Source organism: Ranitomeya imitator, chromosome 1 (assembly GCF_032444005.1).
Source record: "Ranitomeya imitator isolate aRanImi1 chromosome 1, aRanImi1.pri, whole genome shotgun sequence".
Classification (NCBI taxonomy): Eukaryota; Metazoa; Chordata; class Amphibia; order Anura; family Dendrobatidae; genus Ranitomeya; species Ranitomeya imitator.
In genome coordinates, this window is record NC_091282.1 from 1,178,465,055 (window position 1) to 1,178,585,545 (window position 120,491).

General features: G+C 45.4%; 2 protein-coding genes across 2 annotated transcripts; one reads left to right on the forward strand and one right to left on the reverse strand.

Annotated features, from left to right (window-relative positions):
* Positions 1-30,032: 30,032 nt before the first annotated feature.
* On the reverse strand, positions 30,033-84,909 carry MFSD10 (major facilitator superfamily domain containing 10). Its single transcript, XM_069744740.1, has 13 exons — positions 84,847-84,909; positions 78,371-78,678; positions 77,705-77,801; positions 72,512-72,615; positions 66,816-66,974; positions 66,027-66,215; positions 63,038-63,146; positions 53,974-54,085; positions 50,080-50,188; positions 48,903-48,993; positions 44,940-44,987; positions 32,953-33,042; positions 30,033-31,333 (listed from the first exon to the last, which is right to left on the reverse strand). Exons 2-13 carry the CDS (start codon positions 78,527-78,529, stop codon positions 31,227-31,229), a joined length of 1,374 nt encoding a protein of 457 aa, XP_069600841.1. The 5' UTR covers positions 78,530-78,678; positions 84,847-84,909; the 3' UTR covers positions 30,033-31,226.
* Positions 84,910-91,056: 6,147 nt separating this feature from the next.
* LOC138658343 (vimentin-like) lies at positions 91,057-105,777 on the forward strand. Its single transcript, XM_069745800.1, has 3 exons — positions 91,057-91,511; positions 103,533-104,195; positions 105,576-105,777. The coding sequence occupies exons 1-3, from the start codon at positions 91,076-91,078 to the stop codon at positions 105,593-105,595; spliced, it is 1,119 nt and encodes a 372-aa protein (XP_069601901.1). The 5' UTR covers positions 91,057-91,075; the 3' UTR covers positions 105,596-105,777.
* The last annotated feature ends 14,714 nt before the right edge of the window (positions 105,778-120,491 follow it).

Here is a 120,491-nt window from a genome sequence, read left to right on the forward strand (position 1 = left end):
TTCTATTAGAGCATTAGTGCATGGTTTAAGCAATTATTCCCTGTACTAAAGAATTGGTATCCTTGCGAGGAGTGCACCAGTTCTTCAAGGTTCAACTCAGTGCTTACTTAGACATACTTGCAAACAGTTTCCCCTCCCCGTTTTTCTTTTCTATCATTTATTTTGCAAAGGCTGTTCATTGATATGGCAGCCCAGTACAAGAAGCAGAGCAAAGAAGCTCTGACCGACCTCTGTGAGCAGAGAGGAATAGACAGCCGACAGATCCAGGGACTGGCTGATATGTTCCTTGATTGAGCATAACATGGAGCAAAGTGCTGAAGCATCTGGCCAAGGAGAGAGTCTACCTCAGATAGACCCAGCAATGCCAGCTCTTGCACCGGAGATGCCTGATGGAAGTGTCAGCAATGGCAGTGCTGAGGAGCCTATGGACTGTACTTTGCAAATGGACTTACAATGGCTGGCAACAAATGATCCCAATCTGCGCATGCAGCTTATCCTACAGCACCGACAGGCTGAGAGAGAGGCTGCAGAACGCCGGGACCGACAGGCTGAGAGAGAGGCTGCAGAACGCCAGGCTGCTGCTGCAGAACGCCGAGACCGGGCTGATAGAGAGGCTGCAGAACGCCAGGAGGACAGACTGTTCCAGCTTCAGGTGGCTCAAATAGAGCGGGGTATCAGTCCTCAGATAACCCCCTCCCAGGACATAAATCTAAGGAGACCACGTCTAGAAAACTTCCCTGTGATGGAGAAGGATACGGATTTAGATACTTTCCTGCGGGGATTTGAAAAAACCTGCAGGCAATACCATCTACCCCGTGAGCAGTGGGCCCAGTATCTAACCCCAGGGTTGAGAGGCAAAGCCCTGGAAGTTTTTGCTGACCTCCCACCAGAGCTAGATGCGAACTATGAGGCCATAAAAGAGGCCCTGATCAGGAAATAAAACCTGACACCAGAAGTGTATCGTAGGAAGTTCCGGAACCTACAATGTGGATCAACCGACAGCTACAGTGGGGCAAAAAAGTATTTAGTCAGTCAGCAATAGTGCAAGTTCCACCACTTAAAAAGATGAGAGGCGTCTGTAATTTACATCATAGGTAGACCTCAACTATGGGAGACAAAATGAGAAAAAAAAATCCAGAAAATCACATTGTCTGTTTTTTTAACATTTTATTTGCATATTATGGTGGAAAATAAGTATTTGGTCAGAAACAAAATTTCATCTCAATACTTTGTAATATATCCTTTGTCGGCAATGACAGAGGTCAAACGTTTTCTGTAAGTCTTCACAAGGTTGCCACACACTGTTGTTGGTATGTTGGCCCATTCCTCCATGCAGATCTCCTCTAGAGCAGTGATGTTTTTGGCTTTTCGCTTGGCAACACGGACTTTCAACTCCCTCCAAAGGTTTTATATAGGGTTGAGATCTGGAGACTGGCTAGGCCACTCCAGGACCTTGAAATGCTTCTTACGAAGCCACTCCTTCGTTGCCCTGGCGGTGTGCTTTGGATCATTGTCATGTTGAAAGACCCAGCCACGTTTCATCTTCAATGCCATTGCTGATGGAAGGAGGTTTGCACTCAAAATCTCACGATACATGGCCCCATTCATTCTTTCATGTACCTGGATCAGTCGTCCTGGCCCCTTTGCAGAGAAACAGCCCCAAAGCATGATGTTTCCACCACCATGCTTTACAGTAGGTATGGTGTTTGATGGATGCAACTCAGTATTCTTTTTCCTCCAAACACAACAAGTTGTGTTTCTACCAAACAGTTCCAGTTTGGTTTCATCAGACCATAGGACATTCTCCCAAAACTCCTCTGGATCATCCAAATGCTCTCTAGCAAACTTCAGACGGGCCCGGACATGTACTGGCTTAAGCAGTGGGACACGTCTGGCACTGCAGGATCTGAGTCCATGGTGGCGTAGTGTGTTACTTATGGTAGGCCTTGTTACATTGGTCCCAGCTCTCTGCAGTTCATTCACTAGGTCCCCCCGCGTGGTTCTGGGATTTTTGCTCACCGTTCTTGTGATCATTCTGACCCCACGGGGTGGGATTTTGCGTGGCGCCCCAGATCGAGGGAGATTATCAGTGGTCTTGTACGTCTTCCATTTTCTAATTATTGCTCCCACTGTTGATTTCTTCACTCCAAGCTGGTTGGCTATTGCAGATTCAGTCTTCCCAGCCTGGTGCAGGGCTACAATTTTGTTTCTGGTGTCCTTTGACAGCTCTTTGGTCTTCACCATAGTGGAGTTTGGAGTCAGACTGTTTGAGGGTGTGCACAGGTGTCTTTTTATACTGATAACAAGTTTAAACAGGTGCCATTACTACAGGTAATGAGTGGAGGAAAGAGGAGACTCTTAAAGAAGAAGTTACAGGTCTGTGAGAGCCAGAAATCTTGATTGTTTGTTTCTGACCAAATACTTATTTTCCACCATAATATGCAAATAAAATGTTAAAAAAACAGACAATGTGATTTTCTGGATTTTTTTTTCTCAGTTTGTCTCCCATAGTTGAGGTCTACCTATGATGTAAATTACAGACGCCTCTCATCTTTTTAAGTGGTGGAACTTGCACTATTGCTGACTGACTAAATACTTTTTTGCCCCACTGTATGCGGATGTTGTGAGAACCACGTTCCACCAATGGATTAGGGGACTTTCTGTTAACAGTTTTGAGGACTTAACGGATCTTATGGTCAAGGATCAATTTCTTCACATGTGCCCCACAGATGTACGACAATTTGTGTGTGATCGGGAGCCACAAACTGCGGATCAGGCTGCAAGGATTGCAGACTGCTATGTGGCTAACAGGATGCCTGAGGTGCGGAAGCCATTAGGATTCAGCTGGAGGGGAGGTAAGCCAAACGGGGACCCTTCTCCCTTTGCCGGCCGATCACCAGTGCTGTCCAAGCCCACCTTCTATGGGGCCCCGGGGAATAGACATTCTCTAGGCGATGCACGCTGGTGCTTCTCCTGCAACAAAGTGGGACATATAAGTGCTGTCTGCCCTGATAGGGAGAAACGCCCAACTACCACCACACAGCTGTCTGGGCCCCCACCGTCTGTCCTCTTTGTAGCCGGCTCTGATGCGAGGGCTAATGAGAACTGTCAATCTGTCACTGTTGGCAATAAAGTCACCATTGGTCTCAGAGACACTGGGGCAGAGGTGACCCTGGTGCGTCCAGCCATGATAACCCCTGCCGATATCATACCAGGAAAAACTGTCTATAACCGGGATTGGAGGGGTCAGCCCTGCCATGCCCATGGCCCGTGTGTACCTGGACTGGGGAACAGGGAAAGGGCTGAGAGAAGTGGGAGTATCAGAGGCTATTCCCACCAATGTCTTGCTAGGCATGGACCTGGGGAGGATGGTGTCCCACTATGTTCCTCCCTTGCAAGTAAATTATGCAGAGAATCCCGTGCGAGGAGGGAAAATGTCCCAATGCACAGGACTGTAATTATGTGGTAGCTGTGACCCGGAGTCAAACTGCAGCTCATACTCAGGCCCAGAGATTAGAGGATGAGTCTCAGACAGCTGCCAGGACAGGAGGCCCATACTGTGGTCCCTGAGCCTCCATACATGGCAGACTCACCAAGGTCCCTGATAACTGACACTGAAAACTCCGCTTCAGACCAGGGCCTGGCAGTCACACTAGGCCAGGGCCTGCAGGCTGACCGTCAGAGCTTCCAGGAAGCCCTGCAGACAGATGTCAGTTTGGAGGAGCTCAGATGTCTTGCAGACCGACCCCCTGCTGCTTCTGACAAAGAGAGTATATTGGGACCAGGGCAGACTGTATACAGAGACTATCCCCTCGGATACTACATAATCTTGGGACTATGAAAGGTAAGCTGATTATCCATTTAGGGCACAATTATTGAGGATTGCCCATGAAATTCCTTTGGCCGGACACCTTGGAATACAAAACACTAAAGCTCGCCTGATGCATAACTTCTATTGGCCCAAGATGGGGACCGATATTGCCAATTACTGCCGATCATGTGTAGTTTGTCAGAGAGTTGGGAAGTCCGGAAATATACAGAAAGCTCCATTGATACCACTGCCTGTGATCGATGAACCTTTCCAGCGAGTGGCTGTGGATATTATAGGGCCACTTGCAATCCCTAGCAGCTCTGGCAAAAAGTACATCCTCACAGTGCTGGACTATGCTACACGATACCCGGAAGCTGTGGCACGGTCCTCCATCCGAGCAGACAAAGTGGCGGATGCTTTACTGACTATTCTCTCGTGTGGGTTTTCCCCAGGGAAATGTTGACCGATCAGGGAACCCAGTTCATGTCTGATCTGATGGAAAGCCTCTGTGAAAGAATACAAGTACAGCATTTTGTGGCCAGCGCCTATCATCCCCAAACCAATGGACTCTCCGAGCGTTTTAATGGAACATTAAAGCAAATGCTCAAAATGCTGGTGAAGACTGGGAGCCGTACCTCCCCCATTTGTTTGCCTACAGAGAGGTACCCCAGGCGTCTACTGGATTTTGGATTCCACTTGATTTGATTAAGGGCTGTTGGGAAGACGACCCCAGAACTACTGGAGTCTCAGTGGTCGAGTACTGCGGCTCAGAGAGAGAATGCAGAAACTGAGCAACCTGGCTCATGAGAACGTGACCCAGGCCCAAATCAACCAGAAGGTCTGGTACGACCTTAATACCAGACTGAGGGCCTATGAGGAAGGGCAGAAGGTTTGGGTGTTGGTCCCTATGTTACAGAATAAATTGCAGGCCGCATGGGAGGGACCATATACTGTTCATAAACGGCTGAATGATGTTAATTATGTGGTGACACTAGATGAGCATGCAAAGCGTCAGCAGGCACGTGAAGAATAAGTGACACCACGGAGAAGGGATCCGTGACAAACCTCATAAAGGGACAATGGTCAGAATTGTAAAAATTGGCCCAGTCATTAACGAGCAAACCACCCTTGGGGTAAAGGGGTTAAAGAGATTCTGTCAGCACAGAATGACTGTTGAAACCAAGTACAGGTGCTCAGTGCTTCATGGTGGGTCCAAACCTTTATATATACACCTTCCCACCTGCTTGTTTTCCAATAATTCAGTCCTTATATATTTATAGTTGTGCTCAAAAGTTTACATACTTGATCAGAATTGTTGCTTTCTTGGCCTTTTTTCAGAGAATATGAATGAGAACACGAAAACTTTTTCTCCACTCATGGTTAGTGTTTGGGTGAACCTATTTATTGTCAAACTACTGTGTTTTCTCTTTTTAAATCATAATTACAGCCCAAAACATCCAAATGACCCTGATCAAAAGTTCACATACCCTGGTGATTTTGGCCTTATAACATGCACAGAAGTTGTCACAAATGGGTTTGAATGGCTACTAAAGGCAACATCCTCACCTGTGGCCTGTTTGCTAATCAGTGTATGTGCAGAAAAGCTGAGTGAGATTCTGGGATCCAGACTCTTGCATCTTTCATCCAGCCACTGACGTTTCTGGATTGAGTCATGAGGAAAGCAAAAGAGTTGTCAACAGATCTACGGGAAAAGGTAGTTGAACTGTATTACACAGGAAAGGGATATGTAATGTATAAGAATTAGATCTGTCTCTTTAAGAAAGCGAGGGCGGGAGTTGAGAGGAGTTTCAGTTTCAGTTCTGGCCTGAGGAGGAAATCTTATGCTGCTGTATGTTGTGTGCTGGAGGAAGAAGAGGAGAATAAACTACAGTTAAAGCTTACTCTCTCTTAAATTCCTTACACCGTGTGGACATTACAACTGGCGACGAGGATGGGATTGAATCACCTGCTACTGTGAGTACTGACCCCTGCTTTACTGCTTCACACGCCAGCGCCACTGAGAGACTCCATCATGGCTGAATACTTGCACATGTTCCCACAGTTTGATATGACTGATGTCACTTATCTCTCTCATAACTGGAGAAAATGGTTAAATCGATTTGAGAATTTCCTGGAAGCAATAGATATAAAAGAGGAGAACAGAAAAAAAGCCGTGTTCCTGCATTGTGCGGGCACAGGAGTCTATGACATATACAGCACATTACCAGCAGCGGAGACAGACACGTACAGCAAATGCTCCAAAGCTCTCACTGACTACTTCAACCCTAAACAAAACATCAGATATGAAAGATACAAGTTCAGGATTGCTAAGCAGCTTCCAGAAGAATCCATAGACTCCTATGTCACCCGGCTAAAAGAACTAGCACATGGGTGTGCATTTACTGACGTAGATGATGAAATCCTAACTCAAGTAATTGTCACCTGCTCGTCTAATACCATAAGGCGTAAAGCTCTGCAGCAGGATCTCTCTCTGCATGATTTACTCAAGATGGCCCGTGCTATGGAGATAGCAGATCATCAGGCAACTGCAATGGAGTGGGGATAATTTACATGTGCATAATCTCAAACATAACAGTGCACAAGGCAAGCAGGCCCCGCAACAAAAGAAATGTTATAGATGTGGACAAGATTTCCCTCACCACATGAACAAATGTCCAGCTATAGGACAAACTTGCAGTAAATGTGGAAAAGGGAACCATTTTGCAGTTGTCTGCAAATCAGCGCCCAACAAGTCTCCTCTGCCAATTACAAAGCCTGCAAATATAAAAATGGTAAATCAGGATATAGGAGAAGTGTCTGTGGCTGAGAACTATGTGTTCACGACGTCTGCCACTGGCTCAGTGCAGTCTCCATGTATTACACTCACCATCTGCAACACGGATATCACCTTTACAATAGATACAGGAGTTTCGGTGGATATCATAGACAGCAATATTTATGAACAGTTGAAAACAAAGCCAGTCTTACAGCAAGTGCATACTAAAATCTTTCCATATGGATCTAAAACACCTCTAGTTACAATGGGACAATTTGATGCTGAACTTAGCTATAAAGAAAATAGGCAGAAAACCACTTTTCACACATTACAAGGATCCGGAGGCTGTCTTCTCAGCTATCACACTGCTTCGAAGCTAAGACTCAAACAGATTATTCATACCATAACCGACCCTGCAGACCTGGATGTACAAGCCATGGTGAATAGTAGGGTTGAGCGAAACGGATCGTTCATTTTCAAAAGTCGCCGACTTTTGGCAAAGTCGGGTTTCATGAAACCCGACCCGATCCCTGTGTGGGGTCGGCCATGCGGTATGCGACTTTCGCGCCAAAATCGCATTTCGTATGACGCACTTGGCGCCATTTTTTTCAGCCAATGAAGGGGCGTGGGCAGAGTGATGACATAGGTCTTAGGGGCGTGGACGCCTATCGCCATGTTGTCGCTTGTGCGCTGTAGCGATTTGCACTGTGTAACACCAGCTTTTCAGTTCAGGGACGGACGGAGGGGAGAGGGGGAGAGAGAGAGAGAGAGAGAGAGAGAGAGAGGGAAAAAAAGAAAAAAAAAATCCCATTGCCTTTGCATTGGGTTTCGTGTTTCGGTCGATCCTCGACTTTTCGCCATAATCGGCCGATTTCACTCGACTCGACTTTTGAGATAGTCGGGTTTCGCGAAACCCGGCTCGACCCTAAAAAAGTCAAGGTCGCTCAACCCTAGTGAATAGTTTTCCCTCCCTATTTAGTGGATTAGGAAAATGAAAGGACTCTCAAGTGCATCTTCATGTGGAAGACAGTGTTCGTCCAGTAGCCCAGGCTCACAGGCGTATTCCATTTCACCTGAGAAAGAAGGTAGAAAAGGAACTCCAATTACTCATGGATGATGATGTCATTGAAACTGTTTCTGGTCCCACTCCGTGGGTCTCTCCACTTGTGGTAGTTCCAAAACCAAAGACTCCAGAGCAGGTAAGACTGTGTGTTGACATGCACCTGCCCAACAATGCTATTCAAAGGGAAAGACACATCTCACCCACAATTGATGACATTATTCATTTATTAAATGGAGCAACTGTTTTTTCAAAGCTCGACCTCAATAACGGCTATCATCAATTAGAATTGGGTCCAGAATCCAGATACTTAACATTTTCCACCCATGTGGGTCTCAGAAGATGCAAAAGATTGACGTTTGGGGTCTGCTCAGCAGCAGAAATTTTTCAAGATACGATAAGGAGCGTCATTCAACATATTCCAAATGCCTCTAATTACAGTGATGACATACTGGTTTTTGGGAAAACTCAAGCTGAACATAATCGTGCTCTATATGCTATCTTTGAATGTCTGCTCTCTGCTGGACTCACTTTAAACAAAGAAAAATGTGAATTTGATAAAAATTCATTGGAGTTCTATGGTCACATTTTCTCGGCGGAAGGAGTACGACCTGATCCCAAGAAAGTGGAATCCATCAGAGCAGCTTCAATTCCACAGGATGCCAGTGAAGTGCGCTCTTTTCTTGGAATGGCAAGTTACTGTGCTAGATATATTCCAAATTTTTCGACAATCAGCACTCTTTTGAAACAATCAAAAACGAACTCTGCTCAACAACCACCATGGCCTATTTTGATCCAGCTCTTCGAACCGAACTGATTGTGGATGCTAGTCCCGTGGGACTGGGTGCAATTTTAGCACAATACAAGGATGACAATCAAAGTCCCCACATCATTTCTTATGCAAGTAAAAGCTTAACAAGCACTGAAAGTAAGTATTCACAACCTGAAAAAGAAAGCTTGGCAGTCGTCTGGGGATGTGAACACTTTCACTTATTTCTCTATGGCGCTCCCTTCACTATTGTCACAGATCATCAAGCTCTCCTTACAATTTTTGGAAATCCCCAAGCTAAAATGCCAGCACGGATTGAACGATGGGGTCTACATCTACAGGACTATAATTACAAAATTGTTCACAAACCTGGAAAATACAGCAATCCGGCTGATTATCTCTTAAGACATCCCACGAATGATGATTTACCTGTGCATTCCTCCATTGAAGAATACATCCACTTTGTTGCAGCTCACGCCGTGCCAAAAGCACTTTCTGTTGATCAGTTTGTGAATACGACAACAAGTGACAAGACACTCTGTACCTTTTAATACAAATTATCCAAAATAGAAGGTGGTATGAAATTCAAAAGAAAAAATTTCCTGAAGATGGGATTGATCTGAAAGAGTTAAAACTATTTTCAAATGTGCGTGAGGAATTATCAGTCACTGAAGATCAACTCATCCTTCGTGGTACCAAATTGGTTGTACCTAAGGCCTTGCGCAACCTAGTCATACAGATAGCACACGAAGGTCATCTAGGAATTGTTGGCACAAAAAAGTTACTCAAAGAAAAAGTGTGGTTCCCAAATATGGATAAATTGGTGGAAGAGAAGATTAGATATTGCTCCACTTGTCAATTAATTACTCCATCATCAACTCTAGAGCCATTACAAATGTCTCTGTTACCCACTGCTGTATGGGAGGAAGTGGCAGTCGACATATATGGACCATTACCAAATGGCCAATACATTCTAGTAACAATTGATGAATATTCTAGATACCCTGTCATTTCATTCATCTCTTCAACGTCTGCTAATAGTGTCATACCAGAACTGGACGACATATTCTCTGCATATGGCATTCCAAGAGTGGTCAAAACAGATAATGGACCTCCATTCAATGGACATGTGTTTGCACAGTTTTCTGAATACTTGGGGTTCGGCCACAGAAAAATCACACCTTGCTGGCCGCAAGCTAATGGAATCATAGAACTTTTCATGCGCACCATGGGGAAACGAATCAAGGCAGCTAGCCTGGAGCACACCCCACTGAAACAGTCACTATACAAATTCCTGCGCAATTACCGCAACACGCCACATTCCACCACTAATGCTGCGCCATCTCATCTAATGTTCAGCAGAACTCTTCGTACACGGATCCCTGATATGACCAGTCATCCCTTACCAAATGACTCTTCAGTGCGATCAACGGATTTCTTTAACAAGCAAGCCATGAAACATTATGCAGACAGAAGGCGACGGGCACAGCCATGTGCCATCAAAACAGGTGATATGGTTATTGTGCGTCAAAAATCAACCAACAAAACCTCACCTGTATATAGTCCTGCAAAATATAATGTTACTGAGAGGAAAGGCAGTATGGTCACGGCTGAGCGAGACGGACACTCCATCACTCGAAATTCCTCACATTTTAAAATCATACCGCAGAACAATGGTAATGAACTCCAACCAGTGGAAGATTTGATACCCGACGGTGGAGAGGACCAACAAGAGGTGACTGATCCGTCAGCACTGGACACCCCCAATGAACCCAGACATTACCCTACACGGGAAAGAAGGGCTCCATCGAGACTTATTGAAGAGATATAGTTTAAAAAAAAGGGGAATAAGAGGAATAAGACAATACAGACATATGGTTTTTCTTGGACATTTTCGTATTACATTGTCAATATTTGTTTTAGGTTGTTAATATATATATTAAAAAAAAGGGATGATGTAATGTATAACAATTAGATCTGTCTCTTTAAGAAAGCGAGGGCGGGAGTTGAGAGGAGTTTCAGTTCTGGCCTGAGGAGGAAATCTTATGCTGCTGTTATGCTGTGTGCTGGAGGAAAAGAGAAGAATAAAATACAGTTAAAGCTTACTCTCTCTTAAATTCCTTACACCGTGTGGACATTACACCTATCATTCATTCTGTGAACTGAAATACCCTGCATGTCTATTGCTCCAATCCCTGACAGCAAGCAGCCTGAATGGTATCTGAGTCACTCTATCTTCGGCATTGAATCCTGCAAACAGTTATATGAAAAAGTTTGGGCACCCCTATTAATCTTAAGCTTAATGTTTTATAAAAATTATTTTTTTTTTGCAACAGCTATTTCAGTTTCATATATCTAAACTGTTGGAAACAGTAATGTTTCTGCCTTGAAATGAGGTTTATTGTACTGAAAGAAAATGTGCAATCTGCATTCAAACAAAATTTGACAGGTGCATAAGTATGGGTACCTCACAAGAAAAGTGACATTAATATTTAGTAGATCCTCCTTTTGTAAAAATAACAGCCTCTAGTCGCTTCCTGTAGCTTTTAATGAGATCCTGGATGAAGGTATTTTTGACCATTCCTCTTTACAAAACAATTCCAGATCAGTTAAGTTTGATGGTCGCCGAGCATGGACAGCCCTCTTCAAATGATCCCACAGATGTTCAATGATATTGAGGTCTGGGGACTGGGATGGCCATTCCAGAATAGTGTAATTGTTCCTCTGCATGAATCTCTGAGTAGATTTGGAGCGGTGTTTTGGATCGTTGTCTTGCTGAAAGATCCATCCCCTGCGTAACTTCAACTTTGTCACTGATTCATGAACATTATTGTCAAGAATCTGCTGATACTGAGAGGAATCCATGCGTCCCTCAACTTTAACAAGATTCCCTGTGCCTGCATTGGCCACACAGCCCCAAAGCATGATGGAACCTCCACCAAATTTTACTGTGGGTAGCAAGTGTTTTTCTTGGAATGCTGTGTTTTTTGGCCGCCATGCATAACGCCTTTTTGTATGACCAAACAACTCAATCTTGGTTTCATCAGTCCACAGGACCTTCTTTCAAAAAGAAATTGGCTTCTCCAAATGTGCTTTTGCATACCTCAGCCGACTCTGTTTGTGGCATGCTTGCAGAAACGGATTCTTTTGCATCACTCTCCCATACAGCTTCTCCTTGTGCAAACTGCGTTGTATAGTTGACCGATGCACAGTGACACCATCTGCAGCAAGTTGATGCTGCAGCTCTCTGGAGGTGGTCTGAGGATTGTCCTTGACTGATCTCACCATTCTTCTTCACTGCCTTTCTGATGTTTTTCTTGGCCTGCCACTTCTGGCCTTAACAAGAACTGTACCTGTGTTCTTCCATTTCCTTACTATGTTCCTCACAGTGGAAATTGACAGGTTAAATCTCTGAGACAGCTTTTTGTATCCTTCCCCTGAACAACTATGTTGAATAATCTTTGTTTTCAGATCATTTGACAGTTGTTTTGAGGAGCCCATGATGCCACTCTTCAGAGGAGATTCAAACAGGAGAACAACTTGCAAGTGGCCACTTTAAGTAGCTTTTCTCATGATTGCATACACCTGGCTATGAAGTTCAAAGCTCAATGAGGTTAGAAAACCAAAAAAAGTGCTTTAGTAAGTCAGTAAAAAGTAGGTAGGAGTATTTAAAACAAGAAAATGATAAGGGTGCCCATACTTATGCACCTGTCAAATTTTGTTTGAATGCAGATTGCACATTTTCTGTTAGTACAATAAACCTCATTTCAAGGCAGAAACATTACTGTGTCCAACAGTTATTAGATATATGAAACTGAAATAGCTGTTGCAAAAAAAACAATTTTAATAAAACATTAAGGTTAAGATTAATAGGGGTGTATTTGTTAGGCATCTTAGTATGCAATTTGTTTTTGTTTATAGATACTTAACTCATTTCTGCTTGTCCTCATGCAGAGAGATCACATACATGTTTCAAAGCGGTTTATGATCCATGTAGACCTGGACATTTGTTTATCTGTTCACTACATATATTGTGTCCTGCTGTCTCAACTGAGTTAGAATGATTGCTAACGAGCTTTAAAAAAAAAAGTGAGATCTAAGAGCTAGCCTTCTATAAATATAGACATACTTTGGGAATGCATTCGTGCAGGGGTGCATTTGTGCACTATTATTTGTGTACATTTATTCAAAGTACTTTTTCTAAGTGCTGGCAGTTATAACAGGGCAGGAGACAGGTAAGACAATCTAAATCTATTCCATGTTCATTTGGAACAGAACAAATATTCACCATATGTATTTGTATATTCTATACCCTGGCTGCCGCATTCACTCACATTCACCGCCCTTGCATTAAGGCTACTTTCACACTAGCGTCATACCATGCACGTCACAATGCGACCTTGCGACGTACCGACGCATACTGTGCAAGCACCGCACAACGGTGGCAGTGGTGCAGTTTTTCAATGCATCCGCTGCCCCATTCTGAGCTGCGGGGAGCAGGGGGCAGAGTTCCGTCCGCGCATGCGCGGTCGGAAATGGTGGACACGACGCACCAAAAAACGTTACATGCAACGTTTTTTGGTTTTGACGGTCTGACGCAACACGACGCAATGCATTGCTAATGTTAGTCTATGGAGAAAAAAAACGCATCCTGTAAGCAATTTTGCAGGATGCGTTTTTTCTCCAAAACGAAACGACGCATTGCGACGTGCGTCGTACGACGCTAGTGTGAAAGTAGCCTAACTCTCTACACTCCATCCATATCGGCCCTTCCTTGCCTCTCCTATGTATAGCACTCATGCTCTGTTCACATTGCTCAACAGCACAGATCCATTCAGTCCCACCATCCAACACAAGAGACACAAATCACTTAACCATCTGCTCTCTTTCTATCCTCCTTCTCCTAGTCGCTGAAGACATCTCTCCCAACCCCGGCCCCCCATGTTATAGCCAGTCAAACCTCCCAACTGCTACACTCACAAACCCCTCTAACCTTATTAATATTCCATTCACGCCTTCTGTCTTTTTCAATTGTGCCCTTTGGAATTCTCGCTCTGTGTGTAATAAACTCTCCTTCATACATGACTTCTTCCTTTCTAATTCTCTTAATCTCCTGGCTCTTACTGAAACCTGGATCCAGCAGTCAGACGCCACCGCTGCTGCTGCTCTTTCATTTGGTGGACTACATTTCTCTCATACCCCAAGATCGGACAACAGAGCAGGTGGAGGCATTGGTCTGCTCCTTTCACCCAAGTACCCTCACTTGTCTTCCCTTCCTTTGGGGTCCATGCTGTCAGACTCTACATCCCCTTCTCCATGCGAGTGGTGGTGGTGTATCGTCCTCCCGGCCCCTCTCATCAGTTCCTGGATCACTTTGCCACCTGGCTTCCACACTTTCTCTCCTGTGACACCCCCACCATCATCATGGGTGATTTCAAAATCCCCATTGCTTCTCCCCTCTCGCCATCTGCTTCTCACCTTTGATCTCTATTCTCTTTCGGCCTCTCACAGCATACTAACTCTCCAACGCATGAAGACAGAAACTCCCTCGACTTGGTCTTCCCCTGGCTTTGCTCAGTGGATGATTTCACAAACTCCCCTCTCCCGCTCTCTGACCACAACCTACTTTCATTCTCTATCAAGAACTGCCATCCCGCTCAGGTCACCCCCACTTTCCACACTTATAGAAACATACAGGCCATTAACACCCAGAAACTTATGAAGAACTTGCAGTCCTCATTGGCCCCAATCTCCTCCATCATCCATCATGTCCTGATTCTGCTCTGAAGCACTACAATGAAACCCTGCAAAGTGCCCTGGATGAAGCTGTTCCTCCTATACATAAAACAACTCAGCACAGACGGCGACAACTGTGGCACACGCTGCAAACACGTTTCCTGCAGTGGAGCTCCAGGTGCGCCGAACGTCTGTGGAGAAAATCTAATCTACCCGAAGATTTAATTCATTATAAGTTCATGCTAAAAACATACAACTCTGCCCTTCACCTCTTCAAACAAAAACCTATTTCAACACCCTCATCACCTCGCTGTCCAATAACCCTAAACGTCTCTTTGACACGTTCCAGTCCCTACTCAACCCAAGAGTGCAGGCCCCAACCACAGATCTCCGCGCTGACGATCTGGCCAATTACTTCAAAGAAAAAAATTGACCACATTCGACAGGAAATCATTTCCCAATCTCTTCATACCATGCACTGTCCTCCCTCCCCCACTGCATCTAGTTCACTCTCTGACTTTGAACCAGTTACAGAAGAAGAAGTAATCAGGCTCCTTGCATCTTCTCGCCCAACCACTTGCACCAGTGACCCCATTCCGTCTCATCTCCTCCAGTCCCTTTTTCCCGGCTGTCACCCCTCACCTAACAAAAATATTCAACCTTTCTCTCACTTCCGGTATTTTTCCATCCTCATTTAAGCATGCCATCATACATCCATTACTTAAAAAACCATCCCTCGATCAAAACTGTGCTGCTAATTATAGACCTGTCTCTAATCTTCCCTTCATCTCTAAACTCCTCGAACGCCTGGTCTACTCCCGTCTTACCCGCTATCTCTCAGATAACTCTCTTCTAGACCGCTCTTTACACTCTACTGATACTGCCCTCACTAAAGTCTCTAATGACCTACTAACAGCTAAATCTAATGGTCACTACTCCATGCTAATTCTCTTGGATCTCTCCGCAGCATTCGACACTGTGGATCATCAGCTCCTCCTCACTATGCTCTGCTCCATCGACCTCAAGGACACCATTCTCTCCTGGTTCTCCTCCTATCTCTCTGACCGCTCCCTCACTGTGTCTTTTGCTTGTTCCTCCTCCTCTCACCTTCCCCTTACTGTTGGGGTTCCTCAAGGATCAGTCCTAGGCCCCCTCCTCTTCTTTTTGTATTCTGCCCCTATTGGACAAACAATCAGTAGATTTGGTTTCCAGTACCATCTCTATGCTGATGACACCCAATTATACACTTCTCCTGGTATCACGCCGACCTTTTTAGAAAGCACCAATGATTGTCTTACCACTGTCTCTAACATGTCCTCCCTCTATCTGAAACTGAACCTGTCAAAAACTGAACTCCTTGTGTTTTCTCCCTCTATTAACCTACCTTTGCCCGACATTGCCATCTCCGTGTGCGGTTCCACCATTACTCCAAAGCAACATGCCCGCTGCCTCGGGGTCCTACTTGATTCCGAGCTTTCATTCACCCCCCACATCCGATCACTGGCTCGCTCTTCTTATCTGCATCGCAAAAACATTTCTAGAATTCGACCTTTTCTTACTTTCGACTCTGCAAAATCTCTAATTGTCTCACTTATTCATTCTCGTCTGGACTATTGTAACTCTCTACTAATCGGCCTCCCTCTTGCCAAACTCTCCCAGCTCCAATCTGTCCTGAATGCTGCAGCCAGGATCATATTCCTCACCAACCGTTACACCGATGCCTCTACCTTGTGCCAGTCATTACACTGGCTACCCATCCACTCAAGAATCCAGTACAAAACTACTACCCTCATCCACAAAGCACTCCATGGCTCAGCACCACCCTATTTATCCTCTATGGTCTCATTCTACCACCCTACCTGTGCCCTCCGCTCTGCTATTGACCTCAAGTTAGCATCCTCAATAATCAGAACCTCCCACTCCCGTCTCCAAGACTTTACACGTGCTGCGCCGATTCTTTGGAATGCACTACCTAGGTTAATATGATTAATCCCCAATCCCCACAGTTTTAAGTGTGCCCTAAAAACTCATTTGTTCAGATTGGCCTACCGCCTCAACGCATTAACCTAACTATCCCTGTGTGGCCCATTCAAAAAAAACAAAAACATAATTGGGTTCCTCAAATCATGTTCTCATACACTTTATGCAGTTAAAAGCCCTCTGTGTCTATACTGCTACATACTTAGGCAGTTAACTGGTTCATGCAGCTTTACATGAACACCTGAGCATCACACTATGGCTGGTCCGAATAACTATAGCAATTGTTACCATCCACCTCTCGTGTCTCCCCTTTTCCTCATAGTTTGTAAGCTTGCGAGCAGGGCCCTCATTCCTCTTGGTATCTATTATGAACTGTGATTTCTGTTATGCTGTAATGTCTATTGTCTGTACAAGTCCCCTCTATCATTTGTAAAGCGCTGTGGAATATGTTGGCGCTATATAAATAAAATTATTATTAAACCATAAGTAAGGTAGAGAAACAGGCTGTAGACAAAGAGGAAAAGTAAAAATAACTAGTATAACAATAATACCAGGATAGAAGCTGTGCTGATATATAACTGAAGGTAGCAGCAACCTAGATACACACATAGATCACATCCAACATGTATTACTGAGAGAGACACTTGACTCGCCCACTAGGGCTGCAGGGTACTCAGCACCGGGTCCGGTCGCTGTTAAAGGGGATGTTGTTGCAGCAATGATGGTGACGCTTCCCACAGGTGAAGCGGGGTCCCCAGGGCTCCCAAGGTGTGTGGCAAAAATGGTGTATGCCGACGAATAAGTGGAGGACACAAGTTGTAAAGTCTTTACCTGGTTTAGTGTTGTTAGCAGGCCACAGTTCATGATACCAGGCACGGGTGGTGGTGTGTTCCGGCTGGCTTGGAGGCAAAGGTGATCCCTCTCCCAGGTGAGGACCGTAAGCCTTTCCTACTTGCGTTTAGACTGCGAGAACCCTGCTGCCTGCAGCTTGCTGGCAAGGAATCCTCTCTCTCCTGTCCTGGGACAGTTGCCTGCATGGTAGGCAATTTGAGCCATTTTATAGGGTCTTTACAATGACTTGGGCTCTTAGAGTACTGCTGTACCTCAGGCTTGGTGCAGGCAGTTAATGTGTAGTCTAGTGCCCTCCGGTTCTGCTTCGTGTCTTAGAGTCCCACAAAAGCCTCGGGCTCCTGGTACCTGGTTTCTGCGCTCTGGCTCTGAGGGTGCCAGGTCACAGTTTCCCTCTGAACCCTGTAAAACTCCTGCGCTCCTTTCCTCAATGCTCCACTACATGCAACAACCATTCAGGTTCTATCTCTTCCCTGGAGCCGCAGCAGAATCTTGGCTGCCAGCTCCAATGTCTGCTGTCTCAGACTTCCTTCTCCCTCTCGGTCTCTCTCAGACTGCCTCACTTGGTCTCCCTGGACCAACTAACTCCTCCTCCAGACCAGGACACTTAACCCCTTCCCGACCCATGACGCCACGTAGGCGTCATGAAAGTCGGTGCCAATCCGACCCATGACGCCTATGTGGCGTCATGGAAAGATCGCGTCCCTGCAGATCGGGTGAAAGGGTTAACTCCCATTTCACCCGATCTGCAGGGACAGGGGGAGTTGTAGTACAGCCCAGGGGGGTGGCTTCAGCCCCTCGTGGCTACGATCGCTCTGATTGGCTGTTGAAAGTGAAACTGCCAATCGGAGCGATTTGTAATATTTCACCTATTATAACAGGTGAAATATTACAATCCAGCCATGGCCGATGCTGAAATATCATCGGCCATGGCTGGAAATACTAATGTGGCCCCACCCCACCGATCGCCCCCCCAGCCCCCCGATCTGGCCGGTACACTGCTCCGGCTCCCCTCCATCCAGTGCTCCGCTCCCCCCCGTGCTCTTGTCCGCTCCCCCCGTGCTCCAATCACCCCCCCGTGCTCCAATCACCCCCCCTGCACTCCGATCCACCCCCCCCTGGTGCTCCGTTCCACCCCCCCGTGCTCCATTCCAGCCCCCCCGTGTTCCATTCCACGCCCCCCGTGCTCCGTTCCACCCCTCCCGCGCTCCGATTCCCCCCCCGTGCTCCGATCCCCCCACCCCCCCCCCCCGTGATCCCACCCCACCCAATCATACTTACCGATCCAGCCGGGGTCCCGTCCGTCTTCTCCCTGGGCGCCGCCATCTTCCAAAATGGCGGGCGCATGCGCAGTGTGCCCGCCGAATCTGCCGGCCGGCAGATTCGTTCCAAAGTGCATTTTGATCACTGAGATAGATTATATCTCAGTGATCAAAATAAAAAAAATAATAAATGACCCCCCCCCTTTGTCACCCCCATAGGTAGGGACAATAAAAAAATAAAGAAATTTTTTTTTTCCCACTAGGGTTAGGGGTAGAAGTAGGGTTAGGGGTAGGGGTAGGGTTAGGGCTAGGGTTAGGGTTTCGGTATGTGCACACGTATTCTGGTCCTCTGCAGATTTTTCCGCTGCGGATTTGATAAATGCGCAGTGCTAAACCGCTGCGGATTTATGGCGGATTTACCGCGTTTTTTTCTGCGCATTTCACTGCGGTTTTACAACTGCGATTTTCTATTGGAGCAGTTGTAAAACCGCTGCGGAATCCGCACAAAGAAGTGACATGCTGCGGAATGTAAACCGCTGCGTTTCCGTGCAGTTTTTCCGCAGCATGTGTACAGCGATTTTTGTTTCCCGTAGGTTTACATTGAACTGTAAACTCATGGGAAACTGCTGCGGATCCGCAGCGTTTTCCGCAGCGTGTGCACATACCTTTAGAATTAGGCTATGTGCACACGGTGCGGATTTGGCTGCGGATTGGCCGCTGCGGATTCGCAGCAGTGTTCCATCAGGTTTACAGTACCATGTAAACATATGAAAAACCAAATCCGCTGTGCCCATGGTGCGGAAAATACAGCGCGGAAACGCTGCGTTGTATTTTCCGCAGCATGTCAATTCTTTGTGCGGATTCCGCAGCGTTTTACACCTGTTCCTCAATAGGAATCCGCAGGTGAAATCCGCACAAAAAACACTGGAAATCCGCGGAAAATCCGCAGGTAAAACGCAGTGCCTTTTACCCGCGGATTTTTCAAAAATGGTGCGGAAATATCTCACACGAATCCGCAACGTGGGCACATAGCCTTAGGGTTAGGGTTGGAATTAGGGTTGTGGTTAGGGGTGTGTTGCGGTTAGGGTTGTGATTAGGGTTATGGCTACAGTTGGGATTAGGGTTAGGGGTGTGTTGGAGGTAGAATTGAGGGGTTACCACTGTTTAGGCACATCAGGGGTCTCCAAACGCAACATGGCGCCACCATTGATTCCAGCCAATCTCGTATTCAAAAAGTCAAATGGTGCTCCCTCACTTCCGAGCCCTGACGTGTGCCCAAACAGTGGTTTACCCCCACATATGGGGTATCAGTGTACTCAGGATAAACTGCGCAACAATTACTGGGGTCCAATTTCTCCTGTTACCCTTGTGAATCTAAAAAAATGCTTGCTAAAACATAATTTTTGAGGAAAGAAAAATTATTTTTTATTTTCACGGCTCTGCGTTGTAAACGTCTGTGAAGCACTTGGGGGTTCAAAGTGCTCACCACATATCTAGATAAGTTCCTTGGGGGGTCTAGTTTCTAAAATGGGGCCACTTGTGGGGGTTTCTACTGTTTAGGCACACCAGGGGCTCTGCAAACGCAACGTGACACCCGCAGACCATTCCATCAAAGTCTGCATTTCAAAACGTCACTACTTCAATTCCAAGCCCCGGCATGTGCCCAAACAGTAGTTTACCCCCACATATGGGGTATCACCGTACTCAGGAGAAACTGGACAACAAATATTGGGGTCAAATTTCTCCTGTTACCCTTGGGAAAATTAAAAAATTCTGGGCTAAATAATTATTTTTGAGGAAAGAAAACGTATTTATTATTTTCACGGCTCTGCATTATAAACTTCTATGAAGCGCTTGGGGGTTCAAAGTGCTCACCACACATCTAGATAAGTTCCTTTCGGGGTCTAGTTTCCAAAATGGGGTCACTTGTGGGGGGTTTCTACTGTTAAGCCACATCAGGGGCTCTGCAAACGCAACGTGACGCCCACAGAGCATTCCATCAAAGTCTGCATTTCAAAACGTCACTACTTCACTTCCGAGCCTCGGCATGTGCCCAAACAGTGGTTTACCCCCACATATGGGGTATCAGCGTACTCAGGAGAAACTGGACAACAACTTTTGGGGTCAAATTTCTTCTGTAACCATTGGGAAAATAAAAAATTCTGGGCTAAATAATTATTTTTGAGGAAAGAAAACGTATTTATTATTTTCACGGCTCTGCATTATAAACTTCTATGAAGCACTTGGGGGTTCAAAGTGCTCACCACACATCTAGATAAGTTCCTTTGGGGGTCTAGTTTCCAAAATGGGGTCACTTGTGGGGGGTTTCTACTGTTAAGCCACATCAGGGGCTCTGCAAACGCAACGTGACGCCCGTAGAGCATTCCATCAAAGTCTGCATTTCAAAACGTCACTACTTCACTTCCGAGCCTCGGCATGTGCCCAAACAGTGATTTACCCCCACATATGGGGTATCAGCGTACTCAGGAGAAACTGGACAACAAATTTTGGGGTCAAATTTCTCCTGTTACCCTTGGGAAAATAAAAAATTGCAGGCTAAAAGATCATTTTTGAGAAAATAATTTTTTTTTTATTTTCATGGCTCTGCGTTATAAACTTCTGTGAAGCACTTGGGGGTTCAAAGTCCTCACCACACATCTAGATTAGTTCCTTTGGGGGTCTAGTTTCCAAAATGGTGTCATTTCTGGGGGATCTCCAATGTTTAGGCACACAGGGGCTCTCCAAACGTGACATGGTGTCCGCTAATGATTGGAGCTAATTTTCCATTTAAAAAGCCAAATGGCGTGCCATCCCTTCCGAGCCCTGCCGTGCGCCCAAACAGTGGTTTACCCCCACATATGGGGTATCAGCGTACTCAGGACAAACTGGACAACAATATTTGGGGTCCAATTTCTCCTATTATCCTTGGCAAAATAGGAAATTCCAGGCTAAAAAATCATTTTTGAGGAAAGAAAAATTATTTTTTATTTTCATGGCTCTGCGTTATAAACTTCTGTGAAGCACCTGGGGGTTTAAAGTGCTCAATATGCATCTAGATAAGTTCCTTGGGGGGTCTAGTTTCCAAAATGGGGTCACTTGTGGGGGAGCTCCAGTGTTTAGGCACACAGGGGCTCTCCAAACGCGACATGGTGTCCGCTAACAATTGGAGCTAATTTTCCATTCAAAAAGTCAAATGGCGCGCCTTTCCTTCCGAGCCCTGCCGAGTGCCCAAACAGTGGTTTACCCCCACATATGAGGTATCGACGTACTCGGAAAAAATTGCCCAACAAATTTTATGATCCATTTTATCCTACTGCCCATGTGAAAATGAAAAAATTGAGGCGAAAAGAATTTTTTTGTGAAAAAGTACTTTTTCATTTTTACAGATCAATTTGTGAAGCACCTGAGGGTTTAAAGTGCTCACTAGGCATCTAAATAAGTTCCTTGGGGGGTCTAGTTTCCAAAATGGGGTCACTTGTGGGGGAGCGCCAATGTTTAGGCACACAGGAGCTATCCAAACGCGACATGGTGTCCGCTAACGATGGAAATAATTTTTCATTCAAAAAGTCAAATGGCGCTCCTTCCCTTCCGAGCCTTACCATGTGCCCAAACAGTGGTTTACCCCCACATGTGAGGTATTGGTGTACTCAGGAGAAATTGCCCAACACATTTTAGGATCCATTTTATCCTGTTGCCCATGTGAAAATGAAAAAATTGAGGCTAAAAGAATTTTTTTGTGAAAAAAAAGTACTTTTTCATTTTTACGGATCAATTTGTGAAGCACCTGGGGGTTCAAAGTGCTCACTATGCATCTAGATAAGTTCCTTGGGGCGTCTAGTTTCCAAAATGGGGTCACTTGTGGGGGAGCTCCAATTTTTAGGCACACGGGGGCTCTCCAAACGTGACATGGTGTCCGCTAAAGAGTGGAGCCAATTTTTGATTCAAAAAGTCAAATGGCGCTCCTTCCCTTCCAAGCCCTGCCGTGCGCCCAAACAGTGGTTTACCCCCACATATGAGGTATCAGCGTACTCAGGACAAATTGGACAACAACTTTCGTGGTTCAGTTTCTCCTTTTACCATTGGGAAAATAAAAAAATTGTTGCTAAAAAATAATTTTTGTGACTAAAAAGTTAAATGTTCATTTTTTCCTTCCATGTTGCTTCTGCTGCTGTGAAGCACCTGAAGGGTTAATAAACTTCTTGAATGTGGTTTTGAGTACCTTGAGGGGTGCAGTTTTTAGAATGGTGTCACTTTTGGGTATTTTCAGCCATATAGACCCCTCAAACTGACTTCAAATGTGAGGTGGTCAATAAAAAAAATGGTTTTGTAAATTTCGTTGTAAAAATGACAAATCGCTGGTCAAATTTTAACCCTTATAACTTCCTAACAAAAAAAAATTTTGTTTCCAAAATTGTGCTGATGTAAAGTAAACATGTGGGAAATGTTATTTATTAACTATTTTGTGTCACATATCTCTCTGGTTTAACAGAATAAAAATTCAAAATGTGAAAATTGCGAAATTTTCAAAATTTTCGCCAAATTTCCGTTTTTATCACAAATAAACGCAGAATTTATTGACCTAAATTTACCACTAGCATGAAGCCCAATATGTCACGAAAAAACAATCTCAGAACCGCTAGGATCCGTTGAAGCGTTCCTGAGTTATTACCTCATAAAGGGACACTGGTCAGAATTGCAAAAAACGGCAAGGTCTTTAAGGTCAAAATAGGCTGGGTCATGAAGGGGTTAAAGCTGAGGGAAGCTCCCCTGAATCCGGGTCCCGAGCTCCCCCTCCTGGCCTGGATTCAGAATGTGTTGAATGCATGTGTTTACCTGGTAAAGAGAATCCTCTTTGCCTCCACGCATGACATCGCCCTCCCCGAAAGGAAGGCAACATCACTGCAACAACCGGTTACCTGGGGTGTTGCACACCAAGAGAAAAGTCTGAAACTAAATATCCTCATACACGTGAACGAGCTATCAATCATTCCTCAGATGAACAATCGATCATTCGCAGATGGCCTCAAACATACAGTGGGTACGGAAAGTATTCAGACTCCTTTAAATTTTTCATTCTTTGTAGCCATTCAGTAAGTACAAAAAAGTTCATTTTTTCACATTAATGTACACTCTGCACTCTATCTTGACTGAAAAAAAACAGAAATGTAGAATTTTTTGCAAATTTAATAAAAAAGGAAAACTGAAATATCACTTGGTCATAAGTATTCAGACCCTTTGCTCAGACACTCATATTTAAGTCACGTGCTGTCCATTTCCTTGTTATCCTCCTTGAGATGGTTCTACTTCTACATTGGAGTCCAGCTGTGCTTAATTAAACTGATAGGACTTAATTTGGAATGGCGCAAACCTGTCTATATAAGACCTCACAGCTCACAGTGCATGTCAGACAATGATGAGGTCAAAGGAACTGGCCAAGGAGCTCAGAGACAATTGTGGCAAGGCACAGATCTGGCCAAGGTTACAACAGAATTCCTGCCGTACTCAATGTTCCTAAGAGCACAGTGGCCTCCATAATTCTTAATTCTTCCATAATTCTTAAATGGAAGAAGTTTGGGACCGCCAGAAGTCTTCCTAGACCTGGCCGTCCAGCCAAACTGAGCAATCGTGGGAGAAGAGCCTTAGTGAGAGCGGTAAGGAAGAACCTCAAGATCACTGTGGCTGAGCTAAAGCGATGCAGTAGAGAGATGGGAGAATGTTCCACAAAGTCAACTATCACTGCAGCCCTCCACCAGTCGGGCCTTTATGGCAGAGTGGCCTGACAGAAGCCTCTCCTCAGTGCAAGACATATGAAAGCCTGCATAGTTAGCTAAAAAACACATGAAGGACTCCCAGACTATGAGAAATAAGATTGTGTGGTCTGATGAGATGAAAAGACCTTTTTGGTGATAATTCTAAGCGGTATGTGTGGAGAAAACCAGGCACTGCTCATCACCTGCCCAATACAATCCCAACAGTGAAACATGATGGTGGCAGCATCATGCTATGGGAGTGTTTTTCAGCTGCAGGGACAGGACGATAGATTGTCATTGAAGGAAACATGAATGTGGCCAAGTACAGAGATATCCTGGATGAAAACCTCTTCCGGAGTGCTCTGGACCTCAGACTCGGCTGAAGGTTCACCTTCCAACAAGACAATGACCCTAAGCACACAGATAAAATAAGGAAGGAGTGGCTTCAGAACAACTCTGACCATTCTTGACTGGCCCAGCTAGAGCCCCAGCCTAAACCCAATTGAGCATCTCTTGAGAGACCTGAAAATGGCTGTCCACCAATGTTCACCATCCAACCTGACGGAACTGGAGGGGATCTGCAAGGAAGAATGGCAGAGGAACCCCAAATCCAGATGTGAGAAACTTGTTGCATCATTCCCAAGAAGACTCATGGCTGTACTAGCTCAAAAGGTGCTTCTACTCAATACTGAGCAAAGGGTCTGAATACTTATGACCATGTGATATTTCAGTTTTTCTTTTTTTTAATAAATTTGCAAAAATTACTACATTTGTTTTTTTTTTTCAGTCAAGATGGGGTGCAGAGTGTACATTAATGAGAAAAAAATGAACTTTTTTGAATTTACCAAATGGTTGCAATGAAACAGAGTGAAAAATGTAAAGGGGTCTGAATACCTTCCGTACCCACTGTATATCACACTATATTGACCAATATTTTTTATTTTTTTTCACAAAATAATCGGCACTGGAAAAAAATCTGATGCAGGCACAAAGACTGGTCTTTGAAAGATTATGAATGTTTATTGGTTGGTCGTCTATCTAAATGAGTGATCATTTGTTTCCTCAAACCAGCCCCTCCAACATCCTAACAAAATAAAATGACATTTGTAAAATGATGCAGATATAAATTAGACATATAGGAAATGCTATTTATTAACTAGTTTGTGTGATATAACTATCTAGTTCAAGGGCATGGAAATGATAAGTTTGAAAATTCTAACATTAAAAAAATGGAAAATGTTCAATATTTTCATAAATAAACTCAAATCATATAAACCTAAGTTTACCACTAACATGAAGTACATTGTGTCACTTGGAAACAATATCAGAATTAGAGAAGAGTGAACCCATGGATGTTCAGGTTCACCGGTTTCGTCAAACAAACAGTAAAAAGTTTTGTTTGGGTCCAAACTGGACCTCGAACTTGATCCCAAACCAATAGAATTCAATGGGGTACTGAACTTCAATGATTTAAAATAACTGTAAAATGGTCATAAAAGAAAAAAAATGACTGGCACTCACAAAACCGAAAAGTGGTGTGTACAGGTGCAAGCTTAATGTAGCTATCTCTATACGTAACAAAAAAATAGTTGTAGTGATAAAGCATGTAAATATGAAATATGAATGCATTATTGCTCTAGATAAGAATAAAAAAATGGGGATACTTAGCACATAATTTAGCCGATTCATGCAGGTTCAGCAACAGCCGGCTTGACCAAGCACTCCGCCCTCCAGGCTGTGGCGGTTTTAATTGCAGCAGGATCCTACCTACCCATAAATTCAGGTTTTAACCCAAGATGATTCACATTAGGCAGGTTCCCAGCAAACCGGAGGTCACCTTGTCAACTTTATTTCTTTGTAAATGGGGGGCCGCACAGCCCTCCATGTGCTCGCCAGAGGTAGCCTGACTGCCATTAGGTCCCGAGATTACATCCTCAGACCCCTTGTGAGACCATACACTGGTGAGGTTGGCCCTGGGTTCCTCCTAATGCAGGACAATGCCAGACCTAATGTGGCTGGAGTGTGTCAGCAGTTCCTGCATGATGAAGGCATTGAAGCTATGGACTGGCCCGCCCGTTCCCCAGACCTGAATCTGACAGAACACATCTGGGACATTATGTCTCGCACCATCCACCAACATCACGATGCACCACTAGGAGTTGGTGGATGCTTTAATCCCGGTCTTGGAGGAGATCCCTCAGGAGACCATCCGCCGCCTCATCAGGAGCATGCCAAGGAGTTGTAGAGAGCATGCAGGCACGTGGAGGCCACACACACTACTGAGCATCATTTACTTGTCTTGAGGCATTTCCATTGAAGTTGGATCAGCCTGTAACTTCATTTTCCACTTTGTTTTTGAGCCTCATTCCAACTCCAGACCTCCGTGGGATATTAGTTGTGATTTACGTTGATCGTTTTTAGGTTTAATTGTTCTCAATACATTCCACTATGTAATGAATAAAGATTTACAACTGGAATATTTCACATGAGACAGAGGAGAGGAAGGTGATCAGAAAATTTCTGCATATAAATCAATGGGCTGGTGTGCGTTGACTGGGATCAGAGCCGGACTGGCCATCGGGCAGTTCTGGCAAATGCCAGAAGGGCCGGTGGCGTTAGTGGGCCGCTCGAGTGTGCCGCTGTCGGCACACTCCCCCCGCTGTCGGCACACTCCCGGCCCCGCATTCAACTATACCGGCGTCATAGACGCCGGTACAGTTGAATGCAATGATTGAGGAGAGAGTGTCTGCTGTCGCTCCCTCTCCCATCATTCCCTGCTCTGCCTGCCGCTGACACTGCGGGTGCGCGATGACATCATATCATCGCGCACCTGCTGTGTGACCGGGCGGGCAGACTGCAGCTGCTGAGACCGGAGCCAGGAGCAGCTCGGGGCAAGAGGAAAGGTGAGTAGAGTGTTTGTTTTTTTATTATTATTATATATTAATGAGTGATAACTGGATTGTGGGGCTATTGGGGGGGGGACTGCATTACATTCTATGGGGCTGGGCTGCATTATATTGTATGGTGGCTGTGCTGCATTACATCCTATGGGAACTGGCTACATAACATTCTATGGGGGCTTACTGCATTACTGGCTGCATTACATTCTATGGGGGCTGTGCTGCATTACATTCTATGGGGGCTGTGCTGCATTACCTCCTATGGGAACTGGCTGCATTACATTCTATGGGGGCTGTATTGTATTACATTCTATGGGGGCGGGCTGCATTACATTCTATGGGGCTGTGCTGCATTACATTCTATGGGGCTGTGCTGCATTACATTCTATGGGGACTGGCTGCATTACATTCTATGGAGTCTGTGCTGCATTATATTCTATGGGGGCTGTGCTGTATTACATTCTATGGGGGCTGTGCTGCATTACATTCTATGGGGGCTGTGCTGCATTACATCCTATGGGAACTGGCTGCATTACATTCTATGGGGGCTGTACTGTATTACATTCTATGGGGGCGGGCTGCATTACATTCTATGGGGCTGTGCTGCATTACATTCTATGGGGACTGGCTGCATTACATTCTATGGAGTCTGTGCTGCATTACATCCTATGGGAACTGTGCTGTATTACATTCTATGGGGGCTGTGCTGCATTACATTCTATGGGGGCTGTGCTGCATTACATCCTATGGGAACTGGCTGCATTACATTCTATGGGGGCTGTACTGTATTACATTCTATGGGGGCGGGCTGCATTACATTCTATGGGGCTGTGCTGCATTACATTCTATGGGGCTGTGCTGCATTACATTCTATGGGGACTGGCTGCATTACATTCTATGGAGTCTGTGCTGCATTACATTCTATGGGGGCTGTGCTGTATTACATTCTATGGGGGCTGTGCTGCATTACATTCTATGGTGCTGTGCTGTATTACATTCTATGGGGGCTGTGCTGCATTACATTCTATGGTGCTGTGCTGCATTACATTCTATGGGGCTGTGCTGCATTACATTCTATTACATTCTATGGGGGCGGGCTGCATTACATTCTATGGGGCTGGGCTGCATTACATTCTATGAGGCTGTGCTGCATTACATTCTATGGGGGCTGTGCTGCATTACATTCTATGGTATTATATATCAATGAGTGATAACTGGATTGTGGGGCTATTGGGGGGGGACTGCATTACATTCTATGGGGCTGGGCTGCATTATATTGTATGGTGGCTGTGCTGCATTACATCCTATGGGAACTGGCTGCATTACATTCTATGGGGGCTGTGCTGCATTACATTCTATGGGGGCTGTGCTGCATTACATCCTATGGGAACTGGCTGCATTACATTCTATGGGGCCTGTGCTGTATTACGTTCTATGGGGGCGGGCTGCATTACATTCTATGGGGCTGTGCTGCATTACATTCTATGGGGCTGTGCTGCATTACATTATATGGGGACTGGCTACATTACATTCTATGGAGTCTGTGCTGCATTACATTCTATGGGGGCTGTGCTGTATTACATTCTATGGGGGCTGTGCTGCATTACATTCTATGGGGCTGTGCTGCATTACATTCTATGGGGCTGGGCTGCATTACATTCTATGGGGGCTGTGCTGTATTACATTCTATGGGGGCGGGCTGCATTACATTCTATGGGGCTGGGCTGCATTACATTCTATGGGGCTGGGCTGCATTACATTCTATGGGGCTGGGCTGCATTACATTCTATGGGGCTGGGCTGCATTACATTCTATGGGGGCTGTGCTGTATTACATTCTATTACATTCTATGGGGGCGGGCTGTATTACATTCTATGGGGCTGGGCTGCATTACATTCTATGGGGGCTGGGCTGCGTTACATTCTATGGGGACTGGCTGCATTACATTCTATGGGGACTGAGCTGTAATGCTGGATACAGCTGTGATTATCTGTTATATAGTCGTGTTACACTCCCCTCACTTCTTGTAACCTACAAGTGTACAAAGATATTATACAGTCACCATGTGACAAGTGGGCCTGTGTGACTTCAAATGCCAGGGCTGAATTGTAGTCCCAGTTCGGCCCTGACTGGGATGTTAAGAGTTAACTCCTCTCCTGGAATGTAACTACTGGGTACTCTTGGTCAGGGTCTGGGTAAAACCTATGGGTCAGGCTCTATGGAAATGAGATGTATAATGCTAGGGTCACATTGCGTTAGTGCAATCCGTTTAGCGCTAGCGGATTGCGCTAACGCAATGTTTTCTATGGGGCTGCGGTCGGGGTAACGTCCCCGCTCTCGCAGATCCCCGATCTGCGAGAGCGGGGAATGGACCGCGGGCGCGCCTCGGACGCTGCAAGCAGCGTCCGCGGCGCGCCAGGAATCACCGGCGCGTCGCTAGCGCGTGCCAAACATGGCACGCGCTAGTGAAGCGCGTTCCCATTGCCTTCAATGGGCGCGTTAACGGACGCGTTGCACAGCGTTAATTTCGCCGTGCAACGCTGTCCGTTAAACGCGGTCCCATAACGCAATGGGAACCCAGCCTTAAAGATTAAAGCTTTAATTGCAGGAAATTGACAGCAGATAGAAAAAGCAAGTCAATTGCAAACTTGCTTATTCCCATGCTGCCCAACTAATTAAAAATTAAAGCAATTTAAACTAAAGCGGTATTTGTAAGTTATTGATTTTATATTTTGATAGGTCAGACTTTTCTGTAGGCTGTGATTAAGAATACAGTTATTATCTTAACGTTTTAATCACTACCCTTTCCCCCCATTCAAAATTTATTTTTATAAGTGACTCGAACCTGTCTCCAATTGTTCATAGTGTAAATTGCAATACTACAGTACTGCAGTGTATAGTGAAAATCACGGTCTCCTTTGAAGCTCAGCATATAGCCAGGCTTCAGAGGCGGACCAAGATGACAGCGTCAGGGACCTTCAACAGGCCCCTTGTTGTCCTATTAAACCATCAGTGCCTAGCAATCACATTATGGAGCACTGATCGGAGTCGGCAAGCACCAGCGCACATTCCATTTAAACACCACTGTCAGACTGCCGCATTTAAAGTCCAACCTGCTAAATAATGGCCAACAATAGAGCAAATGTAAGATTTTTTTTTAATTTAAAATACAAAATATGAAGTTAAAAAGCGCTCATCCTATAAAAGTGATAAAATCTAATACAAGCAATGTACAAGCACCTCGTGGTACGCCTATCCATAAGCCCACCCTTTACCCTTTTTATTCATACAAACAAAGTGTAACGAGCCATATACTTCTCTGACCTATTTTTACATTTTTAGCCTAAAAAAAAATTAGCACAGGCAGTTTTTTTTCTTTTTTATGTCCTGATTTTTCTTCTGGGATTCTGAGGATTGATCCCATTTTTTAACAGATTCCTTTTTGGGTAATTATAAGGAACGTAGAGGTATCACAAATACTATGTGTTTGTTTGAAAGTTGCCCTTTAAATATAGAATTTAAACAGAATTTTCTAAAAAGAAATATGAATGATATAGGGCAGGGGTGTCAAACTGCATTCCTCGAGGGCTGCAAACAGGTCATGTTTTCAGGATTTCCTTGTACTGCACAGGTGATAATTTAATCACCTACACAAATAATGAGTTGGTGATTAAATTATCACCTGTGCAGTACAAGGAAATCCTGAAAACATGACCTGTTTGGAGCCCTCGAGGAATGCTGTTTGACACCCCTGATATAGGGGACTCAGCAAGCCTAATAACGAGAATCTGCCCAACTTCTCTGCATTCATGAGTGAGCGTGGTCTTGTAATATAGAAAGTGCCAACCCATCTATGTATTATCTGCAAAGACTAATCTAACCTACGTTCAATTGTCCGCTTCATATATAGGGAGCACCATGAGCCATGCTATTAATAAGGGTGTATTTGGAGGTTTTTTTGGAGGAGGGGGTGAACATGTTTGCACTGTATAATAAAACAGATATAGATAGAAGCGGGACAAGCAGACTTCATATCCATCGGAAGTAATGGCCACCAACACAGCCACCCCCCTCTTGTAACTAGGAACCAAAAGGTTTATGGTCGAGGTGCTCTTACAACTGTGTCATCATCCATCATCTTCATAGTTTAAAATAAGAAAAAATGTTCCAGAAATGAGAACTGTCTTCTCTCAGTATCAGGTAAAATAGACAGGGGGGGTCCCGAACAGATGACCCCATATTAGCGTTGCATACCCTATCAATAGGGCTTCAAGTGTTTGGTCATCCTCCATTGTGCAGCGATCCGCTGAGCCTTCTCCTTCACTGGATCCTCTTATTCCTTCTTTTCATTCTCCTTCACGCGTCTGAGGTAAACGAGTGGGATCAGGAAGGAGACGGCACAGACAGTGAAGCAGGCTTCAGCTCCAATCAGCCAGTAGACTGCCGGGGGAAAAAAAAATTACTATTAAAGTATCACAGCAAAATGCTCCCCGACAAACGTGTAAGGATCTACAAACTGCAACACCACCAGCCGGATAGTAATGGTGATCCCAGAGTTTCCTGGGTAGGGGGATGAGCTTTCTTTTGCCCCACAAATTTTAAAGGTTGTATGAATGTAGAAAAAAAGATGGGGGATGGGTTTCTCTAATGTAAAGATCAGCTTTCACAAATTTACCAAACATTACATAGTTGACCATACAATCCTATATTTCTCCAATATTGACCACTGCCAAGTAATGAATTTTTATTTCTATGTGAAAACAACTAGTTTTTCTTATGTTCATGGTTTTGATAATCTTAAAGGGATTTTCTGGCCTTAGGATACAAGTTTGCAGTCACTATGCACATAATGCGCACTGTGAGGACTCTCCAAGGCCAGCGCAAGGCGCAGGCGGATGTGTGACCACAATTATGTGATTTGCACACATTCGGTCATCTGCCAACTAGACGTGCAAGTGAGTAGAGCGAGGCCAGACACGTCTAGTCAGAATGTGGCTGGAAGTTTGCAAATCACATGCTTGCGGTCACATGACCACCCGCTACCGACACAGGAGAATTCTCAAAGCGCGTAGTGCTAGGTAAAAGTCCCCTGTCACTGTTTCCAAAGGACGTCAAGCAGTGAAAAGAAGTCAGCGTCTCATTCTTTAGGCATTTTCTGCTCTGAAGGAGATCAATACTTTAAAAGGACGCTTGGAGGAAGACGTCTGAGCTTAAATCTCAGCTTTTTTATTTATCAAAAAAAAAAAAACACGACTTCTTTATTGTTGGATTATAAAAAAATTAAATAAAAATCTGCAAAAAGCCAGAATAAAAGATGCCACGAAAACAATGCAAAAAATAAATAAATAAATGAGGAACTATCCAAAAATTGAAAAAAGCCCTAAAAAAAAACAAAAAAAACAACCAAAAGCCACGTTAGATTTGCAAAACACCAATGATGAGCGAATTACAATTGCCGAATTTGCAATATTTGCCAAACATAGCGGAACGCCATTGGAGTCAATGGGACTAGAGATGAGCGAATTTGTTTGGAAACGATCGCCAAACATCTCTCATCTCTAATTAGGAGCATTTCCGATGGGATCTTCCAGTGGGAGAAAAAAAACACGTGCGCACTTACCCATAGTATGTGCAATTCAAGAGGGTGTAATTGGGGGAACCCACTTTATTAACTTGGAATTCCAGGTTTTTTTAGAACGCAGACCTCCCTTTACTGTAATGCTCCAGATCATATGGCAGAGAAGTGAGTAGCCATGTTCTCTTCGGTGCCTGATTATCCATGATGGAAGGTGAACGTGGAGCACATTGGGTGGAGACATCCCGTGGGATTCGTGTGTTGTCAGAACGGCCATTAACTAGTAATGGATTATTTACTCTGGGGCTGATATCTGGATGGAACGATTCAGATTTGTGCTGACTGATAGTTTCCTGTTTTATGTTCTCCATAAACGCTCTGAAATCCTGGCGTCCCTCCAATGTGAGCACACCCAGCCCACCAGTGACACGGTACAGGGTCTAATCTAATCATCCTGAGCTAAGTATAGAGAGCGGACACTCACGGCTTGCTGATAAGATAGGCCCCACGGCTCGGGCGAGGGCCCCCAGGCTCCGGAGGATTCCCATCACTGTGCCCTTCTGACTGGCTGAACCTGGAGAAGGCAAGAGACACATGATATAACGGCGCACAAAATATTACCGGAATTCACTCGTCCCTTCCATAAAAAAATGGGCAGCTCCCTACTCCGCCATCAATTCTGGCCTTTTGCATTTCGCTCCGACCATTGGAGAGAGATTTTATGGCAGCATTATGTTGCCATACGTTTTACCGGAGCAGTGTATGGCTCATTATTTTGGCACGGTGGCATTATTCATTTACTGTATATTACGGCATTTTATGCTAATATTTGGTAATTACATGGAGATCTACAGTAGTTGACTGGCTCTTTGAAGTTACATGGCTGGGTGCCTCCTTCAGTCCGGCCTTGTGGGTTGTTAATGAAACTCGTCAATGGAGTGACATTTATATGGACTCAACGTAGCTGATTTCAGGCTGTACAATGGTTGTTATAAAGACTACAGAATTCATGTTCTGAGCAAACACCAAACAAGGGAGTCATTTACTGTAAGAGCCAAGCTCTGGCGGCAGCAGAATTATGAATGTGGCTCTATTATACTTTACCAGGAAAATTGCTGTAACTTCTAAAAGAGACGATCTATTGTACTGAAATATGGACTGTACATAACATGGTTCATGAAGAACTGATGCTGTAAAGCAAGTGCTGAAACTATGCACTGTTCACATCCAACCACGCCTGCACGCGCTGTTCCATATTGTTGAATGTATTACTCAGGAAGTCTGGGGTCATAGCCTGAATTTCTCTCGGAGGGCCTGTAATGTTCGTGGCTTCTTACTCCACAACACGACCTTTCAAATGGCCCCAAAGGAAAAAAATCCGGCAGTGTTAAATCAATCCACACTGACTCTGTAAGGGCAGACACGACCTTTGTTGGCCGCTCAAGGGCAGACACGACCTTTGTTGGCCGCTCAAGGGCAGACACGACCTTTGTTGGCCGCTCAAGGGCAGACACGACCTTTGTTGGCCGCTCAAGGGCAGACACGACCTTTGTTGGCCGCTCAAGGGCAGACACGACCTTTGTTGGCCGCTCAAGGGCAGACACGACCTTTGTTGGCCGCTCAAGGGCAGACATGACCTTTGTTGGCCGCTCGTTAACATGTGGAATACGACATGGCTGTCTCCTGGGAAAGCCTGTGCAGCAACTTATGTGGTGATGCCAGAAGTCGCAGTTTCACAACTTGAATTGTTTCCTCAGACATTGGACGTCCTCCATTATGCCTATCCAGTAATGGTCCTGTATGTTCCACCATATACAATAATGGTAGAATACACTGTTTGGACGGTTGATGTCGACCTCCAGACGTCTTTAGGAACTCACTCTCGCCGCTCTAAGGAACTTTACAATAAGTTTTCACAATATAAACAGCTGTACCTGTACACTGCACTACACGCCGGCTGAATTCCTCCTTCATTTGTTAGCAAGCACCACACAGACTATCTGAACGCCTTTTTACGCGTCGGCAGTTTTCTTGTAGTGGAGACAACTAGCAAAGCGACAAATCGGTCATACCACTCGGCGTGAGAAGGTTTCTCATCATTGTCGTTCAGTGCACACTCACTTCTCATGAACCCCAAGTATGTACAGTGCAAATTTTAGTATGATGAACCGTCTTTTAGAAGTTACAGCAATTTTTCCAGGTAAAGTAGTGAGTGAGTCACCCTGTAGAAAACATTACATTACTTATCTTGAACTGTTACTAAATTAAAGCATGTTTGTACCAGCAGAATAGTGAGTGCAGCTCTGGAGTACAAAACAGGATGTAACTCAGGATCAGTAATGTAATCTATGTATGGGCAGCACGGTGGCTCAGTGGTTAGCACTGCAGCGCTGGAGTCCTGGGTTCAAATCCCACCAAGGACAACATCTGCAAGGAGTTTGTATGTTTTCCCCGTGTTTGCGTGGGTTTCCTCCGGGTTCTCCGGTTTCCTCCCACATTCCAAAGACATAGTGATAAGGAATGTAGATTGTGAGCCCCAAGGGGGACAGTGCTGATAATGTCTGTAAAGTGCTGCAGAATATGTTAGTGCTATATAAAAGCGTATTATTATTATTATTATGACTATTATTATGTACACAGTGACTGCACCAGCAGAATAGTGAGTGCAGCTCTGGGGTATAATACAGCATAGGTAATGTAACGTATGTACACAGTGACTGCACCAGCAGAATAGTGACCGCAGCTCTGGGGTATAATACAGGATGTAACTCAGGATCAGTACAGGATCAGTAATGTAATGTATGTACACAGTGACTCCACCAGCAGAATAGTGAGTGCAGCTCTGGGGTATAATACAGGATATACTGTAACTCAGGATCAGTAATGTAATGTATGTACACAGTGACTGCACCAGCAGAATAGTGAGCGCAGCTCTGGGGTATAATACAGGATATAACTCAGGATCAGTGCTGTAATGTATGTACACAGTGACTCCACCAGCACAATAGTGAGTGCAGCTCTGGGGTATAATGCAGGATGTAACTCAGGATCAGTACAGGATCAGTAATGTAATGTATGTACACAGTGACTGAACCAGCAGAATAGTGAGTGCAGCTCTGGGGTATAATACAGGATATAACTCAGGATCAGTAATGTATGTGCACAGTGACTGCACCAGCAGAATAGTGAGTGCAGCTCTGGGGTGTAATACAGGATATAACTCAGGATCAGTAATGTAATGTATGTACACAGTGACTGCACAAGCAGAAGAGTGAGTGCAGCTCTGGGGTATAATACAGGATGTAACTCAGGATCAGTACAGGATCAGTAATGTAATGTATGTATGTGGCGCCCCAGGGTCCTTGTCGTCACAATGGCGTTGCTTTCTCCTTGGGGAGAGGGATGTCACACTTGGGAGCGATGAAGGATATCTTTCACCAGGTACATCTTACATACAACACGTTCACACTCCAGACCAAAAGGGGGAGCTCTAAACCTGGTTTAGGGTGAACTCCCCTATAAATACATTTTGGTTGGAGGGAAAGAATCAGTTCCTGTCAGTGTCAGAGTGACAGAGGAGAAAGCAGACAGACATAGAGTGTCAGAAAGTCTGAAGGGGCACTGTAGTCTGAGGTACTACAGCCCCGGGAGAGAGAGATTGCCAGAAGGGAGCTTGTTGTGGAACATCAGCTGAGGCGGAGCTGGTACGATAGGAGAATAGCTGAGCAGACGTGGGGGTCTGCAGCTCCTGAGAGAAAGAGGAAACTGAGAAGGAAAGAACAACTTGTGGAAGGTGTGCAGGAGAGAAAAGGCACAGGAGAGTGACACCAGGGGAGCAGAGCAGTAATTTGGCTACCTCCCTGGCTAGCGCAGATTCCGGTAGCCGGAAGACCGAGGCCATGTTGGACTCTAAGGAACATAGCTGAAACAAGCAGGACAGCTGAACTGCAAGTTACCTGTCCGCCTTACACCCAGGAGACACAGTGTTAATTATAGGGCCCGGGTCACCCTAGAGACCCTGTAAAAAGACCCAGTTCACCTGTCATACGGGCTTGTATCCTAACCTATATGGGGGACAGAGAAGAACTGTGAGGACCTTATCAGAAGCCATAGGTGGTAAGGGACTACAACAACACCCTTCTTTGAGGAAGGATTTCATCTCCACCTGGTAAAGGGGACTCTGGATTCGCATTCAAGCCGACCGGACCCTACCTGTACTGTGATCTGGTGTCCTGGACTGCGGTTGCCTGAAGTTTCAGTAAACCAGGTAAAAAGACTGCAAACCTGTGTCCTCGTTCACCATCTCCCATCTACAAGTAATAGAGTGCAGGGTTGAGTGTGTCACCACGGAACAGACAGACCAACTGTCGAGGGGAATTTATTAACAGAAGTAAGATTCTCCTCGCAGGGAGTAAACAGGGGGTTAATAGAGATATAGCAAACAGTAAACAGTTAAGCGGAATCAAAACGGTTAACGAATGTTCTTGTAACTTATCAGTCCAGGGAGGTCCTGACTGGAGGGTCCTTATTCCAATGTGGGTACAGTCACCAGCAGCGCTTGAGATCCTGAGGTCTCGCCTCTGTCTCCTGGGAACTGGAGACTCCGGGGTTAAGTCTTTGCAGTCTTTTCTCCCAGTGAAGCTGGAAGCAGGAAGTAACACAGCCACTCTGCTGCGAGTCTCTGTATATTAGGCTGGCAGTCTCTCTCTCTGCAGCAGCAATGCTACACACACACACTGAGCAGTTTACTTGTCACATTCAGGGGTCCTGGCTTTTCACTGCAGTCACCGAGGCTGCGCGCTCAGGTCACTGTCAGGGGATAAGTCTTCTCTGATTACGGAGGCTTCCAAGTCCACACTCTCATTTCCAGCCTTCATTACGGCTGGTATCTCAGCCTCAGTGCCCTCACAGGGAGCACTCTCTTTCGGGGAACGCAGCGCTGCAGCCTGCTCTCTCCCTGGCGCGCTGTCCCCTCTGTCCCATGCGCTCTGCTCCCCCGCTCTTTTCTGACCACACCCCTCTCTCTTCATGCTTCTCTTTGTTCTTTTGAGGGGAGTCCGATACCTGCAATTCTTGCATCTCATTCTGCCTTTCTTCTTTCACATACTGCCAAACTAAATGGTCTAGGAGTTGTTCATCAGTCAGGTTGAGATATTCTTCCTCTACTTCGTCGGCAGCCATAGAAGAAAGTTCCTCAGACGAATTTTGTGTTGTCACATTAGAATTTCCAACGGCATCCACTGTCCTCTTCTTTTTCTTCTTCTTCTTGGCTTCGCCGCTAGCAGATGCCTGCATAGGCGATTCGTCCTTTTCCTTGTCGTTATCGGAAACTTTAGGGACTTCTTGCCCGGGCTCCTCAGTCTGGGGGCTTAGTACAAGTAATTCTTCTCCATAGCTCCCCCTCTCTTTGACAGAAGCATTCTTGTCGAAACTAGAATCAGATGAATTAAGACCATGCAGGCCGGACTCTTCGTCATCTGCGCCGGGCTCTGCGGGCATCATTTCCCAGGGCTTCTCAGCCACACGCCCTGTCTCACACAGCTGTTCCATTTCCTCTGTCCGATCAGGAGCTTGTGAGCTGACAGCCAGCACTCTCTTTACCTCAGGGGACGACATCAGTGGTTCCTCCTTTTCATCGACTAGGACCTTGAAAACGAGCGTCGCAGGAACACTTGCCACTTTCTACCCTTCTCCTGGGCATCCGACATTGTGGTACTGTCTTGCTCTAGGTGGGGCTCTTCTCTTCCTGCCGTACCACTCTCTCCAGGGGCGACATTCCCTCCAGTTAGCAGGACCCTCAGAGGGGTGAGCGGATCTCTGCCATCGCTCTTCTCGGGTAGGACAATTTCTGGACATGTGTCCCACCCTTCTGCATGACCAGCACTCACGTCTGCGTCTGTCTGGAGGGTGCTTCAGTCTGGATCGTCGACCTCGGCGGGAGACATCTCTCATCTGCGGTTGCTCTTCACTCCAGGATACGGAATTACACTCTGGGGCCACCACTGAAGCCTTCTTCATCCTACGTACCTCTCCGCTATCTCTTTCTGGCTGCTTCCGCACGTTACCTCGGGGTATGCCGCTGGTCCCCAAAACGGCAGTCAGGGCTTTCCCCAGACTCTCAATCTCTTCCCAGATTCTTCTTATATTCAACTGGGAATCCCGGGTCCATGTCATCTCCTCTTCATTCTGACTGGGTGCTCCACAATTGTAGCATGTCGGCTGCCTTCTTTGCCGAGCGGCACTAGTCTCACTTTGGGGGGGGGGTGGTCTCTCTTTCTCGCACCAGAGTGCTGTACTCTGCAGAAGGGGTCTTCTTATATTCAGCCACTTCCTCATGGACCCGCTTAACCTCCTTCTTCAATTCAAGTCTTCTACCCATTGAGGGGCTGTTACCTCCCCGCTCCATACCTTCCCCACTGGCACTACCACCCCTTGCTCTTGCTCGCGCGTGCGTGCCTCACTCCCGACCTCAGAGAAAGTCATATCTGGCTTTACGCACATGCGCTCTCGCAGAGCCTGTTTCATCAACACATCTCGCAAGCCTGTCACCAGTTGGTCTCACAGCACAACGTCAACTGACCCCACACCTACACCGTCCTTCCGTATAATGGCAGTATGAAGCTCCTGCAGGGCATTCATATATTGCATCACGGTCTCCCCCTCTCTTTGTAACCGGCGAAACAGTCGCATGCGCAGCTCCCCTATGTCAGTGGGGTCCCCATGCGTCTCCTCAAGTATACGTAATACTTTGTCCAGGGTAACTCTCACCTGGGGGGGTCTGAGCATAACAGAGTCCCGTGCATCCCCATCTAGGGCCATCACAGCTATTTCCGCCTGCAGAGCCAGCGTCATAGGATGCATCCGCATCATCCCTCGGATGTGCTCCGTCCAACTCCACAACATGACATCGCTCCTCGAGAATTTTGGCAGGTTAACTAACATGGCTCCCAGGGAGATGCTAGACCTGGGGCCTCCCCCAACTGCTTGGTCTGCCCTTTGCGCGCTACCGTGTGACATCCTGCCGACTACGCCAAGTGTAATAGAGTGTAGGGTTGAGTATGTCACCATGGAACAGACAGACCAACTGTTGAGGGGAATTTATTAACAGGAGTAAGATTCTCCTCGCAGGGAGTAAACAGGGGTTAATAGAGATAAAGCAAACAGTAAACAGTTAAGCGGAATCGAAACAGTTAACGAATGTTCTTGTAACTTATCAGTCCAGGGAGGTCCTGACTGGAGGGACCTTATTCCAACGTGGGTACAGTCACCAGCAGCGCTTGAGATCCTGAAGTCTCGCCTCTGTCTCCTGGGAACTGGAGACTCCGGGGTTAAGTCTTTGCAGTCTTTTCTCCCAGTAAAGCTGGAAGCAGGAAGTAACACCGCCACTCTGCTGCGAGTCTCTGTATATTAGGCTGGCAGTCTCTCTCTCTGTAGCAGCAATGCTACACACACACACTGAGCAGTTTACTTGTCACACTCAGGGGTCCTGGCTTGTCACTTCGGTCACCGGGGCTGCGCGCTCAGCTCACTGTCAGGGGATAAGTCTTCTCTGATTACGGAGGCTTCCAAGTCCACACTCTCACATCCAGCCTTCACTATGGCTGGTATCTCAGCCTCAGTGCCCTCACAGGGAGCACTCTCTTTCGGGGAGCGCAGCGCTGCAGCCTGCTCTCTCTCTCTGGCACGCTGTCCCCTCTGTCCCGTGCGCTCTGCTCTCCCGCTCTTTTCTGACCAACCTCTCTCTCTTCCTCTCTGCCCCCAGCAGTCACATGATCCCCTCTGTCCAGGGCAGAAAGTCCTCCCCCAACAACCCAGCTGTCCGACTAAGTGGTTCCAGGTAAGGAGCAGGGAAAGCAACCTCCTTACATACACACCGGGAGCCCTGGGGACATACTTCACCTGTGGGAAGTTATACCATCTAGCTGCCATAACATCACCCCAGAAGACCTCTTTCAGCAGCGTCGGACCCTACTGACTGAATACCACAGGTGGCGTCACGAACAAACTTTACAATACCCCTTAAAAGACCTTTCCCTTTTAATTGGGCACCCAGGGCCATGGACCGGGTTGCAGCCACCCTGGCGGGCGACTCATGTACACAGTGACTGCACCAGCAGAATAGTGAGTGCAGCTCTGGGGTATAATACAGGATGTAACTCAGGATCAGTACAGGATCAGTAATGTAATGTAATGTATGTACACAGTGACTGCACCAGCAGAATAGTGAGTGCAGCTCTGGGTTATAATACAGGATGTAACTCAGGATCAGTAATGTAATGTATGTACACAGTGACTGCACCAGCAGAATAGTGAGTGCAGCTCTGGGTTATAATACAGGATGTAACTCAGGATCAGTACAGGATCAGTAATGTAATGTATGTACACAGTGACTGCACCAGCAGAATAGTGAGTGCAGCTCTGGGTTATAATACAGGATGTAACTCAGGATCAGTACAGGATCAGTAATGTAATCAGTTACAGTCTGTTTAGAAAGGATCGTAAAAATCGGAGAGGAGGAGGGGTTTGTCTCTATGTAAAGTCTTGTCTAAAGTCCACGTTAAGGGAGGATATTAGCGAAGGAAATGAGGATGTCGAGTCCATATGGGTCGAAATTCATGGAGGGAAAAATGGTAACAAAATTCTCATTGGGGTCTGTTACAAACCCCCAAATATAACAGAAACCATGGAAAGTCTACTTCTAAAGCAGATAGATGAAGCTGCAACCCATAATGAGGTCCTGGTTATGGGGGACTTTAACTACCCGGATATTAACTGGGAAACAGAAACCTGTGAAACCCATAAAGGCAACAGGTTTCTGCTAATAACCAAGAAAAATTATCTTTCACAATTGGTGCAGAATCCAACCAGAGGAGCAGCACTTTTAGACCTAATACTATCTAATAGACCTGACAGAATAACAAATCTGCAGGTGGTTGGGCATTTAGGAAATAGCGACCACAATATTGTGCAGTTTCACCTGTCTTTCACTAAGGGGACTTGTCAGGGAGTCACAAAAACACTGAACTTTAGGAAGGCAAAGTTTGACCAGCTTAGAGATGCCCTTAATCTGGTAGACTGGGACAATATCCTCAGAAATAAGAATACAGATAATAAATGGAAAATGTTTAAGAACATCCTAAATAGGCAGTGTAAGCGGTTTATACCTTGTGGGAATAAAAGGACTAGAAATAGGAAAAACCCAATGTGGCTAAACAAAGAAGTAAGACAGGCAATTAACAGTAAAAAGAAAGCATTTGCACTACTAAAGCAGGATGGCACCATTGAAGCTCTAAAAAACTATAGGGAGAAAAATACTTTATCTAAAAAACTAATTAAAGCTGCCAAAAAGGAAACAGAGAAGCACATTGCTAAGGAGAGTAAAGCTAATCCCAAACTGTTCTTCAACTATATCAATAGTAAAAGAATAAAAACTGAAAATGTAGGCCCCTTAAAAAATAGTGAGGAAAGAATGGTTGTAGATGACGAGGAAAAAGCTAACATATTAAACACCTTCTTCTCCACGGTATTCACGGTGGAAAATGAAATGCTAGGTGAAATCCCAAGAAACAATGAAAACCCTATATTAAGGGTCACCAATCTAACCCAAGAAGAGGTGCGAAACCGGCTAAATAAGATTAAAATAGATAAATCTCCGGGTCCGGATGGCATACACCCACGAGTACTAAGAGAACTAAGTAATGTAATAGATAAACCATTATTTCTTATTTTTAGTGACTCTATAGCGACAGGGTCTGTTCCGCAGGACTGGCGCATAGCAAATGTGGTGCCAATATTCAAAAAGGGCTCTAAAAGTGAACCTGGAAATTATAGGCCAGTAAGTCTAACCTCTATTGTTGGTAAAATATTTGAAGGGTTTCTGAGGGATGTTATTCTGGATTATCTCAATGAGAATAACTGTTTAACTCCATATCAGCATGGGTTTATGAGAAATCGCTCCTGTCAAACCAATCTAATCAGTTTTTATGAAGAGGTAAGCTATAGGCTGGACCACGGTGAGTCATTGGACGTGGTATATCTCGATTTTTCCAAAGCGTTTGATACCGTGCCGCACAAGAGGTTGGTACACAAAATGAGAATGCTTGGTCTGGGGGAAAATGTGTGTAAATGGGTTAGTAACTGGCTTAGTGATAGAAAGCAGAGGGTGGTTATAAATGGTATAGTCTCTAACTGGGTCGCTGTGACCAGTGGGGTACCGCAGGGGTCAGTATTGGGACCTGTTCTCTTCAACATATTCATTAATGATCTGGTAGAAGGTTTACACAGTAAAATATCGATATTTGCAGATGATACAAAACTATGTAAAGCAGTTAATACAAGAGAAGATAGTATTCTGCTACAGATGGATCTGGATAAGTTGGAAACTTGGGCTGAAAGGTGGCAGATGAGGTTTAACAATGATAAATGTAAGGTTATACACATGGGAAGAGGGAATCAATATCACCATTACACACTGAATGGGAAACCACTGGGTAAATCTGACAAGGAGAAGGACTTGGGGATCCTAGTTAATGATAAACTTACCTGGAGCAGCCAGTGCCAGGCAGCAGCTGCCAAGGCAAACAGGATCATGGGGTGCATTAAAAGAGGTCTGGATACACATGATGAGAGCATTATACTGCCTCTGTACAAATCCCTAGTTAGACCGCACATGGAGTACTGTGTCCAGTTTTGGTCACCGGTGCTCAGGAAGGATATAATGGAACTAGAGAGAGTACAAAGGAGGGCAACAAAATTAATAAAGGGGATGGGAGAACTACAATACCCAGATAGATTAGCGAAATTAGGATTATTTAGTCTAGAAAAAAGACGACTGAGGGGCGATCTAATAACCATGTATAAGTATATAAGGGGACAATACAAATATCTTGCTGAGGATCTGTTTATACCAAGGAAGGTGACGGGCACAAGGGGGCATTCTTTGCGTCTGGAGGAGAGAAGGTTTTTCCACCAACATAGAAGAGGATTCTTTACTGTTAGGGCAGTGAGAATCTGGAATTGCTTGCCTGAGGAGGTGGTGATGGCGAACTCAGTCGAGGGGTTCAAGAGAGGCCTGGATGTCTTCCTGGAGCAGAACAATATTGTATCATACAATTAGGTTCTGTAGAAGGACGTAGATCTGGGGATTTATTATGATGGAATATAGGCTGAACTGGATGGACAAATGTCTTTTTTCGGCCTTACTAACTATGTTACTATGTTACTATGTAATGTATGTACACAGTGACTGCACCAGCAGAATAGTGAGTGCAGCTCTGGGGTATAATACAGGATGTAACTCAGGATCAGTACAGGATCAGTAATGTAATGTATGTACACAGTGACTGCACCAGCAGAATAGTGAGTGCTGCTCTGGGGTATAATACAGGATGTAACTCAGGATCAGTACAGGATCAGTAATGTAATGTATGTACACAGTGACTGCACCAGCAGAATAGTGAGTGCAGCTCTGGGGTATAATACAGGATGTAACTCAGGATCAGTAATGTAATGTATGTACACAGTGACTGCACCAGCAGAATAGCGAGCGCAGCTCTGGGGTATAATACAGGATATAACTCAGGATCAGTATATGATAAATAATGGCTTCCATTGTGTAATGTAATATAGTTACCCAACCTTTCCTATAGATTTATTCTATATCTGAACTGATGCAATGTGTCCTGTGTAAATAGCAGATTAGGCATTAGTGCAAGGGACAATCCAATAAATCAATATGCAACGCTGTACTCAGAATATTAGATACGTATGTTGCTGAAGACTTTGGATATATTTCTATGGTAAAGGGCATTAGGATGCAAATTGGTAAACACAAGATTACAGATTAACTGTACGAAGCATAAAAAGTTTGCATTTCTGGCTTGGTTGCAGAGTGTACGGAGCCGATATGCGCCAGGCCTGGGCCCCATTCTGCAATGCATTATGTTCCCTCACTCTTATTCTTTTTCCTACATTTGGCACCAAGTGCACCCAACATTTGTTATGTGTCAGGATTATACATGGTGAATATTGGGATTGTGTTGGGTGCTTCACAATACATCCATCACGACAATACAATGTTGTGTTCTGTAAATCACAGATATTCTATTATCAGCGGTAATACAGTCAGAGAAGAGGGCAGAACTGCGGCGTCCTACCAGCGGATGTAGGAGGCTCTGCCTGCATGAATAGCCCACAGAGTACACACCACTGGTTTCTTTTAACCCATTACATACTCTGCAACAAAAAGGCACGAAACAACGTGGAGGCCGAAAGCTGTTTATTGCACCTTAATCCCACCATGAAGGGGCTGCTGCAAGGGCTAGGCAGAATAGGCAGCTGCCTAGGGTCCCACTGAGTGGAGGGGATGCAAAGTCTGGATTTAAAGAAACTTTCAAACCATTCCCCAGCCGCCTTTCTATGCTTCACGAAAAAAGTCTACATCCCCTTATAAGAGTCTCATATCACACTTACCATATGTTGAAACCAATGAGGATAAACAAGGAACCACAATGGCTGCCGCTGGAACAGAAAACAGAGATAAAAGGTTGAAAGGAAACTATACGATACACAGATTTTAATCACTGGTGTGTTCCTCTGCCATAGTAAGGCGTATCAAGTTAATGGAGGGTGTCGCACACAGGCTCTGAACTTGGCGCTCCTTTTATGCAAAAATTAATTTCTCGATTGTTTTCACAACAAAACTCAATCGTGTGATGCATCGCTAGGGTGAAACAGCAGAAACTAGATGATGGCTGCAGTGCTGCGCTCCGGGTAGCGGGGATCCTGGCTCAGTATAACGTGGCACATAATGATGCTTTATGGTCTCCATTCACACACGCTGTCATAGCAAACTGACTGACAGATTCTCAGTTAACTCATTCTGAAGCCTGCGATAGACATATAGAAGGCAAACGGTGCAACGTTTACGTGACTCCATTGCAAAAAATGTAATATATATATATAAATATATATATGGTATTTTTTTTTTCTTTAGGCTCGATTACAGGCATTTAAAAAAAACTTGCTCCAAAGATGGACAACGCCTTTAACTCTATTTTTTTCCGGCCTTGCTATGTTGCAATACATGTACAATCTAATCCAAAAACTCAAACATGCAACCTCTTTTTTTTTTCTTAAAGTTTTCTCAAGAAAATAAGCCTGGAAAGCTTCCGTGCATAATTTTTGTTGTTGCCAATTAACTTTAAAAATAGATAAATGTGTTCAGCTTTGAAAAAAAAAACAAAAAAAATTTTATATTAAATATATATATATATATATATATATATATATATATATATATATATATATATATATATATATATATATATATATATATATATATATACACACACATATATTTTTTTTTAATATGGAGCGTCCTATTGAAATGAACAGTAAGCAGAGGTCTTGGAAACCAGGAAAAATTGAAACCCAGTTTAAAAAAAAAAAAAAGTGATCCAGTTTTGTATTTTATTTCACAGTAAATAATCTGTACTCCCTGAAAAAGTAAGACCTCTGTAAGTGCAATCACCGACCCTCGTCCAAGCCTTCGGCCATCGTATAGTTTTCTGTTGCCACAGCAAATAATCATATAGGACATAAATCTTATCATTGGAGGATTTCCTGCTCCTAAAAACACCATCATATACAAATAATACAAGTACAGCAAACACTGCCCCCTGCTGGCAGCAAAGCGGAATTAACCACAAAAATAGGAAAATCAAAACATTAGCAAAATAAATAAGGTACAATGGTGTCACGCCGCTTTGTGCTTGTTTGATGCAGTAATAAATGGTTTCAAGGGAAAGGTGGATGATTACTGCTAAAAAAAAACGAGCACAAAACAACGACTCCCAGAGAACGGCTTTGTCATATGTTCCAAATTAGCAGAGCGGGGCGTATACTGGTGGCCCGTCTCCAAGGTCTCGGCACTGTGTTAGCTGAACAATTACCATATTAAGCCGGACCCCGGATTGGGAACAGTTAATAGTAGGAATGAGGTTTACTAACGAGAAGGCGGAGGTCCTCCATAATTACACACCCACGGAAATCTATTATACAAGGTGAATCGCAACTGGGGGCGAAGGGTACAAAACAAGAATAACGATAAAAGTAATCCTATACTAAACTGAATCAGGTATAGACTAGTAATGAGCGAACGCGCTGGGATGAGGTGTTATCTGAGCATGCTCGGGTGCTAACCGAGGGTCTTCAACGTGCTCGAATACTATGTTCGAGTCCCCGCGGCTGCAGGTCTCGCAGCTGATCAAAGCCACGACACATGTACAGATTGCTTGTTTGTTACATAATCCCTGCATGTGATGCAGGGATAGGTTTACTTTTATAAAATGCTTACATTTCTTTAAAAAAAAAAAAAAAAAGTCCCCAAGCAGGACGTAAACCTGCAATCAATCGTTTGATCGCTTATAACCCACTAGGATTACTACACTTAACCCCTTCCATTTTCAATTTTGCGTTTCTGTTTTTTTGCCCTCCTGCTTCCCAGAGCCATAACTTTTTTATATTCTTCTGTCAATATGGCCGTGCGAGGGTTTGTTTTTTTGTGGGACTAGTTGGAATTGTTTTCTCCTTTTTTCCAGTACACGATATGGAAAAACAAAGGTGTCGTTCAAAAGTACAAGGATGTTTTGTATTTTACCATATGCTAAAACTGACCTGCCATTATGATTCTCCAGGTCAATACGAATTCATAGACACCAAACATGTCTAGGTTCTTTTTTTTATTTAAAGTGGTGAAAAAAATGCATCATTTTCCAAGACCCGTAACGTCTCCATTTTTCGGGACCTGGGGCTGGGTGAAGACTTATTTTTTTGTGCGGCGAGTTGTTGTTTTTATTGATACCATTTTGGTGTAGATACGATATTTTGATCGCCCGTTATTGCATTTTAATGTAATCCTGGCGGTTTAACTTTTTTTTGGCTACAGCTGTCAGCTTCTGCAAGGTTGGGTATCAAGAATAGAGGGGTCCCCATGCTGTTTTTTAAATTATTTAAATAAATAATTTTTTTTTTTTTAAACGGCGAGGGGTCCCCCCAATTTTTGACAACCAGCCTTGCTAAAGCTCACAGCTGGGGGCTGCTATTCTCAGGCTGGTAAGGGGCCATTGATATAGGCCCCCCCAGCCTAAAAACAGCAGCCCGCAGCTGCCCAGAAAAGGTGCATCTATTAGATGCGCCTTTTCTGGCACTTTGCCCGGCTCTTCCCACTTGCTCTGTAGCGGTGGCAAGTGGGGTAATATTTGTGGGGTTTATGTCACCTTTCAGGTGACATCAAGCCCACGGCTTAGTAATGGAGAGGCATCTATAAGACACCTATCCAATCCATTACTAATCCTATAGTTATAATCTACTATATAATTGTCTAAGGGTCACTTCCGTCTGTCCTTCTGTCTGTCTGTCACGGATATTCATTGGTCGCGGCCTCTGTCTGTCATGGAAATCCAAGTCGCTGATTGGTCGCGGCAAAACAGCCACGACCAATCAGCGACAGGCACAGTCCGGAAGAAAATGGCCGCTCCTTACTCCCCGCAGTCAGTGCCCGACGCCCGCATACTCCCCTCCAGTCACCGCTCACACAGGGTTAATGCCGGCGGTAACGGACCGCGTTATGCCACGGGTAACGCACTCCGGAACCGCTGCTATTAACCCTGTGTGTCCCCAACTTTTTACTATTGATGCTGCCTATGCGGCATCAATAGTAAAAAAAGTAATGTTAAAATTAATTAAAAAAAAAAAACCTGCTATACTCATCCTCCGTAGTCCGCTGAGCCGCACGCGCCTGCCGCCATCTGGGTAATTTCGCAATGCATCCTGTGAACGGAAGATGGCGGCAGCCGCGCGCGTATCGCCGGAGCTTCACTGGATCCCAGGGGGTGAGTATATAACTATTTTTTATTTTAATTATTTTTTTAACAGGGATATAGTGCCCACACTGTTGTATACTACGTGGGCTGTGTTATATACCTAACGTGTCTGCTATATACTACATAGGCAGTGTTATATACTATGTGGGCAGTGTTATATACTATGTGGGCAGTGTTATATACTACGTGGGCTATGTTCTATACTGCGTGCTATATACTACGTGGCCACTGTTATATACTGCGTGGGCAGTGTTATATACTACGTGGCTGCTATATACTGCGTGGGCTATGCTATATATTACGTGGCCAGTGTTATATACTGCACCAAGCACCTTCATTTTATAAATATATTTTAAGATTCAATTTTTTTCATACATCTTAGCGCATAGAGTGCTGCGGCCTCACTCTCTGGTTGGTAAGGGTTAATTTAAAGGTACTTAATGGACACATTGAGAAACCCTTCTTTGGAGTATACCGAAATCTTCTATGTCCCATATTTTATGAAAACAGTATGATATAATGATGGAAAATGAGTCTGGTCCGAACTTACCAAAAGAATAGAGGAGAAGTCCGCAACCCAGCGTGGTCAGGCCGTTTGCCCATCCTATCAGCAGGAAGGCTGGGATGAGAAGAATGATGGCCTGCAAAGCAGAGGAGACACCGTGTATAAAGAGCAGGGATATTAATGTACAAAGAGCAGAATTATTATCCTAAAATGTCAGGAGTCTGGGTCTCCGTGGAAGAAAGAAATAAATCCAGATCTGACGTTTTATAAGCACAACCTGCAGAAGCTACTTAAAGGGTAAGTCTGGTAAGACTCAATTCATCCACCATTATGTTTCCTTAGATCTAGCATACCAATGAATTTCCAGGATAGGGGGTATAGGTATCACCAGATACAGAGGTGGGTGGGTGACACCATCAGATCTCCACGCCATGACCTAGGAGGCCACGTTATGTCTTCTTGAGCCCTCATCATCCCATTGTATGGAGCCAGAAGCGCTGTTCTAGATGCCTCTAAAGTACCATGTTACAAAACACAGAATATCTCCATGATAGAGTATCCGGTGGAGAAATAGCGCAGATTTTTGTTTCTCCCCCAGACTTCATGTGAATTCATACAGAGGTATACAAAAATATGGACTCACAGATGTTGGGAGCTACAGCCATGATACCCATCACCTAAATCTCTGATTATAATACCAGATGGACATTTTTGAAGTTCCACTTTGCCAAGACCTAAAAATCTCCAGGCGTGACTGCACCAATGGGGTACAGGGAGCTGCACCATTGAGGGCTGCTTGTTAGGGTCTTCAAGCCTTTCCGGTCTTTTATCTGTCCCTACAGTTATCAGGGAAAGTCACTATCGTCACTAGTCGCTCTCTTTCCCTAACTAAATAATGGCTCTAGAGGGAGAAAAAAAATCAATTTACTGTAGTTTTAACTCTTCTTTTGTATAATTACATTATTTCCCTATCAGAGCTATGGTTTTATTGACCCAGCAAATAGATTCAATTTGCAGGACCAGTCAAGCGGCCACATCAGTATCCGCTAACCTGGAGCCCTGCGAGTGGCCTGGCGCAACGTCATGTGTGCAGCAACACCAGGTCGGCTAATGGAAGACTAGCCTATTGGAATAAGGTCCCGTCCTACAGAAAGGTCGGTTGTCGGCTCCTGGAGGATACGGCCATCATGGCCCTCGTACGGTGACGTCATTGCATCCTCACCCGCTTCACAGCCTTCACTTCATTTCCCGGTTTGATTCTCCGAGCGTATCCGCCCTGGATCACAGCCATGGTAATTCCAATGAAGAAAAACATCTTCCCCTGCTGCATGCTGCCAGAGAAAAATCAAACAGGGCAGGTTATGGGGCTTCACAGCCAGGAACATTCCCATGATGTCCGCACAGTGTTTATTCCAGATCTGATCTCTTCCAGATGTTCCCTGGACAACACCCAAAACCACATGTTTAGATTATAGTTTGGGCCTCAGTTTTTTAAGGTTGTTATCCAGCTTTCCCGGAAGCCAGAGAGTGAAATATTCTTCCTGCAGAACTGGATGGGCCTGGGGGCAACTCCCACCGACACCCTCAGCTACAGTATGTGCTCCAGTGCTGACTTTCCAATTGTAACTGGCCATCAGAAAGTGAAATACTAAGGCTATGTGCACACCTTGCGGAATGGTGTGCGTTTTTTTCCGCACTGGTTTTGCAAAATCCGCGGGTAAACCGCACTGCAGATTACCCACGGATTCATCGCGTTTTGTTTTTTTTTGTGGTTTTTGTGCGGATTCCACCTGTGTTTTTACACCTTCGGATCTCTATTGAGGAACAGGTGTAAACCGCTGCGGAATCCGCACAAAGAATTGACATGTTGCGGAAAAAGCAAAGCTGCATTTCCGCATGTTTTTTTTTCTGCAGCATGTGCACTGCGAATTTTGGTTTCCATTGCTTTACATGGTACTGTACAACGCGTGGAAAACTGCTGCAGATCAGCAGCGTCCAATCCACTGCGGATCCGCAGCAAAATCCGCAACGTGGGCACATAGCCTAAAAGGGTTTTTCCAATTTTGCAAAACCCACATTCTCCGGCTACAGTTTGTTTTTGTAGATTCAATCACCCTCCCCGGGTCCAGCACTTAGTCTCAGGCGCTGCTGCCATTGTCTATTTTCTACAGCATACATAGGCATCATGCTCCCTATCATGCACGGCTCCCTATTCTGGCATATGGCGTCTCCAAGTACCATGGGATTATGGAGCTCCCATCTGGTAGGAATACTGTTATTGGCGGGAGCAGAGGTATAGTTAAATGGATCTGTATTACTGGATCCAACTGAGGCCATCTTTAGGGCCTAAGGGCCTGAAGACACAGTAGAGCCTCTGTCACTTGCCATAAATTATATATATTTTATTTTTGTTCACCTGGTGTAAATTCCACTGATCTCCTAAATATGGCATCTTTTTTGCGTTACTGCACTTCTCCTGAGATATGGCCACCTTTTCCCTGAACGTAAATCTAATATTTTAGCCAAGTGGGCGTTTTGCTCAACTCTTCTGAGAACTTAGCTAATAAACAGATTTACATACAGGGAAGAGGGGGCCATACCTAAGGAACAAAGAGAAAAGCTACGGCATTTAGACTGAGGAAAAAAAATTACTTCTTTATGGTAAGTGACATGTCCTCTTTACGCCAAACCCTTTTGCAGCCTGACATAAATCATGCTCCTTCCCCCCTTGAATTGAGCTGGGGGGAGAGTCTAGGGATGTCGTCAGGAAAAGGTGCCTGCAAAGTTTTCATGTCATCCAATGGAGGGTACAACTCTGGCCTGGAGATAGAGAAGGCACCCCCTGACAGTCCACAAGCGTAAAACATAGTATTTCTGTACATTCCTCAACATTGAGACCGCGGCACTTACAGCCTCAGCTGCCATCAGTGAGGCAATTAATCATCTGAGGAATTTTCTGCCATGCTGAATGCACTTGGGCAAATCATCAAGATCCGCTGCCGGCAGCTTCTTTTGCAATTTCAGATTAATGATGTCACAGATGTGCTCGATGGTAGTCAAGTCTGGAGACCATTTCAGCACATTTAGGCTACGCAGGCTGCTCATTGTAGCATGAGAAACAAATGGTCTACATGTCCAGTTACAGAATTATTCTATACAGTAATGTAGTGGTCAGGGTTTTTTTTGTAATGCTTCTAACCCATCCCCTTCTACTGAGAGGTGGCAAGGGAAGAGTTAACCGTAGTAGTCTACTGAACCGGTATGGAAGCACTGCATCCTCACCACATTTTGTGACCTATAATCCCACCCCATTCATTTAAGGAATAAGCTGACGGCAGGTTCTGCTGATCGTGCACAAAACAGAGCAGCAAATTCATCCAAATCCAGCCGAGTGCTCGGGGTTACATTCCAGAAATTGCACTACATCTGCTCCGGACATGGAGGGAGATGTGTCCTCTGTACAGGCGTCATCCCTCCTAATAGGGACTGAATAAAAGGTAAGAATAGAGAGACAGGACATGCAAGCAGAGAGAAAAAGCCACCAAAGAAGGGAGAATCTGAGCACAGGTCCCCCTCCACAGGTCCTTCAACCATGGATGGGGAATATGAACCCAAACTAAAGCAAAGAATCGAGACCTCCTGTTTCAAATAGTTAGAGGTTTCGTGATGTTGACCAACACAACAACAGGGCCCCATATTAATCTATATTAAAGAGTCTCTATCCTCTGTGTCTGCAGGGATCGATTGAGAAGGACCTTAAAGAGATATTTCCAAAATTGTATTTAATCTTATATCCATAGGGGACAATGTACAAAGCGATGGGTTTCTGACAGCTGGGAACTGGCTCTACATAGCCCTATCTTGAATGGAGCAGGGGTGCGCATGCGCGACCTACGAGACTGATGAGAACAGGGATCTGTAGAGCGCCATCATGAGTGGAGCAGAGAAGCGCATGCTCTGCAAATCACCATCTTGGATGGAAAGGAGGTGCATATGTACAACTTGGAACTGGATTTTTCAGAGCATCATCTTGAAACAAGTGGAAGGTGCTCATGCTCAACCTGTTGGAATGGCCAAGAACTGGGTCTTTCAGAGTACCATCTTGAAAGGAGTGGAAGGTGTGCATACTCAGCCTTTGGGACTGGCCAAGAACTGGATTTTTACTGGCACCATCTTGAAAGGAGTAGAAGTTTTGCATACTTGACTGCTGCCTTTCCATTTTCTGTAGGACTACCCACAGACAGTCCCATAGACAATGAATGGAGTGGGGGATTGAGCTTGCACATGCCCGCTACATGCAAAAGGGGGCTTTAAAGATCAACTGTGGGTCAGAGCAGATGGGTCCCTCACGATCTGCATGCTATTGCCATCCTATGAATACAGTGAACGAAATAAGTATTTGATCCCTTGCTGATTTTGTAAGTTTGCCCACTAACAAAGACATGAACAGTCTATAATTTTAAGGGTAGGTTAATTTTAACATTGAGAGATAGAATATAAAAAATAAAATCCAGAAAATCACATTGTATAAATTATATAAATTTATTTGCTCTTTGCAGTGAGAATTAAGTATTTGATCCCCTTCAAACCAACTGCAAAATACCCGTCCCTCTTGGTTGAAAGAATACTGCTCAATGACTTGCCTATATCTGGGTAATCTAGTGCTGTAATGTAATGCAACAAGAAACCCATTACTAGGGGTCCCCGGTATCAGCAGATTAATACCGTCCCCATCCATTAGTGTCTGCTGATCAATATACATTGGGGATACATCAATATCCTACATATTCTCCTGTATGGAAAGATGCTTTTTTTCATGCACTTACATTTCCATACATTGGAGCATTCCCTTACTGTAAACTATGCTCATCCTGCGCCTTCGGTTTCATGCATATAATGCCAAAAATATGACAGCTGCTCTAACACTTACACAGGCAGAGATCTAAGAGACACAGAGCCAAAGGGATTGTAAAATGCAGATTTATATAAATTTATGCAGATTTTCCGGGAGAACTTACACGGAGTGTGAGCCAAACTATACATACTCGTATATAAATATAAAGTATTTATGACCGTGGGATTTCTGTGCCGATCCAGATACTAGGACGAGGATTACCTGCTGAACTGGAAGCGCTGGTGGGTCAGGAAGCTGATGGTGTACTCAAGACCGGAGAACAGGAAGAGATAAAGGAAGTAGACGAGGCCCAGGATACGGAGATTCTGCAGACCTTCATATAGAAAAGACATGATGTGCAATTAGACCATCATTGTAGAAAGTCAGAGAATCCATGAGAATTGTCCATTAAAGGCATATTGTGAGGGTGATCTCTCAGCCATTTTCTCCTTCACAATATCACCTGCCTACATGCTGGGACCTTCACCAATCATGAGAAAGGAGGTCCTGGAGTCCCCTGTGTGAATGAAGTGTTAGAGAGCAAGAGCGACCACCAGTCCAGGAGTTCCAGACAGCGAGCAAGTGTGACCAGCACTCCAGGAGTTCCAGACAGTGAGCAAGTGCAATCACCACTCGAGGAGTTCCAGACAGTGAGCAAGTGTGACCAGCACTCCAGGAGTTCCAGACAGTGAGCAAGTGCGACCATCACTCCAGGAGTTCCATAAAGTGAGCAAGTGCGACCACCACTCCAGGAGTTCCAGACAGTGAGCAAGTGTGACCAGCACTCCAGGAGTTCCAGACAGTGAGCAAGTGCGACCACCACTCGAGGAGTTCCAGACAGTGAGCAAGTGCGACCATCACTCCAGGAGTTCCAGACAGTGAGCAAGTGCGACCATCACTCCAGGAGTTCCATAAAGTGAGCAAGTGCAATCACCACTCCAGGAGTTCCAGACAGTGAGCAAGTGCGACCACCACTCCAGGAGTTCCAGACAGTGAGCAAGTGCGACCACCACTCCAGGAGTTCCAGACAGTGAGCAAGTGCGACCACCACTCCAGGAGTTCCAGACAGTGAGCAAGTGCGACCACCACTCCAGGAGTTCCAGACAGTGAGCAAGTGCGACCACCACTCCAGGAGTTCCAGACAGTGAGCAAGTGCAACCACCACTCCAGGAGTTCCAGACAGTGAGCAAGTGCGACCACCACTCAAGGAGTTCCAGACAGTGAGCAAGTGCGACCACCACTCCAGGAGTTCCAGACAGTAAGCAAGTGTGACCACCACTCCAGGAGTTCCAGACAGTGAGCAAGTGCGACCATCACTCCAGGAGTTCCATAAAGTGAGCAAGTGCAATCACCACTCAAGGAGTTCCAGACAGCGAGCAAGTGCGACCACCACTCCAGGAGTTCCAGACAGTGAGCAAGTGCGACCACCACTCCAGGAGTTCCAGACAGTGAGCAAGTGCGACCACCACTCCAGGAGTTCCAGACAGTGAGCAAGTGCGACCATCACTCCAGGAGTTCCAGACAGTGAGCAAGTGCGACCATCACTCCAGGAGTTCCATAAAGTGAGCAAGTGCAATCACCACTCAAGGAGTTCCAGACAGTGAGCAAGTGCGACTACCACTCCAGGAGTTCCAGACAGTAAGCAAGTGTGACCACCACTCCAGGAGTTCCAGACAGTGAGCAAGTGCGACCATCACTCCAGGAGTTCCATAAAGTGAGGAAGTGCAATCACCACTCAAGGAGTTCCAGACAGTGAGCAAGTGCGACCACCACTCCAGGAGTTCCAGACAGTAAGCAAGTGTGACCACCACGCCACCACTGCTCCATTCTCTAACACAGGGAACTTTAGGACTCCCATTATCTTATTCAGCGGAGGTCCCAGCAGTCGAACCCCCAGAAATCATGGATTAGACAACCCCTTGTACATCATTTGGTAGGACTCATGATACTATACCACCGTGTGTGTGTGTGCGCGGGAGGGAGGCATAGCCAAGGCTGCACCTCACAATACCCCTGCAGATCTGACCCAGGAAAGGACTGTCAGAGGATTAGTCTTCTGTTTCTTCCTATTTTTGTAAGAGTGACATCTGATGAAAAGGCTTAGCATGGAGAAAAATGATGTGCACAAGGCACCTTAAACTGGGCCCCAGAAAAAAAATTATAAGGCCTTGACTTTAATTAATCTGCACTACTGAAGAGTTGGGAATCAATCTATTGAAAGTCAGTTGATCAAGGCATCCTGGGATTTATGGTTCAACGATGCCTCCCAACCATCTCGTATAAGGGGGTATTAAACAGTGTTGGGGGGCTATTTCTTCACAGGTGCTCAAAAAGTACTGGGTGTGGTTCAGGGTGTTGCTGCATGTGCCACAATGTGTCCTTCAAACCTTAGATGTGGGTTTAATCATCCTTACATGGGTCACTATAACTATATGCATGCAGTGTGCAGCTATATCCTATAGTACAGAGAATGCACTATTAATATTACTGTCTAGCATCCATTGCCTATCATTACAGCTACAGCTATAGGTGACGGACATTAGGACATGTGATCTATGGGATTGAGCCATATGTAGAAAACACTGAGTGCACCACCTGCTGGTAATAACAGGAATTACAACTTCAAATGACTGGCAGAAATTACACAAATTTCAAATTACACCATTAATCATGGTAACCTGTGGTGACGTTCTACAATATCACATTTCTTGTGGAACTGCTGCATTTGCTATATATTAAAGTGCATTTAACAAAAAAAAACAGGGATTTTTGTGTACTCACCGTAAAATCCTTTTCTCCGTGCCAATCATTGGGGGACACAGGACCATGGCTGTTATGCTGCTGCCACTAGGAGGACACTAAGTAATACAGAAAGAATAGCTCCTCCCCTGCAGTATACACCCTCCTGCTGGCTCCAAGTGAACCAGTTCGGTAACAAAGCAGTAGGAGCTTAACATTAAAGGGACACTGTCACCTGAATTTGGAGGGAACAATCTTCAGCCATGGAGGCGGGGTTTTGGGGTTTTTGATTCACCCTTTCCTTGATTCATTGAATCCTTGATTCATTGAGCGGTTTTCCTCGGCCCAACGGAGAATGTAGCCTACCTCGCTCACGGCTGCCATGCTGCGGGTTCCCCCCTGTCGGTTGATGTATGCCACTGCAGTGGCATTGTCGGACTGAATCCTGATGGGACGACCCGCCAGAAAGCGATGGAACTGGAGAAGAGCTAACCTGATTGCCCGAATTTCTAAGATGTTGATCGGAAGGCATGATTCCTGAAGTGACCAGCGGCCCTGAGCAGTGTGATGTAGGAACACCGCTCCCCAGCTTAGAAGACTGGCATCTGTTGTCACAACTAGCCAATGTACTGGAAGAAAAGACTTCCCTTGATTCAGGGAGGACTTCAATGTCCACCACCTGAGAGACTGTCTGACTCGCTGGGGAAGAAAGAACCGACGGTCGAGGGAGGATGGGTTCCTGTAGCAAACAGCCAGGAGGGCATACTGTAAGGGACGGAGGTGTAATTGGGCAAATGGAACCGCCTCCATAGCTGCTACCATCCTGCCGAGGACTCTCATACTGAAGCGCAGAGAGTGAGTGCGAGGTTGAGAGAGCTTCTGAGCTTCCCGCTGTAAGGCTGAGATCTTTTTCAGGGGAAGAAGCACCACCCCCTGGGACGAATCCAGTATCATTCCTACAAAGGAAATTCGCTGAGCCAGTACTGGGGAAGATTTTTTGAAGTTTATCTTCCAACCCAGGCGAGAAAGAGAATCCATTGTGATATAACACTAGTAGAAAGAACGCGGCAACACTCACCAAACCTGTGATCAAGTCTTGTCTTTATTAGAAAGCATGTAGAACCATCTTCACGGCACGGGGGAGTGGAGGAGCAAAGGAGGTGAGCGGGGAAAGGACGACGGCTGTTTCACGCCAAACCGGTGCTTCTACGGGTCCACCCGAGACTGTCAGTGTTCCATTATTAAGGACTGAGTGTGTACCGAACCTGTGCTGCTGCGTTTTTCTTTTTTCTTTTTTGGTAGAATCCATTGTGATGTTCACGGCCTCCTTGCAGGCGTGGAAAGAGGGGCCTTTGATGAGGATATCGTCTAGATACGGTAGCACCACCACGCCTCGGGTGTGAAGGATGGCCACCATGACCTTGGTGAATACCCTGGGAGCGGTGGCGAGGCTGAAGGGCAAAGCAACGAATTGGAAGTGTTGTTCCTGAACTGCGAAGCGAAGAAACCTCTGGTGAGAGGGGAAAATTGGAATGTGGAGGTACGCGTCCTGGATGTCTATAGATGCCAGGAACTAGCCTTTTTCCATGGAGGTGATGACAGAATGAAGCGATTCCATTCGGAACCGTCGTTCCCTGACGAACTTGTTCAGCAGTTTTAGGTCCAGTATGGGCCGTACTGTACCGTCCTTCTTTGGAACAATGAACAGGTTTGAATAAAAACCTTGAAACCTTTCGCTCTGAGGGACAGGGATATTAACCCCGTCTTCTTTTAGAGAGCTTATGGCTTGGAAGAACTCTGATGCCTTTGCCCTGGGAGGCGAAGACAGGAAAAAACGATTTGTTGGGAGAGAGGAGAATTCTATCTTGTATCCGGAGGACACTAGGTCGCGGACCCAGTCGTCGTGAACGACCGAGAGCCACGCGTCACTGAAGGAAAGCAGGCAGCCGCCTACTTTGAGAGTGTCCCCCGGATACCACAGGGAGTCATTGTGTAGGAGATCTGCCCGGTCTGGACCCCCTGGATCCTGACTGCCTAGGCCTGCCTCTCCATGAAGGGAAAGGTTTGAAAGAGGTCTGGGGACATCTATCCCTACATTGTGCCCGGCCGGTTCCGGAAGATGTGGAAGTAGAGGACCAATTTGAGTTGGAACGAAAAAAAATCAGGACCGAGCCTGCTGTTGCTGGTTCCGAAAGGGCCAAAAGGGTCTCTGTTGTGGGAGAAATTTACTCTTCCCTCCAGTGACGTTGGAAATTAATTGATCGAGTTTTCACCAAAAAGGCGACCGCTCCGATATGGTAAAGAAGTCAATGACTTTTTGGAATCAGAATCCGCACGCCAGTCCCTGAGCCATAAGGACCTCCAAATGGTGATTGCGTTTGCTGCTGCTTGAGAAGTGCAGTCAGCGGCATTCAGAGACGCGGTCACTAGAAAATCCCCAGCTCTGGCTATCTGAGTAGCAAGGTCTGCTACCTCGGGGGGGAAGATTGGTATCCAGAACAGCTGAAGACAAGACCTCAGCCCAGTGGGTCATAGCCTTAGCCACCCACGTAGTGGCAAAAGATGGAAAGAGTGTGGCTGCTGAGGCTTCAAAGGCTGAATGAGCCATATTGTCGATCTGACGATTGGTGGGGTTTTTAATCAAGGCGCCCTCTGAAGAAGATAAAATAGATTTAGTAGCTAGGCGCGATACTGGAGGATCTACCAGAGGAGACTGTGACGAATCTTTTCTTAGATCAGGAGCAAAGGGATATTTTGACTCCATGGGCTTTTGGCCTGTGAAGCGTTTATCTGAACGGATCCTTAGAGATTCACAATTTCCTTAAATTCGGGATGATTGGCGAACACTCTGTGAGCCTGCTTGGTCCTCTTAAAGGACACAGCATGATCCGCTTTAGATAAAGGTTCCTCATCTAGCTTCAGGGCCTTGTTTACTGACTCAATGAGAGAGTCTAGAGTCTCCTGATCGTGTTGAAATTCCTGATCTAGGAACGTGTCAGAATCGTCCTCTGAGCCAGATTCTCTACTTGACCCAAGGGAAGGGGAGCGAGAAATGGAGCTCTCAGAACTCGATACTCGGTGATGGTCTGGGGACAAGGCATGAGTCCTTTTCTTGGAAGAGCAAGAGCTCCTTGGTAAGGTACGACCCCTAATGTACAAGGGGTTCTGATCATCGGAAGCGTTGTCCGTAAGAGTGCCCTGGTTAGAGGAAGGGTCTCGGAACGAGTGTAACGCTTTGGCCAGGGATGCCATAGACCGGGTAAGGGAGGTAGCCCACTCATGGGGACTAGGCTCACTGGGTTCGGTATCAGTAACAGGTGGTTCCTGAGCAGTCACCGGTTCACAAGCTGAGCATAACGCAGTATTGTGACCCCGGGGAAGAGATACCTTACAAGCGGTACAAGCAGCAAAAAACACAGTGTGGGTTTTCCCAGACTTTTTGTTAGGCTTTGATTGAGACATAGTGTAGCCTTGAGGAGAGCGCTTACTAACAGGGGAAGGGTTAAGCTTACCCAGGTCCTGTGTCTTGAGTCCCCGGGGGAGGTCCGCAATGTCCACAGAAATCGCTCCCGCCGGTGGGCGGAGTCAATGTTCCAGCCTGGAAGAGGGAAAAGCCGGGGGCTAAATTTTAAACTTGCGGTTGCGGCCTGTAGCGCCGCTACCGCTATTTGTGCAACATGACCCACGGACCCGGGCTTTAAGGTATCTGCGGACCTCCCTTATCCCAGGGACCAGGACCCCCCAGCGCCTCGGCCTCGCAGGTGTACTCACGGTAGATGCGGTGTGCCGGTGCTCAATCTATCGTCGCCATAGTCAGGGAGGCGGTGGAGAGCTTCTGCCGCCTTCCATCATCCGCTCTAATAGTGGTGATGCAGTGGGGGGCTGCACAGACGCCATAAACATCATGTCCGGCAATGCACCTGGCTCCAGGAGAGGTAAATGGAGGGCTACTCCATGTGGTCGCCTGCTATGGAGTGGGGGAGATCGGAACGCGAAGGAACCGTAAAGTGAGCTCAGGGCTGGCATCCAACGGTGCAGGAAAGGATACGGGAGGAACGCTCTGCGTTCTTGCCTGTTGATGGTTCGGGGGAGATCGGAACCTAGAAAGGGTCCGTCGCCCCCATTCGCTATGTTAAGGGAAAAATAGAATAAAAATAAAAATAAAAACAGTGGGGTCTGAAAGCAGACTTAAGTACTCCTACAGACACTACGCAAGAACTGGTTCACTTGGAGCCAGCAGGAGGGTGTATACTGCAGGGGAGGAGCTATTTTTTCTGTATTACTTAGTGTCCTCCTAGTGGCAGCAGCATAACACCCATGGTCCTGTGTTCCCCAATGAGGCGTTGGAGAAAAATCTACAATACACGCCGCGTACATTATTAATTAAATCGTATACATTTTCTCAGAAAGTACACCCACCTCATAAAGGTCTGTCAGAATAGCTGCAGAATTCTGATGACAAAATTTCAATATGAGGGGTGAAAATGTTCAAAAAGGATCAAAGTGAAAATGATGTGATTTTTCAAAGCAAGTACACCAGCCCTGTCAGGCCTAAGAGGCCAATATTAATAATGTGACTAGTCTGTATGGTGAAACCTGGTGTCAGAACCACTGTAATGACAATAACAACAGAGAAAGATAATCCTGATAAAAATCCTTAGGCCACGTGCACACGTTGCGGAAAGTGGTACGGATTTTTCCGTACTGATTTTGGTAATTCCGCAGGTAAAACCGCACTCCGGATTTCCCATGGAATTACAACGATTTTTTTGCGGATTTTGTGCCGATTCCACCTGCGGTTTTACACCTGCGGATTTATATTATGGAGCAGGTGTAAACCACACAAAGAATTGACATGCTGCGGAATGAACAACGCTACGTTTCCGCGTGTTTTTTTCCGCAGCATGTGCACTGCGGATTTTGTTTTCCATAGGTTTACATGGTACTGTAAACTAAGGGAAAACTGCTGCGAATCCGCAGCGGCAAATCCGCAACGTGTGCACATACCCTTAAAGGGAGGTGCAGCAGTAGCGGTGATATGGATGACGGACTATCCGCACTCTTGGCATATAGTGGATAGCCATGCATCTCTATATTTTCACCATGTATGGCTGCACCCTGTTATTACTCAGATATTTCCATATATCAAAAAAATTGTGTCCAGCATAGATAGTTATGAAACTTTATAAACTACTTTATTTGTGGGATTTGTCTTCATTTCTGTAAAAATAAATAAATAAATAAATTGCATGCAAGTGGCTTCCAAGCCCCAGCTTTTCCCCAGTCTACTATTTGACTGCCTTCAGCTGTATTGATGTCAGAACGTACTTCTTTGGAGTACAGATGCTTGCAGTGAGAGGATCAGCACCAGTCTCATCCTCTAAGTGTTCCAATTCTGCAGGAGATTGTTCTGATAAGGCAAACAATCAGAAGACGACAACAGGTTGTTGTGAGTGACCCATCACTGCCATCATCTGTACTCGAGTGACCCATCACTGCCATCATCTGTACTCGAGTGACCCATCACTGCCATCATCTGTACTCGAATGACCCATTACTGCCATCATCTGTACTCGAGTGACCCATCACTGCCATCATCTGTACTCGAGTGACCCATCACTGCTATCATCTGTACTCGAGTGACCCATCACTGCCATCATCTGTACTCGAGTGACCCATCACTGCCATCATCTGTACTCGAGTGACCCATCACTGCCATCTTCTGTACTCGAGTGACCCGTCACGGCCATCATCTGTACTCGAGTGACCCGTCACTGCCATCATCTGTACTCGAGTGACCCATCACTGCCATCATCTGTGCTCGAGTGACCCATCACTGCCATCATCTGCACTCGAGTGACCCATCACTGCCATCATCTGTACTCGAGTGACCCATCACTGCCATCATCTGTACTCGAGTGACCCATCACTGCCATCATCTGTACTCCAAAGGAGTACGTTCTGATATTAATGCAATGGAAGGCAGGAAAATAGACTTGGGAAAAGCCGAGGTTTTGGAAGCTGCGTATATGTTATTTTTATACAGGAACGAATACAAATCCCCTTAGAAAAGGTGTCTTATAACTCTTCATAACTTTCTATGTTGGACAAAATGAAAAGATTAGTTATCCCTTAAGGCCAAATGTTCTCTGACAGATCTGCAGTTAAATGGATAAGAGTATGTTTCCACGTTCAGGAAACGCTGCGTTTTTGACGCTGCGTAGAGGCGCAGCGTCAAAAACGCAGCGTCCAGATGTTACAGCATAGTGGAGGGGATTTAATGAAATCCTGTCTCCACTATGCATTAAAAGACGCATGCGGCAGACCCACGGAAACGGACATGCAGTGTGTCTTAAGAACACGGCATGTCCTTACATTGCTGAAACAACGCAAGGACAACGCAGGTGACCTGCCAGTGACCTCAGGTGCAGATCTGGTCAGGATTTTACCTGCATAAAATCCTGACCAAATCTTGATGCAATCCTGAACGTGGACACATACCCTAAAGGTATACAGATACCTCACATCACAAAATTTTTTTACATACTTTCCTGGCAAGGACGGTCTTTTCTTCTCGTTACCGCAGAGAATTGGAATAAGGACACAGGGCTGAGCAGGTCAGAAGCTCCTTGAAATCCAACCATCATGGAGGAAACCTAAGAAATAGAAGCAGAAAACATAAAAAAACTCAATCTGATGGATCTGGATCTCCTTGCAGGGGTACTGGCAGTGGTGGCAGCTTCTAGTCTCCCATGAAGACTATTGAAGCATGCCAAAAGTTTAAAAAAATGGTTTCGTTCAAAAGTACAACTCGTCCCACAAAAACAAACCCTCACAGGGCCATATTGACAGAAAAATAAAAAATGTTATGGCTCTGAGAAGAAGGGTAGCAAAAAAACGAAAATGCAAAACTAAAAAAAAAAAAGCACTGGTCATGAAGGGGTTAAACTGTGAACACAGGCACCAGCAGATGGGAGTACCTCTCCCATCAGCGGCACCTGCTGTCAATGTGATCAGTAACAGCAGACGAAGTCCGATGGGAGCAGTAGTCTCATCAGCCCATGCCTGCTGACCTGCAATAAGCTTTTTACTGCAGGTCACACAGACATCTGACAGCATGACCCCACAGCGCTCTGACAGACGGTCTTACCTCCGTGCCGGTGTTTCCCACAGATGACAGTGTGGGAAACACCATAGGAAGTCGGTAAAACGCAGAACAAAAACTCAGCAAATCTGCCAACATTTTAATACTTACGCTTTTGCTGCGGATTTCACTGACTCAATTGAAGTGAATGGGTGAAAAACGCTGTAAAAACGCACAAACAATTGACTTGCTGGAGAAAAAAAAAATGCTCTGCAAATACACACGCAAAATTACTGATCATGTGCACAACACTTCACAATTGTCATTGAATTAGCTTGCATACGAATTCCATAGCATTTTTGGTCCATTTCCAAGCGGAAAACACGCTGTGAAAACGCATAAACGCACCGTGTGCACACAGCCTTATGCTTTTGGATTAAGTTCCCACTGTAAAATGTGTTTTTGCTGAGTTTTACAGTTCCAGAAAAAGTGGATGAGATTTCTAGAAATCACTTGTCCATTGTTTGCGGGTTTTTTTGTTTATGTCTGTTTTCGTTTTTTGGTTTTTAAATTGCATAACTGACCAGCGAAGCATGTTTGAGATCTGCAACATGGCAATTACTCTTGCTCAGCATACCAGCTTTGTGCATGGATTTTACCCATAGAATTGCATCTGATGGGAAAAATCTGCCGATTAAAAAAAAAAAATTATATATATATATATATATATATATATATATATATATATATATATATATATATATATATATATATATATATATATATATATTATATACACATATACAGTACATATGTATATGTTTTTTAGACCGGGGTCACACTTGCGAGTGCAATGCGAGAAACTCTCCTCAATACCGGTTCAGCTGCATAGAAATACATGCAGCCGCACGCTCCGGCCCAGAGTGCCGGCGGCAGTGCCGGGTATTGAGGAGAGTTTCTCGCATTGCACTCGCAAGTGTGACCCCGGCTTTGGAAAAGCAATGAAAACATGTAAAAATTGCACTCAAAAACACAATGAAACTAAATGCAAGTTACCCAATTGTGGAAGACTTGCTCCAGAGAATCTGCAACATCAAAAACTCATTAAATACGAATCATGGGAACGTTGCCTTAGGCCATGTTCACGCGTTTAGCATTTGGTCAGTATTTTATGTTAGTATTTATTTGTAAGCCAAAACCAGGAGAGGAACAATCAGAGGAGAAGTATAATAAAAACACATCACCACTTCTGTATTGATCACCCACTTCTGGTTTTGGCTTACAGATTCTGAGGTAAAATACTGACCAAATACTGAGGTAAAATACTGACCAAATACTGAGGTAAAATACTGACCAAATACTGACCGTGTGAACGTGACCTTAATGTTTTGGGGTGTTTTTTTTTTTAAATTTTGATTGTGGACAAGAACTTTTTTAGTCCCCTTACAGCAAACAGAGGTCGAACACAATGGGAAACCGATGTAGAAAGATGACAGAACTTTTTACTTCCACCAGAATCTGTTCCTTTACAGCTACACACCCCACAGTCCAGACTTACATTCCTGCAGCAGAGCGAAAGCCATAAATTCAGAGACTAATCAGGAACCAAGATTCTTCCCTGACTGACAAAAATGCGGAGACCACAACACCCACATTCCTGCTGCATGACGGCACATCTCACATTGTAAGTATCACGTGCCGTCCTGTAGGGAGAAATGAGGAGTCACACTCTGACCACTGTGCGTGTAATGTATGAAAGTCGTGGGACCCTCAGAACGCACTCTAAGGCTATGTGCACACATCAGGATTCTTTGCAGAAATTTCCTGAACAAAACCGGACTTTTTCTGCAGGAAATCTGCATGCATTTTTTGCGTGTTTTTTGCTTGTTTTTTGTGCGGATTTTTCACATTTTTTTTCCCGGAGCTTCCCAATGCATTAAATAGCGAGAAATCCATGAAAAATCCACAAAATTTATGAACACGCTGCGTTTTTTTCCGCGATGCGTTTTTATGTGCACAAAAATTGCAGGACGCATTAAAAATCATGGGATGCTTAATGTATGCGTTTTTAAGCGTTTTTGCAGCGGAAAACCGCCAAAAAAGAGCACAAAAAAATTCAGAATGTGTGCGCATAGCCTTATGGTGCCCATATGCCCTAGATCGCTGTCCCTACTCCCAATACACATGAACAGCTCCGTCATGTGTTTCCGATGGGGATAGTAAATAGAAATAAAAAAGGATCGCTCTGCCCACTCCTCCTCTACCAACATTATCTGTTGCAGAAAAGATTGGAGACCCCCATACAGATTAGATGGCTGAAATAGGATTTACTCCAAAGTGTATGTGGACCTTTAGTAATGGTTCTCCACTGACGGCTGAGGGTCCCAAATATGAAACCCCCTCTACTATTACCTAGTAGGCTATATATATGCGTCAGGTGACCGTGTCTTACCCTGTTCTCCTTGGGAAGGGTCTCTGGAAGGAGTAGAAATATGAATACCAGATCGATAACAGCGAAGAGGAGGGCGAGGAGGGCCGGCCTTACATAGAAGAGCTCTCCACTCGTCAGGTTCATGGCAAAGTAAGCTCCCACCATGGGGCCGATGGTAAAGCCCAATGAAAAGGCCACACCAATCATTGCCTGTATATATAAAACAAAAAAGAACAGATTTTTCAGAAAACTACAAAAATTTAATTTTTCAGAAAACGACATACCGTACATTCAATGATTTTCTCTTGGCAGCTACATATACCGGTCAGTCACCTTCTCGAATGCAGCATGGCTTTCAGCAAAAGCTCAACTTAACGGGGTGGTCCCAACAATGCAAGTTGTCCACAGGAGGGGGGATAACTTGCGGACTGCTGGGCCCCTCACATGCAGAAAATGGGGCTCTGAAATGTCCTAATAGAATGGAGCAAGCTCGTCACCCCTACGTGCATGGACTGGGGAGTGCTGGAGATAACGGAGCTCGGCTCCCAGCTTCACTTAAGGGTCCATGCAAAGCAACAAGTTGCCAAGTTGGGACCACCCATTATAGTTCCTGGGCTCAGATTCCTAACCTGTAACAGTTGCCTACCCTTGATATTCACAATACTAGTATACGCCTGTGGTGCGAAGGGTCTTTGGGCTGTTCAGGTGCCACGTCCGTAATGTGATTGTTACCTCTCCATACCCTACAGCTTTGCCTCAGATCTTTTGTCCATAAATCATAAAGTGTGTCCTGCCACCCATTACACTTACCATGCCTTTACTACGGTCTTTGAGAGAGGGCAGGTCAGCAATGATGGCTGTGCACAGGCTGACATTTCCTTTGCTCAATCCTCCGATGATGCGTGAAATCAGGAAAACGCCAAAGCTTCTTGAGACGGCCCATAAAGCGTAAGACACAATTAACCCAACCTGCCGGAGAGGGCAACATTATCAGAAATATGTCCACTGTGGGGGCGAAAGTATTCAGCTTTATGGTAGAATCTCAAACATTTCTTAAATCCAGGTTCTCATCTCTAAGTGACAAGACGGCGGCAATCTTCTCTTCCATTTACTGTGACATTCCCGCCCAGACCTTATAACACAGCATGTGGTCATTTATGCATTGAAGGGATTTTCTTAGGATCATTTTTAAAAATCATAAATGATTGGCGGGGGTCCGTCATCCGGGATAGTGATAACTGGCAAAGTGGATGTGCGGAGGCACCCGCATTAATGCTAAGCCTCTTCATTATTTGCATGCAAGCGGCGGGTCCTGGCACCATAGCTGATCACATTAAGCTGAACGGAGCAAGTGGCAGTACCAGGAGCGGGATGTGCTCGGGCTATCCATACAAATTGTTGGGTTAGGTTTACGTCATTCTCTTTTTGTAGGAGACTGGTTTGTGGTTTGTTAGAGGCACACAGAAAAAAAAATTATAAAATATACATATATACACAGACACACACACACAATAAAAGAGTCACACTGAATCTGACGCCAGATTTCAAAATATATTAAAGAGATTCTCTTCCACCTGATGAGTCTGGTGCACTTTGAAAATCCATGTCAGCATGGCTGTGTAATCCCTCTGGAAAATTTCATGATTTTATAACTTCATGGCTAAGTCTTAAAATGTTCATGGCTATTTCAGGATTATACAGCCGTTTTAACATGGATTTTTACAGTAAGTACATACGCTTCATCAGGTCAAAGAGACCCAATTAGCTATGTATGCACTGTGTATTGGGAAATTTGGTGAGCAGCCACAATTGGATGCAAACACAGATTCTGCGCCCAAAGTATGAAACATTAGGATCTTCTGCCTCCGAGTTAGTAAACTTCTGTCCTTTTAGTTCTCCTTCACCTCCTCGCCCTTCTGTTCCTCTGCAGCACAGTCACTGGCCAGCACCTACAAGCCCCTAACCCCACCATCATGGATATAGCTACTGTGCTTGTACATTATATTTATCAAGTCTCCATAGTCAATATTTATACCCAAAGTGCTCAGAAGACTTAGAGGGAGCACTTCAGCCTCCAAAATCTGGAGCACCATGCACTAAAGATCATTGGTTGCTGGATTACATTAGCTTTGCCACTTTTAAGATATGTGCACACATCACATTTTTCATCATTTTTTCAGTATGAAAAATGCAGCATTTTACTGTCCCAGCAAGGTGAATGAAATTTCTAAAATCTCATGCACATATTGCTTTTTTTACCTGTGCAGATTTGCAGCAGTTTCATATCAACAGCATGCTAATTCTTCCAGTGTCTGTCTAGAATTTTTCAGCTGTTCTAATGACTGCGGAAAAAAACACCAAACAAGTTTTTTTATGCTGCGTTTTTCCTGCCACAAAACATTTTTGATGCAGAATCTGTCAGCAGTTTTTTTGCCATGAAATCTGAAAGCAGCATGGTGTAGGGGCAGAGACCCTGATTTCAGCGTTGTATCACTAAGTTTAATGGGTGCAGCCGTTGTGATAGAATCACTATTTTCTCTGCTGCAGATCTAGCAGAGCTCTGAATGCTGAGCTGTAAATAACCCGCCCACACCACTGATTGGCAGCTTTTTGTCAATACACAGTGTACACAGAAAGCTGCCAATCAGTGGTGGGTCGGGGTTCGACCAGGAGGTATGAGACACCTAGTAGTCTAGTGATAATCTTCTGCTGACAAAACACTGGTTTTGTTAAAATAGCAGATCACAGCCCAGTAAGTGACACTTTACTGGAATCAGGTTCTCTGCCCCTCCATTATGCTGCTCTCAGGTTACATGGCAAAACCTGCTGGCATTTCCTCTTTAACGTGTGCAGTGTGTCTTTTTCAGGTCATTCTGCTCTGAAAAGTACCAACTAAACGCTAAAAAGAATTAACATTTATGTAAAAACGACTTGCTGTTTATATATTCTGCTTATTGAGCGACTTCAATGCTTGATGTGTTCAGAGATAAAAATTTGGATGGGAGCGCTTCTTTAATGGTTCTTGAAAAACACAGCGGGTTCCCCCACTTGGAAAAGACCTCTTGTGCACATACCCTAGAAGTAGCAGTATAAAACGTATTCTATTTTCCTATAGCTGTGACAGATGTGTTGGAAGCATAAAACATGTACAATGCTGACAACTCGCTGCTGAAAAATGTGCTGATATTAGCATGTAGGAATGCTGGGAATACAGCTGCCTGTATAGAACACAGGAAAGATGGCAGAGAGAAGTGATATAAGAGCGGCAACCTAAATACTTGATAGTAAACAGCACAAACACTATAAACATCACTACCTATGAGGGTGCAGCTATATGTTGCTAGTGTGCACAGAGAACATCACTACCTATGAGAGTGCAGCTATACGTCGCCAGTGTGCACGGAGAACATCACTACCTATGAGGGTGCAGCTATACGTCGCCAGTGTGCACGGAGAACATCACTACCTATGAGGGTGCAGCTATACGTCGCCAGTGTGCACGGAGAACATCACTACCTATGAGGGTGCAGCTATACGTCGCCAGTGTGCACGGAGAACATCACTACCTATGAGGGTGCAGCTATATGTCCCCAGTGTGCACGGAGAACATCACTACCTATGAGGGTGCAGCTATACGTTGCCAGCGTGCACTGAGAACATCACTACCCATGAGGGTGCAGCTATACGTCACCAGCGTGTATTGATAACATCACTACCTATAAGGGTGCAGCTATACTTCCCCAGCATGTACTGAGAACATCACTACCTATGAGGGTGCAGCTATACGTCACCAGCGTGTATTGATAACATCACTACCTATGAGGGTGCAGCTATACGTCCCCAGGGTGCACGGAGAACATCACTACCTATGAGGGTGCAGCTATACGTCACCAGCGTGCCCTGAAAACATCACTACCTATAAGGGTGCAGCTATACTTCCCCAGCATGTACCGAGAACATCACTACCTATGAGGGTGCAGCTATACGTCACCAGCATGTATTGATAACATCACTACCTATGAGGGTGCAGCTATACATCCCCAGTGTGCACGGAGAACATCACTACCTATGAGGGTGCAGCTATACGTCCCCAGTGTGCACGGAGAACATCACTACCTATGAGGGTGCAGCTATACGTTGCCAGCGTGCCCTGAGAACATCACTACCTATAAGGGTGCAGCTATTCTTCCCCAGCATGTACTGAGAACATCACTACCTATGAGGGTGCAGCTATACGTCACCAGCATGTATTGATAACATCACTACCTATGAGGGTGCAGCTATACGTCACCAGCGTGCCCTGAGAACATCACTACCTATAAGGGTGCAGCTATACTTCCCCAGTGTGTACAGAGAACATCACTACCTATGAGGGTGCAGCTATACGTCGCCAGTGTGCACGGAGAACATCACTACCTATGAGGGTGCAGCTATACGTCGCCAGTGTGCACGGAGAACATCACTACCCATGAGGGTGCAGCTATACGTCACCAGCATGTATTGATAACATCACTACCTATGAGGGTGCAGCTATACGTCACCAGCGTGCCCTGAGAACATCACTACCTATAAGGGTGCAGCTATACTTCCCCAGTGTGCACAGAGAACATCACTACCTATGAGGGTGCAGCTATATGTCGCCAGTGTGCACGGAGAACATCACTACCTATGAGGGTGCAGCTATACGTCGCCAGTGTGCACGGAGAACATCACTACCTATGAGGGTGCAGCTATATGTCGCCAGTGTGCACGGAGAACATCACTATCTATGAGGGTGCAGCTATACGTCTCCAGTGTGCACGGAGAACATCACTACCTATGAGGGTGCAGCTATACATCGCCAGTGTGCACGGAGAACATCACTACCTATGAGAGTGCAGCTATACGTTGCCGGCGTGCACTGAGAATATCACTACCTATGAGAGTGCAGCTATACGTTGCCAGCGTGCACTGAGAATATCACTACCTATAAGGGTGCAGCTATACTTCCCCAGCGTGCACTGAGAACATCACTACCTATGAGGGTGCAGCTATACGTCACCAGCATGTATTGATAACATCACTACCTATGAGGGTGCAGCTATACTTCCCCAGCGTGCCCTGAGAACATCACTACCTATAAGGGTGCAGCTATACGTCACCAGCATGTATTGATAACATCACTACCTATGAGGGTGCAGCTATACTTCCCCAGCGTGCCCTGAGAACATCACTACCTATGAGGGTGCAGCTATACGTCACCAGCATGTATTGATAACATCACTACCTATGAGGGTGCAGCTATACTTCCCCAGCGTGCCCTGAGAACATCACTACCTATAAGGGTGCAGCTATACTTCCCCAGCGTGCACTGATAACATCACTACCTATGAGGGTGCAGCTATACTTCCCCAGTGTGCACAGAGAACATCACTACCTATGAGGGTGCAGCTATATGTCGCCAGTGTGCACGGAGAACATCACTACCTATGAGGGTGCAGCTATACGTCGCCAGTGTGCACGGAGAACATCACTACCTATGAGGGTGCAGCTATATGTCGCCAGTGTGCACGGAGAACATCACTACCTATGAGGGTGCAGCTATACATCGCCAGTGTGCACGGAGAACATCACTACCTATGAGAGTGCAGCTATACGTTGCCGGCGTGCACTGAGAATATCACTACCTATGAGAGTGCAGCTATACGTTGCCAGCGTGCACTGAGAATATCACTACCTATAAGGGTGCAGCTATACTTCCCCAGCGTGCACTGAGAACATCACTACCTATGAGGGTGCAGCTATACGTCACCAGCATGTATTGATAACATCACTACCTATGAGGGTGCAGCTATACTTCCCCAGCGTGCCCTGAGAACATCACTACCTATAAGGGTGCAGCTATACGTCACCAGCATGTATTGATAACATCACTACCTATGAGGGTGCAGCTATACTTCCCCAGCGTGCCCTGAGAACATCACTACCTATAAGGGTGCAGCTATACTTCCCCAGCGTGCACTGATAACATCACTACCTATGAGGGTGCAGCTCTACTTCCCCAGCGTGCCCTGAGAACATCACTACCTATAAGGGTGCAGCTATACTTCCCCAGCGTGCACTGATAACATCACTACCTATGAGGGTGCAGCTATACCTCGCCAGCGTGCACTGAGAACATCACTACCTATGAGGGTGCAGCTATACTTCCCCAGCATGCACTGATAACATCACTACCTATAAGGGTGCAGCTATACTTCCCCAGCATGCACTGATAACATCACTACCTATGAGGGTGCAGCTATACCTCGCCAGCGTGCACTGAGATTCTCTGGTGTGCAGGGACAAGGATCAATCATACTGAATGGTGTATTCTTCCATAATCTTTATATTCATAAATGCAAGTATTTAATTCAGCCTTCACATAAATATGTGCACTAGGTGGCGCTGTCCTAGTGCTACTCCTGCATAGTGCTGCTATAATTGGTTAATGTTAAATCGGAGACCCCATCTGGAAAATGTAATACCGTAGTTATCATCATGAGTCGTCGTCTTCCTGCATAATCCGAGGCAGCTCCAGTGAGCGGGGAGCAGATAAACTGCAGCAAGGAGAACAGGGATCCAACAAGACCTGAAATATAGTGAGATTGATTAATGATGACAGAGCATCTGTAACAGGAACATATAGCCACAGTACAGAGATTAGGAACCAAATCATTCCACACCATGGTCTGGGACCTGTAACACTGGACACCAGGAACATGGGACTGGGGCATTACTCCACTGGACACAAGAGATTTGGACATAAAGACCGATAGTATGGACCTGAACGGGGAAACAAGAAACCATGAAGTGAGAAATAAAGTTGCAGGACACCAGGGATTGGGACCTGAAAAGAATGGACGCCAGGAACTCTGACATAAAGTTACTGGACACGAAGGACTTGAAGCCAAAAGACTCCATGTTTTGGGAAATAAAGCTTTCAACATTAGGGATTGGGAAATAAAACCAGTGAACTATGAAAAACTAGATCATAAAGCGACTGGATCATAGGATTAGTAAATCAATCCACCGTACACCAGGTACAGAAACATCTATTTATATAATTGCCTTGTAATGTGTTCATTTCCTGTTCTGTCCAGATGTCACCGTATCCCAGAATTCCAAGTGGAGGAAGTTCACCGACCTCCATATTGGGACACCCAAGTGATGGGTGTCTCAATATGGAAACTGCTGCTGGTACCAACCTATTGCACGGTACCACCAGCGGAACACTGTCGCACCACACACACACACTCTATACGCCATACACACCCCACACACACACTGACGCAGCCTCTTACGCGGTACCACCAGCGGAACACAGTCGAGAACATGCCGCCGCCGGGATCTGCCGAATGATTCACTGACTGCCGCCATCTTTGTACAGGAGGAGCACATGCGCAGTTTTAATGTGACCGCCGCTATCTGTCTGCACAAAGATGGCGGCGGTCTGATTTACTGCGCCTGCGCAGGTGCAGTGAATCATTCAGGTGATCCAGACGGCAGATCCGCGACACTTGTAGTACATACATCTATGTAATAGAGCAGCTTGTCGGCAGCTTATTGACACAGAAACCTCATAAACTACAAAGAAATTTATTGTAAGTAAAGTTCTTGTGTTTCTCAGCAACAATGGACATTGTCTTCAATATTCTGTTCAGCATTCTATCAGAGAAAGCTTTATCTACAAAGTTACTAGGTTGTCAGTTCTTTCGTCAGGAGTGCAATGATCCTCTGCCTTCTAGCTTCCTGCTTGTTGAAGAATGGTGCACTCCTGATGATTGACAGTTCAGGCCAGCAGTATGGTTGCCTTTCTGGTCTGACCTGTTCATTCTCCGATATTGCTATATGTCTATTTGCTACATTCTCCCTGGTGCACTTTGGCTTGATGTCTCAGTTACTGGTACCCAGTGGCTTTGTCATCTAATTTTTGATGTTTACTGGTTTTATTTTTCAGTCCCTGGTGTCACTTGGCTTTATATCCCAGTCCATGGTATTCTGTGGCTCATGTCCCTGGTGTCCAGTGGTTTCAGGTCCTTGTGTCTAGTAGCTTTATGTCCCAGTTCCTGGTGTACTGATGTTTTATGCCACATACTCTGGTGTGTACTATACTTATTTTTCAGTCTCTTATATCCATTGGGTCCAGGTTTCACTCTCTGATGCCTTGTGACTTGAAGTGCCAGTTTCGAGCTCTTGTGGCTTTACGATATAGTTTTTGGTGTTCACTTGCTTTATCTCCCAGCTCATGAACTCCTCTGGTTTCAGATCTGTTGTGTCCGGGAGCGCAATGTTTCAGTGCCCGTTGTTCACTTGCTTCAGGTCGCAGTCTCTGGTCTCAGTCAGCTTTCTCACTCAATGGTCTTCTGTGGCTCAGGTCTCTGGTGTCCAGTGGTTTCATGCGTCTTGGCTTCATGTCTCAGTCACTGGTGTCCAGCCATTTCAGGTCCCGGTCCATGATGTTCTGTGTCTTATGACTCATGCTCCTGGTGTCGACTGGTTTCAGGTTCCTTGTGTCCAGCAGTTTTATGTTCCAGTTCACTGGTGTACAGTGACTCTATGTTCCTGGAGTCCAGTGGTTTAGTGTCCCAATTCCTGACATCTTGTGGTTTTACACCACATTCCCTTGTGTGTGATATAGTTGTGTTCAAGCCTTTTGGTTTCAAGGCAAGGCCCTTATTGACTTAACTAGATGGAGGCCTGATGCTATCACATCGGGAGGGCAGTAATGTCACGATGGGGGCAGGCATGCGGCGCTGTTGTTGCCTAATGGCATCCTGTGATAATCACTGGGGAGCACAATTTTTTAAGAGTTAGGTCAGACAACTGTTCTTAACTAATTTTTGGATGCTGAATCCAGAAATGATCTCAGTTTTTCTCTATCACATCAAGTTTTTGAACTATAGGATTTTTGTCTTCTCAAAACTATGTAAACTACTGTACCTAAAAAGTGTTGTTTTTTTTTTTCAATTAACCCTGCTGTTCTGTTCGGTCTGGGGAGACCTATTTTGAACTTTGGTATTTTTTGGGGTGTTCAAGATGCGGTTCTGAAACTTGTGGTTGATTGACTTAAATGAGGATGGGTCGGTCGGCCACGGGTTTCAGAGCCGCATCTTGAATATTTTAAAGAATATTGAAGTTCAAAGTCGGTCATTTTTGACCAACAGAACAGCAGGGTTAAATAGTACAAATATGAACAAAAAATGAAATATATAAGAAGTAGGCATGACAAAGTTGTGACTACAGCAGCGAGACGAAGGAACTTGGCGGCACTCACCGGTCTTCAAACAGGTATTTTTATTGCTTCACGGCACGGGGGTACAAACAAAAAGAGGCAGCAGGCGAACATGTTCGCCTGCTGCCTCTTTTTGTTTGTACCCCCGTGCCGTGAAGCAATAAAAATACCTGTTTGAAGACCGGTGAGTGCCGCCAAGTTCCTTCGTCTCGCCGCTGTATTGCCTATGCTTGTTGTTCCGGCTGGAGCACCACAGGTCTGCCAGCTGGCTAGCAACTGTGGATTCTGGGAGCCTTGGTCGTAGTAGTTGTGGTGCGGTCAGCTGTTCTCTCCTTTTCGCATAAAGTTGTGACTACTCTTACAAGTTGCCACGTAGCTCTATATGAGTCGAATTGTAATCAGATAACAAGTCTTATTACAGATATCAGTGCAATTGTGCTATCTCAGGCAGGTAAGTTGTGTAGGAAAAACTTGACGTGCTAGAAAAAAAACTGACTACATTTTTGGAATCAGCATGCCAATTTTAGTATAAATCAGCTCAAAAACCTAACTCAACAGAAATTTTTTTTCAAATTGTTCCCCTAATGACTTTAGCATCAGGGGACTCATGTGCTTGACGCCTACGCTTATATGCATTGTTTTTGTCCCAGCAATGCTGTTGCTCTTCATGAGTCTCATTTGCCCGTTGTGGTCTTCGATGTTGTGCCTTTGCTGCTGTCCTTTCATTGTCATTGGCGTACTTTTTATGAGGAGCCATGTTGGCGTTGATATTTGCTTTTTAAAGAGGTTTTCCCAGGAACAAAACTTAATTTAAAAAATTGTCTGTGTCTGACCATGTACCGAACATACCACAGCTCCTGGGTACGGGAGGAAGCAAAAGACAATACTGACATTACAGCAGGGGATCATAATGGATTCATTTTGTGAGGTAAAATATTTCACAGACTTTTTTTAAACAATATCTTACCTCACAAAATGTATCCGCTGCGATCTCCTGCTGTAATGTCAGTATTGTCTTTTGCTTCCTCCCCTGCCCAGGAGCTGTGGTATGTTCAGTACATGGTCAGACACAGACAATTTTTTAAATTAACTTTTGTTCCACATGAACTATTGTTCTCATATAATGCTACATTTAAAAGGCGTTGACCAGGATTTGTTTTCATTTTTAATATGGGCATAAAAACTAACAGGAAAGTAGATGCTAACACAGGCAGCTACCTGCACCTTTTACTCGGTGCTACTTCAGAGCGGTCCCCAAGCAGACTCCTTTTTCCAAGCTGCTCTGTCGGCATCATGCTGATTGACAGTCGGCTCCCCGCAGTTATGCAGTGGGGAGCCAGCTTTCAATCAGCATGACATCGGCAGTCACGCCCCATCATCAGAGCAGAGAACAACAGGAAGGTAGTTATCAACTACCTGCCTGTTATTTCTTAGGCCCAAAGTAAAAAAAATAAAATTAATTATTCTTGGATAAAATGGGTTGTTTCATTTTCACAAATGGGTAAAATTACAAATAAAAACATTTGCAATTTTATTTTAAAAATTGTGTCAGTTTTCAAGAAGAAAGGGGTTTTTAGTTTTAGAATTTGCTGCCCTTTACCCAAGATACTGACCACAACTGCAGTCTATCAGCAGCAGGGACCAGGCCACACAGGAGACTAGTCAGACAGGCGGTCCCCGATGGCTTCTGCCCACCCACTTGACTGGAGTGACAGGTCTCTCCCTGCTTGTGTGTATAGGGAGAGATTTGTCACTCCAGGGGAACAGGTGGCGAGAAGATACCTGACCGGCTAGTCTCCAGTGTGGCTTGACTCCCGGCGTCTGCGAGTCAGAGTCAAACATACCTAGCTGGAATCATGCAGCCAGTGTGATACATGCCACGAATCGGGCAGCATGTATCAGTTGTCAGGCTCCCTTCAAAGACAGCAGTCTTATAGACAAACTGTGCCACACCGCCTGTTGCAAGACTACAAGTTCCAGCATTCAATGAAAGCTTCAGAGCTTAGGACAAAAATGTAATAGGAAATGATTGATTTTGGGCGCAGTTACTTTCAGGGTATGTGCACACGATGCGGATTTTGCTGCGGATCCACAGCGTTTCCGCAGCTGCGGGTCCACAGCAGTTTCCCATGAATTTACAGTTCAATGTAAACCTATGGGAAACCAAAAACGCTGTGCACATGCTGCGGAAAAAAACGTGCGGAAACGCAGCGGTTTGCATTCCGCAGTATGTCACTTCTTTCTGCGGATTCCGCAGCGGTTTTACAACTGCCCCTATGTAAAACTGCAGTTGTAAAACCGCAGTGAAAACTGCAGAAAAACCGCGGTAAATCCGCAATAAATCCGCAGCAGTTTTCCACTGCGGATTTATCAAATCCGCTGCAGAAAAATCCGCAGTGGACCTAGAATACGTGTGCACACAGCCTTAGTAGATCACACGTCTCACCTCCAAACAGAACACTGTTGTACTTCCTCTCCTGGGGAACCCCAACCGCTGCCGCAAACCAATCCACTGTGTGCTGCAAAGTGTGATAAAGTCCATCCTGAATAATGAGAAAGAAGGGTACGATACTGCACTACATAGGATCTTACACACTGTATGTACATCCTTATACATAACTATCAGCGGACATGGACAGGAGCAATCCTGTGCGAGAATACAATAGGGGCCCCTTGCTTTGGTGCCAATCCACCAGTGATTATTATTTAAACATGGATTTTTTTTCTAAGTACACCAGCCTCATCAGGCCTAATGTACTGCACTGTATTTAATAATATATGTAGTATTGTGAAATCTGCTGACAATTTTGCTCTAAAAGTAAAGGAGGCTGAGTTGCATTATCACCTGTCGAAAGGTATGGCGCTGTTTTTTTTAACCCTGTATCTTTAAAATCATGTTTTTCAGCAGACCATTGTGTATATGTGAGATGGCAAAGACAACAACAGTCGTTCCATTGTGGCGTTTGTCCACCAAAGACAGAAATACCCTAGTCCGTGATCCCTGGGGCAGTTCCTCAACCTAATTTTAGCTTAGTTCCTCAATGAAGGGAAGTCCTACATAAGTTTTTGTAAAGAGGATGAACCAAGCAAGACTTGGCTCCAATCTACTTACGTTAGACTTGCTGTAATGATCCAATATGGAAGGCAAGAGTGGAAGGATGAGCGTGAAGCCCAAAAGATCGATGAGGAGAGCCAAGAAGACGGCCGTGATGACCCTGTGTGGGCTTTGCGGGGGCTCTTGCTTGGTCATTGCTGCTGGCACTCGCCTCATCCTTTGTTCTTAGAAGCTCAGACACTTGCACCCTGGAAAACAAGTCCAATCCTGAGGACGGCCACCTCGTCAATGTTCCACCTCCCAGGAGGCTGAGTAGTGCTGACTCACGGCAGAGCACTTTATAGGTTACGGTGACATTCCTGGCGCTGTGGAGAAGAAGTCAGAACTTCAGTTATTTTGTAATACCCAGAAGTTGCCACAATAAATTAAGCAGGAAACAATGCATGAAGAAGAAGGAAATTTATCTGAACAGGAAGCTGTGCCCTTTAAGTTACACATGCAGCAATGATGCAAAACAGCTTTTCATAGTGGTCTTGCAAAAACCATTCAGTAAAAGTGCAAAAATTTAAAATACCCACTGGTGTAACAATAGGGTCGGTTTGGCAATATAGGTGTCGACCTGCATCAGTCATTTTCTCATACGAGAACAAATCGGTCAGAGATTCATCAGTATTTCTCGGATGAGAAAGAAAAACAAAAAGTTTCTTTATCTTTTCCCCATCTAGCAGTCAGTTAAAAAGTGACAGCACTCGGACGGCATCAGAGTGCTGTCCGATTCTTTCACGGACCCATAGACTAGCATTGCTGGGTTTGATCAGACGCTCCATGAAAAACTGCGGAGAAAATGTCCAATCTTGATACGACATGTGATGGTTCCATTCGCTATTAGGGTAGGTTCACTAGAAATGTCTGTAAGGCTACTTTCACACTTGCGTCGGTACAGGGCCGTCGCAAACCGTGCCTGTAGCACAATGTGGGCAGCGGATGCAATTTTACAATGCATCCGCTGCCCATTGCGATGAGCGGAGAGGAGGGGGCGGAGTTTCGGCCGCGCATGCGCGGTCGAAAATGGCGGACACGTCGCACAAAAAAAGTTACATTGAACTTTTTTTGTGCGTCGCGTCCGCCAAAAACACGACGCATCCGTCGCACGACGGATGCGACGTGTGGCCATACGTCACAATGCGTCGCTAATGCAAGTCTATGGAGAAAAAAGGCATCCTGCGGGCAACTTTGCAGGATGCGTTTTTTCTCCAAAACGACGCATTGCGACGTACGTCACACAACGCAAGCATGAAAGAGGCCTTTAGCCGTCATTTTTTTTTTGTTTTGTTTTTTTACAGCAGCAGCTATTAATCATCAACAAGACCATTTATATTTTCTGTATGCGTAAAAACCAAATGCTGTACTGTGGCATCCGTTTGTTTTTTTGTTTTTTTACACACCCCAGACTTAAACTCGTGCATTCTGGAATTTTCTTCTCAAAAGCAGACTTGGTCAGTGGAAGAAAAAAAAAAATCATCCATCTGCACTGCCCCATTGAATAACATTGGTCCGTGTGTTTTCCATTTTTTTTTGCACGGATAGCAAAAAAGTACGAGCAAGTCCAGGCTGAGGTCTATATATACCTTGGTTTAGGACATTAATACCAAGCAAAACTATTTTTTTTTATTTTAATGGCAGCCACTAAGCTCTCGGGTGAGGACATTTGTATGGTGCAGATATATTAAACCGGTCTATATTAAATGAAAACGGTCTCTGTTGCTCATAGCAATCAATCACAGCTCAGCTTTCATTTTTCAAAAGCAGAATCTGAAATGAAAGCCGAGCTGTGATTGGTTGCTACGGGCAACCCATAAGGCAGCTAGGTAAACTATGAGGCCTTGTTTATATATTTTTTCCCTCACTTGAATACTCATCCAGATACATTTATTCACAATATGTGTCTCACACGCCACTGTATGGCGTAACTAGCGCATTTAGAGCTACAAGGTAACCTACGTCTCGCAACTTTGATATTGCGGAGTCGCATTTTGACAAGTAATGATTTCCTGTGGGGTCGCAATGAGACCGGAGACTCACACATTGGCGCAAAGGTTTCCAAACAGGATTTTTTTTTCCTGTCACTGGTCGAAAGTCACACACAACACACTTGCCATTTACTTCAATGCAAGTCCCATGAGACTTTTTTTTTTTTTTTTAACATAGGAAAATCGCAGAACTAAAGAAACAGTGGACAGCAAGTCGGAAAGATGTTTCTGGCTGCGGACTTATCGCTGCGTAGGGCTATCATTATGGGACAGCGGAACTGTTCCCCACAGGACACAGTGGTCTTTTTTCTTTAGTCTGGTAAAAAAAAAAAAAAAAAGCTTATTTCTTAGGCAAAGGCGACATGTTCGTCGCTACAGCCATTATTAAACAAGTGAATTTTCTGTGACTCTTAATGATAAGATTTTGCTGTTCCCCCAAAAAAATGCTTTCATTACAGACGAGTCTCGTGTGACTTACAATGAAGTTTAGGAAAGCGATTAACATGAAACAAGCGTAAAAAAATAAAAATAAAACTCAAACCCATGTCGCGGTAGATCGCAGGTCACCATGTGACACCACTGGAGACCATGAGATGCGAGGTCACAAAACAACACCAGGATCTCAATGCCGCATGTAATGCTAGCCTTAAAAGGGTTGTCCATTTTAAACTTCTCCCTATATGCATAGTTCGATTTTCTCTCCACTAACCTAGCGCCATGGTTCTGCCACTGTCCCCCGTCTCATTTGTTTGGCTGCGGTGGTGACGTCACGTCAATAGGACTGCAGCGACCCATAGAAACTATTCTCCCACAAAGTGACGCCACACACGGATATTTCAAATATAACTCTTTTATTACTCTTTTTTAAAATAACTTGCTAATGTCAACTACAATTTTTTTTCTCTTTTGGCTTAATAATTAAGGTCGCAGCTTAAAACCCGGCAACATTTTGCCAACCAATCGGGTGTAGGGAGATTGACTGCCCTCCGGACTCCCGGCGCAGGTATCATCACCAACCTCATAACCACCCATTCCGCCGCTGCGACTGAAAGAAGAAACATAACCAATCAACATAAGGGAGAGAGGGAGGGAGACAGGTCCGGGTCCAAGTGAGGGGATCCGGAAAGGCAGGGAGAAACGCACCACCTCTTTTTGAATGGGGCCCCGCCCCCACGAGAAAGCCCGGCCCCCAGGAGCGCAGCGACGTCACCCCGTGGGAGACCGGGTAAGAGCCATGCCAAGGCCCTGCAGTCAGGGGACAGCGGAAATAACCGCGGTGTCCCACACTCTGCAGCCAATCACTAACCTCATCTACATCAGTTAATCCGCTAAGCTCAAAGATTCATTGGAGCAATGTTACGTCACTGCTGCAGGCAAACAGACAAGGGAAGGGGTGGAGAAATTTACCACGGTAATTTTGGAACATATACCAACAGCAAAAGGATGGCATGGCTTTGATGACCCAAGTAGGGCAAGTACATCAGTTTTTATTTTTTACAATCATCTGTGCATGTGAGAAACAGTTTTCAGAAAGTGGACAACCCCTTTAATGTTTCGTTTTTTTTTGTTTTTTTGTTTTAACTGTCTCAAATTAGCCTCCCTTGTAGTCATGCAAGCCTAATGCAAATGGAGGAAAAGCAGAAGAGAGCCAGCTGGTCTGATGATTCAGCCTTCATGGTATTATCTAGCCTTCCTGTGTCCTCTCCTGTTTATCTAACTTGTATAAAACTATTTTTTAAAAAAAGGTCAGGACAACCTTAAGGCCGGGATCACACATGCGAGAAACACGTCCGCGCCAGAGCTTGGATTTCACATGCGAGACACAGACGTGTTTCTCGCATGTGTGATCCCGGCCTAAGAGAGAACATCCACCTGATGTCCAAATACAACATCTCCATAGACTTCTAAAAACAGCAAATGTGCCAAGAGGATTTTTTTTGTTGTTGCATATAATGTATATACGTGCCGGTATAATCTGCAAGGGTATGTGCACACTTTGAGTAATGGCAACATGTGCATCAGATTATTACAGAAATCTCATTCACTTTGCTGGTACTATAAAACATAAAGTGTGAACAAGCCCTAAAAGGTTATTAATGTGGCACTTGATAATCCAGCACTATGTACTAGAGCTCTGTGCCTGAAGATTCACTATGATTTCTAAAGCTTAGGCCCCTTTCACACATCAGTTTTTTTGCTGTCAGTCACAATCCGTTGGCTCGACGGATCCATTCAGATTGTGAAAAACTGATGCGACGGATCTGTTTTTTCGCCGGATCCGACTAGCGGATCTGGCTAATTGGATCCTAAAAAATAATCGGAGCATGCTCAGTTAAAACAAACGGAATCCGTCACCGGATTCCGTCATTTGATGGATCCAGCGCCCATAGGCTTCCATTTGAGCAAACGACGGACGGCAACGGATCCGTCGCTGTCTGTTTTTTCGACTTACACAAAAAACGTTACTTTGTCCGTTGTCTCCGGCCGCCGGACAAACAATTTTCAATGGATCCGGTAAGCGACGGATGAAACATGAAGCAATCCGTCGCTAATACATGTCTGAGAAAAAAACGGATCCGGCGGCATCAGTCGCAGGATCTGTTTTTTTCAAAATTTGACGGATTGTGACTGATAGCAAAACAATGATGTGTGAAAGGGGCCTAAAACAGACTGATTTCAGAACACAGTGCATGAACTGGCCAACGGCTCTCACGAACAGAGTGCCAGCTGCATAGAAGTAGATTCGCTGGCCAGTCCGTGCACAGCGCTCCAATCTAGGGTCACACTATTGTTTTTCGCTCATCCAAGAACATCGATGCTAATCATACCCTGATCAGAGTGTGGCCTGTTTTTCCTCAGATTTGGGAGAAAATAAAATATCTCCAACTTCTCCATTTTGTGACCTGAATTATTATTATTATTTATTATTATAGCGCCATTTATTCCATGGCGCTGTACATGTGAGAAGGGGTATACATAATAGAAACAGGTACAATAATCTTGAACAATGCAAGTCACAACTGGTACAGGAGGAGAGAGGACCCTGCCCGCGAGGGCTCACAATCTACAAGGGATGGGTGACGATACAGCAGGTAAGGACCTGAATGGGGATCCGATAACGCAACTCAACTTGTGCATATGAAGGAAGGGTCGGGCATTTGCACTGCACCATAGAATAAAACAGGGATGAGTGAGGTCCGTCAAAACGATAAAAAACTATTGCGGTGTAATGCACATCATGACATTATGTGAGACCAACTTCAAGGAGGCTCTTCATGTTGACACAGGGCCTAGTTAGCGTTATGGGAGCTGGGGACGCTGGGCCGAGGATGCCAGGTGCAGAAGGGAAGTGAATAACGGCTGGCACAGAGGACCATGACAGAGCAAACAGATTTGATTATCTCTTGATTTAATCTCTCATATTTAGAGAAACCAGAATGGATCAGCAGCTTCTACTGTATTTTTCCTTTTGCATTAGAGAGCATTGAAATTATTCCCCTAAACCACACCATTTTCACTTTCATAACTAGTAAATCTTTTGCCCATTTCTTTGAATCGTGCCACACATCTAGTGATAGCTAGGCTGGTAATACGCTGCGTTGTACATGTGTATGTGTTCTCCAGCAAATCCAATGCATTGCAAAGGATTAAATCAGCAGTAAATTTCCACAGCACAAATGGTCTTGCTGCAGATTTCAGATTAGCATCTCTATTCAATTTACACCGCAGATTCGCTCCTCAGCGTGTGAATGAGATTTCTGGAAATTTCACCCACAGATTCATTACTGTAACATGCTGCAGAACTGACCCATGCGAATAAGCTTTTGTGCAGGAATTCTTCATTCACACTTGCGTTTGAACCCCAGTCTCATTTTTACCTCTGTGAAAAAGTGCAGGATGCAGCACCAATGATGAGTACCGTAATGGACTCCCAACGAACCCCATTATAGTGTGATGTATCTGCAAATTCCTGATGCTGGTTGGAACCTCTTCTAAACTGGCATTTACAATCATGATAGAGTTTTGTAGACCTAGAAATCATTAACCAACTAAATAAAAGATTTTATCTTGAGGCTTCGAACACGTCTGCGTCATCACATGATTTGGGGATTAAATAATTGACGTGACTGGAGTCATGCTAGTCGCATTGCCCCATTTTAAATAATTCTCACCTATAGCCTCCATGAAATAATACTACTGTTCCTAAAAGTGAAAAGTTCTCATTGCACTTCCTGCCGGACAGCCCCCAACTTTGGTTCCTCCATTTCTGACTGTGATGCTTTGCAGAGTGCAGTGCTGCTCATCTCCTCCTGAGGCTTAGATTACAGGCAGCCCTTCCCCTCATTATCTCCTCTACCTGTAGCTTCCTCCTCCATCATCTCCAGCTCCCCCTCCTTCCTGTATTACTAGTCTCTGCTCTCTCCTGTAGGAAACACATTAGGGTTTTATATAGTGTTCTATATACACTCAATATTATTGTGTGCCATCTCAGAGATTCCTTACCCATGTCTTCCTGTAGTCTCAGCGTGCTGTACTGTGAATTCAATCCTTCCTACTCTCTGTCCCCTCCTGCTGCCAGCCCTGATCCTCCCTTCGCCTCCTCCTCCAGCATCAGATTTCCGTGCTGCAAGTACTATCACCAAACTTGAAAAAAAAAATAATAATAATTATGTAAAATGGCCCATTTTTTTGAAATGACAGCATAAAAACACAAACGAATAATCAGCAGCACAGGAAAAGTAGATTAGAGTGCAGTTTTCATTTCGAGATCACGACGCTGTAATGTATGATATTGTTTGTACGTGAACCCTCGGCATTGGAATATGTTGGCGCTATAGAAATAAAATGAATTATATTTCAGAGATGCTTTTTCTTTGCACTATTTTGGAAAAAGCCTCATTCACATGTCTGTTTTCACGTACGTGTCTTTTCCCATGTTTTTCACAGGTAGAACACATACCCATTATTGTCTATGTGGCTTTGACATTGACATTGTTTTATTTGTAGACCGAGCTGTCCGCAATAAAACAAAATAAAATATTTTTTTAATGCGACTCATGTATCATACTTTCCAATGCGAGTCTATGATTCCAAGAAAATCACAACAGCGCATGGATGCAATCTGTGTGCTGTCCGTTTTTAACATTTTAATAGGGAGAATTTTTTTAATTTTATTTTTGCAGAAGAGAAAATCTATAGTGAAGCACTGATGGTATAAACACCCCGAGCTAGCACTGATGAAAGTAGGATTGTTTTCTTTTCTTTTTCTTCATCTGAGAAAAATCACTGATGTTTGTATGAGGCCTAAGGCTATACGGCAGTTTTTACTCAAAAAAGGCAGCACACTGTAGCGCCAAAACTTGCAAACATGAAAATAGAATTGCATTACTGCACTAGAAACATGAAAAACTGAGAAAGTTTTAGCGCATAAATTGGCCAACTCATGTGTACCTGGTAGCCACGATAAGGCATTTCTCGTATACCAGGAGCTAGCAATGTTTTTCCTCCCTTAGAATAAAGTTTTCATCTGTATGGGAACATGAATCCTCTGTTAGACTAAAATCTATATCTCTGTGGAGGGGTAGTGGTCCTTTTTCGTTTGAGTGTATATGAGTTGGTGACTCTAGGTTCAGCACCTGTTATTCTATGTTTGGATGTGACGGTCAGTTTTTTAAAATTTGTATACATACAAGCGTTTTTAAGTCGCCTTACAACATGCAGTCTTGTGATTTTCTTAACATCACAAGTCATGTTTGTAAATGTGATCATGTTACTACAAGCAATGTGATGCCACCGTGGTGAAACATAGCCAAATCTAACGATTTTTGGGCCCGGAAACACAAATGCATGTTCACAAACACAAATGCATTCAATGCATGTGCAACTCATATAAAACATATAATACACTCCTCAACATTGAAATTGAGAACACCAAAAAGGGAAAATTGTGGAATCATGGGATGGATACAAATGTTACTGATATGCATATGCATACCTCCCAACTTTTGAAGAAGGGTAAAAGGGACAAAGGTTGCGGCAAATTTTAGACCACGCCCCTGACCATACCCATTTCACAACTAGTCACACCCATATCCACCCCCCAACCACACCCATTTAGCCCACACGGTTTCAGAAACACTAATTATAAAGAGAAAAAAATAAATGTATTTACAAGTAATGAATTAAAGTACATGCTACGCCCCCACTACTCTGTTTCTATTTTGTGCCCACTCACTTTTCTCCCCCATACTGTCTCCTCACACTAGTCCCCTCCCTCTGTACATATACCCTTTACACTATATATAAAACTACTACTCCCAGCATGCTATGTCAGTAATCTGTGGTAAAACTACTACTCCCAGCATGCTATGTCAGTAATCTGTGGTAAAACTACTACTCCCAGAATGCTGTGCTTGTAATACATGATAAAACTACTACTCCCAGCATGCTATGTCAGTAATCTGTGGTAAAACTACTACTCCCAGCATGCTATGTCAGTAATCTGTGTTAAAGCTACTACTGCCAGCATGCTATGTCAGTAATCTGTGGTAAAACTACTACTCCCAGCATGCTGTGTCAGTAATCTGTGGTAAAGCTACTACTCCCAGCATGCTAGGTCAGTAATCTGTGGTAAAGCTACTACTCCCAGCATGCTAGGTCAGTAATCTGTGGTAAAGCTACTACTCCCAGCATGCTATGTCAGTAATCTGTGGTAAAGCTACTACTCCCAGCATGCTATGTCAGTAATCTGTGGTAAAGCTACTACTCCCAGCATGCTAGGTCAGTAATCTGTGGTAAAGCTACTACTCCCAGCATGCTAGGTCAGTAATCTGTGGTAAAGCTACTACTCCCAGCATGCTGTGCTGCTTCTGTAGTTTCTCCTGAGGCTGGTACAACCTCAGTGCAGTGCGGGAAAAATCAAGATCCTGGCTGGGACAGTGTCTCAAAATTGGGACTGTCCCACTGGATCGGGACGGTTGGGAGCTCTGCATATACCGAAAAAAAAATGGAATTTTTTTTTTTAAAACACAGCTTTCTTTGCAATCGCCGGTCAATGACGTTCTAGATGTGCTCGATGGGAGACAAGTCTGGAGACACTGCAGGCCATGGTCGGTTCTTAAAGGGGACGCGTCACGGCAGCAATGACCCGGTCCGTGGCCCTGGGCGTCCAATAAAATATGAAAAAGGGGAATGAAGTTTATGGGATAAATGTTCGTGACACCACCTGTGGTACTTAGCAAATAGGAGATGTCAGCCGACGCTGCTTAAAGGGACCGCTGGGGCTGATGATGATACAGTAGAGTTGGTACAGCTCTCCACAGGTAGAGCTTTAGTCCCAGGGAACTTAGGTGAAATTGTGAGATGATGGATGTTGTAGTAGCTGAGGTGTAGGGTGGATGGCGCAGTAAATAAGTGTGAGGACACAGAGGGGTGCAGTTTCCAAAGCTTTACTCACAGTTCTTAGTTGCCCCAGCCGGGGTGCTGTGTCCTCGGGGTTTATGGTCCAGCCAGCTCTCAAGCAATTTGGGTGCAATTTCCAGAACCCTCTTTCATATGTCCTTGCCTGGCCGTCTCTCTGCGCTGGCTTCGCCTCTCCTGCCCTGCGCCTGCCACACAGTGTCCCAAGCAAGCAGCCTTGGATCTTGTCGGGCGGCGAGCTCTAAGTCCCCCTGGATCCTATATGGCTGCCTTTTCAACGAATGTATGCAGATGTGACTGTGCTTCCTGCAAAAGCCACAGTCTGCGGTTATTTAGCTGAGTCCTTAGTTTCTCCACTAAAATGGGGCCGGTCCCCTGACTGCGACCTGGTCCCTCCACCTGACTATGGTCAGCGTGGATACGAGCCCCACGGGTGGAGTTCTCACTACCCGTGCCTCTAAGACCCCTTCCTTCTCTTTCTTTAGCTTCACTTTCCTTCAGTTTTTTCTCTTTGGGAACTCCTTTTTGTCCTCTCAGGAGCTGCAGACCCACACGTCTGCTCAGCTCCAGTTCTTTCACAATCTCTAACTTTCCCTCCTAATTAGCTCCTCCCCTACTATACCTACCCCACCCACTGCTCCAACACCCTTTCCTATCCAGCCTGGGATGATGCCTTCCTCCCTTAGGGTACGCCCAGGTGCCCTGACTGAAGTGTCTAGTGTTGGATGCAGGTGTAGGGTTCTGTGCCGTGCTCCCTCCTTACCTGAGAGCGGAATACCACACCTCTGGGTGAGGTGCAGTACTCTGTGGCGACTGGACCATCAGGGGCGCCACATAGGCTGCACACAGTAGCACCAGGAAACTTGCAGTCCTGTTATAGACTGATCAAGAGTGGACAAGACACTAACTTACTGGAGGTCCCATAGATCCAAGATTAGAGGGACTTCTAGCTGCTTCAAGGGGCTCTAGTCATCAAAGGTAACCAGGCTGGCCAAGGTCCAATATATGAAAACTGGGAGCAGCTCAATTTGAGCACAAGATGAGTCCTGTCACGGGTGGGCAACGTTACCCCGAGTTATGAGCTTATCAAGTTGGTTGATGTAATAAAGGTGGCGGAAGCCACATATATTTGCTGTAAAGAAGTGCAAGTGTGTTTGAGCTTGTTAACTAAATGGGGCAGTATATGAGCACCCTATAGGTATCTTGCACATGGACAGATCCTTATAGGGTTCATGCATGAGGCTTTGTCATGCGCATTAACCCTTTGGCTGGAGCTCGATACACACTATTGCTATGCAAAAAAAATACAGCATCAATAATTAGACAAGGGTGTGTTAGGAGTCGAGTTTCCTCTGCTGCACAGGGGGAATCTCGATCCGTGTCTGCTGCGGTCTCCATTCGGTATCGGCCGCAGTGGGCTCTGCTCAGCGGAGGCGTCGCTCCCAGCATCTCGCTGGGGCTGATTCGGTGCATAGGGTCACTACTGCCTTTTCTGGCTTTCCTATGGTACCCTGCACTGATCTGCGGCGAGCGAGCCTCTCTGGGACTAAGTCCTTGTTTACTCACACTGAGCATGCCCAGGGCAGGGTCTCCCATTGGAGGTCGAGGGCCACATGTTCGGTCACATGCTCAGGTGCGGCAGTACATTCCATTGGTCCTTCTGGAAGGTCCTGAAAGGGCAAAACATGCTCAGGTACTGCAGCACTTTCCATTGGTCCTTCTGGAAGGTCCTGAAAGGGCAAAAACTTCAGTAGCAGCTTCCTGTGCTGCAACTATATAAACTGCGCATGACCGCACGGCCATGCGCTAGTATCGTCTTATGCTATATGCTTTGCGCCAATGTGGTCATGTGTTTGAATGTGTTCAGGGACCCGGCTGAAATAAGCCCCTAGAATGCTGGCATCTCCGGCGAGGAGTTTTGGATGCATGCATGACCACTCACTGCTCACATCTGGGTAGTTGGCCTGTGCCTCTGTGAAAGTCTAACAGGGCACAGAGCTTTCCTCTCGCGGTTACTCTGTGAAGCTAACAGAGTTGGTATATACCGCCATATAGAGCCGCCATTATTTAGCAGCAGGTGCTTTCCTGCACGGTGGATCCCAGGTTGCGAACGCACCAATTCCATTTAATAAATTATATATTTGGTGTGTTCCGCCAACCCTAACAGGGTGGATAAGGCTGTTGCTACCAGATGATAAAGTATAGGGGAGATGGCAAGGATGTCCTTATGGAGAGTGATATGCCTGACATGCCAGTTTAAGAAGGCTTATAGGGCATGCAATGCTGGGAAATTAAAATATGCAAATTGCCTCTTCAGATAGGAAGAGGAAGTGAACTCTAGTGCCACCTATTGGAAGTAGAAATCCTGAAAGTTACTTTAAGGGGTCTTGCCATATGACTTAGGATAAAGTCCAAGCCAGAATCTCAATTTCAAGTCCTCTTCTTCTCTAAAGAGGCAGCTGGCATATGGGGAGATGACAACAGATTTCAGTTCTCATCCCAGCTTTCTGGCTGCAATTGGCAAATCCTTTTTTTTCTTTGCTTGGTTCCTACATTACTCATCTCAGAAAGTCGTGGTTGGCCTGTGCAAGTTCTCATAATTTCAGACAACAAAGCCATGTATTAAAATGACAAATCACTATTCAATCTTTACCGTGATCTGTGGTCCAGACTTCCATTGATAGGATGAGGGTCTCAGCATGAATAACTTTTTAACTACAGTGTTTGACAATGACCGAAAGTTCCATTTCCGTGATTAACTTTTCCAGAAATGTTTACGTTCCGTTATCATCAATGATTCCAGTTTGTGTAAAGAAAAGGCACAAATTGGGTAAGTAATAGTCCCAACCCGGTCAAGATCTCTAGGGCATGGCTAACTTCAATTGTGGCTTTTTTTATTTTTTATTACTGGCTGTCTAACATTTAGTCACCTACATGGAAATCCAGTGACTTAAGGGAAGTAAAATTTAAGAAGATCCTTAAACTTTTCCTGTTGAACGTTATCTAGAATTATTGGGAAACACCCTGGTTGACAAACATTGGTACATTTTTTTGGTTTTGTTACAGTGGATATGATATCATTCCCATCATGCTGTATAACATTAGTTATGTTACACTCAAGTGTAAAACTTAGAGAATGTGATTACTGGTGGTTCCATCCCTGCCTGCACGCTTGCTATGCTGTTAATTGAGTCCATACATTATACATGTAGAGTTGCAGTCTATGTGCCAGATTCCAGAACTCCATATATAAGTTCATCCCAAGATGTTGTCATTCTACTTCCCACAGCTACAGTTGAGGACAAGACTTAAAATGAAGAGCTCTTCTTTTTCTCAGAAGACCCTGAATGTTAATGAATCCAGTAGGACTCGTGGTTCTACTGTTGCATCCATCTCTACTGGAATCCAAGGGACTTTAGAAGAGTCCACCACTAAAGTCTACAGCTACCGTCCCAATGAGAAGGAAGAGCTCCAAGAACTGAACAACCGATTTTCAGGCTACATTGATAAGGTGCGATCGCTGGAACAGAAGAACAAGGCTTTATGTGAAGAGGTGGAGGAACTGAACAGACGTCTGAAGGAAAGGGGACCTGGCATATCTGATGAGTACGAGAAAGAATTCAAGGAGCTGAAGGAATTAATTGAGAAGTTGACCAAAGAAAAAGGTGCAGCTGATATTGAACGAGGAAACCTGGAGGAAGAAATTGACATCTGGAATGCTAAATGTGATGAGGAATTGGCCCTAAAAGGTAAGGAACACAGCATAGGGATCAGTTGTCAAAATCTTCTTAAAGAAAACCTGCCTGCACAATTTTGTAAAGTAAAGACATTTCTGTAATGGGAATGTAATACAGATTAAATTTGTACACTTTTTGGCTCTTCTGTAATCATCATCTGAAGCTTCCTGCTAATTAGATTTCAGTGCACAGGAGCCGCATTGCACACAGGGTCTTCTCCTACCTGGCTGCGATTCCGGAGCCCCTCCACCTGCCTCTGGTCATTCAATGACAGGTCACTGCTGAGATTTCAAAGACCAAAGGCAGGTGGGGGGGCAGGGGAATCACACACAGGGAGGGGAAAACCCAATGCACAGTCCAGCTCCTGTGCACCGAAATCTAATGAACAGAAAACTTTAAGGCTATGTTCACACGTTCCTGATTTCCCTCCTTTTTTTTCAGGACTAAAAACCGCAGCTCTTGGCAGAAAACGCAGGTCCTTTTTTTGGTGCTTTTTCGGTGCGTTTTTTTGATGCGTTTTTTTATGCAGTTTTCTATGCAGAGTCTGTGTGTTTTCTAGGAAGTTTTTTAGGGTTAAAATGGCTGAAAATACCCTAACCCTACTCCTAACCCTAACCCTACCCCTAACCCTACCCCTAACCCTATTCTAACCTTAGTGGAAAAAAAAAAATTCTTAATTTTTTTATTGTCCCTACCTATGGGGGTGACAAAGGGGGGGGGGGGATCATTTACTATTTTTTTTATTTTGATCACTGAGATATAACCTATCTCAGTGATCAAAATGCACTTTGGAACGAATCTGCCGGCCGGCAGATTCGGCGGGCGCGCTGCGCATGCGCCCGCCATTTTGCAAGATGGCGGCGCCCAGGGAGAAGACGGCCGGACGGACACCGGGAGGCCGGGTAAGTATAAGGGGGGGAGATGAGGGCACGGGGGGGCGTCGGAGCATGGGGGGTGGCATCGGAGCATGGGGGGGTGGGATTGGGGCACGGGGGGCAGCCACACTGCAGCGGTTCTGCACCACAAACCGCAGAAAGCCCGCAGATATTTTTTTCATCTGCGGGTTTTACTGCGGGTTTGACCTCACAATGGAGGTCTATGGGTGCAGAACCGCTGCAGTTCCGCAAAAAGAAGTGACATGGTACTTCTTTTTTACCGTGGCTATTCAGCGCAGCTTTTTTCGCGATTTTCCGCAATGTGGGCACAGCAGTTCCTGTTTTCCATAGGGTACATTGTAATGTACCCTGCATGGAAAACAGCTGCGGACCCGCAGTGGGAAAATCGCGGCGATTCCGCAAGAAAAAAAGGATGGTGTGAACATGGCCTAAATGAGAATTAAAGAATAACCATAAAGTGGATTTCTTCAATAAAGATATTAATTTACTCTGTAGTACAGCAACATTACTGCCATGTCTTTACCTTTACAAAATCATGCTAACAGGTTCTCTTTAACCCCTCTGTGACCTTAACCGTACTATCCCGTCGAGGTGCCCTGGGCTTATCTGACCCTGGACGGGATAGTACGTCATAGCCGATCGGCCGCGCTCACGGGGGGAGCGCGGCCGATCGCGGCCGGGTGTCAGCTGCTTATCGCAGCTGACATCCGGCACTATGTGCCAGGAGCGGTCACGGACCACCCCGGCACATTAACCCCTGGCACACCGCGATCAAAGATGATCGCAATGTGCCGGCGTTGCAGGGAAGCACCGCGCAGGGAGGGGGCTCCCTGCGGGCTTCCCTGAGACCCCCGGAGCAACGCGATGTGATCGCGTTGCTGCGAGGGTCTCACCTCCCTCCCTGCTCAGTCCAGCCCCGGATCCAAGATGGCCGCGGATCCGGGTCCTGCAGGGAGGGAGGTGGCTTCACAGAGCCTGCTCAGAGCAGGCACTGTGAAGCCTGCAGCGCTGCATGTCAGATCAGTGATCTGACAGAGTGCTGTGCAAACTGTCAGATCACTGATCTGTGATGTCCCCCCCGGGACAAAGTAAAAAAGTAAAAAAAAATTTTTCCAAATGTGTAAAAAAAAATAAAAAAAAAATATTCCAAAATAATGAAAAAAAATAAAAAATATTATTCCCATAAATACATTTCTTCATCTAAATAAAATAAAAAAAACAATAAAAGTACACATATTTAGTATCGCCGCGTCCGTAACGACCCGACCTATAAAACTGTCCCACTAGTTAACCCCTTCAGTAAACACCGTAAGAAAAAAAAAAAAAAAACGAGGCAAAAAACAACGCTTTATTATCATACCGCCGAACAAAAAGTGGAATAACACGCGATCAAAAGGACAGATATAAATAACCATGGTACCGCTGAAAGCGTCATATTGTCCCGCAAAAAAAGAGCCACCATACAGCATCATCAGCAAAAAAATAAAAAAGTTATAGTCCTGAGAATAAAGCGATGCAAAAATAATTATTTTTTCTGTAAAATAGTTTTTATCGTATAAAAGCACCAAACCATAAAAAAATGATATAAATGAGGTATCGCTGTAATCGTACTGGCCCGAAGAATAAAACTGATTTATCAATTTTACCAAACGCGGAACGGTATAAACGCCTCCCCCAATAGAAATTCATGAATAGCTGGCTTTTGGTCATTCTTCCTCACAAAAATCGGAATAAAAAGCGATAAAAAAATGTCACGTGCCCAAAAATGTTTTCAATAAAAACGTCAACTCGTCCCGCAAAAAACAAGACCTCACATGACTCTGTGGACCAAAATATGGAAAAATTATAGCTCTCAAAATGTGGTATTGCAAAAAATATTTTTTGCAATAAAAAGGGTCTTTCAGTGTGTGACGGCTGCCAATCATAAAAATCCGCTAAAAAACTCGCTATAAAAGTAAATCAAACCCCCCTTCATCACCCCCTTAGTTAGGGAAAAATAAAAAAAAATGTATTTATTTCCATTTTTCCATTAGGGCTAGGGTTAGGGCTAGGGTTAGGGCTAGGGCTAGGGTTAGGGCTAGGGTTAGGGCTAGGGCTAGGGTTAGGGCTAGGGTTAGGGCTAGGGTTAGGGCTAGGGTTAGGGCTAGGGTTAGGGTTAGGGCTAGGGTTAGGACTAGGGTTAGGGCTAGGGTAAGGGTTGGGGCTACAGTTAGGGTTGGGGCTAAAGTTAGGGTTTAGATTACATTTACAGTTGGGAATAGGGTTGGGATTAGGGTTAGGGGTGTGTCAGGGTTAGAGGTGTGGTTAGGGTTACCGTTGGAATTAGGGTTAGGGGTGTGTTTAGATTAGGGTTTCAGTTATAATTGGGGGGTTTCCACTGTTTCGGCACATCAGGGGCTCTCCAAACACGACATGGCGTCCGATCTCAATTCCAGCCAATTCTGCGTTGAAAAAGTAAAACAGTGCTCCTTCCCTTCCGAGCTCTCCTGTGTGCCCAAACAGGGGTTTACCCCAACATATGGGGTATCAGCGTACTCAGGACAAATTGGACAACAACTTTTGTGGACCAATTTCTCCTGTTACCCTTGGGAAAATACAAAACTGGGGGCTAAAAAATAATTTTTGTGGGAAAACAAAAAGATTTTTTATTTTCACGGCTCTGCGTTATAAACTGTAGAGAAAACACTTGGGGGTTCAAAGTTCTCACAACACATCTAGATAAGTTCATTGAGGGGTCTAGTTTCCAATATGGGGTCACTTGTGGGGGGTTTCTACTGTTTAGGTACATTAGGGGCTCTGCAAACGCAATGTGTCGCCTGCAGACCAATCCATCTAAGTCTGCATTCCAAATGATGCTCCTTCCCTTCCGAGCCCTCCCATGCGCCCAAACGGTGGTTCCCCCCCCACATATCGGGTATCAGCGTACTCAGGACAAATTGGACAACAACATTTAGGGTCCAATTTCTCCTGTTACCCTAGGGAAAATACAAAACTGGGGGCTAAAAAATAATTTTTGTGGGAAAAAAATTTTGTTTTATTTTTATGGCTCTGCATTATAAACTTCTGTGAAGCCCTTGGTGGGTCAAAGTGCTCACCACACATCCAGATAAGTTCCTTAGGGGGTCTACTTTCCAAAATGGTGTCACTTGTGGGGGGTTTCAATGTTTAGGCACATCAGTGGCTCTCCAAACGCAACATGGCGTCCCATCTCAATTCCTGTCAATTTTGCATTGAAAAGTCAAACGGCGCTCCTTCCCTTCCGAGCTCTCCCATGCGCCCAAACAGTGGTTTACTGCCACATATGGGGTATCAGCGTACTCGGGACAAATTGGACAACAACTTTTGAGGTCCAATTTCTTCTCTTACCCTTGGAAAAATAAAAAATTGGGGGCAAAAATATAATTTTTGTGAAAAAATATGATTTTTTATTTTTACGGTTCTGCATTATAAACTTCTGTGAAGCACTTGGTGGGTCAAAGTGCTCACCACACATCCAGATAAGTTCCTTAGGGGGTCTACTTTCCAAAATGGTGTCACTTGTGGGGGGTTTCAATGTTTAGGCACATCAGTGGCTCTCCAAACGCAACATGGCGTCCCATCTCAATTCCAGTCAATTTTGCATTGAAAAGTCAAATAGCGCTCCTTCCCTTCCGAGCTCTCCCATGCGCCCAAACAGTGGTTTACTGCCACATATGGGGTATCAGCGTACTCAGGACAAATTGGACAACAACTTTTTGGGTCCAATTTCTCCTGTTACCCTTGGTAAAATAAAACAAATTGGAGCTGAAGTAAATTTTTTGTGTAAAAAAGTTAAATGTTCATTTTTATTTAAACATTCCAAAAATTCCTATTAAACACCTGAAGGGTTAACAAACTTCTTGAATGTGGTTTTGAGCACCTTGAGGGGTGCAGTTTTTAGAATGGTGTCACACTTGGGCATTTTCTATCATATAGACCCCTCAAAATGACTTCAAATGAGACGTGGTCCCTAAAAAAAAATGGTGTTGTAAAAATGAGAAATTGCTGGTCAACTTTTAACCCTTATAACTCCCTAACAAAAAAAAAAAATTGGTTCCAAAATTATGCTGATGTAAAGGAGACATGTGGGAAATGTTACTTATTAAGTATTTTGTGTGACATATCTCTGTGATTTAATTGCATAAAAATTCAAAGTTTGAAAATTGCGAAATTTTCAAAATTTTCGCCAAATTTCCGTTTTTTTCACAAATAAACGCAGGTACTATCTAAGAAATTTTACCACTATCATGAAGTACAATATGTCACGAGAAAACAATGTCAGAATCACCAGGATCCGTTGAAGCGTTTCGGAGTTATAACCTCATAAAGGGACAGTGGTCAGAATTGTAAAAATTGGCCTGGTCATTAACGTGCAAACCACCCTTGGGGGTAAAGGGGTTAAAGAAGGTTGTCATTGTCAAATTTTGGGAGATGATTCTTTATAGCATCATTTTTTAAAATCCCGCCACAGGTAGGGTAATGCTGTGATGTAATTGCACTGAGGACACATACCCATGCTCCTTTGTAGGCATCAGACCTAAAGTGACCTCCAGCTGTAAATCCTCCCACTGCGAGCAATGTAAAGCTTCGTCGGCAGCGGACAATTAGGAGATCTCAGCTATGCGATATACATACTTCCAGCCACATTCCCACTAGACAGTTTCCGGCCTTGCTTAATACACTTGCATTGCGTATTGTTGCGCCCATATAGTCGGCACTGTTTGCTAATAATATACATGTGGTTACTCGTCCCCACCAGCTCCTGGCACCAGAGAATCCTCACAGTGTGCAGGATGTGACTATTCAAAAGTCTGCAGTCACAGACTGACTGTAGACTTAAAGTTTAAAAGTGGACAACCTCTAAGGCTTCTGTCACACTTGCGTCGTGTGACGTACGTCGCAATGCGTCGTTTTTGGGAAAAAACGCATCCTGCAAAGTTTCCCCGACGGATGCGTCGTGTTTTGGCGCACTGTCGGCACAAAAAAGTTACATGTAACTTTTTTTGTGCGTCGCGTCCGCCATTTTCGACCGCGCATGCGCTGCCGAAACTCCGCCCCCTCCTCCCCGGACATTACAATGGGGCAGCGGATGCGTTGAAAAACTGCATCCACTGCCCCTGTTGTTCATTTATTTCACAACGTGCGTCGGTGCATAGCGACGGGCCCGTACCGACGCAAGTGTGAAAGAAGCTTAAGATTATTAAAATTATTATCTCCATATATTAAAGGATTATGCCAAAAAATCTTGTTACCACATATCCACAGTACAGGGGTTCCAACCGCTAGGGATGTGCTCCTCCGCTCCATTCAGGATGGAGATGCAGAGCCTGCTTTTAGGAGTTTTGGAGCCCCAATCTCAGGATCACTAGCGCCCCCAGCAGTGCCCACCAAGTTTTCCCAGTTGTTATGGAATGGGAATAACTTAAATTTTGTTTTGGGGGGGATAATAACTTTTTTATAATAGGAGCGGTCTGCAAACACATAATCTTTCCCCCCTCACCACCCAAATAAAAATAAAATAAAACATCAGCATTGGTTTGTGCAAAAGCGTATAAAATGGCGTGGTTTTGCTGCGGTACTGATACCCCATTATGGAGATAATGGACGCCCCCCCCCCCCTTGCTGAATGCAGGGGGGGGTCGCATGATAACACAGCCTCTCCTTCCCCCCCCTTCCTTTTTCACTAGTGTGGATAGGTGTTGGAAATAAGGGATGGTATTCAAAGGGTTAAGTTATGTTCCTTTGGTAAGCTGTGCCAGGCACGAGCAGGTTTAATCCGGTTTTTTCTGGTTGTGTTTCCCGCACTTTTTGCGCATTTTGATTGGTTGGAGCAAAAAGTGCGGGAGGGATTTTATGTATAAAAATCAGCTGTTTTAACGGCTCCTTGTCAGTCACCTAAGAAGATCAAAGATCCCTCCCTCCCTGAAGTTATGTTTTGTTATCTTTATTCGTCGTGTCGTTTATTTGTGGGAAAGTCACCCGTTGATTTCGGGTGGATTGGGTTATGTGTGTGGATTTAAGCCAATTTTAATAAAATCTCAATGGTTATGATTATTTCTTGGATTAATGAAAATTATATGTAACCCAAAAATAAACCCCACGGCCATTTTATTTCCAAACAAAATTCTTGTGTCAAGCGTTTTTATTGGGGATGTTGTTATGGGGCTTGTGTTACCATGGCTTTCATCATAGACAGACCATGGTGAATTACGTAGTTAGACAATACAGATCAGGACTAGCTTACGGGAACAATGACTAACATATAGTTGCCCAGACTGGCACATACTAGCACAGGTAGTCCTCCATAATATACACCCTAAAGTGCCTTATCTCGGCACGGTTGGCGGTTGCAGTTGTGTGCGGCCTCACATTTTCCATTTAAGTAATACCTTGACCCCTTTGGATTCTTCAATTGTTTTTTTTTTTTTTGGTGCCATGTAAAGTGAAGGAACAGAACGGGCAATTAGTGAGATCAAGATTAGGCATCGGTACAACAGGTCTGTAATGCAGGAATTAATGGGACTGGGTTATGTAAGCACTGTGGTTTTCTCAATGAATGCTTGGGAAGAAAAACGGAAGGGGCGTACGATAAATGTAACCGTAGTGTCTGCGAGCCTGGGGTGATTGACAATGGAGGTGTCAGAGAAAGCCGTGTCCAATCAGGAACAGATGGGGATAAAAACCTCTGATAAGGTATAAGTGTTCCAGACCACAAGATAAAAGATTACAGAATATTGCTGAACATTAAAAAGAGAAAAATTGGTCAGCTCACCATTGCAGGGATGACTACATATAATAGAGTACGTTGGTGTCTTCAGTGCACAGACAAGGAAATAAATAAAAATGATATATATATATATATATATATATATATATATATATATATATATATATATATATATATATATATATATAAAAAGGTGTACATCTGTAACCCAGCACTCGAGGAGATATCCAAAACAGGTTCTCCTTTATGAGTAAAACATGGCTAAACTAAAACGATTAAAAACAAAAGCATTTCAGGTTGTTAAACCAGTCTTATTCATGGTACAGGGCAAATATACAATGCGAATGTCCTCCCGAGAACAAAACTTATAGAAGAGATAGATCCCATAGTGCAACCAATTGCATCTAATGAGTGAACAAGACGCACATGGAAGCACAAAATTACAGCAAAACCATTAGGCTATGTGCACATGTAGCGGATTTTGCTGCAGATCCGCAGCAGTTTTCCATGCGTATACAGTACAATGTAAACCTATGGAAAACGCAATCTGCAGTGTACATGCTGCGGAAAATGCCACGAGGAAACGATGCGGGTTACATTCCGCAGCATGTCAATTCTTTGTGCGGATTCCGCTGCCGTTTACACCTGCTCCTCTATAGGAATCCGCAGGTGTAAAACCGCAGGTGGAATCCGCACCAATTCCGCATAAAAACCGCAGTAAATCCGTAGGTAAAATGCAGTGCCTGTTTCCTGCGGATTTCTACGTGTGCACATACATAGCCTTAGGCCACGTTCACACATTCAGTATTTGGTGAGTTTTTTACCTCAGTATTTGTAAGCCAAAACCAGGAGTGGATGATAAATACAGAAGTGGTGACGTGTTTCTATTAGGCCGCATTCACACGTTCAGCATTTGGTCAGTATTTTACCTCAGTATTTGTAAGCCAAAACCAGGAGTGGGTGATAAATACAGAAGTAGTGAACATGTTTCTATTATACTTTTCCTCTGATTGTTCCTCTCCTGGTTTTCGCTTACAGATACTGAGGTAAAATACTGACCGTGTTCACGTGACCTTAGGATAAATTCGCACGATGAGTCTTTGGTCAGTTTTCGACGCTTTGAGCAAAGTGGATGGGCTTTATAAATATCTCCTGGCCACCGTATACTTTTCTCTTTACTTAGTTTAAATTGACCTGCGGTGCATGTTCGACATCTATTTCTTTTGCGGGTTTTATTTATAGATTTTCCCTACAGACTTGCATTAGATGCGGAAAATCCAAGGGTAAAAAATGCATGTAATCTGCACATGGGCAGTATGAAAAATAAAGCAGCTTTACTTATAGCATGACACATCAAAGAGAGACATAAAATGCAGCATCAAAAGCGCAATAAAATGCATGTAAAAAACCCGCAAGTAACCTAATAGGTGTGCAACATCAAAAGCTCACCAAATACTTGTGGGAACATAGTCTGAACGTGCCAGAATCTGTTTTGGATATAATCGCAAGTGTTGGATTACAACTATTTATTAGTGAACATTGTTTATAAAAAAAATATATAGAAATTAAGAACTAACTTTTTTATTTTGCCTCATAAGCATAATAAAAAGAAACCTAAATATACCACAAAACACTACAAAAAACAATGACTCCTCCTCATACAGCTCATTCATGTAAAACTCATGGCTCTCAAAAAAAAAAAATGTTGTTTTTTTAATTCAGTGTACAAAGTAAAAAAACCAAAAAGGGATAAAAATTTGGTATCACTGTGATCGTAGTGATCTACAGAATAACCTATAAAAAGCTAATAAACATTAGTTCCGTTATGTGCCCCAAAATGATGCCTTGGACAAACACAACTCATCCTCAAATTAACATACCCTTAGGCTGTGTTCACATGCCGTAGCAGTAGGTCACTTTTTTCAGTGTTTTTTTACCCATTAAATAAAAATAATGACCAAAAGTGACAAAAAACACTGCAAAATACATGCAGGAAACAGGTTTTTCTGCATTTTGGGTGAATAAACATGTAAAAAAAACCTCTGCAAAGATGCCACAAAACCTGCTTTTTTGAGAATATTTATTTCCAAGAAAGCAAGTTTAGCCTCCAGAAAAACAACAAACTGCTGCATCTTGTGAACTTAACCTAACATGGATAAATCAATGGAAAAAAAAAAGTCTTGGATCCTAGACTATGATTTTGGGTCTATCTATAAAACACTTCTAGAAAACAAAACAACAAACATACCAGTAAAGAAGCTCTGTGCACATCCAACAAATATATTACCAATCTTGATTTGGCAATAAATATACATGAAAATGACAAAACAAAAGAATTAAAAGCAGCCAACACCGCACAGATCGGTGTATAAATACCCGTGACGACTAATAATAAGGCCACAGCTCACAAATGGTCCATATACAAATATCAAGTAGACAAATCCAGATCCATTTCAATAAACAAGGTATATGCAGGATCAAGAAAAATATGACAGAATTTCATAATGTGCCCAACTTACTATTTTAGTTTTGTTTTTTGTTTTTTTTACCTATTCTGCCTAAACAACATGGACCCTGCTGGTACAGAAGGCTAAGGGTATGTGCACACGTGGAATGGTCCTGTGCGGATTTTTCCGCTGCGGAATTGATAAATCTGCAGGGCAAACACGCTGCGTTTTTGCTGCAAATTTATCGCAGATTTACTGCGGTTTTTCTGCGGATTTCACTGCGGTTTTACACCTGCGGTTTTCTATTGGAGCAGCTGAAAGGGTATGTGCACACGTTGCGGATTCTCTGCGGATCCGCAGCGCTTTTTGCGGTGCAGAAACGCTGCAGATCCGCAATTGATTTACAGTACAATGTAAATCAATGAGAAAAAAAAAATGCTGTGCACACTTTGCGGAAAATCCGCTGCGGAAACGCTGCGGTTTAAGGCTATGTGCACACTTTGCAGATTCCACTGCGGATTTTTCCGCAGCGGAATTGCAAAATCCGCAGTGAAAACCCATCGCGGTTTTTACTGCGGATTTATCGCGGTTTTTACTGCGTTTTCTTCTGCGGATTTTCATCTGCAGTTTTCTATTGGAGTAGGTGAAAATCCGCAGAAAAGAAGTGACATGCTGCGGAATGTAATCCGCAGCGTTTCCGCGCGGATTTTTCTGCAGCATGTGCACAGCGTTTTTTGTTTCCCATAGGTTTACATTGAAATGTAAACTCATGGGAAACTGCTGCGGATCCGCAGCGGTCAAATCCGCTGCGGATCCGCAGCAAAATCCGCAAAGTGTGAATATAGCCTTAAAGAAGTAGTAGCGTGTCACTTCTTTTTTGTGAATCTGCAGCGTTTTTGTACCCATTCCATTATAGAAAACAGCAGGGGTAGAAAACACAGCAAATCTGCACGAAATCCGCAGCAAAAACACACAAAAAACGCTGCGGAACAGGTGTGTTTTCTGCCAGGAGAGGCCGAATCCGCACCAGAAATTCCTAAGCCTAATCCGCAACGTGTGCACATAGCCTTAAACCGCTGCGGAATCCTCAGAAAGAATTGACATGCTGCGGAATGTAAACGCTGTGTTCCCGTGCGTTTTTTTCCACAGCATGTGCACAGTGTTTTCTGTTTCCCATAGGTTTATATTGTAATGTAAACTCATGGAAACTGCTGCGGACCCGCAGCTGCGGAAACTTTGCGGATCCGCAGAGTGTGCACATAGCCTAAAAGTGACTGCATCTGCCTCATTATACTGAACAGCTCTGTCCTCTGTCAGGAGTTGAATCTGAATCCATTTTTTTTTTTTATCCAGATGGAAATCTATACCCAGTACTAATTTGATCTATACATTGCACAAATTGACTTGCAGATTTTAAAATTAGCAGCAAGTTACTTTTTGGGTGCGGATTCAGGGTGAAGCCGAGGGCAAATCTGCAGCAAAATCCCGCATGCATCCTGAATGGATTTTGCTCCAGATTTTATTTCCTGATCATAATGGGAAAAGACAAATGAGCTGTCTGGGTGGGAAGAAATGCTATTAAAGGGGTTGTCCAGAACTGGACATGACCACCGAAGCTATTTGACGGCCGCTGATTGGCTTCAGCTAAAATCCACACTAACGAAGCAGCAGCAGTCACCAGTAGAAGAGAAGAATTACACCAGTCCAGACCATGAGTATTATGTTGTTTTTTTTTCTTTTGTTATATGGACTTATTAAGAAGGGGTTGTCCAATAGTCATCAACGCCTTTATAATATTCTAATAGTACTTTTTTTAGTGTAATTAATCAATTAAGGGTCCGACAACCGTCCTAACCTACCAGAAGGGTGGGATTCTCATGGCTAATAACTACTCCCAGTCTACAATCGAATTGAACTTGCTTTTTTTCCCACTTGCTTTTCACAGAGGAAGCCGAGAGGACGCTAAAAGAGTTTCGCCAAGATGTGGACGATGCCACGGTGCAAAAGTTGGAGCTGGAGAGAAGAGTGGAACAGCTGGTGGATGAGATCGAGTTCCTCAAAAAGCTCCATGATGATGAAGTGGCCGATTTACTGAAACAAATACAGGAGTCGAAGGTGACTGTGGAGATGGAGACTGCGCGACCGGACCTACTGGCAGCGTTAAGAGCCTTACGGGTTCAGATTGAAGAAGCGGCCACCAAAAACATTCAGGAGGCCGAGAAGTGGTACAAGACCAAGCTGAATACGGCAAAGGGACAGGTGGTCCAGAACGAGGAGAAGATCCGGAACGTCAGGGAAGAGCTCAGTAAATTCAGCTCCCAGCTGTCTGACCTGCAGGGCCAGATCGATGCCTTGAGGGCCAGAAATGAAGCCTTGGAGAGGCAGCTTGTGGACTTGCAGGAAAGCCACTTGGAAGAAGTTGCCGCTCTTCAGAATATCATTGCTCAGCTGGAAGATCGGTTCCTGACAACAAAAGCAGATTTGGCGCGGTATTTGCAGGATTACCAAGATTTGCTGCACATCAAGCTCAAGCTGGACGCGGAGATTGCGATCTACAGGACATTGCTGGAAGGAGAAGAGGAAAGGCTTGGGATCAAAGATGGTGAAGGTAAAAGGGGAGACTCGTCACCATGAACAGACTGTGCAAATTCCTTATACCTAAGGCTGCCGTCACACTAGCAGTATGTGGTCAGTATTTTACATCAGTATTTGTAGCCAAAACCAGGAGTGGAACAAATAAGAGGAAAAGTATAATAGAAACATATGCACCACTTCTGCATTTATCACCCACTCCTGGTTTTGGCTTACAAATACTGATGTAAAATACTGACCAAATACTGCTAGTGTGACTGCAGCCTAATAAGAAATGGGTTGCACAGATTAGAAAAACAATGCCCCCATCTGTGCACAGGTTGTGTCTGGTACTGCACCCCCAGTCTTAAATTAATGGCACTCAGCTGCAAGACCATACCCAGCCCATAAACCGGTGTGGGGTTATTTTATATAAATTTTTTTGACAGGGGGGAAAAAAATCAAGTAGCGCAAGTCAGAACTTGACAAATAGATGTGGGCTCCATTTATAGTATATTCTATGGATAACTCTTAAATGTAAACATTGGCAAGCCAGCAGGTAATTCACACTTTAATTTTTCACATACGTGTTCTGTCTGTATTTTTTTTTAACTTGTATCTATGATAGTCTACTGTGTAGTTGACAAGTCCGGTTTGATTTTTCTCTTTTTTTTTTTTTTTTTTTTTTTTTTGTTGGAGCAAGTGGTTTAAGTGTTGGATCAACATCATTAATGCTTATTAGTAATTAGTACTCAGATGCCATCAGAGTGCTGTCCAATTTACACAAACTGTTAGGTGACAGTGAAGAAACTTTTTTTTTTTTTCTTCTCCATACGAGAAGACCCGTGTGAGAATTCAATCAAACTCTGACGAAACTCAGAGGAAAATCACTGATAAAACTGTTTTGTCCTGTACATGAGAAAAACAGCAGCATGCCTTCAGTTTTATCTGTGGATTTCAAGGTCATCATTGAAATAAATGGGAGGAAGCTGCACCCAAAAAAAATTCTGCAACAGAAAGTAACATGCCCTGGTTTTCAAACAAACAAAAACAAATCACCCAAAAAACTATTTTAATTCTGAATCCACGCACAAAAAAGACCCAGATTAGGAGATTAAGTATAAACTCCCCTACTTTCCTGCGATGTGTGGAAAATCTGCACCAAAAAAAACACCATATGTGAAACTAGCCCAAACTATTTCATGTTTTTTTTTTGTTGTTGTTTTTTTTTCTTCCTTCCATGCAAAAAGACTGTAGCATTATACATTTGCATGGTAAAATGAATGACTTCTAAATTCTGATTCACACAGTGCATTTCTTCAAGTTTTTTTTTTTTTTTTTTGGAGGGGGCATTTAAAAACTGACCCCATCTTTAATCCTGGAACTTAATAGATTTTCTTTGTTTTTCTCCATTAAGCCCGAGGTGATAAATCCTAAACGGAAGGATCACAAAAGGTGGAAGCGAGAGGATCACCAGCTGTACACCGCACCACATGGAATGGGCGACATCGCTGCCTCCCACCGGATCAATATTACCCAGTCCCTGCTTTCTGCATGTATTAGCAAATTGCATGTTTATTTGATGTTCTATGGAAACTACTGAATATATTAAAGTGATGATATGCATTCTTCTCTTATGTATTAATTACATTCTGTTACAAAGGGTTTGTCCCTTGGACAATTTTGAGTGTTCCTGATAGATTTTTTCATGCTGATTTCAGAAATGACTTTAGATTTTTCCTATCACGTAAGGTTTTTGAGAAATGATACGAAACATTATAATATTCTGCTATAATTCTAAAACACGGATTATAAACGAAAGTCGTCTGCAAAACCCTTTAGAACAATTGCTTTTGCTACTGATATTGATGGACATGCATGTAGTGTCTCAGACGTCATAATGTAGACTATAAACTGTTGTTCCTTAACCCCTTTACTGCCAACTGATGGAATAGTACGTCAGCTGGCAGTATCCCCCGCTTTGAGGTGAGTTCCGGCGGTGAGGCCACCTCAAAGCCGCGACATGTCAGCTCTTTTTAACAGCTGACATGTGCCCACAATAGGCACGGGTGGAATCACGATCCGCCTGTGCCTATTAAGTAGCTAAATGCCGTTGTCCAACTCTGACATTGAGCATTTAAATGCACTTCTGGACGCCGGTCCGGAAATACGCGCAGCGACGACCCCCGTTACGTGACCGGGGGTCATCACTGCGTTGTTATCACAACCAGAGGTCTCCTCGAGACCTCTATGGTTGTTGATGGAAGATTGCTATGAGCGCCACCCTGTGGTCGGCGCACATAGCAAGCCTGCAATTCTGCTGCATAGAGGTGATCTGAGCATCACCTCTATGTAGCAGAGGCGATCGCACTATGGCAGCTTCTAGAGGCTATTGAAGCATGCCAAAATTAAAAAAAAAAAGTGTTTATAAATTATACAAAAAATAAAAGGTCAAATCACCCCCCTTTCGCCCCAATCCAAAATAAAATAATAAAACTCAAACCTACACATGTTTGGTATCGCCGTCTTCAGAATCGCTCGATCTATCGATTTAAAAAAAAAAAAAAAAAAAGTTAGAGGGAATCTGTCACCCCCAAAATCGAAGGTGAGGTAAGCTCACCGTCATCAGGGGCTTATCGACACCATTCTGGAATGCTGTAGATAAGCCCACGATGTTACCTGAAAGAGGAGAAAAAGAGGTTAGATCAGTGGTCCCCCAACTCCAAGCCTCGAGGGCCGCCAACAGTGCAGGTCTTCAGGATTTCCTTAGTATTGCACAGGGGTTGGAATCATCACCTGTGCAGATGATCACATTACCACCGATGCAATACTAAAGAAAACCTGCACTGTTGGCGGCCCTCGAGGCCTGGAGTTGGGGACCCCTGGGTTAGATTATACTCTCCCAGGGGCGGTCCCGCTGCGGTCCGGTCAAATGGGCGTCTCAGGTCCGAGTCCGACACCTCCCATCTTCTTACGATGATGTCCTCTTCTGGTCTTCACGCCGCGGCTCCTGCGCAGGCGTACTTTGTCTGCCCTGTTGAGGGCAGAGCAAAGTACTGCAGTGCGCAGGCGCCGGGAAAGGTCAGAGAGGCCCAGCGCCTGCGCACTGCAGCACTTTGCTCTACCCTCAACAGGACAGACAAAGTACGCCTGCGCCGGAGCCGCAGCGTGAAGACAAGAAGAGGACGTCATGGAATGAAGATGGGAGGCGCTGTACCGGACCTGAGACACCCACCGGAGTGGGACCGCCCCTGAGTGAGTATAATATGCGGCACCCATAGGGGTGGAGCCGCATATTCATCACTGTAATGTGCGGCACCACGTGACTGCTCATACAGGACAAGCAGCGACGCTGAGAGGAAGCATCGAGGGAGCTGGGTAAGTATTTTAATGCCAGCGGGTGGGCGAACAGGGGGAAGGAGGCGGGAGCTGACCGGAAACTTTATTTTAAACACAAAAAAAATAAAAAAACAATGATTTTTCATTCCTTCTCTCCAGCGAACACTGCTGGGAAGAAGGAATGAATTCTGGATTCAGCACCCAAAGTAGGAGACAGCGCTTACTGTAGCGCTGTCTCCTGCACGGTGCGTGTGGTACCCAGTCGCCACACGGACGGTACACGGCTGCCACACGTGTGCCACACTGATGTGAGCACACGGACACGGATAACTCCAGTACCAATTTTTCCGGTACCGGAATTATCTGGACATGTGGGACAGGCCTAATGCTGTTGTGTATAGGAAATGTGTAACAGGTAGCTGTAACTAAAGAAAAGGGAATTTTTACTTTCTGGTATAATTCCTCGAGTACAGTGGTGGCTACATATGGGTTTGATGCCTGTGACATAATACAGGGAAGTGGGTATGGGGAGCCGGGAGTGTCACGACTCTGGGGGAAGACAGAACAGTTTGTATTCTTTATTTGTGGTAATTGGGAAAGAAGAAATAAAAACTGGTTCTTGGACAGCTGTAGTATGGCATACAAGTGATAAAGAGAGGGGATATAAACCGACCCCTGCCTTCAAACAAAAGAGTAATAAAGGGAAGTCCTTACTTACGTGGATGACTTTACTCAAGTCTGACTCTAGTGACCAATGCAAGACAAAATGTCATCCTTTGAGAGTCACTATTGAGGATCCATCACCTAATGATGTAGGAGAGTATACTTTGGGTGCATATTATAGTCAGGGGGGAAAGACCCCAACAGGCAATTTCCAATTTAAAGATATGTTGAAGTCTCAAGAATGGGCAAATGTGCAGGGTGAAAGTGATAAATCTGGAATACAATGGATTCCACTTCTTCAACAGGTTTGTGTTTTTAGGGGCATAACTGCAATCCAGAACCCCACTTATGAGAATACACTTGCTATAGAGCAGGGGTCCCCAACTCCAGGCCTCGAGGGCCGCCAACAGTGCAGGTTTTCAGGATTTATTTACTAAGGAAATCCTGAAGACCTGCACTGTTGGCGGCCCTCGAGGCTTGGAGTTGGGGACCACTGCTATAGAGACTGGGTATACAGATGTTAATGCCTGGGTTGAGTGGATGAGGTACACTGCACAACAACAAAATAGAACCAACTGTTATGTGTGCGCAGCAGCCAGGCCCCATTTGGGTTCTGTCCCCTATTAATCCCTGAATTGGAGGAGTCTTGTCCTTGCCCTCTTTACCAACACCTCCATTAATTATACACAATGTGGGAAATGGAGTGATAAATATCCTGTGTTGGATAAAACTCCGTCTCTTGGTCGAAGTATTACTATCTATCCTGGGAACTACACCTGCATGCAAGTACAAGGAAAGGGTCGTTTCTTGGGGAATTTTAGTAATGGTTTTTGCCATAATTACCGTATTTCCCGGCGTATAAGACGACTTTTTGACCCCTAAAAATTGTCCCAAAAGTCGGGGGTCGTCTTATATGCCGGGTACTGCGTGTGCAGGGAGCGATCCTGCATTTCGACGTGTGGTTCCCAGGGTTATGCGGTGAGTGAAGGACCTTCAATGACGTCGCGGTCAGGTGACCGGTCACCTGACCGCTCATGTGACCGCGACATCATCGAAGGTCCTTCACTCACCGCATTCTAAGGAACAGAGGGCGACGCTAGCAGCGCTGTGATCCAGGGCCCGTCCGAGGGTGAGTATATGCATGTTTTTTATTTTTATTCTTTATTTTTAACATGAATATGGATCCCAGGGCCTGAAGGAGAGTCTCCTCTCCTCCAGACCCTGGGAACCACACGCCGTATACGATGAATGGCCGTATAAGATGACCCCCGTCTTATGCGGCGGGCATATCCCAAATTCCATATTTTATATGGAAAAGTTGGGGGTCGTCTTATACGTCCAGTCGTCTTATACGCCAGAAAATACGGTACTCCTCAGCAACCCCCGAGAAGTTAATACAGCAGGTCTCCTCAGTAGCGGACATATTCTGGATATGTGGGGATATGAAGATAAGGTTTAAGTTAAGGTACCGTCACATTAAGCGACACTGCAGCGATCTAGACAACGATGCCAATCGCTGCAGCGTCGCTGTTTGGTCGCTGGAGAGCTGTCACACAGACAGCTCTCCAGCGACCAACGATCCCGAAGTCCCTGGGTAACCAGGGTAAACATCGGGTTACTAAACGCAGGGCCGCGCTTAGTAACCCGATGTTTACCCTGGTTACCATTGTAAAAAAAAAAAACACTACATACTTACATTCCTGTCGCGTCCCCGGCCTCAGCTTCCCTGCTCTGTGTAAGCGCGCTTGCCGGAAAGCAGAGCGGTGACGTCACCGCTGTGCTTTGCTTTATGACCGGCCGGCGCTGACACTTGGGGACGCAGGGAAGCTGACGCTGAGGAACGTGACAGGAATGTAAGATGTAAGCATGTAGTGTTTTTTTTTTACTTTTACATTGGTAACCAGGGTAAACATCGGGTTACTAAGCGCAGGGCCGCGCTTAGTAACCCGATGTTTACCCTGGTTACCAGTGAAGACATCGCTGGATCGGTGTCACACACGCCGATCCAGCGATGTCTGCAGGGAGTCCAGCGACGAAATAAAGTCCTGGACTTTCCCCAGCGACTAACGATCTCCCAGCAGGGGCCTGATTGTTGGTCGCTGTCACACATAACGATTTCGTTAACGATATCGTTGCTACGTCACAAAAAGCAACAATATCGTTAACGATATCGTTATGTGTGATGGTACCTTTAGAGGGTAATTGGACGGGACAGTGTACTTTGGCCAAGGCCATCATGCCTTTTCATCTCATCCCTGAAGGTTCACCTTTGACTAATCAGAAACAGCCCCAACGTATGAAAAGGGGAATTGTCCCCAAAGAAAGCTTTGACCCTCATGTGTATATTGATGCTATAGGGGTACCAAGGGGGGGGGGGGGGGGTCCCTGATGAGTTTAAAGCAAGGGACCAGGTTAAAGTAGGATTTGAGTCTATAATCCCTATAGTAACTGTCAATAAAAGCGTAGATTGGATTAACTACATATATTATAACCAACAAAGATTCATAAATTATACTAAGGATGCATTAAAGGGGATAGCTGAACAGTTGGAAGCTACATCCACTATGGCTTTCCAAAACCGGATGGCTTTGGATATGTTACTAGCAGAAAAAGGAGGGGTATGGAGAAACTTGTTGTACCTTTATCCCCGATAACACAGGTCCGAATGGAAAGGTTACCTTAGCTATAAAAAAAAAGCTTGAATCCTTATCTGAGGAACTTAAGAAAATTCAGTTGATGATATTTAGGATACTTGGTTTGGGTGAATGACAGGATGGCAGAAATGGTTGGCACAGATTGGTACAATTATTATGGTAATCCTTATTTTCATGTCTGTGGTTTCTTGTTGTATATTTCCTTGTGTTAAACAGATGGTCACTAAGAGCGTGGACAGCCTAACCCCTACGCTGGCTTTCCAAGAAGATGGTGATGGCTATGATTCTACTATAAAACCCCTGAAGACCAATTTGATTTATTAAACAGGGATAAATATATATATGTTTGACTTCTACATAAATAAAGATTGCATAAAGGGGGGTAAAAGCTTAACATTGCCAGTCTAATGGACAGCTCAGATGTCATGATCCATGTACTGTGTTTTCTCTGTCTTTTTGTGTTTGTCACTGTTCCCTGTGTGTATTATTTGCAGTGGTGAGGCTAGCGTCCTTGCCGGCCAGTGCACTAGTCAGGTCAGAGTTAGGTATCAGTGAGGGACGAGGTTCCTGGCGGCGGTGGGAGGGAAGGACCCACTTAGGGCAGTGCAGGGACAGGTTCAGGTAAAATTCAGGTGGTGACCATTCCCCATTTCCCTATTGGTAAGGCTTTCCTTTCCCCATTTTCCATCCCTTTTTGTGTGTTGTGCATTCATTGACCGACCACCTATTGGATCATGTTACATTGTGACATCAGGTTAATAATTGATTTAGGGGGGACTGTGAAGGAGAAAATGGCTAATGAAATCAATTATTAAACCTTATATAAGTTAGTTCAGATATGGTGTAGCAAGATGGAGTCTATTTCCTGATCAGCAGCACACTGGAAGGAACTTGTGGAATGTGAAGACGTCACTGAATATTGGACTGGACTGAATACCATATATGGAAGTGAAGTTGGAAATGAAGTTGGAATGAACCAATCAGAGTGACTAGCTATTCAAAAGTTGTGCGACCCCCCTATTTCCTGCTCTTAGTATATTCTTTTGTTTTTGAGAATAAAGTTCAGTTGGGCATCATCTTCGTTGAGAGAGGCAGTGTGTATCGTCTATGTGATGCATTCTTAGCCTCTAAGCTAGCACTCAGCTTATATTTGGTCAGGTACAAGCAATCATATTGATCTCACTTCAAGAGATCACCCTCACAAAGGCATGAGTCCTTTTCAGCGAGAGCCCCTTGGTAAGGTACGACCCCTAGTGTACAAGGGGTTCTGATCATCGAAGCTTTGTCCGTAAGAGTGCCCTGGTTAGAGGAAGGGTCTCGGAACGAGTGTAACGGTTTAGCCAGGGATGCAATAGACCGGGTAAGGGAGGTAGCCCACTCAGGGGGACTAGGCTCACTGGGTTCGGTATCAGTAACAGGTGGTTCCTGAGCAGTCACCGGTTCACAAGCTGAGCATAACGCAGTATTGTGACCCCAGGGTAGAGATACCTTACAAGAGGTACAAGCAGCAAAAAACAGTGTGGGTTTTCCCAGACTTTTTGTTAGGCTTTGATTGAGACATAGTGTAGCCTTGAGGAGAGCGCTTACTAGCAGGACAAGGGTTAAGTTATGTTTCTGCAGCATAGGCTATGTTCACATTTGCGTTGTGCGGCGCAGCGTCGGCGACGCAACACACAACGCATGCAAAACGCATGCACAACGCAGCGTTTTGTGACGCATGCATTCATTTTTTGCATGATTTTTGGTGCAGAAAAAACTGCATCATGCAGCGTCCTCTGCGCCCTGACAGTTGCGCCAAAATGACGCATGCATCACAAAATGCAAGACAACGCATGTCCATGCGCCCCCCATGTTATAGGGGCGCATGACACATGCGTCGCCGCGGCTCCGCAGCACAACGCTAATGTGAACGTAGCCTTACCCAGGTCCTGTGTCTTGAGTCACTGGGGGAGGTCCGCAATATGTCCACTGAAATCACTAATCCCTGAAGCTGTGATTCAGAACGCTGGAGCAGTGCTGCAGCATCAGCCCTGTGGGTCTCCAAAGATGGCCACCGAGATCAGGAAGAGAAGGCGCTTCTCGCAGAACGAGAAGCGCCAGAGAGAGTTGGCGGCAGTAACCAGCGGTGATGCAGTGGGGGCTGCACGGACACCATAAACATCATGTCTGGCTATGAACCTGGCTCCAGGAGAGGTAGATGGAGGGCTACTCCATGTGGTCGCCTGCTATTGAGAGGAGAGATCGGGAACGCGAAGGAACCGTCGCCCGTAAAGAGAGCTCAGGGCTGGCATCCAACGGTGCAGGAAAGGGTACGGGGAGGGATGCTCCGCATTCTTGCCTGTTGATGGTTCGGGGGAGATCGGAACCTAGAAAGGATCCGTCGCCCCATTCGTTCTGTTAAGGGAAAAATAGAATTAAAATAAAAACGTTGGGGTCTGAAAGCAGACCCAAGTGCCTCCCACAGACACTAAGCAAGAACTTGTTCACTTAGAGCCAGCAGGATGGTGTATACTGCAGGGGAGAAGCTATTCTTTCTGTATTACTTAGTGTCCTCCTAGTGGCAACAGCATAACACCCATGGTCCTGTGTCCCCTAATGAGGCATAGGAGAAATACCAGAGGAGAGGGAGATTGAAGATTTTAGTTGGATGACTGAAGAGAGAGACTGGAGGAGATGTGAGGGAATGGGATCAGTGCTGCATGTAGTATGACGAGAAGCGAAGCCTGGAAACTTTTTCTTCTGTGACTGGGTCAAATGTAGAGAGTAAGCCATAGGAGATGTGGGGAGGGATGAGTCACAGCACTTGGTGGCTGAGAGCTGATTTCCAAACAGATATTTTCTATTTTTTCTGTAAAGTAGGAGGACAGATCATCAGCACAAATGGCTCTGATAGGCACTTGCGCTTTAGGACTGAGAAGTGTTGAGTTTTCTTTGGGTTGTTGGATAGTAAGAAGATCATACTGGATGGTTTCCGGAGGGCGAGATTTCCTCTAGGCGAGATTTTCCTAGGCAAGATTTCCTCTAGAGGGAGAAAAAACACTACCGCGCATGCGCGCGGTGATGACCCGGAAGTCCTACTGCATTTCCGGAGATGCGGCCATCTTTGTGCACCCGGAGCATGTGCTTGTCGGCACAGGAGCTCCGGGTGTCTCAGCGCCCCTTCCTCCATCAGTGTGGCGGCAATTCTCCCCCCGCACACCCTGAAGAACCCCTCGGTTCCAGCGATGGCGGCTTCAGGCACCGGACCAGCCACAACAGAAGCCTCCTCGCTTCCAGAACCCAGCTGGCCGGCCCCGGTCCTTTGGATACGGCTTCTCCTTTGCAGGTACCGCGCCGAAGAAGGTTCCCCGTCAGGGACAGGAAACCAACTGATGCGAGAGAGAGGTACCACCCTTTTATCTGTAGGTTTCCTGTCCCTGAAGGGCGGATCCGCTCTCTCCGTGGTGCGGTCATGGGAGATCGAGAAAGAGGGATTTTTGGTACTTACCGTAAAATATACTTCTTGGAGCCTTCATTGGGGGACACAGACAACCGTGGGTGTATGCTGCTGCTGCTGCTGCTGCTAGGAGGCTGACACTATGCAAAAAGGAAAAGGCGTAGCTCCTCCCTGGCAGTATACACCCACCGACAGGCACCAAGCACCTCAGTTAGTGTAAAAAGCAGTAGGAAAAGCGTCAGAACTCATAAAGTAAAAGTACCAACTCAACTAGGGCCCCAGAACAAACACGGTACCAGAACAAACAAGGAGGGAGGGTGCTGTGTCCCCCAATGAAGGCTCCAAGAAAGAGATTTTACGGTAAGTACCAAAAATCCCTCTTTCTTTATCGCTTCATTGGGGGACACAGACAACCGTGGGATGTCCAAAAGCAGTCCCAGAATAGGGTGGGTAGAAAAAATTTAAGAGAATGGCACAGGTCGGCCGGTGCGCAACCGCCACCTGTAGCACCTTCCTACCAAAACCTGCATCAGACGAGGATTGGGTATGAACCCTATAGAACCTCGTAAAAGTGTGCAAAGACGACCAGGTCGCGGCCTTGCAAACCTGCAAAGCGGAGGCCTGGTGACGAACAGCCCAAGAAGCTCCGACAGCTCTGGTGGAGTGGGTTCGCACCCCCGAAGGAGGCCGTGTCTCATGAACACGGTACGATTCTGAAATTGCTGAACGAATCCAACGCGAGCGTGTATTTTGATGCTTAAAGGTCTTTCCGACGACCCTCGAAAAAGGAGAGAATCGAATTGATGGAAGGGATCGGTTCTAGAAGGATAGAAGATAGACCCGAATGGCCCTGACCACGTCCAGCTTGTGAAGAGACTTCTCCAAGGGATGAGCCGGAGAAGGGCAAAATAATGGAAGAACAATGTCCTCATTGACGTGGAAAGCGGAGACCACCTTGGGAAGAAATTCAGGACACGTCTTGAAGAGGCTCAAAGGGAGCAGCCTGAAGAGCACCGAGAACCAGGTTAAAGTCCCACGGTTCCAAAGGGGAACGGAAAGGAGGGGGAGAGATGCGCAACTCCCTGTAGAAATGTCTTAACCTGGGGAATGGAGGACAGGTCTCTCTGGAAGAGAATGGACAGAGCGGAGACTTGACCCTTAAGGGTGCTGAGGGACAGACCCGAATCGAGACCAGACTGAAGGAAACCAAGGAAACCCGAAAGGGACAAAGACATTGGAAACACTTTGTTTGTGTCACACCACCGGAAGAAGACCTTTCAGTACCTATGGTAGATGCGAGAAGACGCCGGCTTTCTAGCTCTGATCACGGTCTGTATGACCTGCGGAAAGACCCAACTCCCTCAAGACCGCGGCCTCAACGGCCATGCCATTAAACTCAGAGACTGAGAACTCTGGTGGTAGAGAGGACCCTGCGAGAGAAGGTCTGGTCGATCTGGGAGTCTCCAAGGAGCATCCGCGAGCATGTGTATGAGCTCCGCGTACCAAGAGCGCCTTGGCCAGTCCGGTGCTATGAGTATGACCGGAATTCCCTCTAACTTGATCTTTCTTACCACCCTTGGAATCAAGGGAAGAGGAGGGAACAGGTAGGGAAACAAGCTGGGACCATGGTATTACCAGTGCGCTGTGGCCGACGGCCAGAGGGTCCCGGGATCTGGCGACAAACTGAGGGACCTTGTGGTTCATCTGGGACACCATAAGGTCGACGTCCGGAGTACCCCAGCGAAGACAAATTTGGTTGAAGACTGCGGGATGGAGAAACCATTTGCCTGCTGCCAGACCTTGGCAGCTGAGGAAATCGGCTGCCCAGTTTTCTACCCCCGGAATAGGGACGGCTGATATGGGCGGAACGTGCCGTTCCGCCCACCGAAGGATCTTTGCCGCCCTCGCCATTACTTGACCGCTGCGAGTCCTGCCCTGGTGGTTCAAGTACGCCAAGGCCGTGGCATTGTCTGACTGAATGCGGGCGGGGCGGCCCGTCAGGAGAGACTGCCAGTGAAGTAGCGCAAGGAAGATTGCCCTGATCTCCAGGAGGTTGATGGGAAGAATAGCTTCCTGGGTGGTCCAACGGCCCTGCGCCGTGTGATGTCAGAAGACTGCTCCCCACCCGAGCAGGCTGGCATCGGTGGTGATGACCTGCCACTGAAGGGGCAGAAAGGATCTTCCTCTCAGGAGAGAGGAGGACAGAGTCCACCAGGTTAGGGACTGACGAACTTTGAGAGGAAGACGAATAGGCCGGTCCAGGGAAGTCATGGACCGGTTACAGTTGGATAGGAGAAACAACTGGAGAGGGTGCATGTGAAACAGGGCGAAGGGTACCGCCTCAAAGGAGGCCAGTATCTTTCCCAGGACTCCCATGCAGAAAAAGCGAACGGGGCGCTGGGCGCTTCAGAGAACGGACCGCTTTGAGGAGAACGGCGAACTTGTCTTTCAGTAGAAAGACCCGAGCCAAGTTCGTGTCGAACTCCATGCCCAGGAAAGACAGGCACTGGGACGGGAACAGGGAGGATTTGGATCAGTTGATAATCCAGCCAAGACGAGTCAGAGTATCCAGAGAAACCTGGAAACTGAGCACACTATGGGAAGGACGACCCCTTGATCAACAGATCGTCCAGGTAGGGGATAATGAGAATCCCCCTGGAACGAAGGATGGCCATGACCGCCGCCATGATCTTGGTGAAAACCCTGGGGGGCAGACTCCAAGCCGAAAGGAAGGGCCGTGAATTGGTAGTGATTGTCTTTGATCGCAAACCAAAGGAATCTCTGATGTCGTACACAAATGAAAAAAGAGAGAAAATCCCCGGGTTCCATGGTGGCAATCACAGACCGCAAAGATTCCATCCTGAAGTGGCGGGGACGGACGTGGCAGTTTAGAAGCTTTAAGTCCAGTACCAAACGGAGAGAACCGTCCATCTTTGGAATCACAAAGAGGTTCGAGTAGAATCTGGAAAAACGCTAGTTGGGAGGGACGGGAACTACAACTCCGGCGGCAACTGGAGACATCACGGCCTGAAGCAAACCGGGTAAATGGGGAGTTTGCTTGGGTGGACAAGAGAGAAAAACACGATTTTCCGTGAGGGAAGAAAATTAGATTTTGTAACCAGAGGAAATGATCTCTCTGACCCAGGCGTCACTGACCACCGACAACCAGGCGACCTTGAAGAAAAGAAGCCTGCCTCCCACCCTGGAAAGATTCCCAGGTGGGGGCGACCCGTCACTTAGAACGGTATCTGTTGGAACGAGATCCAGAGAGCCTGGAAGGTTGACACCTGGTTCTCCAGCTGGGGGCTGGCTTGTGAGAGGGTTTCCTGCGTTCACCCGTGGTCACGGAATGCTCTTGTTGAGATGAAGGGTCTGAGGCTGCAAATTGGCGAAAGGGATGAAAAGGCCAAGGGCCTTTTCTGTTAAAAAAGCGTTTTGGCTTGGACTGGGGGAGGGACGTACTCTTGCCTCCAGTTGCGTCTGAGAAAATTTGGTCCAGATGAGCACCAAAAAGCCTGGAACCCTGAAATGCTAAGTTGATAAGGGACTTTTTTGAAGTAGCATCTGCATTCCATGCCTTCAGCCAAAGAATGTGGCGAACAGCGACAATGTTGCTACTTGCCCTGGCCGCACAGGCTGCTGCATCTAGAGAAGCAGTCAGAAGGTATTTGCCAGCGTGGTTAATCTGGTCTGCAAGGGCAGCTAGCTCATTAGGAGCTGAAGCAAAATGCCCCGGCGAAGGATCTTGGCCCAGGCAGAGATGGCCTTTGCCACCCAGGTGGAAGCGAAACTGGGCAAAAGGGAAGCACCCGTTGCTTCAAAGGCGGACTTGGCCAGCGCCTCAATTTGTCTGTCCAGTGTGTCCTTAAGGGACGCACCATCCTGTAAAGATAGAACCGTATTAGAAGAAAGGCGAGAGATTGGCGGGTCCACCTTGGGGGACTCAGCCCATTTAGAAAGATCGGCGCTAAAGGGATATAGAAAGTCCAGATGCTTCCTACCTGAAAAACGCTTTTCAGGATGTTCCCAGTGCTTAGACATGGTAGACAAACTCCTCGTGGTTGGGAAAGGAGCGAGAGGGACGCTTTACCCGCTTAAAGAGACGGAGGGGTCCTGGGAGGGAACCTCGTCCTGAGTCAGTTTGAGGGTTTGGCAGATAGCCGAGATGAGACTATCCACGATAACCTGCATGCTAGAAGCCTGGTCTGAATCGGAGTCAGAACCGGACTGGGAATCCACATCAGACCCAATGCCCTCCTCTGAAGAGGGGAATTGGGAGGAGGAAAGCAGCTTGAGTGCTGCGGAGGGACCTGGAGAGCTGGACGAAGAGCCAGAGAGAGTTCTCTTTCTATAACAGCTGGCTGGTTTGTCTCCCTGTGGGTCGACATCAGGTGCGTGCGACTCGCCGTGAGAGACGGTCGGAGCACTGGTGGCTGTGGCAGCTGTGGAAGACGTTCAAGCGCCTGGACCAGAGACTGGGAAACCTTAGTCAAATCAGATACCGACTGCGACATAGCAACGGCCCACTCTAGGGGAGAGGGAGTGCGTGCATTCTGAGAGCTTCCTGCAGAGCAGTCATGGTAGGAGGACTGCAGGACTGGCAGAAAGGCGACGATTGGCCTACTGACCACTTTTTCTTGCAACCAGCGCAGGCGTAATGAGTTATGGTAGGTTTGGCGAGAAAGGCTCCAGAAGAGTTGGACATAAGGAGATTCTGCAGCGCTAAGAATTAGAATAGGCTTAGGTGAACCTGGAGCGGTATAGGTAGTACCGAGGAGAGGAGCAAAGAAAGCGCCAAAAAAAGACTACCGTACCGCAGAGCAGAGTAATCTGTGTCCCCCAATGTACGATCCCTCCTGTGCACGGAGCTGCAAAAGCAGGAAGTCTCTGCGGTGGGAAAGATGCGTGTCTAAAGAGCTGATGCGCTGAAGAGAATGAGCCGAAGCCCCTAGTAGGGTCGCGCAGTAAAGGGTGTGTGCCTGGTTGCAAGAGCGATCCTGAGGGGAGAAAAAGCGCCGAGAAAGCGCACCCAAGGTGGGGGGTGTGGCCAGCCGCAGCGGTAAAAATGAAAGTAAAATGCCGGGAAAAGGATTCGTTGACACAGGGGAGTGAAGAAAAGACCAGAGGAGTGCAGGGGCACCCGGTATGCTAGAATACTGCTGTGAGGAGCGGGTAGTCTGGCAGGAGTAAATTCTGGGCGCTGTGGACAGTAAATGGGGGATGATCCTTTACCTTTCTTTAATCCGGCTCCATAAGATCAGAGGATTGTCCAGGGGCCCATTGAGAAAGGGTCCCTGGATCAGGAATCCTTCATCCAGAAGACGGCCTCAACCCCTATGACAAGGGGGAGGGTCACCACCGGTGACCACAGACTTCCTCTCAGCCTTCTCCGAGGAGAGGGGTGAGGGGGACATTTTTGGCTTGGACCGCCACCGATTAGACCCTGGGGCACCTGTGAAGGTGACAGGGAATAATGTCCTGCCGGCGGACTGAGAGTTGCGATGCGGACGACACCGCACTGCTTGCTCAGCCGCCCTCCTGGGGAGGCAGGGTGAGAGATTACACCCAGATTCCCTGAAATGCTGTATCTGAAAGATAAAAAAGAACGTTAATAAAAAAACAATAAGAACCTGTAAGGGAAACCCAAGGTTAGCAGCGGATCTGAAGATCCAGGTCCGCCTCCTACAGACACTAAGCACAAACTGAGGTGCTTGGTGCCTGTTGGTGGGTGTATACTGCCGGGGAGGAGCTACGCCTTTTCCTTTTTTGCATAGTGTCAGCCTCCTAGCAGCAGCAGCATACACCCATGGTTGTCTGTGTCCCCCAATGAAGTGATAAAGAAATCCAGTTTGTGATGTGAGCCAAGGCGGTCTTACTCTGTGTTTGGAGGTTCTTAGGGTGAGGGCCACTACTTGGTCCAGGGTGTTTCTTAGAGTGTGCGTCATTGTTGAAGCGATATACATCCAGATCAGGACACGGCAAAGAGGAGATTGGGGACAGTGATGACTGTAGGGGGAGTCTAAGTGTATGAGGGTTAATTACTTGTAGATTTCTGAATGTGATGGGTAGGAGTGTGCTAAGGTGGGCGAGGATTTGTGAGCGTGAAGGAGATAATGTTGTGGTCAGAGATAGGAAGAGGCGAGTTTAGCTATGAGATTGAACAGAGCCAGACAGAGGGTATAACTAGAGCCTGGTATGGTCTGTTAGGTTATGTGCAGTCTTTTTGTGAAGTTTTCAGAGC

What these genes read in the sequence shown, in the direction of transcription:
- LOC138658343 (XM_069745800.1), top strand. Translation starts at nt 91,076, where the DNA reads ATGAAGAGCTCTTCTTTTTCTCAGAAGACCCTGAATGTTAATGAATCC. An exon ending in TGAGGAATTGGCCCTAAAAG is followed by an intron (nt 91,512 to 103,532) that starts GTAAGGAACACA and finishes TGCTTTTCACAG; the next exon opens with AGGAAGCCGAGAGGACGCTA. An exon ending in TGGGATCAAAGATGGTGAAG is followed by an intron (nt 104,196 to 105,575) that starts GTAAAAGGGGAG and finishes TTCTCCATTAAG; the next exon opens with CCCGAGGTGATAAATCCTAA.
- MFSD10 (XM_069744740.1), bottom strand. Translation starts at nt 78,529, where the DNA reads ATGAGGCGAGTGCCAGCAGCAATGACCAAGCAAGAGCCCCCGCAAAGC. An exon ending in CAACAGTGTTCTGTTTGGAG is followed by an intron (nt 72,616 to 77,704) that starts GTGAGACGTGTG and finishes ACTATATTTCAG; the next exon opens with GTCTTGTTGGATCCCTGTTC. An exon ending in AAGACCGTAGTAAAGGCATG is followed by an intron (nt 66,216 to 66,815) that starts GTAAGTGTAATG and finishes TTATATATACAG; the next exon opens with GCAATGATTGGTGTGGCCTT.